At 38.9% G+C, this 144,179-nt stretch overlaps 1 long non-coding RNA gene across 3 annotated transcripts; it reads left to right on the plus strand.

Moving 5' to 3' along the window:
• The first annotated feature begins 618 nt into the window (after positions 1-618).
• Positions 619-66,290, plus strand: LOC139356798 (uncharacterized). Of its 3 annotated transcripts, none has more exons than XR_011609231.1 (3): positions 619-5,485; positions 6,704-6,807; positions 66,025-66,290. It is a non-coding gene; the product is annotated as an uncharacterized lncRNA (long non-coding RNA). The 3 variants fall into 3 exon arrangements; XR_011609229.1 differs by lacking the exon at positions 66,025-66,290 and adding an exon at positions 10,405-11,462; XR_011609230.1 differs by lacking the exon at positions 66,025-66,290 and adding an exon at positions 7,156-7,254.
• The last annotated feature ends 77,889 nt before the right edge of the window (positions 66,291-144,179 follow it).

Here is a 144,179-nt window from a genome sequence, read left to right on the forward strand (position 1 = left end):
AGTTTCAGCTTTCTACTTATGGCTAGCCAATTTTCCCAGCACCATTTATTAAATAGGGAATCCTTTCCCCATTTCTTGTTTCTCTCAGGTTTGTCAAAGATCAGATGGCTGTAGATGTGTGGTATTATTTCTGAGGACTCTGTTCTGTTCCATTGGTCTATATCTCTGTTTTGGTACCAGTACCATGCTGTTTTGGTTACTGTAGCCTTGTAGTATAGTTTGAAGTCTGGTAGTGTGATGCCTCCAGCTTTGTTCTTTTGACTTAGGATTGTCTTGGAGATGCAGGCTCTTTTTTGGTTCCATATGAACTTTAAAGCAGTTTTTTCCAATTCTGTGAAGAAACTCATTGGTAGCTTGATGGGGATGGCATTGAATCTATAAATAACCTTGGGCAGTATGGCCATTTTCACGATATCGATTCTTCCTATCCATGAGCATGGTATGTTCTTCCATTTGTTTGTGTCCTCTTTTATTTCACTGAGCAGTGGTTTGTAGTTCTCCTTGAAGAGGTCCTTTACATCCCTTGTAAGTTGGATTCCTAGGTATTTTATTCTCTTTGAAGCAATTGTGAATGGAAGTTCATTCATGATTTGGCTCTCTGTTTGTCTGTTAACTGGTGTATAAGAATGCTTGTGATTTTTGCACATTAATTTTGTATCCTGAGACTTTGCTGACGTTTGAGATGGAGTTTCATTCCTGTTGCCTAGGCTGGAGTGCGGTGGTATGATCTCGGCTCTCTGCAACCTCCGCCTCCCAGGTTCAAGTGATTCTCCTGCCTCAGCCTCCTGAGTAGCTGGGATAACAAGTGCCTGCCACCATGCCCTGCTATTATTATTATTATTTTTTGTATTTTTGGTAGAGACAGGTTTTCATCATATTGGCCAGGCTGGTCTCGAACTCCTGACCTCAGGTGATCCCCCCACCTCAGCCTGCCAAAGTGCTGCGATTACAGGCGTGAGTCACCGCATTTGGCTTCTTTATACTTTTAATACCAGTGGGAGGGAAAGAACATCCTTTGTGATAATGGTAATGAAAATTTCAGGCCTGACTTGGAATGGCCTAGCTTGGGTCATGTGCTTATCCCTTGTATTAGTCCATTCTTATGCTGCTAATAAAGACATTTCTAAGGCTCGATAATTTATAAAGGAAAGAGGGTTAATTGGCTCACAGTTCAGCATGGCTGGGGAGGCCTCAGGAAACTTACAATCATGGTGGAAGGGGAAAGAAACATGTCCTTCTTTACGTGGTGGCAACAAGGAGAAGTGGAGAGCTAAGGTGGGGGTGGTGGGGAGCCCCTTATAAAACCATCAGGTTTTGTGAGAACTCACTATCACAAGAACAGCCTGGAGGTAACTGGCCCCATGATTCAATCACTTCCCACCAGGTCCCTCCCATGACACATGGGGATTATGGGAACTACAATTCAAGATGAGATTTGGGTGGGGATACAGCCAAACCATATCATCCCTGGACCAATAATTCAATTCTTTGTCCTATGTCTAAGTGTAGCATCACAGTCCAGGCCAAATCCACTTAAATCTCATGGGCTTAGCAGGCATAAAATAGAGTGGGGAAGGAGAACATTCATGTCAATATTGAAACTCAAAGGTGTTCTCAAAGCTGCATGACACTCCTACTACAACCTTCTGATCCAAGTTGCACTTCCATTTCTAACAGCAAACATTTCAAACTGTCTTCACTGCTATCTCTGGACTCTCCCCACCTCACCCCAACTTTTTCTCTGATGCTGGACATGAATAACTTTTCCTTCTGTCTTACAAAGAAAGTTGAAGTGAATCGACGGAAAGCCACCATCAATTTCCTGCTATCCAACAATTATGCAAATGCAAAGGCTTCTGTTTGCATCCATCTTCTTCTCTTTTACACCAGAACAGGGGCTTCTCTGTCTATTTATGGCCAGTGCCATCATCTGTGCCTTTTCCTGCCTTCTAACTCTAACCCTCTCTATATTTATTTCACGCACATTCTACTGCATTCTCCTACCGGGAATTTACATTCCTTCCTACATTCCCATTCTCTTTCTCCTTTATCTTTTAATAAAACTCTCAATTGGTCATATATTCCTTATCCAATTTCTGTCTTAAAGCTTTCCTTCTTTCAAAACCAAACTTCTTATGAATGATAACAATTCTTGCTATTGCCATTTTCTCACTTCCCACTTACTTCTCAACCCACTCTAGTCTAGCTTTGGTCAAAACAGCAAACCTTCTTATGTCTCTTCTGCTTTAAACTCTTCAATGTTAGTGCATTGCTCTTAGGATAAACATCCACATTCTCAAAATGACTTAGAAGGCTCTAGACAGTCTGGTTCCTAGGGAGATTTGCAGCCACATCTTGTACCACACTTTCCATTTCACATAACCTTCTTCTTTTGGTTTCTTACATGTATTACAGTACACCCTTTGTATCTGTGGGTTCCATGCTACTGCATTCAGCCAATGTCAGACTGAAAATATTTGGGCAAAAAAAGCATCTGTTCTGAATATGTAGACTTTTTTTTCTTGTCGTTATTTCCTAAACAATATAGTATTACAACTATTTACATTGTATTATGTATTATAAGTAATCTAGAGATGATTTAAAGTATATAGGAGGATGTGCATAGGTTATGTGCAAATATCACACTATTTTACATTAGAGACTTGAGCATCCTTGGATTTTGGTATCTTTGAGGAGTCCTGGAACCAATCTTCCACAATACTGAGGGATAATCATATATCACATTTCCAGCAGGAACTAGCTGGTGCATTCAAATAGTGTAACCCAGGAGAGTTATGAGGGACTATTTACAAGGATATGGGAAAGGTTAAGGGAAGTCAATAGGAGATGATGAAGCATCTGAAAGCTTAGTTACCAACAACTTAGGTCCCTGTAGATACAAGAGGCAGGAATAATTGCAGATCCCTGAGATGCTGCTAGCTGTAGCTATAGGATAAAGCTTTTTGAGTAACTTTACCCAATTGGAACTGTGCCTTAGAAAGAAGATCACAGCTATAGCCAACCCAAGGCCAATCAGGAAAATAAATACCCTAAACAATTGACTAAAAGTAAGAAGCCAGAGGGCCAAATATATGGTTGATAGCTAGAGATTAACCTTTTGGGGTGCAAGGCAGGGTAAAGAAGGGTAGAGAGTGGATTAGGAAAAGCAACAGATAATTTCCAGCTCCTTCTTACCACAGCAGTTTTGTACAGGCTGTTCCTCTGTTTGGATGCTGTTTTTGAAAGCTGATCATCTTCAACTAGTTCCTTCTTTTTCATCCTTCAAACCTCAGATTCATGTGTCTTGTTTTGTATAGAAGCTATCTTTAACCAACTAATAGGCCAAGATCCTTCATCATGGAGCTTGATTCTTTCCTTCTCAGCACTTACCTCAGTTTGTAATCATCCTGCTATTAGTGTGATAATTTAATCAATGTCTGTGTCCTCCCTGTGGCTCTATATTCCATGTGACTGGGGATTATGCCTGATTTAACTCCTAGTAGAATTCCTAGGCCCTAACACACAACACCTGGTATATAGTAGGAACTCACTAAATTGATGCTGAATAAGTAAATATACTGAAAATGTATGCTATAGTCTGAATGTGTCCCCCACCAAATTCATATGTTGAAGTCCTAACCCTTGAAGTGATAATATTAGGAGGTGGAGCCTTGGGAAGTGATTAGATGATGACAATGGAATCCTCATAAATGAGATTAGTACTCTTATAACAGAGACCCAAGGGAGCTTGTTTGCTTCTTCCACTAACTGAGGGTGCAGCGTGAAGATAACGTCTGTGAGGAAAGGGCCCTTACTAGTCATCAAATCTGGTGGTGTCTTGATCTTAGCTTTCCCAGTCTCCAAAACTGTCTAAGGTATTTTGTTATAGCAACCTGAACGGACTAAGACACAATGTAGCATGCTCAGTAGCTTGAGCTCTGGGGTCATCTTCTGTCCAGAGGCTGACTGGGCAGCACCCATCACCACAAGGGCCTAAATGGGCTGAGTGCAAGCTTCTTAGCTCTGTAGCTTTTTGTTCTTCATCCTTCCCTTGCTATCAAGGAGGCTGGCTCCTCTCTCCAGGGATTCCAGGAGTTGCTCTTGTTGCCAGGGCTCTGGCCAGGCAGGGTCCAGTGTTGCAGTTCAAGGGAAGTCCCCAGGATCTTCTCATTACTCATTCATGTTTCTGTAACATCACTCTGTTTTGATGAAGGTCAGAATCGCTGGAAGCTGTCCTGTCAACCTTCTCTGCTTGGACCTAGGCAGAGGCTTTCTGGAACACCTTAGGATTCTGACTGATATTGAAGTGAAGAGAAAAGTATGCATTCTCCAGAATATGCTAGGAACGGCCATGGTGCACGTTCACCTTCACAGCCAATTTAGCCTATTGGTCACTGTCCATAAACATGTTCATCTCCAGTGTTAGTCCACAGCTGGTGAAGCACTGTTGATAGGTTTTGCAGGGAGACATTATTCTTGCAGCTGCAATACCCCCTTTTCTCCAGTACTCCTCACCCAACTGGTTTCAGGCTTCCACCAGCTCAGGCTCCAACTTCATAGCCTTTGGTAGAAACTCCTTAGCCTTAGAGACACAATCAGGAGTCATGTTCAGTGCCTTCCCAGTCAGCATCCTCACTGCACCTTGCCCTGAATTAAACCCACGACTTCCCCCATCTGCTGCAGGGTCTTCAACATCTCCTCCAGGGGCTTCTGCATCTCCTCCTGCACATCCTATTGCTCCCCCCCAGCATCCACAACACTATGTGTCTTGAAATTGCAGTCTTGAAATGAATAGTCTCTATTCATTCAAAATCCTGCAGTTTCTGCGAGATCTGCCTGCCTTCTTCCTTTTCATTAACCATCATTTCCCAGCTATCATCATTAATTAATTAATATGCAATCTGGTAAATGCAGTGATTAGAAATGGATTTTTCTGTGAAGTTAATGAAGCTTAAGCTTCAGAACTCTCACTCCCTGGGCCTATTCCAAGGCCCTGGCAAAGTGTTCACATGGTCATATGTTTTTGTAAAATATGCAAATGTTAGCTGTTTTAATCACACTCAGGTAAGAGCACGCTTTCTCTCTACTCTGACTTCCCATGAATCTCACTTCTGCTTATGTTAAATAACATAAGAGTAGCAGTGGGCGTTTTTGGGATTTCAGTAAGGGGAATTGAGTTGAGGATGCATTTTGTTTGGACTTAGTGGGATATGTTTATGTGTTTTTCAGTTGCTTCCATCTATATTGAAGCTATTGTTAATCATCTTGGGTTAGAAATGTCTTCTAGGAATTCTTGCATTGATCATTGTGCCAACTCACTTGGCATTGGGACATGACAGTGCAGGGCGAGTTTGTAACCTGACGTGAATATATTCCACACTCCTAGCTCAAAAAGAAAGTGGGTGGAGACAAAACAAGATTGAACATGTATGGAGCCAGAAGTTCATCCTTGGAAAATTCTTCCCATCATTCAATGTGTAAAACGGTAAGCAAAGGCTTTGATTCTCATTTATCTTCAGTTTTAATGGGAGATCTTTCATACATAATGACAACCATGTATTTTTGATAAGAATCATGTGAAGTAGAATTTATCAGAAATTCTGTGTGTGTAACAATACAGAGATTTTGTCTGTGTATAAAGTAGCATGTTTTACAAAGCCCAACTATCAATAATAAAAAAATTCTGATCAACTGTAGCATAGGAAAGACCGAATTCTATTTCTCCTCTCTCTATGGAAAGTAATATTACAAAATTATTGTTGAAGAGATGATAAAGAGTATGCAACCAACAAGTAGGAAAACATGTAGGAAAGGTATTCTAGAGAAATCAGGTCATTAATTAATGAAATATGGTGTGTTTTTTTCTATATTTTGGATAGGTAGTATATTTTTCAGATTTTGAAAATTTGTATTAATTTTTCCCTTTATAAATAATATTATCTTGGCATTCTAATTTTATATTTGTAATTTTGTATTCTTTTGCTTAAAGAGGGTCTTGAAAATTGTACTAGGTTCAGGCCCCACAAACTCGAGGCTGCACCCTGTGGTAGCAGAAGTAGGCACTAGTTTTTGAGGGAATGGGTAGTTTTGGATGGGAATGTAAAGGATCAGATGCTTCCTTAAAGAGGGAACACTTAAGCTTGAGGTCTAGAGGCCGAGTAGTTTTCCAGAGAAACTCTCCAAATTGCGGAAGTGCTTGCCCAAATCATGGAATTTCTTTTTAGTTTTATACTCATAGTAGGCATGTTTGGTTTACAGCTTCCTTCAGGATGTTTGTTGCCATTGTTATGTGTGGCTGTCATTACTTTATAACAGGTTGTGGAGAGATGACATTTGGTATGGGGTCTATAGGATCCTGTGGATTGACTCTGAGCTGCCTATAAAGAGAGTTAGCCAGGAACTGGTGAGATCCCAAGGGTGTTTGGGACTGTAGGCACAAACAGATCTGTTTTAGAGCTTAGGTGACCATTTTTCTGCATCTGCATAAATCCAGCTTTATTCTGTCACATCCTTTGGCATGGACAATGGTGTAACCTCGATGCTGGGTGGCAGCTAGGATGTTTCTCTGAGTGGCTGAGCAGGCTGCAGAGGTGGAAAAGTGGGAAACAGCATGTGTTAGTCTGTTTTTGCATTGCTATAAAGAAACACCTGAGGCTGGGTAATTTATAAAGAAAAGAAGTTTAATTGACTTACGGTTCTGCAGGCTGTACAGGAAGCATGGCGCCCAGCATCTGCTCAGCTTCTCATGAAGCCTCAGGGAGCTTTCACTCATGATGGAAGGTGAAGCGGGAGCAGACATCTCACATGGTGAGAGAGGGAGCAAGACGCGGGGGCGGGGGGTGGTACCATACTCTTTTTAACAACCAGTGTGAACTCAGAGCAAGAACTCACTCATTACTGCAAGGACAGCACCAAAATGTTCATGAGGGATCCCCTCCCATGACCCAAACACTTCCCGCCAGGCCCCACCTCCAACACTGGGGATGACAATTCAACATGACATTTGGAGGGGATGAAACCCAAACCATATCACAGAGCCGAAGAGAAAGCACATCTAGCCTCATGGTGATGTCAGCTGGCAGATTGGTTGTGGCTTCATTTATGTACTCAATAAATATTTATTGAGTGCCTACTGTGTGCCAAATCTTATTCTAGACTCTGGGACTACCATAGAAAATGAAGTGTGTGAAACTCCTGGCTGCTATGGAACACATGGGAGAAATCCCTTGGGAATGACAAGAAATCACAAATAGGACTTATTGGGGGAAGGAGGGGGAGGAGGGAGGGGTTGAGGTTATGCTGTCATAGGTATGGGCCATTAAGGCATTGGACTTTCAGTTTCCAAATGTTATAATTAAACTTAGTGCAAATTCTGCATTGTATTCTGTTATACAATGGTGGTTTTTGTTTGTTTGTTTGTTTGTTTTTTAATAAAAATGAAGTTTGCCCATCCAAGTCTTTGAGAAAAACTGATAGTTTAGGGAGTTATGTTGTGTGTAACCAGGAAGTTATGTTGTATATAACCATAAACCCCTGCTGTGAGCTTTACAGTTAATTGAAAAGGAGCTATTTGATGATTTTCAAACAAAGGACTGATAGAATCAGGTCTGTGTTTATGTAACTCACAAACTCACTCTTACTTCTCTGTGGGACTTGAAGGAAGAAGCCAGGAAGACTAGTTAGGGGTTAATGCAACACTCCAGACTAGAGAGGATGAGGACCAGAGGCAGAACTGGGGAAACTGGAAGGGAAGAGAAAGGACAGAGTCAAATAAGACTTAGCAAGTAAAACCAACAGAACTTGGAAACTGATTGCATGGGAGTGGAGGCAGGAGATAGAGAAGTTGAGGACTATTCCCAGGATTTTCAGGGTGGATGGTGAGGCCACCAACTGAGACAGAACATTAAGGTGGAAGAACACATCAGGGATCAAATAATGAATTCACCAGCCTGGGCAACACAGTGAGACCCTGTCTTTAAAACATAAAAAGAAATTAGCTGGGTGTGTTGGTGCATGCCTTTAACTCCAGCTACTGGGGAGGCTGAAGCAGGAGGATCACTTGAGCCTAGGAGTTCGAGGCTGAAGTGAGCTATGATTGCACCACTGCACTCCAGCCTGGGTGACAGAATGAGAACCTGACTCTAAAAAAAAAAAAAAGAATTCAGTGTTGGATATGCTAAGTTTGAGGTGCCTGTGGATATCTGATGGGAATGACCATTAGAAAGTTTGATTTCCAGGTCTGCTGGGGGAAGTGCTGTGAGCTAGAAATAGATATTGGCAATTATTGAAATGCAAATGGTGCCTTGAGCAGAGATAAGGGATGAGATTTCTGAGGAGGAGTGGGGAGATTGAGATTAGTCCCCCAAGGACAGGACACTAGGGTTACTATATAGAACTTTTCTAGTGTGGTCAGAGGAACGGAGCCCTCTAAAGGTTCTTAGGAGGGGCCCAGAGAAGTACAAGAAGCTTCTCCATTATACTCTTCTGGTGTGAGCAAATGTGGAGTTGCTGAGCCTCCTTAATTCATTCAAGAAATATTTATTAAATATCCCTGGCTATGTTGCAACATTTCCCACTAATTACTTGGTGACTGGTGTCAGATGCCCAGATGGTTGTATTGTTGAAAACACATATGATTAACTCCTTGGTGGGAAGAAATGGCTCTAAATAAGGTCCCATGGCCCACAGCAGGAAGGCCCAAGACATTGAGCATGAAGTCAGCAGAGCTGTTGTGAAGAGCGACCAGATGGGGACGGAGGATGAGGGGTGTGGGGGCAAGCAGGCCGGCCTGAGGGAATGCCACGTGTTGGACGCTGGAGGCGTGCTGTGTCGCTTCTGTCGCAGAGCCACCAGCAGCGTGCCTGGTGCTTTGCTGGCAATCATGGCCTCCTGCACGAGTGCCTGAATCCCTGCTTAAGCCACGAGGCTGGGACTTGCTGGTTTCCTTCCCCAAAGCAGGCTTCACAATCTGTTCAGAGCTGTCTCGGTGCTTGGGAGGAGGTGGAGGAACTGGGATTCACCATCTGTGAGGGTATGGCAGGGAAAGAAGGAAGAATTGTTCTGTTTTTGAGTAATAATAAGAAAGAAAATCTCATCATTTTACAAGTAGAGTTTAATTCATATACTAGATAAGAGGACATCTAACCTCTGACAAGAATCGTTAATTTACTCCATCAAACATGTTCATAGAAATCCTAAGGTTGATAAATTCTCAAACAGAAAATGTTAAAAGATCTAAGAAAAAATACAATGGCCTTAGCTATAAGGGCCTAAATAATTAAGAATAGTCTCAAAGGCATGTAGAACATCAGAGAAAAGTTATGGACATTTTTGTCTGTTAAAGGAGAAAATCTCAAGACGAAGATGACTTTTTAAACAGAAATGGCAAGTGAACACTTGTCGAGTCAATTGTAAACACCTGTCCAGTTTTGTTTCCTGCACCAGACTCCTTTTAAAAATGTCGTACGGCAAGTGGCCAAGCATCAGCCGTTTTCAAATGCAGTCACCTGATCCTCAAATGCTTGTGATATCCGCATTATTATCTCTATTCTCAGATGAGAAAACAGAAGCTCCGAGAAGTAGTATACTGTGCACTTTTGTCAAAGCTGCTCAGCAGCAGAACCGAGACCCTCAGGCCAGATCACAGGGCTCGTGCTCACTCTCCACACCCTTCTACCGCAGCTTCACTTCTTGATGCTCCCTACTTGCCATGGTAGAATCCACTGTATATTATTATTATTTTTTTTTTGGATTTTGAGGCCATGCCTACTGATCAGTTTTATATATGAATCAAGGACTGAGTTATGAGTGTGCCATGAGATTGGGTGGTCAGAATGCCCTGGTTGTCTCACATGCTGCCTCTACTGGGGTACAAAGTAGGAGGGAAAGAGAGGATATAGTTTATGGCTCATCTTCTTGTTTATCTTCACCATAAAGGTCCAACGTCAGAGGTGATGAGTAGGAGTGAGGTGGAGGGGAGCAGGGCCACCCTCTCAGCGGACTCAGGCAGTGAGTCCCCACCATTGGGTGGCACAGGAGCAGGATCAGGAAGACAAACCCAGGATCATGTTGTACTGTGCTCCTTCAGAGAAAATAGGCCAAGGCCTGTATTCAGCCTTCGAGTTGAATCAGAGAAGGCAAAATCAGAATATATAAGAAAGTATGTAACTTCATTTCAGCATTCAATTTAAGTAGAGCTCATTCCCATTGGAAAATAGGTTTTACCCACAGCTTGTATTCTGTTACTAATTAAATTTCGTCACCTGCTTCCCCTGTTAGTGACAGCATTAGGTGTTGGGATGATGGCATTGGGTGATTTCTCTGGGTTGACTGACCGTTCTTTGATTTTTATGTTGTCTTGTCTTCCCCCAACCTTTTTTCTTTAATTTTTCAATATTATTACAGAAAGACAAATTGTGAATGGAGTTCAGGCCTGCCCTTGGTTCCTGATGAAGGTATACACATGAACTAAGTATAAAGTTGGCTGACTGTGAAATATTCAGCTTGGAAAGTCATTATCCCATGAGCAACATCATCAAGATATGCAGGACTTGTTTTCAATGTTAAGCTTATGGCACAGATTTCCTAATGTGATATGGAAGTTACCTTACTAAAGATTGCTTGACCTGTTTGAGTCATGATGCATTTTGGGTGAATAATTGTCCTCATTTTACTTTTTACCGCCCTTGTAACCCCTTCAGGGTGTTGAAAAAATACGATCTGGTAATTTTTTTTCTTTCATTTCTACTGTAACACTGAATATGTAATGTAGTTTTGCAGATCCTGTGGCAAGAGATTGGCTGGCTTCCATACTCATTTAAAAATCACTATCGGTGCCTCTGCTGGAGGGGTTTTCAATTCACCATCTCTAATCTGCCCTTCTGAAAGATTTAGTGACCAGATGTCCAGGATCAGCGAGAAAGATCTTGTCTGCCAGAGTCAATATTTTTTTCCTATCATCCTGCTGGCCTAGGGACTTGAAAATCCCCACCAAGCATAGCTAGCTGCAAATGTCTCTGGTAGAAGTATTGTTAACCAAATTCAAGGTTACTAGACTAGCCCAGCTCTAATATTTATAAAACTCTTTTTATGTTTTCATCTTTAATTCTTTTTTTTTTTTTTTTTAAATCAGCTTTCTTTTTACTACCTTTTCTATTCTTCTTTTCCAGTCTGGTCATGTACCTCTTATCTTTGACTTTATTGCTTCTTATCTGCAGGGATATTTCTACCATGATTTCACTTTACTATCACTTTCTCTACTTGCTTGATGTAACCTTGCCAAGCAACTGGCCTTGTTACTTAGAGTGTGGTCCTCGGGCATCAGCATCAGTATCACCTGCAAGCCTGTTGGGAATGCAGGATCTCAGCCCTCACTTTGGACCTACTGATTCAGAATCTGTGTTTTCACAAGATCCCCAGATAATATGGATGCATGTTAAAGTTTGCAAAGCATTGCTCCAATGTATGGCCTTACAAACTCAGTTTTTTCTAGCAACTTGTGACACGGAGGGCATAGTTGCCAAATATTTTTCACTCTGTTGATGTGCTGGGGTAACCACTGACACTTGCAGTTGGGAGTGGAATGCTGGAGGAGAAAGTTGCTCAGCTGGGTTGGAACCATGTTCCCAAGGCAAGTGGTCCTGCCATGGCTCTGGACAGGTGAATTTTCTGCTTTTCATTATCTGCAGCAATCTGATGCCCTTCTCTCTCATACTTGCATAGCAAGGAAGTGAAGCCACTGCAGTATGAAGATGTATTTCAAATGACAAAAAAGTGTCACTTTAGAGCAAGAGTCCATAGAATGGTGGGGAGACAGATGTCTCAATTTCAGCTGCATGTACTAAGTGACACATTTCACGAGGCAACCAGATGTCTGTATTTCATCCGTCTAACAGTTGTTCCCCATGAGACGGGTAAGTGGGTGAACAGGCACCACAGCTCTGGGACTGGTGAGTGTCTTGATGTGACAGTCTCGTTACAGGAGGCACAAGGTTCATAATTGTTTTTTCAAGTTAACAGTTTCAACAGTTATATATCCACATTCTTTCACAAACTACAGAAGTTCAACAGACATTTACCATGGCGATGCACCTCTCACTATAATATGAAGTGTAAGGCACATGAATCTTCTGGGGATCTTGGTAAAAATGTAGATTCTGATTCCATAGGTCTAGGATAGGGCCTGAGGGTCTGTGTTTCTAACAGACTCTCAGGTGATTCTGATGCTGAAACCATGGTAAGCTCTTGCCTCTTCTCCAAACAGGAATTTCAAACTGAGGAGCAACTAGCTTTTCAAACATAATGCCACTTGGTCTACTTTTCCATTTGAGAATGAGATCAGAAAGTTTATTAAGATTTAGGAGCGTCTTTGCAGTGGTGCATTTTCTTTTTTAAAATCAAACTACATATCTCTTGCTACCCTATATTCATCCAGCACAGGAAAGACAAAATACATTAGCCTTCAGTCCCTTTTGCCTCCAATCCATCCAGCGGACTGTCACCAACATAATCTTCCTGAAACACTGCTGTCACCATGTCACTTCCCTGCTCAAGAATTTACAGGCATTTCCTACTTCCTATTGGACCAAGTCTAAATTCATCTGCCAGGCTTTCAAGGACTCTCATAACTTGGCTCACTCTATTTATTCAATCTTATTTTCTTCCCCTCCTCAGCCAGGACTCCCTGTCACTCAGACCCGCCTCTGTGTTGCTTTCCTTCCACTGCCGCACTGCGCTGTGCTGCAGCTCACCTGAATCTGCTGATTCCATAGCAGGATTCAAGGGCTAACGTTCTCATGACATTGTTTCTAACTTTTTTAGATTGCAATGATCACATCTTTCTCTGAATTTCTATGGTCAAACAGTTCAGCACTTAATTTAAATTTCTTTCTTTATTTATCTATGATGGAGTCTTGCTCTGTTGTCTAGGCTGCCAGGTAGGAATGCAGTGGCACGATCTCGGCTCACTGCCACCTCTGGCTCCCAGGTTCAAGTGATTCTCTTGCCTCAGCCTCCTGAGTAGCTGGGATTACAGGCATGCGCCACGATGCCTGGCTAATTTTTGTATTTTTAGTAGAGACGGAGTTTCACCATGTTGGCCAGGCTGGTCTGGAACTCCTGACCTCAGGTGATCTGCCCGCCTTGGCCTCCCAAAGTGTTGGGATTACAGGCGTGAGCCACTGGGCCCTACTTTATTTAGATTTAAAATTGCTTTGTGTAGGAGATTGAGTAGCATACCCCTCAAGATTCATGTCTACCCAGAACTTTAGAATGTGATTTTATTTGTAGATAGGGTCTTGGCAGATGTAACGAGTTTAGATGAGGTCATTTGGCATTAGGGTGAGCCCTAAATCCAATGACTGGTGTCCTGATGAGAAGAGGAAATAAGAGGACAAGACACAGAGAGACATGTGTCTTGGGAAGAAGCCCATGTGAAGACAGAGGCAGGAATTGGAGTGATGCTGCTACAAGCCCAGGAATGCCAGGAGCCACCCTGGAGGAGGCAAGGAAGGATATTCTCCTAGAGCCTTTGAGAGGAGTGCAGACCTGTTAAGACCTTTATTTTGAACTTCTAGCCTACACAGCTGTGGAAGAAGAAATCTCTTATTTTAAGCTACCGAGTTTGTGGTAATATACTAAGGCAATCCTAAAACACACTTTGTATTAATTTTTATCTAATGTATGTATGGTAGCTTTAGCTCTGTAACTACATCCGAAGTCTCTACAGAATAAGGACCCCTGTGCTCTTCTAATATTCCCTGGAATATTTTATGTAGGGCTAAAACAGTAATGTAAAAATATCTATATATTTTTTGCATTTTACTTTTGTTGTTGCGATACGTCATGCACAGTATAAAGTGCAAACATCTTAAGTGTAGAGCTTATGACTTAAAAAAACCCACCATAATGGAATCACTACCCAGATCAATGTGGAAGACACCCACAGCACCCCAGAATCCTCCCTTGTACCTTTTCCTAGTTAGAATCACTAGTTGAACTTCGATTGCCATATATTAGTTTTACTTGTTTGTGAACTTTATATGAATAGATTCATCCAGAGGCTTCTATCAACCCTGTGCTGTGAGGTTCATTCATATTTTTACATCTAACAGTTTCCACTTCATTTAAAATTTTTTAAAAATGGTGTTGTAAATTGGCAATTTATAACTGTATGTATTTATGGAATACAGAGTGGCTGTGATGTATGAATACAAAATGTAATAATCACATTAAGGCAATTTGAACATTTATTGCCTCACATACTTATTTTTTTTTTTTTGTGGTGAGAACGTTTGAAATTTGCCCTCAGTGGTTTTGAAATGCACAATACTTTATTATTGACTATATTCACCATGCTGTGCAGTAAATCTCAAAAAAAACCCAACACTTAGTTTTCCTGTCTGAGACTTTGTATCCTTTGACTATCATTTTCCCATTGTCCCCACCTCCAGCCTCTATAAGTGAGAATACGTGGTGTCTTTCTGTGCTGAGCTTATTTCACCTAGAATAATGTTCTTTAATTCCATCCATGTTATTGCAAATGCCAGAATTATTTCCTCCTGCTCCTCTTTCTCCTCTTCCTCCTCCTCCTTCTCCTCTTCCTCTTCCTCCTTCTCTTCCTCCTCCTCCTTCTTCTCTTCCTCCTCCTTCTATTTATTATTAAGAGACCAGTGCTTGCTCTGTCACCCAGGCTAGTCTTAACTCCTGGCCTCAAGTAATCCTCCAGCTTTAGCCTCCCCAGTCGCTGGTAGTATAGGCACAAGCCTATAAATTTTGAATCATACCCGGTTCAAAATTTCCTTCTTTTTAAAGTCTGAATAGTGTTCTATTGTGTATCTATACCACATTTTTCCTTATCACTTCATCTGTTGATGGACACTTAGGCTCATTCCATAGCTTGACTATTGTGCATATTGCTGCAATGAACATGGGAGTGTACATCTCTTTGACAAGCTGATTTCCTTTCTTTTGGGTAAATACCCAGAAGTGGGATTGCTGGATCATATGATAGTTCTATTTTTAGTTTTTTGAGGAACCTCCATCCTGTTTTCCATAATGGTTATACTAATTTACATTCCTACCAACAGTGTACAGGGGTTCCTGTTTTTCCACATCCTCACCAACTTGTTACCTTTTGTCTTTTTTTTTTTTTAATAGTAGCCATTCTGACAGGTGTGAGGGAATATCGCATTGTGGTTTTGATTTGCATTTTTTGGATGATTAGTGGTGTTGAGCATTCTTAAATATATCTGCTAGACATTTGTATGTCTCTTTTGAGAAATGTCTATTCAGATCTCTTGTTCAGTTTTTAAACTGGATTATTGATGTTTTTTGTATTGAGTCTTCCTTATATGTTTTGGATGTTAACCCCTTAACAGATGTATGGCTTGCAAATATCTTCTCCCAATCTGTAGGTTGTCTTGTCAGAGTTAATTGTTTGCTTTGCAGAAGCTTTTTGGTTCAATGTAATCCTATTTGTCTATTTTTAGTTTTGTTGCCTGTGCTATTGCAGTCAAATCCCAAAACATTGTTGCCCAGACCAATGTCAAAGTGTAGGTTTCCCCTATGTTTTCTTCTAGTAGTTTTAGTTTGAGATCTTATGTTTAAATCTTTAATCCATTTTGCATTTATTTTTGTATATGGTGTGAGATAAAGGTCCAATTTCATTCTTCTGCATGTAGATATATCCAGTTTTTCCAGTACCATTTATTGAAGGGACTATCCCTTTCCCATTGTGTATGGCATTTTTGTTGAAAATCAATTGACAATATGTGCATGCGTTCATTTCTGGGCTCTCTATTCCCATCCATTGGTTGATGTGCCTATTTTTATGCCAGTATCATGCTGTTTTCATTACTGTAGCTTTAAAGTATAATTTGACATCAGGTAGTATGAGGCCTCCAGATTTCTTCTTTTTGTCCATGATTGCCTTGGCTATTTGTAGTATTTTGTAGTTCCATGTGAATTTTAGGATTTTAAAAATGTTTTTGTGAAAAATGACATTGCAATTTTGATAAAGATTGTGTTGAATCTGTAGATCACTTTGGGTAGGATGAACATTGTAACAATATTAATTCTTTCAATTCATGAACACAGCTATCTTTCCATTGATCTGTGTCTTCAATTTTTTCATAAATGTTTTATAGTTTTCAGTGTGCGAGTCTTTTACCTCCTTGATTAAATTTATTCCTAAGTATTTTATTTTTTGGTGGCTATTGTAAATGGGATTGTTTTCTAGATTTCTTTTAATACATTTTTATTAAATGACTATACCATTGTTTATTCATTCTGTTGTTGAAGCTCATTTGGGTCCTTTCTGGGTTTTGGCTATTGATAATGTTGCTCTGAACATTCCTATATGGTATTTTGGTGCACATTTAAACACCAAGGTATATACTGTTGGTCTATAACTAGGAGTGGATTGCTGAGTCATGGTTCAACATGGTTCATCCATGTTCTTGTGTGGTTCAGTAGTTTGTTCTTTAAAAAAAAATTCTTCATTTTTGTAGGTGCATAGTAGGTGTATATATTTATGGATTATATAAGATACTTTAGTACAGGCATGTAGTACATAATAATATGGGTAAATAGGGTATCTGTCACCTCAAGCATTTATCCTTTGTGTTACAAACAACCCAATTATACTCTTTTAGTTATTTTAAAATGTACAATTAAATTAGTTTTGACTATAATCAACCTGCTGTGCTAGCAAGTACTAATTCTTATTAATTCTTTCTAACTAATTTTTTTGTACCCATTAACCATCCCCCCATTCCCCACTATCCTTCCTAGTCTTTGGTAACTATCCTTCTACTCTCTATCTTCATGAGTTCAATTATTTTAATTTTTAGCTCCTACAAATAAGTGAGAACATGCAAAGCTTGTCTTTCTATGCCTGGCTTACTTCACTTAACATAATATCCTCCAGTTCCATCCATGTTGTTGCAAATGACATGATCTCATTCTTTTTAATGGCTGAATAGAACTCCATTGTGTACATGTAGGTTTCTTTATCCACTCATTTTATTTATCTGCATTTTCTTTATCCACTCATCTGTTGAGGGACACTTGGGTTGCTTGGCTATTGTGAATAGTGTTGCAATAAACATGGAAGTGCAGATATCTCTCTGATACACAGATTTCCTTTCTTTGGGGTATGTGCTTAGGAGTGGGATTGCTGGATCATATGGTAACTGTATTTTTAGGTTTTTGAGGAACCTCCAAACTGTTCTCCATAGTGGTTGTACTAATTTATGTTCCCACCAACAGTGTACAAGGGTTTCCTTTTCTCCACACCCTCACCAACATTTATTATTGCCTGACTTTTAGATAAAAGCTATTTAAACTGGGATGAAGTGTATATTATTATGGCTTTGATTTGCATTTCTCTGATCATCAATGATGTTGAGCACATTTTCATATCCCTGTTTGTCATTTGTATGTCTTCTTTTGAGCAACATCTATTCAAGTCTTTTGTTCATTTATTAATCAGATTATTAGACTTTTTTCCTATGAATTGTTTGAGCTCATTATATATTCTGGTTATGAATCTGTTGTCAGATGGGTAGTTTGCAAATATTTTCCCCATTCTGTGAGTTGTCTCTTCACTTTATTGATTGTTTCTTTTGCTGTGCAGAAACTTTTTAACTTGATGTGATCCCATTTATCCATTTTTGCTTTGGCTGCCTGTGCATATGAGGTATTACTCAAGGAATTGCTGCATGTTCCAATGTCCTGGAAAGTTTCCCCAATATTTTCTTATGGTAGTTTCATAGGTTGAGATCTTAGATTTAATTCTTTAATCCATTTTAATTTGATTTTTGTATATGGTAAGAGAGAAAGTTCTAGTTTTATTATTTTGCATATAGATATCCAGTTTTCCCAGCACCATTTATTGAATAAACTGCCTTTTCCCCAGTGTATGTTCTTGACACCTTGGTCAAAAATGAGTTCACTGTGAATGTGTGAATTTATCTCTAGGCTTTTTTTTTTCATGGATCAGTATGGCTGTTTTCATGCCAGTACCACGCCATTTTGATTATTATAGCTCTATAGTAAGTTTGTTCCTTTTTATTGCTGGATAGTATTTCATTGTTATGAATCTACTATAGTTTCTTTGTTCATCTGTTGATGGATATTTGGATCATTTCCAGTTTGGGATTATTGCAAATAAAGATGTGTGAAAATCCATCTTTTCATGAACATATGCTTTCATTTCTCTTGGATGTGGACTATATAGGAATGGAATTTCTGGATCACACAGTAAGCCTACATTTAACTTTATAAGAAACTGTTCAAGTTTTCCAATGGTTGTACCATTTTATACTCCAGCCAGCAGAGTATGAGGGTTTTAGTAGCTGCACATCATTGTCAACACTTACTATTGTCAGTTTTTATAGTTTTAAGCATTTGAGTAAGTGTGAAATGATATTTCTTTGTGGTTTTATTTGCATTTCCCTAAATGACTATATTAAATACCTTTTCATTTGCTAATATATGTTCTTTTATGAAATGTCTGTTCAACTCTTTTGCCCAAGTTTTTTATTGAGACTTTTGTCCTTTTATTGTTGATTTATAGGAGTTCTTTTACATATTCAGGATTCACTCTTGGTCAGATATTTGGCCTTTTCAGTTTTTCAGAAAGCAAAAGATTTTAATTTTGATAAAGACAAATTTACCATTTTTTATGACTTCTGTTTTTTTGCTTTCTGTCTTAGAAATCTATATCTATCCCAAGGTTGTAAAGATTTTTCTCCTGTGTTTTCTTCTAGAAGATTTATAGTATTATGTTTATATTTATGATTAGTTTTGAATTTATGTGTATGGAAGAAGGTAAGAATTGATATTCATTTTTCTATCTATCTATCTATCTATCTATCTATCTATCTATCTATCTATCTATCATCTATCTATGTGTCTATCTATCTATCTATCCATCCATCCAGTTGTTTCAGCAACATTGGTTAAAAAGACGATTCTTTTTAAAATAAGTTACCTTGGCACCTTTGTTAAAAATCAACTAAGTACAGATTGTGGGCCTATTTCTGGAGTCTCTCTTTTGTTCCATTGATCTATTTGTCTATCACCATGCAAGTACCATGTTCTCTTTATTATTATAGCTTTATAATAAGTCTTGAAATCAGGTAGTGTAAGTTCTTCTTTTCAAGATCATTTTGGCTATCCTATCTCATGCATTTCCATATAAATTTTAGAAATAAGATTATTAAATTCTATAAAAATGCCTGCTGGAATTTTGATTGGGATTGCATTGAAGGTATAGATTAATTTGCATAGAAATGACATCTTTACAATGTGTCTTCTAGCCCCCAGAATATGATATATCTCTATACTTGCTTAGATTTAAGAAAATCTTCAGTGTTTTGTAGTTTTCAATGTATAATTATTGTACCTTTCTAAAAATTAAACTTATGTCTTAAGTATTTTTATGTTTTTTTGGTGCTACTATATTTCCTAAATTTTATTTTTTAAAATTATTTGCTGCTCTTAAAGAAAAAAACACAACTGATTTTTGGTATATTGATATTGTGTCTTGCAACCTTGTTAAACTCACTTGTTAGAGGTAAATAGATTCCTTAGGACTTTCAATACATGCAATCAAGTTGTCTGACAATACACACAGCTTTCTTTCTTTGCAATCTTTATGTTTTTTGTTTCATTTTCTTGTTTTATTTCATAATCTAGGATCTCTTAATCTAGGATAGAAGTGGTGAGAGCAGACATCTTTGATATATTTTCTGTTTTAAAGGGAAAACATTCATTTGTCACTATTAAATATGACTGGGTATTGATTTCTGTCAAATGGTTTTTTTATATCTAGTGAGATGATCATATAATGTTTAAATTATAGTAATGTAGTAAATTGAATTCATTGATGAATTTAACCTTGCATTATTAGAATTAACTTCATTGGTTTTGCCATGTTCAATTTTAAATATATTGCTGGATTTGGTTTGCAACAATATTGTTGAGGAATTTTGTATTTATAATCTTGAGGTATATAAGTTTTCTTGTAATGCCTTTGTTACTTTTGACACTAGAATTATGCTGAGCTCATAAAATAAATTGGGAATATTTATTCCTTTTTGATTTTCTGAAAGAGTTAGTTTAACTCAGTATTATGAAATGTTTGACAGAGTTCACCAGTGAGCCATATGGACCTTGAGTTTCTCCGTGAGAAGATTTTAAATGACAGTTTCAATTTATGTAGTAAATATTAGGCTATTCATATTTTGTATTTCTTCTTGTTTGATTTTAGGAATTTGTGTTTCTCAAAGAATTTGTATATTTCATTTAATTTGTCCAATTTACTAACATACTATTACTTATAATATCCTTTTAGTGTCTGTAGGATGGTGTAGCAAAATCTCTGCTTTTATTCCTGATATTGGTAATTTGCAGTTTTTCTCTCTCTTTTATGAGTCTTGCTAGAGGTTAAGCATTTTCATTAAATCTATAATGGATAAAGTGGTACAAAGTTTTAGGAGTGATCTGGAAACCCTAAAAAAAGAACTAAATTAAAATGCTAGGACTAACAAATATAATCACTGAAAAAAAAATCACTGCATGGGATTAACAGCAGGTTGAACACAACAGAAGACAGGCTGAATCTGGAGACAGGTTAATAGAAATTATTCCAACTAAAGCACATAGAGAAAAAAATTGAAAAAAAAACCCCGCAGAACTTTAATAACCTTGGGGAAATTATCAAACAATCTATCGTACGTGCAATTGGAATATTAAAAAGAGAGGAAAGAGAGAATTGTTCACAAAAATATTTTTAAAGTATGGACCACCCTATTTTCCAAATTTGGTAAGAAACTCAGCCCACCTGTCAAGAAAGGTCAGCAAACCCAAAACAGGATTAAAAAAAAAAAATCCTAACCTAGACACATAACAGTCAAACTGCAGAAAAATGAAAAATACAGAAAAAATCTGAAAAGCAGACAGAGAGAAAAATATGTTTTATGTACTAGAGAACATTGATGTGGGTTAATTCTGCCTTTACGTAGCTTAAATCCCAACAGGGGACAGAAACAATACACAGAAAACATCGTATGTAAGTAAATTGTCCAGTGCATTGAAAGGGGAGAGTGCTATGGGAAAAGGGGGAAGAGGAGCAGGGTATGATGAATCAGAAATGCTAGAGGCCAGTGTGGTACAGTGTTGTACAATGTGGTCAAGGTAGGCCTCACTGGGAAGGCATTTGAGCACAGCCTTGCTGTAAGTGGGGAAGTTGGGGAAAAGTATTTGTGTAGAGGATATAGGTGATGCAGATGCCCTGAGATAGGAAGAGTGAGGTGTGGCGTCTGGAGTGAGGGAGAGCTCTGTGGTCTGAATGTATGCATCCCTTTGAAATTCATATGTGGAAATTCAGTCTTCATAGGAATAATATTAAGAGGTGGGGCATTTGGGGGGTGGTGGGGCATTTGGGAGGCAATTAGGGCAGGAAGGCTCTGCACTCATGAGTGGAATTAGTACCCTTATAAAAGAGGCCAGAGGGAGCTTTTTGCCTTCTATTGTGTCCTACATAGAAGTCATCATCTATGAGGAATAGGCCCTCACCATACACGAAATCTGCTGGTGCCTTGATCTTGGACTTCCTAGCCATCAGAACTGTGAGACATAAATTTCTATTTTTGATAAATTACCCAGTCTAAGGTATTTTTTTTCTATTATTATACTTTAAGTTCTAGGGTACATGTGCATAACGTGCAGGTTTTTTACATATGTATACTTGTGCCATGTTGGTGTGCTGCACCCATCACCTCGTCAGCACCCATCAACTCGTCATTTACATCAGGTATAACACCCAATGCAATCCCTCCCCCCTCCCCCTTCCCATAATAGGCCCCGGTGTGTGATGTTCCCGAGTCCAAGTGATCTCATTGTTCAGTTCCCACCTATGAGTGAGAACATACAGTGTTTGGTTTTCTGTTCTTGTGATAGTTTGCTGAGAATGATGGTTTCCAGCTGCATCCATGTCCCTACAAAGGACACAAACTCATCCTTTTTTATGGCTGCATAGTATTCCATGGTGTATATGTGCCACATTTTCTTAATCCAGTCTGTCACTGATGGACGTTTGGGTTGATTCCGAGTCTTTGCTATTGTGAATAGTGCCGCAATGAACATACGTGTGCATGTGTCTTTATAGCAGCATAATTTATAATCCTTTGGGTATATCCCCAGTAATGGGATGGCTGGGTCAAATGGTACTTCTAGTTTTAGATCCTTGAGGAATCACCATACTGTTTTCCATAATGGTTGAACTAGTTTACAATCCCACCAACAGTGTAAAAGTGTTCCTGTTTCTCCACATCCTCTCTAGCACCTATTGTTTCCTTACTTTTTAATGATTGCCATTCTAACTGGTATGAGATGGTATCTCATTGTGGTTTTGATTTGCATTTCTCTGATGGCCAGTGATGACGAGCATTTTTTCATGTGTCTGTTGGCTGTATGCATGTCCTCTTTTGAGAAATGTCTCTTCATATCCCTTGCCCACTTTTTGATGGGGTTGTTTGTAAATTTGTTTGAGTTCTTTGTAGGTTCTGGATATTAGCCCTTTGTCAGATGAGTAGATTGCAAAAATTTTCTCCCATTCCGTAGGTTGCCTGGTCACTGTGATGGTAATTTCTTTTGCTGTGCAGAAGCTCTTTAGTTTAATTAGATCCCATTTGTCAATTTTGGCTTTTGTTGCCGTTGCTTTTGGTGTTTTAGACATGAAGTCCTTGCCCATGCCTATGACCTGAATGATATTACCTAGGTTTTCTTCTAGGGTTTTTATGGTTTTAGGTCTAACATGTAAGTCTCTAATCCATCTTGAATTAATTTTCGTATAAGGAGTAAGGAAAGGATCCAGTTTCAGCTTTCTACTTATGGCTAGCCAATTTTCCCAGCAACATTTTATAATAGGGAATCTTTCCCCCATTTCTTGTTTTTGTCAAGAATCAGATGGCTGTAGATGTGTGGTATTATTTCTGAGGGCTCTGTTCTGTTCCATTGGTCTATATTTCTGTTTTGGTACCAGTACCATGCTGTTTTGGTTACTGTAGCCTTGTAGTATAGTTTGAAGTCAGGTAGCATGATGCCTCCAGCTTTGTTCTTTTGACTTAGGATTGTCTTGGCAATGCGGGCTCTTTTTTGGTTCCATATGAACTTTAAAGCAATTTTTTCCAATTCTGTGAAGAAACTCATTGGTAGCTTGATGGGGATGGCAGTGAATCTATAAATTACCTTGGGCAGTATGGCCATTTTCAGAATATTGATTCTTCCTATCCATGAGCATGGAATATTCTTCCATTTGTTTGTGTCCTCTTTTATTTCACCGAGCAGTGGTTTGTAGCTCTCCTTGAAGAGGTCCTTTACATCCCTTGTAAGTTGGATTCCTAGGTATTTGATTCTCTTTGAAGCAATTGTGAATGGAAGTTCTTTCATGATTTGGCTCTCTGTTTGTCTGTTACTGGTGTATAAGAATGCCTGTGATTTTTGCACATTGATTTTGTATCCTGAGACTTTGCTGAAGTTGCTTATCAGCTTAAGGAGATTTTGGGCTGATATGATGGGGTTTTCTAAATATACAATCATGTCATCTGCAAAGAGGGACAATTTGACTTCTTCTTTTCCTAACTGAATACCCTTGATTTCTTTCTCTTGCCTGATTGCCCTAGCCAGAACTTCCAACACTATGTTGAATAGGAGTGGTGAGAGAGGGCATCCCTGTCTTGTGCCAGTTTTCAAAGGGAATTTTTACAGTTTTTGCCCATTCAGTATGATATAGGCTGTGGGTTTGTCATAAATAGCTCTTATGATTTTGAGATACGTTCCATCAATACCGAATTTATTGAGCACTTTTAGCATGAAGGGCTGTTGAATTTTGTCAAAGGCCTTTACTGCATCTATTGAGATAATCATGTGGTTTTTGTCTTTGGTTCTGTTTATATGCTGGATTACGTTTATTGATTTGTGAATGTTGAACCAGCCTTGTATCCCACGGATGAAGCCCACTTGATCATGGTGGATAAGCTTTTTGATGTGCTGCTGGATTCGGTTTGCCAATATTTTATTGAGGATTTTTGCATCGATGTTCATCAGGGATATTGGTCTAAAATTCTCTTTTTTTGTTGTGTCTCTGCCAGGCTTTGGTATCAGGATGATGTTGGCCTCATAAAATGAGTTAGGGAGGATTCCCTCTTTTTCTATTGATTGGAGTAGTTTCAGAAGGAATGGTACCAGCTCCTCCTTGTACCTCTGGTAGAATTCGGCTGTGAATCCATCTGGTCCTGGATGTTTTTTGGTGGGTAGGCTATTAGTTATTGCTTCAATTTCAGAGCCTGCTATTGGTGTATTCAGGGATTCAACTTCTTCCTGGTTTAGTCTTGGGAGAGTGTAAGTGTCCAGGAATTTATCCATTTCTTCTAGATTTTCTAGTTTATTTGCCTAGAGGTGTTTATAGTATTCTCTGATGGTAGTTTGTATTTCTCTGGGGTCGGTGCTGACATCCCCTTTATAATTTTTTATTGCATCTATTTGATTCCTCTCTCTTTTCTTCTTTATTAGTCTTGCTATCGGTCTATCAATTTTATTGATCTTTTCAAAAAATCAACTCCTGGATTCACTGTTTTTTTGGAGGGTTTTTTTGTGTCTCTATCTCCTTCAGTTCTGCTCTGATCTTAGTTATTTCTTGCCTTCTGCTAGCTTTTGAATGTGTCTGTTCTTGCTTCTCTAGTTCTTTTAATTGTAATGTTAGAGTGTCAATATTAGATCTTTCCAGCTTTCTCTTGTGTACATTTAGTGCTATAAATTTCCCTCTACACACTGCTTTAAATGTGTCCCAGAGATTCTGGTATGTTGTATCTTTGTTCTCATTGGTTTCAAAGAACATCTTTATTTCTGCCTTCATTTCGTTCTGTACCCAGTAGTCATTTAGGAGTAGGTTGTTCAGTTTCCATGTAGTTGAGTGGTTTTGATTGAGTGTCTTAGTCCTGAGTTCTAGTTTGATTGCACTGTGGTCTGAGAGACAGTTTGTTATAATTTCTGTTCTTTTCCATTTGCTGAGGAGTGCTTTACTTCCAACTATGTGGTCAATTTTGTAATAAGTGTGATGTGGTGCTGAGAAGAATGTATATTCTGTTGATTTCGGGTGGAGAGTTCTGTAGATGTCTATTAGTTCCGCTTGGTGCAGAGATGAGTTCAATTCCTGGATATCCTTGTTAACTTTCTGTCTCGTTGATCTGTCTAATGTTGACAGTGGGGTGTTGAAGTCTCCCATTATTATTGTATGGGAATCTAAGTCTCTTAGTAAGTCTCTGAGGACTTGCTTTATGAATCTGGGTGCTCCTGTATTGGGTGCATATATATTTAGGATAGTTTGCTCTTCCTGTTGAAATGATCCCTTTACCAGTATGTAATGGCCTTCTTTGTCTCTTTTGATCTTTGATGGTTAAAAGTCTGTTTTATCAGGGACTAGGATTGCAACCCCTGCTTTTTTTTGTTCTCCATTTGCTTGGTAGATCTTCCTCCATCCCTTTATTTTGAGCCTATGTGTGTCTCTGCGTGTGAGATGGGTCTTCTGAAGACAACAAACTGATGGTCTTGACTCTTTATCCAATTTGCCAGTCTGTGTCTTTTAATTGGACCATTTAGTCCATTTACATTTAAGGTTAATATTGTTATGTGTGAACTTGATCCTGTCATTATGATATTAACTGGTTATTTTGTTCGTTAGTTGATGCAATTTCTTCCTAGCCTCGATGGTCTTTACATTTTGGCATGTTTTTGCAATGGCTGGTACCGGTTGTTCCTTTCCATGTTGAGTGCTTCCTTCAGGGTCTCTTGTAAGGCAGGCCTGGTAGTGACAAAATGTCTAAGCATTTGCTTGTCTGTAAAGGATTTTATTTCTCCTTCAATTATGAAAGTTAGTTTGGCTGGAAATGAAATTCTGGGTTGAAAATTCTTTTCTTTAAGAGTGTTGAATATTGCCCCCCCGCTGTCTTCTGGCTTGCAGAGTTTCTGCCGAGAAATCTGCGTTAGTCTGATGAGCTTCCCTTTGTGGGTAACCCGACCTTTCTCTCTGGCTGTCCTTAACAGTTTTTCCTTCATTTCACTTTGGTGAATCTGACAATCATGTGTCTTGGAGTTGCTCTTCTCGAGGAGTATCTTTGTGGCATTCTCTGCATTTCCTGAATTTGAATGTTGGCCCGCCTTACTAGGTTGGGGAAGTTCTCCTGGATGATATCCTAAAGAGTGTTTTCCAACTTGGTTCCATTTTCCCCCTCACTTTCAGGCACCCCAATCAGACGTAGATTTGGTCTTTTCACATAATCCCTTCTTTCACTTCTTGAAGGCTTTGTTCATTTCTGTTTCTTCTTTTTTCTTTAGGTTTCTCTTCTCGTTTCATTTCATTCATTTGATCCTCAATCGCTGATACTCTTTCTTCCAGTTGATCGAGTCAGTTACTGAAGCTTGTGTATTTGTCACGTATTTCTCGTGTCATGGTTTTAATTTCTGTCAGTTCGTTTATGGCCTTCTCTGCATTGATTATTCTAGTTATCCGTTCTTCCATTCTTTTTTCAAGATTTTTAGTTTCTTTGCGCTAGGTACGTAATTCCTCCTTTAGCTCTGAGAATTTTGATGGACTGAAGCCTTCTTCTCTCAACTCATCAAAGTCATTCTCCGTCCAGCTTTGATCTGTTGCTGGCAATGAGCTGAGTTCCTTTGGAGGGGGAGATGCGCTCTTATTTTTTGAATTTCCAGCTTTTCTGCCCTGCTTTTTCCCTATCTTTGTGGTTTTATCTGCTTTTGGTCTTTGATGATGGTGATGTACTGATGGGGTTTTGGTGTGGGTGTCCTTTCTGTTTGTTAGTTTTCCTTCTAACACTCAGGACCCTCAGCTGTTGATCTGTTGGAGATTGCTTGAGGTCCACTCCAGACCCTGTTTGCCTGGGTATCAGCAGCAGAGGCTGCAGAAGACAGAATACTGCTGAACAGCGAGTGTACCTGTCTGATTCTTGCTTTGGAAGCTTCGTCTCAGGGGTGTACCCCACCGTGTGAGGTGTGGGGTGTCGGTCTGCCCCTAGTGGGGGATGTCTCCCAGTTAGGCTACTCAGGGGTCAGGGACCCACTTGAGCAGGCAGTCTGTCCATTCTCAGATCTCAACCTCTGTGTTGGGAGATCCACTGCTCTCTTCAAAGCTGTCAGACAGGGTCGTTTGCATCAGCAGAGGTTTCTGCTGCTCTGTTTTTTTTTTTGTTTAGCTGTGCCCTGTTCCCCAGAGGTGGAGTCTACAGAGACAGGCAGGCCTCCTTGAGCTGCTGTGGGCTCCACCCAGTTCGAGCTTCCCAGAGGCTTTGTTTACCTACTTAAGCCTCAGCAATGGCAGGTGCCCCTCCCCCAGCCTTGCTGCTGCCTTGCTGTTAGATGGCAGACTGCTGTGCTAGCAATAAGAGAGGCTCTGTGGGCATGGGACCCTCCCGGTGAGGAGTGGGATATAATCTCCTAGTGTGCCGTTTGCTAAGACCCTTGGTAAAGGGCAGTATTGGGCTGGGGGTTACCCGATTTTCCAGGTGTTGTATGTCTCAGTTCCCCTGGCTATGAAAAGGGATTCCCTTCCCCCTTGCGCTTCCCAGGTGAGGCGATGCCTCACCCTGCTTCAGCTCTCCCTGGTCGGGCTGCAGCAGTTGACCAGCACTGATTGTCTGGCACTCCCTAGTGAGATGAACCTGGTGCTTCAGTTGAAAATGCAGAAATCACCTGTCTTCTGTGTCACTCGTGCTGGGAGTTGGAGACTGGAGCTGTTCCTATTTGGCCATCTTGCTCTGCCCCGGTATTTTCTTATAGCAGCCTAAACAGACTAAGAAAGAGAGAGTAGTAAGAAATTACATCATTGTTATTCCACCGCTCTCTACTGTGTCTCCAGACACTGCACTTATGCTGCCCTTTGGGGTTTTTTTCTCAGTCCATTGAATGAATATTTCTCTCCTTTACTACACTGGAAATCGTGGGACAATGACTGTATATTTTACTTCTTTTGCACCATTAGTGCTTAAATAAATACACACATAAGTGAATGAATAAATAATAATGAGTGAATGAATAAACAAACAAATTTACAAATGTCCTGCTTTAATTCTCCCATTCACATTTATCATGTAGACAAAACGGTAGCTACCTGTTCTGTCTGTCCACTTACTTGTCTGACCTAGACTGTAAGCTGTGACCTCAGAGACTACCGCAGTCTTATTCACTGACACTTTCCCAGAGTTTGTCATGGTTGCTACCATATGGAAGTGCCCAATAAATGTATGTGGGATGAATGACTAAGGCCACAATTTCGCAGCCAAAGAATCATGTATATATGTATTTATATAATATGTGTATATGTAATTTTAAAAAGTCAAATTCAAAAGTTAACTTGACCTCATCTTTTATGAATTGAGATTACATTAGCAGGAATACGTCCCCATTCTGTTCAGGCCTCCAGACACTTTACTACTCCCATGACTATACCGTCACTACCTTATCAACTGCCACCCCAGTGTGAAAACTTACGGATTAACATCTATGAAGACCTATCCCCACCTTGTATATCTAGCAACCAGGGGATTAAAACATAAATGATATAAATAGTGTAATCACTATTTCATCATAGTACAACACTCCTTATAAGGACAGAGGTGCATTTATTGCCACATGAGATAGACCTTTGCCCTGAGAAATAGTATTAGTGCCCAGAGTCAATTGATTTTCTTACTTTCTATGTTGCTTGTTGTAATTTCCAAGATGACATATTTACGAACACTGAATGTTACATTGGGAATTGTATTTTTTCATCTGTATTACATTGCTTGGGAACATTGACATAAATTTCAAATTTTTGCATCCAAAACATGTTACAAATAAGATGGATGCTATTCACATTCAACCTAATATATACTGCACTGTCAATGAATTAGGCAATAGCACACTGGAAAGTTTTTTGGGGATAATTCACCCATAAGATCAATAGTAGAAAAGGAGGCAACTCCTAGTCCAATTTAGCAGCATAGCAATGATTTTTACAGAAACCTTGACAGGGCTTCCAGAGTAAATAATTACCATTTCCATTACTGCTGAAGATAGCCTGTTTGGTACAAAATATGTAGGTACTTAGGCATCATGAATTACTTATTGTTGGAGACCTTCTTAGGGGGAGAGGATAATTTCTTATGCCAAAAGATGGAGAAGGCAGAAAGAGGTGTTCAATTCTGAAGATGTTGCTAATAATATAGGTGGTCCCTGACTTATGATGGTTGGACTCATGATTTTTCAACTTTCAGCAGGAGTGAAAACAATATGCATTCAGTAGAAACTGTACTTCAAATTTTGAATTTTGATCTTTTCCTGAACTAGAGATGCGCAATACAATACCCTTTCCTGATGCTGGGCTGTAGCAGCTCCACTTAGCCACTGATCAGGAGAGTAAACAACTGATACTATGCAGTGTCCTGTTGCGAGATCATTTTGCCCAACTGCAGGCTGATGTGTTCTCAGCACATTTAAGGTAGGTGAGGCTAAGTAAGCTATGATGTTCAGTAGGTTAGGTGTATTAATTGCGTTCCCACTTATGATATTTCCAGTATAGGATGGGTTTGTGTGGACATAACTTACCGTCACGAGCTGAAGAGCATCTGTACACAGAAAACAAAGGGTTTCTGCTATAGACTGAGGGGAAGTAATGACCACAAAATAATTACATTTTTGTAACAAAGAAGAGTTAATGAAATGAGACCTTGTAAAACCAGTTGGAACATTGTCAGATAAGTGAGTCTTGAAAGCCAAGGCAAAGGATAATGAGATAATGAAAATATAACTAGCTGTGCCAAATGTACAGAAGTCTTGTGGGTCTCAAAAATGCATTAGAGGCTGAATTCATCTGGAAGACAAGGAAAAAGCTCAGAAGATCTCACTATTTCCACACTGGCAGGCACAAATGCTCCATTTGCTCCAGTTTTTCAGGAGCTATGAAATTCCTATATTCTCCCACTTCTATTTTAGTGATTTTTGACAACATTGAAAAAGTTTCCAGTCGATATAATTGATATCATTTCAGCAGTTACTGTTGCTTGACATACATTTCTGTAGTTCTAAAAGACATTCTTATTTTCTTTCCTTCCTACCAGTCTCTTTCACTAGTTTCTCCTTTATCTGCACACTTACAATGTGTGGATGCTCCCCAAGCTTTGTCTTCTTCCTTTTTTTTCTTGATCATACTCTTCCCTTGGGCTGCCTCATTCAGTCCCATGACTTTGAATGACAGTGTATCTTGGTGATTTTTAAAACCACAGTTATAGTTCTGATTTCTTTTGTTAATAAAGCCAAATTTCCAGCTGCCTGCTAGATAGGCTGCATAGATGTCTGCCTACTTCTTACAACTTTGGTTTGTTGTATTCCTCCTCAAGCTGATTCTTCCTTTTGCATTTTCTTTTCTGCTTTTGGGCACTACCATTCTCCTAAGGCTTTTACCTTCACGAGTATCTCAAAATAATTTCCTTAAATTTCTTCTCTCTCATACCCCATTCAGTTGATCCTACTTACCATGTCTGGCTAGGCCACTTCATCCACCTAATTCCCACTGCTGCTTTCCTAATTCATATCTCATCATAGCCTGGTGAAACATTTAAAAGACTTCCTTGCTGCCCTCTGTTCATTCACGGATTCATTAATTCAGTAAATCTTCACTGAATGCCAGTTATGTACCAGGTATTATTTTAGGCACTTGAGATATTGCTGTGAGTAGAACAGACAAAAAAACTCTCTCATTAAAAAGAGCTTATGCTGTAGTGAATGGGGGAAACAACAAAAAAGACAAGCAAATTCATAATATGTTAGAAAATGATGAGCAATATGGAGAAAGTAAAACAAGGTAAGGTGGAGAAGGAGTGTCTGGGGACAAAGGTTGTTGTATTGCTTATGTTCAGTGAAAACTATTGATGAGGTAGGTTTTGATCGAGAGACCAGAAAGGAAGTGAGAGATTAAATTGTGTATGTACTTGGGGCAATAGCAGAGGTAGGGGCAGGCTTGGCATGCTCATTATTCAGCTCTAATTTCCAAAGCAAGCTGGCCAAGATGGCTAGAATGAAGTAAAGGAGGCATAAGAGAAGAGAGAGGTTACCTGTTTATTCCAAGCAAGACAGCACACTATTTCATTTATCAAATAATCATGTAATTCCACACCCTGCTATATGTATTATATAAACTCATTTAAACCTTATAGCAAACCTAGGAAGTAGCTAGTTATTATCCCCATTTTACAGATGAGAAAACTGAAGCATCTGTAAAGGAGTGAGGGAGCTGGGATTTGACCCAAAGCTGTCAGGCCTATGCTCTTAGCAACTACACTATGCTATTGCAGGGAATTAAGCATAGAAATAGGGTGATTGAACTTAACAGATCACTCTGGATTCTCTGTGGACAATAGATTGTAAGGCACAAAGGTAGGGGGAAGTTAGAACACTATTCCAATAATTAAGATGAATAATGATGGTGGCCTGAACTAGGGTGATAGCGGTAGACATTGGAGAAAGGTTAATCTGGGATATATTTTGAAAAATAGAGCTGATTTTCTCTTTCTCTTATACTCTACACATAGAATCTGCCGTTCTTGGAGATAAGAGAAAAATCCAAAATGATTCCAAGGTTTGTGGTTTGAGCAACTGGAAAGGTAGAATTGACATTTATCGAGATGGGAAAGTGGGGTTGTAGAAGGGAAGCATATTTGGGCCCGGGTGTGGGCTATGTATTGTAAATTTGGCTTTAGCCTTTTTTTTTTTTTTTTTTTTTTTTGAGACAGAGTCTCACTGTGTCACCTGGGCTGGAGTGCAGTGGTTCAGTCTCAGCTCACTGCAACCTCCGCCTCCTGGGTTCAAGCGATTCTCCTGCCTCAGCCTCCCAAGTAGCTGGGATTACAGGTGCCCACCACTACACCCAGCTAATTTTTTGTATTTTTAGTAGAGATGGGGTTTCACCATGTTTGCCAGGATGGTCTCGAACTCCTGACTTCATTATTCTCCCACCTCGGCCTTCCAAAGTGCTGGGATTACAGGCATGAGCCACTGCGCCCAGCTAGACTTGTTAAATTTGAGATGTCTATAAAAGTCCAAATGCATATGTTGACTAGGCAATTGCTTATATAATGCTGGGATTGGGGAGAAGCCAGGGTTGCAGATATAAATCTAGGAGTGTCAGTTATGGCCCTGGATGATACCACCCAGGGAGTGAGTACAGATGAAGAAGCAGAAGAGGTTCAAGGATCAAGCCCTGAGGAAACTCCCAAATTTAGAGATCAGAGAGCTGAGGAGGAAGTGGTGAAAGAGATAAAGGAGGAGTGGGGAAGAACTAACAGAGTGTGGTGTCCTGGGAGCAAAGGAAGACAGTATCCTAAGGAGGGAATAATCAATTATGTCAACCCAGCTAATATATTGAATAAGATGAGTATTTTAGGGCTAGGCATGTGGAGGTCATTTGTGACCAAGAGCTATTTTGGTGGCGTGGTAGGCATGAACATTTTATTGGAGAAGTCTTCAAGAGAGAACAAAAGTAGAGGAATCTGAGACAGCAAGTTTAGAGGACTATTTTGAGTTTTGCTGCAGCAGAGAAATAGTGTAGTAGTTAGAAGGAATGTTAGGTAGAATTTCTCAAAATCACAGCCTGAGATAGAGATTTGAGTGAATGCGATTTATAGAGGATGCCTTGGGATGAAGGAGTAGAGGAAGCAGGAGAGGGGAGGGGATGTTGCTAATCAGGGATGTGTTCTCAGCTGGAGTCTGCCTTAGCGTGATCATACAGGAGTTTGAATTATACCATGAAGTTGTTCCTACCTTGAAGCAAAGGGCTGGACCTCGGCACTCTTATGCCAATCATTTATGGGTTGTGAGCCGTCCGCAGTTGGGAGCATGTAAATGATTGGCTCAGGCTGCTTCCATTTGGCCAAGGGAAATTCTCTGAAGACAGGAACATCTTGGGATGTCCACCAACCTGCTACAAAAAGGATATAGGAGAGAAACCAACACTATTCACTATGGCAGTGAATGGGGTTTATTTTGGGCGATATTATGGTGTGTTTCTCATGGAAGGGAAAGGCCTAGTTGAGAAGGAAAATTAATACTTCATAAGAAAGAAAATAACCAATTTCACTTTTGCAATTTACCCTTTAAATAGCAACTGTAAATATGTATTGAGCAATGTAAGATACTCTGAAAAATCATCATTATAATAAAACCTGAAATGTTAAAAATGCTAGACAGATGAAAACAAACTTTAAAAATACATTGCTAAACATGGACATTGCAGAGGCCAAGCAAGCATGCCGTTTACTAATTCTCCTTCCTTGAACAACTTAATTTACCTTTCTGTGCCTCAGGTTTTTCATCTGTAGTATGGAATATTAGGAATAGTATTTATATGATAGGATGTTTGCAATATTTCTATGAGATAATGTATGAAAAATACCCAAAGCACTTGACTGTTTTCCTTCTTCTCTTTTTCCTCCTTTTTCTTGTCTCAGTAGCTTAACTTCCATCATGTACCTCTTGTGCTCTATTCTTCACCATTATTGAAAGACTTGTCATTCTCTGTACACACTGCACTATTTAAAGCTTACCTGTCTTTTTGGATGTGCTTGCTTTACTGAAATATACATGCCCTACCTTGTACTTTTTTACCTGTATCCTCTTGCTTCTCATTCAAAATACTACTCCGATATCACTTTCTAATCCTTCCTTATTACTTCCAGAGTCACTTGCTTCTTGCACTGTACTTTCCTTCATTTCTTGTATTTAATATGCTTTCTGTAATGCATTCTACTCATTCAATAGTATTGTGCATTCTACTCATTCAATAGTATTGAGTATTCCAGGTTCTATTCTAGTTGCTGTATTATATATAGATATATTATAATGTATTGTAATGACTTGCTTAAATGTCCTACCATGTCATCGGTAATGTCAACTCCCAGACTTGCAGGAGCCGTGTCTGTCATTGTGTCCTCAATGCCTGCTCAGTGCATGGGTCTGTATGAGGCCCATTTGGAACCATTTGACACCAGACACTTCGATGGACACTTTCACGTGTGCTTCTAAGCTATACCTAAGCAGATGCTTACTACATATCTTAAGGTAGTACTAGTCTCATTGCAGATTTTTCTTTGGAATAGAGTATTAGGAATAACTAATCTAAATTTTTATTAATTTGCAATTCAGAAAAGAATATATTCAGATTTAAGCAAAATGTCTGGTAGAGTGAGGGGACTTGATTAAGCATGATTGGGAAGTGTAAACTGGAAAAAAATGTGTCCAGAATTTATTCCTTCCTGTGGGTTCTTGATCTTGCTGACTTCAAGAATGAAGCCACAGACCTTCGTGGTGAATGTTACGGCCCTTTAAAGGTGGTGTGTCCGGAGTTTGTTCCTTCAGATGTGTCTGAAATTTCTTCCTTCCAGTGGATTTGTGGTCTCACTGACTTCAGGAATGAAGCTGCGGACCTTCACGGCTAGTGTTATAGCTCTTAAAGGTGGTGCGGACCAAAAGAGTGAGCAGCATCAAGATTTATTGTGAAGGGCAAAAAAACAAAGCTTCCACAGAGTGGAAGGCAACTGAGTGGGTTGCCACTGCTGGCTCAGGTGGACAGCGTTTATTCCCTTATTTGTCCCTTCCCACATCCTGCTCATTGGTCCATTTTACAGAGTGCTGATTGGTCTGCTTTACAGAGTCCTGATTAGTGCATTTACAAACCTTTAGCTAGACACAGAGTGCTGATTGGTGCATTTACAATCCTTTAGAGAGACACAGAGTACTGATTAGTGCATTTTTACAGAGTGCTGATTGGTGCATTTACAATCCTTTAGCTAGACAGAGAGCACTGATTGGTGTGTTTTTACAGAGTGCTGATTGGTGCATTTACAATCTTTTAGCTAGACAGAGTGCTGATTGGTGTGTTTTTACAGGGTGCTAATTGGTGCATTTACACTCCTTTGGCTAGACACAGAGTGCTGATTGGTGCATTTACAATCCTCTAGCTAGACAGAAAAGTTCTCCAAGTCCCCACTTGATCCAGGAAGTCCAGCTGGCTTCACCTCTCAAAAATACAATACAAGGAATAGCTAGCTACAGAGACTTATGTCAATCTTTCTTATTACCAGTAATAGTGAATAAAATCAGGTTGTTTTTAAATGCAAGGTTTTTTCCTCTCCTTTTCAATGATTTCGGCATAATTATTGAAGATGGCAGCTAAGAGAATTTGTTGATAGAGGGCCACTTGACTCATAAATACCTGGGTCCTCCCTGTATTTGCTTCTTGTCTCTGAATTGTTTTACAAGGATATAAGGAAAGAGAAATTAAATAAGGTAGAACATTTTTCAACCTCTGGTGGTTTTGGCTCTAAACCTTAGGTAGAACTTGTGGTAGAGCAGCTTGATAAGGCAAGGCTAGATCCTGTGGGGAATGCCTTCTGCCTTCACGGAGTTGGCCTCAGAGGCCTGAAACCAATATAAGCCTAGACTGCATAGGAGAAGAGAGAGAGGAGAGAGAGGAGAGAGAGAGGAGAGAGAGGAGAGAGAGAGGAGAGAGGTTTACCGAGAAGAAAAGGAGTAGCAGTCAGTATTTATTAAGAACTTACCATGAGGTAAGCCTTGTTCTCGGTGTTTTATGTATTAATTCTTTTAATCCTTGATTGACTTACGTTTTTTCTTTTAAATTTTATTTGATTAATGTTTTACTTCTGTGAGGTAAGTACTATTATTAAACTTCTGCATCTGAGGAAACTGAGGTACAGAATAATTGACTTGTTCAAGGTCACTCAACAAATCAGTGTCAAAGAACTTAACCGATCATAAAAGAACTTCCTCTTTTTGGGGTGGGGGATGGGAAAGGGATGGACAGGAACGTTGACACTTGTTTTGAAATTACTATCTGCTAGAGATGAATTGGAAAGGAGAATGATCTATACAATTGATGATGCATCTTTATAGACTATAACTGGTAAGAAAATGAAGAGAAGAATACAGTTTGATTTAACAAATATATTTCAAGCATTTCCTGTGTGCAAGGGACTGTAGTAGGTGCTGGAAGTATAAAGAAGAATAAAACATTGTCTCTGTCACAGGAAAGCTGGCAGGAGAGACATACGTATGAAGAGGTTATTGCTGTCTAGTAGAAGTAGATGGTGTAATTGGAGCGCAGGGTAGAGAAGCCTACCTGGGGGTTCAGAAAAGGTTTCCAGCAAGTAATTTTGACTGAGCTGAGTTTTAAAGGATGAGGAAAGTCACTCAGCTAAAGAAAAAGGGCAAGACATTCTAGGAAGAGGAGACAAAAGGAACAAAGCTGTGTTCCGGAATTGTGTCTGTTTGGAATGATCTACGCTTGGTTTTACTAAAATCTCAAAGGCAAGGAACTAGATGAGGTGGGAGGAGACTGGAGAAAGAAACGGGGCTCTTATTTTAGAGATTCTTATGGGCTGTGCTAAAGATTTAGGGGTTGGGCATGTCCTCTAGACATTAAAATGTACGGTAGAGGCGTGATCAAAATAGTGTGGTAGACTGGAGTGGAAATCAATGCAATAGAGAGCCCAGGAGAGATCCATGCATCATCTGTAGAAATTTAGGTTATAATAAAGGTGGTATTTCAAATTCATGGAGGGAAGTATAACCTATGCAATTAATAGTGTTAGGAAAATTAGTTATGGATAGATAAAAAAGGGAAAGTAGACTATTACTTTATGTCATCCATAAAAATAAACTTCAGATGAGTTAAGCAGCTGAACATAAAAGAAATTTTAAAGTATTTGGTGATTATATTGGAGCGCATTTTTATAAGATTGGAGGTGAAAAAGGCCTTCTTAAACAAGACATAAGTACCAGAAGCCATAAAAGAAATGATCGACACATTCAAAAGTCAGGAAACAACAGGTGCTGGAAAGGATGTGGAGAAATAGGAACACTTTTACACTGTTGGTGGGATTGTAAACTAGTTCAACCATTATGGAAAACAGTATGGCGATTCCTCAAGGATCTAGAACTGGATGTACCATATGACCCAGCCATCCCATTACTGGGTATATACCCAAAGGATTATAAATTATGCTGCTATAAAGACACATGCACACGTATGTTTATTGCAGCACTATTCACAATAGCAAAGACTTGGAATCAACCCAAATGTCCATCAGTGACAGATTGGATTAAGAAAATGTGGCACATATACACCATGGAATACTATGCAGCCATCAAAAAGGATGAGTTTGTGTCCTTTGTAGGGACATGGATGCAGCTGGAAACCATCATTCTTAGCAAACTATCACAAGAACAGAAAACCAAACACCGCATGTTCTCACTCATAGGTGGGAACTGAACAATAATATCACTTGGACTCAGGAAGGGGAACATCACACACAGGGGCCTATCATGGGGAGGGGGGAGGAGGGAGGGATTGCATTGGGAGTTATACCTGATGTAAATGACGAATTGATGGGTGCAGCACACCAACATGGCACAAGTATACATATGTAACAAACCTGCACGTTATGCACATGTACCCTACAACTTAAAGTATAATAATAATAAATAAATTAAAAAAAAAAGAAATGATCGACAAATAAAACCTCATAAAAATTAAAAATCATCTTTGCACAATAAAAAGCATGATAAAGTTAAAAGACGAGTAACGTGCTGAGAAAACTCTTTGTAGCATATTTAATGGATGACTTGATTATTGTGTAGGATGTATACAGAGCTTGTATAAATCACTGAAAAACAGAAATATGGATAGAGGTTATAAATAGGCAATTTACAGGAGAAATACCAGAGGTCAATAAAAAGATGGTCACAAAAAGATGCTCTTCAACACTAAATTAGGTAAATAGGAATAAAATATAAATAACAGAAAAATTTGATGGGTATATTGAGAAGCAGCCACTTTCATACATAGTTGGTGGTAGTGTAAATTAATGTGGCATTTTTGGAGGGCAATTTGGTGTTGATCTATTCAAATAAATAATGTGCTCTTGTGGACAACTAACTACACCAACTGTCTGTGATTTCTGTTTGGGAATCAAAGCACTTCTAGATAAGCTGGCCCCACCTACAGTTTCAGATGAGTGGCATATGACTTAAGCATGTCAGAATATTTCATCCCTCTGGCCACTGTGATTGATGGTGCAGGAGTGGACATTTGACCTAAGCTAATCAAATCAGAGAGAATCTCAGGACTTTTCCTTCGAATTCAGGGTCAAAGCATTCCTCTCTTCTTGCTGGATATAGATGGGGAACCATGTTGCCTTGGAAGACGTTGGCAGCTAACTGGGATCAATGAAATGAACTATCCTTAGGAGGAAGTGAATATTAGGGAAGGTAGCGAAAAAGATGGGAAGAAATGGGGGCCCACTGTGTCAAATCTTTTCTAAAGCAAGTTCCTCCCCAGAGTTTGGATCAAACGAGTCTAATATTTTCCCCTTGCTTACACTGATCTGCGTTGAGTTTTCTATCATTTGAAGCCCAAAGGTTCCTAACTGATACATGCAAATGTGCTTTAACTGAGTAATGTAATTTCTATGAACCTATTGTAAGGAAATACTTGGACATGTGCACTAGGATGTTCATTGCAGCATTATTTACAATACGTAAAAAATTGGAAACAACCTAAATATTAATTGAAGAGTCATTAGATTATCATGGATATATGTGGAACATCATATAGCCATTAAACAGAATGAGGTAGACCTTCATTTACTTTTAATATATACATATTATAAGTGTATACAGATATACATGTATGATAAATAAACAGGAGACTGAATGGGTGCTCACCAAATAGTGATATTAGCTATCTCGAGGGAGAGGAATGAGAACTTGGGAAATGTCAAGGGGGGACTTTCATTACTCTGTGTATGTTATAAATATATATTTATAATTACTCAGTAATATTATATTATTAAAAATTGGAGCACTATGCTGCATTTAAAAGATGTTATGTCTTTATTCTATAGGCTAGTGATTCTAAAACTTTAGTCAGCATAATGAATGTCTGTGGCATTTTTAAGAATGAAGTTTCCTGGGCCCTCCCCTCTGAATCTGAATCCATGGAGCATAACCTGAGCGTTATGGCTTGACGTTTTCAAAGCCCACCTTAGAGGGTATGCTGCAGAGAGTGTGGATTTAAGTTGGACAGAGCCAAGTTAAGAGATAAATTAGGAGGCTATTGTAATAGTTTAGGTGAAAGATGGCAGCTTGGACAAAGGTTGTGTTAATGGGATAGTGAGATAATCCAGTGAAAGAACACATTATCTGGCACATAGTAGGCACTTAATAAAAGTCAGCTTCCATCATCAGCAGCACCACTACTACTTCTATGGCCTCCACTATGAAGGATTCAAAAAACATTTGAAAATTAAAATCAGCAAATAAGAACATAAGAGACTTCAATAAAATATTAAGTGGGCCTAATTAGTATATACATATAACATCAATATTAACATTCTTGTGTTTTATATCTGTATGCACATTTGTGAAGAATTCTATAACATGAAAATAGAGAACAAATTTTCTTTTCTTTTTTTCTTTGCTTTTTGAGACAGGATCTCACTTTGTCACCCAGGCTGGAGTGCAGTGGTGTGATCACTGCTCACCACAACCTCGTCCTCCCTGGACTCAGGTGACTCCTAATTCAGCCTCCTAAGTAACTGGGAGTTACTTGGGAGTAACAGGTGTGCACCACCCAGTCTGGCTAATTTTTGAATTTTTTGTAGAGACAGGGTTTTGCTATGTTGCAAGGTTGAAACAGGCTGGTCTCAAACTCCTGGGCTCAAGTGATCTGCCCACTTCAGCTTCCCGAAGTGCTGGGATTACAGGCGTGAGCCACCATGACCAGCCCAATATTTTATTTTCTAATGCTCATTCACGATAAACAAACAAAGTAAAGATTATACAACAACATTCTTTGATCACAATATAGGAAAATTAACAATAACAAAAAACCCAAACAACCAAAGTCTTTACCTCTTAGAAACTAAGATATTCTTTTCTAAAAAACTCTTGGTTCAACTAAAAAATATAAATCAAAATTGAAGATCATTCAAAAATAATTATAATGGAAACTTTGTGTAATAGAAGCTATAAGCTAAGCAGTACTTAAAGGGGAGATACAGCCTTAAATACCTACATAAACAACAGAATGAAACAAAATCGAATTAAGTATTCAACTCAAGAAGTTTGAAAAAGACAACAAAATAAATGAAAAGAAAGTGCACAAAAATTCATGAAGATATCTGACTAAATTAGTGAGCTAGAACATAGAAACAGCAACTAATAAAATCAAAAGCTTGTCCTTTGATGTAAACAATAATTGAGATAAACTGAAAGCTAATAGAACAAAGGAAAAAGTGAGAAAGTGCACATATAAAAAGGAGAAACAAGGGGCAAATAAGCACAAAAACAAAGTAAATTAAAAGGCAAGAAAATACTTTGCTAAAGTCTCTGCAAACAAATTGGAAACTAATAAAAAAGACAAATTTATATGAAAATGTAATTTACTTATTATAACCCCAGAAAAGATTGAAACTATTAAATGACCAGTTTTTATGGAAAACAAAGTTATCAAAGAGCTCTCCCTTGGAAGAACATCCAGGGAAGTCTACCCTGCTCTTAAAATGCAGGTAATTCCACTGCTATTTAAACTGTTCCAGCTCATAGAGAAGCAACTATCACAAGTATCACAAATTCTGGCAAATAATGCACAAAAACAAAACTTTGGATCAACTTCACTCAGAGATGTTGAGGCAAAATCCTAAGTTAAATATCAGCTAGAAGAGTTCCACAACACATTAAAATAATGAGATAACATGATCAAAGGGAATTTATTCCAGGCAGGCAAAGAGTGGTTCAATAGGCAGAGAAAAATCATATGACCGTCTTCATCTAAGCTGAAAAGGCATTTGACAAAATTCAACATCCATTCTTGATAAAAACACTCAAGAATGGAAAATAAAATAGAAAGTCCAGAAATCGATTCAAGTATACAGATGTCCATAGTGTATGCTAAAGGTGACATCTCCAGTCAGAGATGAATAATAAATGGTGCTGAGGCCACTGGAGCAGTGGCACTTGAGTCTTTACAACTATTCTTTACATTTTACATATATCTTTTATACATATGTATGACCCATTTAGAATAGAATAATATACAATGGTGACAATTCTCCTTTAACAGGCTAAAGAGTTTTTTTGACCATTACAAAGCTTCCTTTATCTATGAATAAATGAGCTTGTTACCCAATACAAAAGCAACTCCTACAATCAGTAAGAAAACCGTAGGAAATCCAATAGAAAAATAAGCAAGACTCACAAAAAAGCAATTCATAGAAGACTATTAAATTTATAAAGAAATGTTTGTCCTCACCATTAATCAGATAAATTAGAATCACACAGGAATACTGGCTTATCTGCTTGGCAAAACCTAGGAAGATGAAAAATACCAAGGGCTGATGGAGGATATGAGGAAACAAGCTTCATGAGGGCAGGGACATTGTCAGTGTGTTCATCCTTGCATCCCCAGGATAACTGATTTTTGCACTTGTGGATGCCAGTTTGTCCACACGTCCCTGGGTCTGTCTGCTTGGGTGGTTGCCCTCTGAACTGATTCTGGGCTTGGGCGTGACTTGCTTTGGCTGCTGGGAAAACAACAAATAAAATTCAATTAGAGATTGGCAGTGTTTGTGCTTCAGGGCTTATCCTGTCTTGCTGCTCTTTGGACCCTGAGACTGCCATGTGAAGAAACCGAGGCAAGCCTCCTGGATGATGAGAGACCCCATGGAGCAGAGATGAGTTTTCTCAGCTGAGGTCTCAGTGACATGAAAGAGGCAGCTCCCCACTGACCTGGAGGCTGATGCGTGGCCATGCGTAGGAGAGAGAGCCTAGCTGACATCACCTAAGATAAAAAGTGCTTAATCATATTTTGCTGAATGAACAAATCTGTGATTTAAAGCAAATGGAACAGAAAGATTGCCCGGCTGCAAAAAGAGATCTCCACTATTGAGGATAAAAGTTTGCAATCACTGGAAAAATTCAAAGACCATCCTATGGATTTGGAAGAGCCACCAGCTTCCACAAATGCAAGTTTGCTCATTCAGCACACATAGTTGTCACTAGGGCAGTGGTACATGTACCACAATTGTGTGTGTTGAATGAACAAATATCAACCTGTGATCACTGGGAAGGAGATTTAATAATCATTCAGATGCATAAATTCTGGTGTTTAAAGAAATGCAAATCTGGCTCATTACTTAAGTAGGAAAACCCATAAACTAGGTTTGAAGTGTTATTAGTTCTGTGATCTTAGGTTCACCAGCCTCTGAGTGTCTTACTCAGAATGGAGATAATAATACCTGCCTTGGCCGGGTGTGGTGGCTGATGCCTGTAATCCCAGCACTTTGGGAGGCCAAGGTGGGTGGATCACCTGGGGTCAGGAGTTCGAGACCAGCCTGGCCAATGTGGTGAAACCCTGTCTCTACTAAAAATACAAAATATTAGCTGGGCATGATGGTGCATATCTGTAATCCCAGCTACTCGGGAGGCTGAGGCAGGAGAACTGCTTGAACCTGGAGGCAGAAGTTGCAGTGAGCTGAGATGGCACCACTGCACTTCAGCCTGGGCGATAAGAGCGAAACCCCATCTCAAACAAAACAAAACAACAACAACAACAAAACCCTGCCTTGACAACTCATAGCTTTGTTCTGAGAATTTTATAAGACAGTAGAGTGAGTGTCATTTGTAAAATGAGAAGCTACCCAGAGTAATGGAGAGGCTAATGCACTGAAAGTTTTGCGATCCTTTTTATGTACCTTTTACCTAATGGCACATCATGCCTCATTCTACAACCCAGGGAATGTATGTCGGCTTTACCCTTTATTTAATTTTCCCTGAGGCCGTGCTGAGCTCCTTGGGACATAGTAGGCCTTTGAAAAAGCTTCTGTTTTTATTCATTGTAACTGTCAGATGCAGCCATGTAGAAACTAACCCTGTTACAGAATGTCTTCTAATTTGGTAAGGAGCTTAAATGATGTGAAGGGGGGAATAATGAATAGAGCTACTGGTGAGCAAAATTAAATTTCTTGCTCAGACCTCTGGCTGGCTCTGGTGAACATGCTCATAACCGAAGTGTTAATGCTAAGAAGGTCTCTTGTGATTAAAGGAATATTGAAGAATATTTGTTTCATAAAAGAGACGACATTGTAATAAATGGTCCCAGGCCTGCCTGCACTCCCTTTGGATAGAAATGCTCTGTTAGGCAGAGCCCTTGGAGAGATTCACTGTTTGGTGATGATATATCAAAAGCCAGCTCTTTATTCATAACTGTGAAAAACTCCATACTGTGGTTGTTCTGTGTGCAAAATTAGTTGGTTTAACTCTTCAGTGTTTTTATCCCTGCTAGTGTTTTTATCACCGAAGCATAGATCATGCTATCTACCTTCTCCCCCAGAGAAGTCCCTTTGGCAACATCACTGCTGGGCTTCATCTAGCCTCAGCTTAATGATCCCAGTAATGGGAGGCTCATCGCTTTCAGAGGCAGTGCTTCCGAAGGCACTCCTTTGGTAATTGTTTAAACAAAGCACCCATGTTTGTTCTTGTTTGTCCTAATTCTATCCTCTGGGGCATGACAGAGTATGTCTCCTTTCTCTCCGTGGCTCAAATGTAGGGTTTATAGAAGAGCAAACATCCTTCGTGTTTCTATTCCTTTCTCTGACCACTGCTCTTCCCTCTTTTTTCTGCTCCCCTGATGATAATCGCAAATCCTAATGATCCAACCATACTTTCACTTCTCCAAGTTCTGCACCTTTGCCAACTCTCACTTCAGACTTCTCCCATGATTACTATTTGAAGTTGGAAAAAGGCAATGTCCCTAGCCTGACAGTTTAAATAATGTTTCCACTTACCGTTTCTACAAGTTTCTCTAGGGTCTTCAAACTTTGGCCAGTGTGTTTAGGATGTATGTTGAATAGGTTCTGATATTTTCTCAAGAAGTGATAAATGATAGTTATTTGCATTTTTTTAAATTATTAAAGCTGACAATACATTAGTAGGATTCTAAGTAGACCAGCTAAAGGAGATCAAATTAGCCTTTAAAGTATCTTAGCCCTGGTGGGCAGAGTGTTTGCATCCTTCATGCTTTCTTCACCAGAGTGCCTGACACATAGTAGGTGCTCAATTAATGTTGAATGAATATGTGGAAAAAATCAGGCAAAGGAAAATTTTTACATATGTACTTGTATTCATGAGGACAAGAACAATGCCTTAAATATCTTGAATGTAGTAAGCATTTGTTGGGATGATAAAAAAGCAGCAGGACCTGGTTAGCATCTGCAGGAAGGAAGTCTTGATGAGATGAGCTTAGTTCCATCACATGTAGCCACTTAGGTGCATTGGAGGTAGAGCTAAGAGGAATATGATATGGTTTGATTCTGGGTCCTCACCCAAATCTCATCTTGAATTGTAATTCCCACATGTTGAGGGTGGGAGGTGATTGGATCATGGGGGTGATTCCCCCATGCTGTTCTCGTGATAGTTAGGGAGTTCTCATGAGGGCTGATGGTTTTAAAAGTGTTTGGCAGTTTCTCCTTCATTTACTCACTTTCTCCTGCTGCCTTGTGGAGAAGGTACCGGCTTCCCCTTCTGCTGTGATTTTAAGTTTCCTGAGGCTTCCCCAGCAATGTGGAACTGTGAGTCAATTAAACCTCTTTCCTTTATAAATTACCCAGTCTTAGGTAGTATTCTTTATAGCAGTGTGAAAACAGACTAATACAGAACTTGAACTGGATGTTCTTCCTTGGGTGTGTCTGCCAGTAAAGAGAAATTTTTAAAAGTTGTTAGAAATGAAGATATGTGTTTTTTTTTTTTTTTTTTTTTTTTTTTTTTTTTTTTTTTTAAAGAATCCCAATTACAGAGTATGCTACTTGGCAGAGACTGACTGTGCTCTGCAATAATTTCTCTGAAGAAGAACTAGAGTCCATTTTTGTTCATTGTTAACCCCTACCCCACTCCTTTTGAGATCTCTGATTCTCTGCGGCCAGCACCTCTAATTGTCGTCTTTGCCTTATTCTAATAAAGTGGCTTTGTTTAATACAACTTTCCCTCCTTGACTGTGTTGGTCATTGGAGAAATCAGTGGTGTGTGAATAATGGCAGAAAATAGAGGAGCCGGAGTGGTGGAGTGCTCCCTAAATCAACGGCTCCAAGTCTTCTGGATTTCTTGAACTAATAAAAAACACAAACGTATGGTTTCCAACTTTGTACTTTGCTAAGTAATGATACTAAAATTTTGTTCAAATTATCATCTTCATTCATCATTATTTCATAAAGAATTGCAACATTTTTGGAGTTAAAAGTTAGTGTAAGATGTGAATATTTTAACAAAGGCCAATTCTTTAAACAGAATAAAGTCAGCTTTATATCACTTTTTTTTGTTTTTTTAAATTGCACCGAGGCAACATTTTGGCATAGACCAGAGATGACAGGGCAACCACTCCACACTGAGCTGGATGGCTGGGAGGCACAGTAGTGGTGGGAGGCTCTCCCATCCCTGGGTCCTGGGGCTCATAGAACATCACTTGGCTGGATCTGGCTGGTCAGCTGGTGACCAGGCTAATAGGAATTTGTACACATTTGCAGATTTGATGAATTTTTCAACATTTCTCTTGGATTATGACTTTCTGATCAGAGTTGTCATCACAATGACCCTACTAAGGGCAGGTGAAAAACATAAAAATTTTTCAGCCTGGAGAAATATTTATGACCTGACAATTAAATTGGTGGAAGAATTCTATGGTCATCTCTGTAAGGCTGTAGTTTTGTGCCAAATTAAATTGCCCCTTTTCAAAATATTCCGTTATTGGTATCTTGCTTTTCTGTTTATGAGGAAGATCATGTTTTAAGTACAAGATTTGTGGTTGTAAACGATAGAAATCAACTCATGTTAACTTAAGTAGATAAGGGCATTGAAATAACACATTTTTTTGAGACAAGGTCTCACTCTGTCAGTCAGGCTGGGGTGCAGTGGTTTGATCTCAGCTCACTGCAGGCTCAACCTCCCAGACTCAACTGATCTTCTTGCCTCAGTCTCCCCAGTAGCTGGGACTACAGACTTGCTCCACGATGTTCAGCTAATTTTTGTATTTTGTAGAGATGGGGTTTCACCATGTTCCCAGGCTGGTGTTCCCTGGGCTCAAGTGATCTGCCCACCTTGGGCTCCCAAAGTGCTGGGATTACAAGCATGAGCCACTGTGCCCAGCCAAAATAATTATTTTTAACTGATAAGAATTGTATGTATTTATGGTGTACAACATGATGTTTTGATACATGTATACATTGTGGAATGTCTAAATCCAGCTAAGTAACATATGCATTACCTCACATACCATTTTTTTTGTGTGTGTAGTGAGAACACTTAAAATCTATTCTCTTAGCAGTTTCAAATATATAGTACATTGCTATTAACGATAGTGACTGCATTGTACAATAATCTCTTGAACTTATTTCTCTTGCCTAACTGAAATTTTGTATCCTTTGATCAACATCTCTCTAGTACCCCACTCCCCAGGAGCCTTGTAATCACTATTTTACTCTCTCCTTCTAGGAGTTTGACCTTTTTTAGATTCTACATATAAGGGAGAACATTGTCTTTCTGCGCATAGCTTATTTCACTTAGTATAATATCCTCCAGGTTCATCCATTTTATTGCAAATGACAGGACTTCCTTATTTTTAAAGGCTGCATAGTATTCCACTGTGTATATATACCACATTTTCTTTATCTTTTCATCCATTGATGGACAGTTTGATTCCATGTTCTGGCTACTGTGAATAATGCTGCAATGAATGTGGGAGCACAGATCTTTCTTCAACATATTGGTTTCATTTCTTGTGACTATATACTTGGTAGTAGGATTGCTGGATGATATGGTAGATTTTTAACTTCTTGAAAACATGGCTACACTGTTTTTCTCAAGTGGCTGCATTTAGTGGCTGTATTAATTTACACTCTCACCAACAGTGTGTAAGAATTCTCTTTTCTCCACATCCTTGCCAACACTTATCTCTCATCTTTTTGATAACAACCATTCTACCAGGTGTGAGGTGGTATCTCACAATGTTTTTAATTTATGTAATTAGAGATGATGAGCATTTTTTCATATACTTCTTGGCCATCTGTCTATCTTCTTTTGAGAAATATCTATTCAGGTCCTTGGCCTATTTTTTTTTTTTCATTTCTTTAAGCAACACATATTTATTGAGAGCACACCAAGTGCAGATACCTTTCCAGGTGCTGGAGATTTAGGACTAAATGAGACAAATTTCCTGCTCTCATGGTGCCTGCCTTTTAGTATGTGCAGAAAGATACTAACCTAAATATACATAAAGTGTGTAATATATTAAATGGTGACAAGTGTTATGGAGAAAAAGAGAGGAGAAAAGAGGGGAGGGCCATGGTGGGCATGGACACAGAGCCTCCTGCTGTGGGAACATGGGTGGACAGGGTGAGAAGCCCACCCTCTTGGCCTCTCGGCCTCTCAGGCTGGTGTTCTGGATGCTGTGCGTGTCCTGCCCCATCCTCTTGCTTGGCAGAAGTGGAATTCAAGGAGGTTCTCCTGTGGGTGGTCTTCCTTTGCCCATTTTTTTTTTTATTATACTTTATGTTCTGGGATACATGTACAGAATGTGCAGGTTTGTTACACAGGTATGCATGTGCTATGGTGGTTTGCTGCACCCATCAACCTGTCATCTACATTAGGTACTTCTCCTAATGCTGTCCCTCCTCTTTCCTTCCACTCCCCGACAGGCCCCAGTGTGTGAAGTTCCCCTCTCTGTGCCCATATGTTCTCATAGTTCAACTCCCACTTATGAGTGAGAACATGCAGTGCTTGGTTTTCTGTCCCTGTGTTAGTTTGCTGAGAATGACGGTTTCCAGCTTCATACATGTCCCTGCAAAGGACATGAACTCATTGTTTTTTATGGCTGCATAGTATTCCATGGTGTATATGTGCCACATTTCCTTTATCCAGACTATCATTGATGGCCATTTGGGTTGGTTCCAAGTCTTTACTGTTGTGAATAGTGCTGCAATAAACATACATGTGCATGTGTCTTTATAGTAGAATGATTTATATTTCTTTGGGTATATATCCAGTAATGGGATTGCTGAGTCAAAGGGTATTTCTGGTTCTAGATCCTTGAGGAATCGCCACACTATCTTCCACAATGGTTGAACTAATTTACGCTCCCACCAACAGTGTAAAAGCATTCCTATTTCCCCACATCCTCTCCACCATCTGTTGTTTCCTGACTTTTTAATGATCACCATTCTAATTGGTGTGAGATGATATCTCATTGTGATTTTGATTTGCATTTCTCTAGTGACCAGTGATGATGAACTTTTTTTCATGTTTGTTGGCTGCATAAATGTCTTCTTTTGAAAAATGTCTGTTCATATCTTTTGCCCACTTTGTGATGGTTTTTTTTGTGTGTGTGTGTGTGTAAATTTGTTAACTTCCTTGTAGGTTCTGGATATTAGCCCTTTGTCAGTTGGATAGATTGCAAAATTTTTCTCCCTTTCTATAGGTTGCCTGTTCATTCTGATGGTAGTTTCTTTTGCTGTGCAGAAGCTCTTTAGTTTAATTAAATCCCATTAGTCAATTTTGACTTTTGTTGCCATTGCTTTTGGTTTTAGTCATGAAGTCTTTGCCCATGCCTATGTCCTGAATGGTATTGCGTAGGTTTTTCTTCTAGAGTTTTTATGGTTTTAGGTCTTATGTTTAAGTCTTTATTCCATCTTTAGTTAATTTTTGTATAAGGTGTAAGGAAGGGGCCCACTTTCAGTTTTCTGCATATGGCTAGCCAATTTACTTAACACCATTTATTAAATAGCGACTGCTTTCCCCACTGCTTGTTTTTGTCAGGTTTGTCAAAGATCAGATGGTTTTAGATGTGTAGCATTATTACTGAGGCCTCTGTTCTGTTCCATTGGTCTATATATCTGTTTTGGTACCAGTACCATGCTGTTTTGATTACTGTAGCCTTGTAGTATAGTTTGAAGTCAGGGAGTGTGATACCTCCAGCTTTGTTCTATTTGCTTAGGATTTTCTTGGCCATACGAGCTCTTTTTTTCATTCCCTATGAAATTTCAAGTAGTTTTTTCTGATTCTGTGAAGAAAGTCAGTGGTAGCTTGATGGGAATAGCACTGAATCTATAAATTACTTTGGGCAGTATAGCCATTTTCATGATATTGATTCTTCCTACCATGAGCATGGAATGATTTTCCATTTGTTTGTGTCCTCTTTTATTTCACCGAGCAGTGGTTTGTAGTTCTCCTTGAAGAGGTCCTTCACATCCCTTGTAAGTTGTATTCCTAGGTATTTTGTTCTCTTTGTAGCAATTGTGAATGGGAGTTCACTCATGATTTGGCTCTCTGTTTGTTTATTATTGCTGTATAGGAATGTTTGTGATTTTTGCACATTGATTTTGTATCCTGAGACTTTGCTGAAGTTGCTTATCAGCTTAAGGAGTTTTTGGGCTGAGATGATGGGGTTTTCTAAATATACAATCATGTTATCTGCAAACAGAGACAATTTGGCTTCCTCTCTTCCTATTTGAATACACTGTATTTCTTCCTCTTGCCTGATTGTCCTGGCCAGATCTTCCAATACTGTGTTGAATAGGAGTGGTGAGAGAGGGCATCCTTGTCTTGTGCCAGTTTGCAATGGGAATGCTTCCAGTTTTTGCCTATTCAGTATGATATTGGCTGTGGGTCTGTCATAAATAACTCTTATTATTTTGAGATATGTTCCATCAATACCTAGTTTATTGGGTTTTTAGCATGAAGGACTGTTGAATTTTGTCGAAGGCCTTTTCTGCATCTATTGAGATAATCGTGGGTTTTGTCATTGGTTCTGTTTATGTGATGGATTATGTTTATTGATCTGCATGTTTAAACCAGCCTTGCATCCCAGGAATGAAGCTGACTTGATCGTGGTGGATCTTTTTAATGTGCTCCTGGATTATGTTTGCCAGTATTTTATTGAGGATTTTTCCATAGATGTTTATCAGGGATATTGGCCTGAAATTTCTTTTATTTAAATTGTGTTTATGCCAGGTTTTGGTATCAGGATGATGCTGGTATCATAAAATGAGTTAGGGAGGAGTCCCTCTTTTTCTATTGTTTGGAATAGCTTCAGAAGGAAATTGTACCAACTCCTCTTTGTTAGAATGCTAACCTCTGTTAGAATTCAGTTGTGAATCCGTCTGGATCTGGGCTTTTTTTGGATGGTAGGCTATTAATTAGTGCCTCAATTTCAGAACTTGTTATTGGCCTATTCAGGGATTTGACTTCTTCCTGGTTTAGTCTTGGAAGAATATATGTGTCCAGGAATTTATCCATTTTTTCTAGATTTTCTAGTTTTTGTGCATAGAGATGTTTATAGTATTCTCTGATGGTAGTTTGTATTTCTGTGGGATCAGTGGTGATATCCCCTTTATCATTTTTTATTGTGTCCATTTGATTCTTCTCTCTTTTCTTATTAGTCTGGCTAATGGTCTATTTTGTTAATCTTTTCAAAAAAACAGCTCCTGGCTTCATTGATTTTCCAAAGGGTTATTTTTGTGTCTCTGTCACCTTCAGTTCTGCTCTGATCTTAGTTATTTCTTGTCTGGCTAGCTTTTGAATTTGTTTGCTCTTGCTTCTCTAGTTCTTTTAATTGTGATGTTAGGGTGTCGATTTTAGATCTTTCTCACTTTCTCTTGTGGGCATTTAGTGCTATAAATTTCCGTCTAAACACTGCTTTAGCTGTGTCCCAGAGATTCTGGTACATTGTGTCTTTGTTCTCATTGGTTTCAAAGAACTTATTTATTTCTTCCTTAATTTTATTATTTAACCAGTAGTCATTCAGGAGCAGATTGTTCAGTTTCCATGTAGTTGTGCGGTTTTGATTGAGTTTCTTAATCCTGAGTTCTAATTTGATTGCACTGTGGTCTGAGAGACTGTTTTGTATGATTTCCACTCTTTTGCATTTGCTGAGGATGTTTTACTTCCAGTTATGTGGTCGATTTCAGAATAAGTGATATGTGGTACTGAGAAGAATGTATATTCTATTGATTTGGGGTGGAGAGTTCTGTAGATGTCTATTAGGTCTGCTTGGTCTAGAGCTGAGTTCAAGTCCTGAATATCCTTGCTAATTTTCTGTCTCATTGATCTGTCTAATATTGACAGTGGGGTGTTAAAGTCTCCCACAATTATTGTGTGGGAGTTTAAGACTCTTTGTTGGTCTCTAAGAACTTGCTTTATGAACCTGGGCACTCCTGTATTGGGTGCATATATATTTAGGATCGTTAGCTCTTTTTGTTGCATTGATCCCTTTACCATTATGTGATGCCCTTCTTTGTCTTTTTTGATCTTTGTTGGTTTAAAATCTGTTTTATCAGAGACTAGGATTGCAACCCTTGCCTTTTTTTGCTTTTGATTTGCTTGGTAAATATTCCTCCATCCCTTTATTTTGAGCCTGTGTGTGTCTTTGCACGTGAGATGGGTCTCCTGAATACAGCACACCAATGGGTCTTGACTCTATCTGATGTGCCATTCTTTGTTTTTTAATTGGGGCATTTAGCTGATTTACATTTAAGGTTAATATTGTTATGTGTGAATTTGATCCTGTCATTAAGATGCTAGCTGGTTATTTTGCCCATTAGTTGATGTAGTTTCTTCATAGTGTTGGTGGTCTTTACATTTTGGTATGTTTTTGCAATGGCTGGTACTGGTTTTTCCTTTCCATATTTAGTGCTTCCTTCAGGAGCTTTTGTAAGGCAGGCCTGGTCATGACAAAATCCCTCAGCATTTGCTTGTCTGTAAAGGATTTTTTTTTCCTCCTTCACTTTTGAAGCTTAGTTTGGGTGGATATGAAATTCTGGGTTGAAAATTCTTTTCTTTAAGAATTTTGGCCCCCACTGTCTTCTGGCTTATAGGGTTTCTGAAGAGAGATCGGTTGTTAGTCTGATGGGCTTCCCTTTGTGTGTAACCTGACCTTTCTCTCTGGCTGCCCTTAACATTTTTTCTTTCATTTCAACCTTGGTCAATCTGATGATTATGTGTCTTGGGGTTGTTCTTACTGAGGAGTATCTTTGTTTTGTTCTTTGTATTTCCTGAATTTGAATGTTGGCCTGTCTTGTTAGGTCGTGAAAGTTCTCCTGGATAATATCCTGAAGAGTGTTTTCCAACTTGGTTCCTTTCTTCCCGTCACTTTCAAATACACCAATCAAGCACAGGTTTAGTCTTTTCACATAGTGCCATATTTCTTGGAGGCCTTGTTTGTTTCTTTTCATTGTTTTTTATCTAATCTTGTCTTCATGCTTTATTTCATTAAGTTGATCTTCAATCTCTGATATCCTTTCTCCCACTTGATTGATTTGGCTATTGATAGTTGTGTTTGCTTTATGAAGTTCTTCTGCTGTGATTTTCAGCTCCATTAGGTCATTTATGTTCTTCTGTAAACTGGTTATTCTAGTTAGCAATTCCTCTAACCATTTTTCAAGGTTCTTAGCTTTCTTGCATTGGGTTAGAACATGCTCCTTTAGCTCAGAGGAGTTTGTTATTACCCACCTTCTGAAGCCTACTTCTGTTGTGAAGCTCATTATCCATCCAGTTTTGTTCCCTTGCTGGCGAGGAGTTGTGATCCTTTGGAGGAGAGGAGGCATTCTGGTTTTGGGAATTTTCAACTTGTTTTGTGTTGACTTTTCCTCATCTTTGTGGATTTATCTACCTTTGGTCTTTGATGTTGGTGACCTTTGGGTAGAGTTTTTGCATGGGGGTCCTTTTTGTTAATGTTGAAGCTATAACCACAGCTGCCCCTTCCCCCAGGTGCTCTGTCCCAGGGAGATAGGAGTTTTATCTATAAGCCCCTGACTGGGGCTGCTGCCTTTCTTTCAGAGATGCCCTGCCTGGTGAGGAGGAATCTAGAAAGGCAGTCTGGCTACAGTGGCTTTGCCACGTTGTGGTGGGTTCCACACCCAGTTTGAACTTCCTGGTGGCTTGTTCACACTGTGAGGGGAAAACTGTCTACTCAAGCCTTGCTAATGGCAGACGCCCCTCCCTCGACCAACCTCTAGCATCCTAGGTGGACTTCAGACTGCTGTGCTGGCAGTGAGAATTTCAAGCCAGTGGATCTTAGCTTGCTGGTCTCTGTGGGGGTGGAATCCACTGAGCAGGACCACTTGGCTACCTGGCTTCAGCCCCCTTTTTAGGGGAATGAATGGTTCTATTTCACTGGCATTTCAGGTGCCACTGGGGTATGAAAAAAAGAACAACAACAACAAAAAAAACCAAAAAAAAAAAAAAAAAAAAAACCCAACTCCTGCAGCTAGCTCGGTGTCTGTCCAAACGGCTGCCCAGTTTTTTGCTGGAAACCCAGGGCTCTGGTGGTGTAGGCACCCAAGGGAATCTCCCTGTCTGTGAGTTGCAGAGACTGTGGGAAAAGCATAATGTCTGGGCTGGAGTGCACCTTTCCTCACGGCACAGTCTTTCACAGCTTCACTTGGCTAGGGGAGGGAGTTCCCCAACCCTTTGCACTTCTCGGGTAAGGCAGCAGCCCACCCTGCTTTGGCTTGGCTTCTGTGGGCTGTACCCACTGTCCAACCAGTCCCAATGAGATGAGCTGGGTACCTCAGTTGGAAAGGCAGAAATCACCCACCTTCTGTGTTGGTCTCACTGGGAGCTGCAGACTGGAGCTGTTCCTATTCGGCCATCTTGCTAGCCTCCTCCCTTTGCTCATTTTAATTTATTTTTATTTTTAATTAATTATTATTATTTTTTTTGAGACAAGATCTCACTCTGTCACTCAGGCTGGAGTGCAGTGGCCTGATCACTGCTCACTGCAGTCACAACCTCCTGGGTGTAGATGATCCTCCCACTTCAACCTCCCCAGTAGCTGGGACTACATGCACATGTCACCAGGCCCAGCTAATTTTTTTTTTGTAGAGATGAGGTTTCGCCATGTTGCCTAAGCTGGTCTTGAATTGTGGCTCAAGCAACCTGCCCACCTTGGCCTCCCAAAGGGCTGGGATTATAGATGTGAGCCACTGCACCCAGCCCTTTTGTCCATTTTTTAAATTGGGTTGTTTTTGTGCTCTTAAGTTTTTCAAGTTCCATATATGTTTTGTATGTTAGCCCCTTGTCAGATGTACCATTTGCAAATATTTTCTCCCACTGCCAAGAAGATTTTTTTTTGAAGGACACTGGGTAGGGTGCAAAAAGGACAGGGAGCCTAAAGAGCCAGGCTGGGGAAAAGACAGGAATGCAAAGGGGCTGGGCACACAGGACCACAGCCAAAATCAAACCCTGGAACAGGTTGCTGGAGATTCTGTTGCCAACAGCACCACAGCCCGGGCTCCCAGGGTACAGTATGTGGCTGCTGCCTCTCCCAGAATGAATCTTTCCTGTCCTGCTGCTTTGTGTTATCAGATTAAGAGTTAAAAATAACTCCCAATGCAAATACCTGATGTAAATGATGAGTTGATGGGTGCTGACGAGTTGATGGGTGCAGCACACCAACATGGCACAAGTATACATATGTAACAAACCTGCACGTTATGCACATGTACCCTAGAACTTAAAGTATAATAATAATAAATAAATTTTAAAAAAAAAAGAGTTAAAAATAGGGGCGGTTAAACTGGCCACAGTCACACCCAGTTTGGCATTAGAGTTCAGGGGTAGAGAGCTCACTAACTTTTAGGAATAGGGAAGGCAAGTATTTGGGCTTGAGGCTCATACAAATTTCTCAAACATCAGAAATGGGAACAGGCAGCCCCAAAGGTAAATATCTACACATGACCACAGAATAAGACTATGTTTTCACGTTATGCCCAAATCCACAGGGTGCAAGTCCCCATGCTGATTATTTGCAAGAAATCAAGCCTTTTACTACAATCTTTAATCCACGGTTCCCTGGAAATCTCTGGGGCATCTGTCCCTACTCCTCAGATCTTTCTGATTGTTCCTTACCCACTCTGCCCATGGTCTGACTCTGGGGCTTTCCTTCCTTCTTCAGAAGATCTTACCTCTCACAAGGATGGGTGAGATGAGGCTGTAAAATTAAAAAGATGTTGCTGAATATTTGAGATTAATTGGTGATTATAATTGAGAAATTCTAAACGCATCTCAAACATGGTAGCTGTTTGAATGAAGCCTCATCCATAGGCTATTACCTATGACTCTGTCCTTAAGCCTGAACTGCTGACTGTTGCCACTGTGTCTTCATTTACAGAAACAAGCTCACTTTGAGATAAGGAAATAATCTGTGAGATGAAACTTGGCCAATAGAGAATAACAATCTAGTGCATATATAGAAATCACTACTTTGTAGATTTGCTTTCACGTTTCTTATATATCAACTCATATAGTCCTCAGGTAGTCCTATGAAAAAGGCTATTCTCCAGTTTCACAGATGAGAAAACCAATGCACAAAGGGATTAGTAAATTGTAACAAAGTCACAAAGCTAGTCAATGGAAGAAGCTGAGATTTGAACTTGGGCAGTATATCCCTACTGTCTGAGGGTATAACCATTAAACTATGCTCCCTCTTCCAAAGATACTCATCACAACGACCAGCCAGCAGGTCTGCAACAACCTCTATTCTAGAACAAGATCTCTGCTTGATCCAAGATTTTTCACACAACCAAAAAGTTTATTCAAAGGATTTTTTTTTTTTCAAATGATAGGAGCTGTTTGTTTCCAAAGTATAATTTAAGTCTTCTTCATCAAAGAAGCAGAAAACCACTTGCAGATTTAAAAATAACAGCTTCCTTGGGCGGGCATGGTGGCTCACACCTGTAATCCCAGCACTTTGGGAGGTCGAGACAGGCAGATTGTCTGAGGTCAGGAGTTCGGGACCAGCCTGGCCAACATGGTGAAATTCCATCTCTACTAAAAATACAAAAATTAGCTGAGCATGGTGGCGGGTGCATGTAATCCCAGCTACTTAGGGGGCTGAGACAGGACAATCATATGAAACTGGGAGATAGAGGTTGTAGTGAGCTGAGACAGCACCACTGCACTCCAGCCTGGGCAACAGAGTGAGATTCTGTCTCAAAATAAATAAATAAATAAATAAATAAATAATACAGCTTCCCCCACCTTCAAACCAACAATGCTTCACCCCACCCCACGCCAAAAAAAAAAAAAAAAAAAAAAAAAAAAAAGAAAAAAGTCGTGGTCTCCAGTCAGAGTCTAATCACCCTGAAATATAAAGTGGGCTTTTCTCAAAATGTTAAGTGCAAAAACCTAGAAGACGGACAGCGGCTATCAAGTGGCAGTAAGTCAAGAAATAAATAAGACATGGCCTATTTCATAAATTTGTTTTATTTCTTTGAAGGACAAAAGTTTATGTCCCTGATATTTTTGTTTTGCGGGTAGTACTGATTGCTGAAAGTTTTACACTAAAGTCCGTTCATGAGCTTTCATGAAAATAGTGCCTGCTTTAGTGATTTTATGCATTTGGATACCAATACATGCATGCAATTTATCAATTTGAAATCACCGTGCTGCCTTTTGAGTGTGACATGTAGCTCCATCGTCAAAGTACTGCTAGCAAAACAGTTGTTGAGCTGTATGAAAAAAAATAGGGAACCTGGATGGGAAAATTTCTCTTTTAATCCTTTTATCTTTATTCTTTGGTTAACAAACACTGAGTTTCATATGAGGCTGTTTAAGATTCACCATTCTGTTTAAATTTTGAGAACAGTCGCTTACATTTGTTTTTAAAAGCTCTTCTTTCTTAGATGGGTTCCTTGGATTGACTCTTGCTTTAGTGATCCTGGCCTCTTTGAAATCTTTTGATCATATTAGTGTTCAAGTGGGCCCACAAATGAAAGGATTTCAGAGGGGACTGTGGCTGCTTATTAATCCCAAACAGCATCCATCCCATCTCAACCGTCAGAGACAATCACGAGGGAGCCTGGCGTTAAGAGGGGAAATGAACACACCACTCACACTCGATAAAGATCTGTATAGACTGTATAAAAAATGTGCTAGGCACCATGGTGACAACACTGACAATATAGTGGCAATAAAACAGATGATGGGAAGTGAAGGAGACTGGCACCCTTTAGTAATTGGGAGCAGAACCCTTAACCTTTGTGGTCATGTACATATTTGTCTCATGATATTAGTGTTGAAAATTACTATTATGGCATTTTCATAGCTCTTGGGATTTGCTTTATGGAGAGGTACTGAGTCTAATTCTGTGTTTGGAGTTGGGCTTAATATGCCATTAGTGTTCAATAAATGTTTGCAATTACTGCAGTGTTTGGAGGACTGTGAGCCTGGTGGAGGCTGGCAGGACACCCAGCTAGTCCTCTGGTTCTATGTTGCTAGGTTATGCCCAGGGATGAGCAGAAATAGAAGTGGCGCTCTGAAATAGCCCTGTTCATGAGCCCTGAGGATCTGTTTGGTAACGGTCCAATAGAACGTCAGGGCTCCTGGTTATCCTGCTTATCATATCACTTTGTTTGAGCCAAGTCCTCTCCTTCCTTCTCAGCACCTCTTAGATTTTTTTTTTGTTGTTATTTATTCATTGTGTTTGTATTCATTCAACAAATATTTAGTGGGTGTATTTTCTAAACCAGGCCACTGTTACTGGGAGTTGACCATGCAGTGAAACAGACATACTTCCTATTTTCATGGAGCTCACATTTTCTCCTGTAGATGAGTCAGAACGAAAGAGGATTGTTCAACTACCCATGCCTTGGAATCAAGTCATGTTGAATAGTATTTGAGCCTGGATAACTGTCTCATATTTAGATATGTTAATAAAGATTATTTAGAACAGAACAGGATTACCTATAGATATTTAATTTTTAGATAGATAGTAGACTATGTAAATCAAGAACCCAAGATGTCAAAGTTCAGGAGGTGAAAAAGATCCATTTTTGCTTGTCTTCACCTCACTTTTAAGTTCATCAAAGATGAGACAGAGGATAATTACAGATAATTTCCCAGGCTGATACATCTATACACAATAATGCTATCTTCAACGGTTTTCAAGCCTTGAGGATGGAGTGGGGGTGGAGCAGAAACTCAAGAAAATTCAGAAGTTAAGACTTCCTTACCAGAATTTTGCCAGCTTGAGAAAATAGTTTATAGAATCATAGAAAACCCTCAGGCACAACACTATATATATTTCATTTCTTTAACTTTTATTTTAAGTTCAGGGGTACGTGTGCAGGATGTGTAGGTTTGTAACATAGGTAAACGTGTGTCATAGTGGTTTGCTGCATAGATCATCCCATCACCTAGGTATTAAGCCCAGCGTCCATTAGCTATTCTTTCTGATGCTCTCCCTCCCCACTCCCAACAGGCCCCAGTGTGTGTTGCTCACCCTGCTTTGTGTCTATGTGTTCTCATGATTCAGCTCCCACTTACAAGGAGAACATGTGATGTTTGGTTTTCTGTTCCTGTGTTAGTTTGCTGGGGATAATAGTTTCCAACTCCATTCATGCCCCTGCAGAGGACATAATCTCTTTCTTTTTTATGACTGCATAGTATTCCATGGAGTATATGTACCACATTTTCTTTATCCATTCTATTATTGATGGGCATTTGGGTTGATTCCATGTCTTTGCTACTGTGAGTAGGTTGCAATGGACATATATGTGCATATATCTTTACAGTAGAATGATTTATATTCCTTTGCATATATACCTGGTAATGGAATTTCTGGGTCAAATGGTATTTCTGGCTCTAGGTCTTTGAGGAATTGCTGCACTGTCTTCCACAAAGGTTGAACTAATTCACACTCCCACCAACAGTGTAAAAGCATTCCTTTTTCTCTGCAACCTCATCAACATCTGTTGTTCTTTGACTTTTTCATAACTGCCATTCTGACTGGTGTGAGATATTATTCATTGTGGTTTTATTTGCATTTCTCAGTGATCACTGATGTTGGGCATTTTCTCATCTGTTTCTTAGCCACACGTATTCTTCTTTTGAGAAGTGTCTGTTCATGTCCTTTGTCCACTTTTTAATGTGTTTTTTTTTTTCTTGTAAATTTGTTTAAGTTCCTTGTAGATGCTGGATGTTAGACCTTTTTCAGATGGATAGATTACAAAAATTTTTCCCATTCTGTAGGTTGTCTGTTCACCCTGATGATAATTTCTTTTGCTGTGCAGAAGCTCTTTAGTTTAATTAGATCCCATTTGTCAATTTTTGCTTTTGTTGTAATTGCTTTTGGCGTTTTCCTCCTGAAATCTTTGCCTGTGCCTATGTCTTGGATAGTATTGCCTAAATTTTCTTCTAGGGCCTTTATATTTTGGGTTTTACATTTAAGTCTTTAATCTATCTTGAGTTAATTTTTGTGTATGCTGTAAGGAAGGGGTCCAGTTTCAATTTTCTGCATATGGCTAGCCAGCTCTCCCAGCACCATTTATTAAATAGAGAGTCCTTTCTTCATTGTTTGTTTCTGTCAGATTTGTTGAAGATCAGATGATTGTAGGTGTGTGGTCTTATTTCTGAGTTCTCCATTCTGTCCCATTGGTCTATGTGTCTGTTCTTGTACCAGTACCATGCTGTTTTGGCTACTGTAGCCTTGTAGTATAGTTTGAAATGAGGTAGAATGATGCTTCCAGCTTTGTTATTTTTGCTTAGGATTGTCTTGGCTATTTGGGCCCATTTTTTTTTTTGGTTCCAAGTGAATTTTAAAATCATTTTTTTTTTTTTTTTTTGTAATTCTGTGAAGAATGTCAATGGTAGTTTAATGGGAATAGCATCGAATCTATAAATTACTTTGGGCCTTCTGGCCATTTTCATGATATTGATTTCTTCCTATCCATAAGCATGGAATGTTTCTCTATTTCTTTATGTCCCCTCTGATTTCTTTGAGCAGTGATTTGTAGTTCTCCTTGAAGAGGTCCTTCACTTCCCTTGCTAGCTGTATTCCTAAATATTTTATTCTTTTTGTAGCAATGGCACAACACTATATTAAGAAATAATACCTACTGTGGCCCGTCTGATGGACAAAGCTCAAGTGGGCTGAAAGAACCACTTTGCTGGCTTCCATTGAAAAGTCTGCATTTTGCCATTCCAATGGAATGATACACATGGAAGAACCACCCAAAATATCTCCTAGCAGATAGAAAAGCAGAGAGGGACATTGGGGGGAAAGTTTTCCAAAGGCCTGGGGAAGGAAGTGTTCCACTACCTGTCTTAGACCTTCCCAGGGGGAAGCTCTTCTTTTAGATAACCCTGTGTTCAACCTCTTCATCTCTTAGGACACTCCACCCACTAGAGTGAGTCCTAATGCCATGTCTTGGAATGAGATCAATCAGGAGATGGATTCTCCTTTGGGGAGGGGGGGGAGGTAAGAATAAGAAGGCAGGAGCCTCAAGCTTTCCCTAGAAACCAGTCAATGAAGTAATCTAAACTAACAAGGGGCAAGGATAATTGCTGAATTTTAATGCAATTTCTGTAAAGTCCTCACATAGTTTAGTCCAGTGATTTCAAAACCGTAGGATGTGAACTATTTGTGGGGTCATAAAATCAATTTAGTGGGTCACTGCTGCAATAAAAAGTAAAGTGGAAAATATAAAATACTGGGTCAAGATAAAAAAATAAATCTTTCATCATTGGTTGTGAAAGATATTTGAACAGCACAGCTGTGATATATGTGGGTAACTGCTAAGAGGGATACACATCATGCAATAATTAGGGTGGATGAAATAAGTCTGGTTGGTGCTTCCTTCTTTTCTCTTTCTTCTCAGTATAAATGCTATTTGGTCATCTGTAGAGCTACTTAATTTGTTATCGACAAAGGGGAAGTGGAATCTTTCTGATGCTGTTTGACTGGAACCAATATTTCCAGGGTGGCCATTATCTAGAATCATTTCCACTTGACTTGCTTTCATTATACTGATAGCCTTGAAGAAAACTCCCACCAGCCATAGTCAAGTACCCTACTGAATGTCCCAAAAAACTACTGGCACGACACATTCTGACTGGTGTGAGATATTATTCATTGTGGTTTTATTTGCATTTCTCAGTGATCACTGATGTTGGGCATTTTCTCATCTGTTTCTTAGCCACACGTATTCTTCTTTTGAGAAGTGTCTGTTCATGTCCTTTGTCCACTTTTTAATGTGTTTTTTTTTCTTGTAAATTTGTTTAAGTTCCTTGTAGATGCCTCATGATTTATTTTTAGAATCTGCAGAATGGAATGACAATGGCATGGACTTTGTCATGGACTAAAAACAAAACCCAAAACGAACCTCACTGCTTATACTAGCTTGGTACTAGCTGATTTAGGTCTTAGGTTCATAAAAACTGCATCATAAAATACGTGGTCCCTGCCTTCAAAGCTTTCTCCAGCTTACTCCCTGCCTTTGACACTTTTTAAAAGTGTCCAATTAGAGTTTAGAAACATTGAAATAATTGTAGAATCACAGTGTATTAAAACTGTTAAGTCAAGTTTCGCTTAAAACTGCCTCCTTAGATATTTTAAGTTCAGCCTAAAGGTTTCTCTGTACATCATGAACTATAACAAGTGGGAGTGTAAACAGACCATAGCCTACACTTGTGCCAATCACCAAGTTTTGGCCAATCAGATGTAGCCAACTGTTCAAAGGGTGTTCAAATAGGACAAATGCCAAGCTGTAACCAATCGGCTGTTTCTGTACCTCACTTCTGTTTTCTGTATATCACTTTCCTTTTCTGTCCATAAATCTTTTTTTTTTTTGTTTCCGAGGTGGAGTCCTGCTCTGTCCCAGGCTAGAGTGCAGTGGCACGATCTTGGCTCACTGCAACCTCCACCTCCCGAGTTCAAGCGATTCTCCTGCCTCAGTCTTCCAAGTAGCTAGGATTACAGGCACGTGCCACATGCCCAGCTAATTTTTGTATTTTTAGTAGAGACGGGGTTTCACCATGTTGGCTAGTCTGGTCTTGAACTCCTGACCTCATGATCCGCCGGCCTCGGCCTCCCAAAGTGCTGAGATTACAGGCGTGAGCCACTGTGCCCAGCCTCTGTCCATAAATCTTCTTCCACCACATGGCTGCGCTGGAGTCTTCAAGCCTACTCTGGCTCAGAAGGCTGCTGGATTCACCAATCACTCATTGCTCAATTAAACCCCTTTAAATTTAATTTGGCTGAAGTTTTTCTTTTATTAAAACAATTGCTGGAATAATTTCTTTCTAGTTCTGCTTTTCTTTATCATTCTTACTGTCCTCATTGTACAGATAAGGAAACTGGGATCCAGGTGGAATGAGCAAAGCAGGGGAGGGAGACATGGTGGGTTAGCCTTGGCCCCGAGGAAGGACCTGGGACCTGTCATAGCACTGGTTTTGGCTGAGACGAAAATGGAGAAGGTGACAGAAAGCCTCACCCTGAGGCTAGAGACCGGGGCACTGGGGTCTAGGTAATGGGCTGCTTGGCAGAAAACTCAGACCACATGGACTGAATATAGATACAACCAGTGTTCTTATGTTTCTGACATTTCATTATTTTCTAGTAAAAATACTTTCCTAAATAGGTAGAATACTTCCTCAAAACATTTTTACATTGTTCCTCTGTAGTGGTTGATATCAGTTTAAGTTGCCAGTTGGACTCACAAGACACAATAAGCTTTAATCTAATACTATATTTTTTGGTAACTTTATAGAGGGGTGCAAGGAAGGAGATACAGCCATAGGGCATCTTCAGTTCATTGGAAGGCCCAGCAGCTATCGGGCCCACACGATCTCTTTAGCCCCCTCACCTGCATGACGTGTGGGTATGTTGCAGGTGACTTCCCACCATTATTTTATACCACTGTGCACACGTAAGCCTAAGGCCTGGTGCCAGCTCACAGATCCATTCCCCTGGATCAGGGCTCGCACAGCAAACACAACAATCATAGAATAAATTCCACATTGATCCTAACTCTGCAGCCTCCAAAAATCAATACTCTGGGAAGAGAGATTCAGAGGTCATTTTCCCAGGCAGATTTGGCCAGCCCTGGTGTTAACTCTTTCCTCACTTGCTGGAAACCAGGGGCTGCAGTGTAAAAGAACTGGGTCATTTGGTGAAAAATATCATCAATTGCCTGAGAATCCCTGCTTTTCTAGATTGTCAGGTGAGTTTACCTAGGGCCTCATGATTTATTTTTAGAATCTGCAGAATGGAAGGAGATATTTGATATTTGTGCTGGTACATAACCTGCTGTAGCTTGGCATTCAGAATTACCTGCTGGAGTAAGAGTAATGCCTGTGAGGAATGGGTGAAGGCTGGAGTCAGGGAGTGCCTGGGCCAAGGCAGACATTTGCCCAGTTCCCTCATCAGCAGTGAAACGGAGCATCCCTGCAGACATGGGGACCTGTTAAGGGCACAGCAGCCCTGGACTAGCTATGACAGAATCAGAGATGAGCAGCACCAAACGGTATCCTACCATGCTTGGGGAATGCCTTTTACGTGGGCTCAGAAGTGACCCTCCCACTGGAAGGAAAGGAGGGTAGATAAGGGCAATGATGAGTTTATTCTTGCACTGCCAAAAAAAAAAAAAAAAAAAATCTGGACTATGTACAAGAAAGCAAATGACCAGGGAAAAAGGAATTCTTGGAATAAGGAAGAAAAGAAAAGGAATAATCAGGTAGAATTATTTAGGTGGTTGCAAAGACATGCGATGAAGCGGGAGGAAATTGACAGGACTCCTATGAAAGACTTACTGACAAGTTATCAGAGGTTGGGAGAAATCTAATCTAGCACCGGCAGCGGCCACCACTAAGAAATTCTGTTAGATCTGTTGCTTTATCTAAATCTGTAGAAATGTAAGCCCAGTGATGCCAAAAGGGAATGAGGATACAAAGTGCCGGCCCAGGGGTTAAATTTACTCCTCTGCTAAAGGAGTGAAACCCAAAGCAGGTTGACTAGAAGGCCAAGATCTCCCTGCCCAACCTACAGCAGGAGATCTGAAGTCATATGCTCTGGGTAGAATTGAATAGCCTGGGGCTGGAGAATGAAGCTTTTTAAGTTTCCTGGATATTGATGCACTGCTCTGTAATGCATGTTGGAGAGAAAGAGGCAATATTAAGGAACCGAGAGTGAAGCTTGAGGGGCATTCCAATGTCATCGTAGAAGGTGCCAAAGTCACAGTAAGAGTTCATATACAAAAAGAAAAATGCACAAAACTTGCTGTAGTGGCATCACCTTTACGTGGATGTGTAAGTGGAATGGTTGTGCTGGATGAATGAAGTCTTGTCATTTCCAGCATGTAGCCAAATATAGGGCACAGCATGCATCAACTCTATATGTTGTAAGTGAACAGTGTCTGTTATGTGATATCGAGATAGCAGAAGTGTTCCTTTGTCTTTCCCAAATATCTCTCCCATTGATCTACTGAGTCCAGAAATTTCAATTCCAGATATTCATTCCTTCGATTTCTCGCCCTTAAAAAGGGCTCAATAAATACTCACTAACTTCTGTTAAAGAATGGTATGTTATAAGCTTGCACAATAATGCTGGAAGCTACTACCAATCATTTACATTTTTTTAAAAAAATTATACTTTAAGTTCTAGGGTACATGTGCACAATGTGCAGGTTTGTTACATATATATACTTGTGCCATGTTGGTGTGCTGCACCCATCAACTCGTCAGCACCCATCAACTCATCATTTACATTAGGTATAACTCCCAATGCAATCCCTCGCCCTCCCCACTCCCCATAATAGGCCCCAGTGTGTGATGTTCCCCTTCCCGAGTCCAAATGATCTCATTGTTCAGTTCCCACCTATGAGTGAGAACATGCGGTGTTTGGTTTTCTGTTCTTGCGATAGTTTGCTGAGAATGATGGTTTCCAGCTGCATCCATGTCCCTACAAAGGACATAAACTCATCCTTTTTTATGGCTGCATAGTATTCCATGGTGTATATGTGCCACATTTTCTTAATCCAGTCTGTTACTGATGGACATTTGGGTTGATTCCAAGTCTTTGCTATTGTGAATAGTGCTGCAATGAACATACGTGTGCATGTGTCTTTATAGCAGCATGATTTATAATCCTTTGGGTATATACCCAGTAATGGGATGGCTGGGTCATATGGTACTTCTAGTTCTAGATCCTTGAGGAATTGCCACACTGTTTTCCATAATGGTTGAACTAGTTTACAATCCCACCAACAGTGTAAAAGTGTTCCTATTTCTCCACATCCTCTCCAGCACCTGTTGTTTCCTGTCATTTACATTTTAAAGTAAATGTCTATGTTAGAAATAGTTTATGTCTATAAGCAACAAAATACCCAACTAGTACTAGTAATAACTAATATTTATTGATCACTTAACTGTGGTTTAAGAAATATACTTGTTTACATGTATTAACTTATTTGTCACAACAACCCTGTATTATTATTATGAGCATTTTTAAACATGAAGAAATAGGTACCAAGAGGTTGAATAATTTGCTTAAGCTCACACAGTGGGTAAATTGCAGAGCCAGCATTCAAGTAACTTATATAGTAGAGACTGTTATTTCACATGGGCAATCTAGAAAGTGGTGAATCTATGGTTGGTTCACTCAGGAGCTTTACCATGTCAGGATATTGGGTTGGTGTCTCTAATATTCTCTTGACTCTTTTTTTGGCTCACCATATAGCTGCTGTAATTCCGAGCATCACATCCCCACACAATTGTGTCTCAAGCAGGTGTGTGTGGGGGGGAAGGAGTTGGGAGGAAGGTGTCAATAAAGAGAAAAAAGACTTAGATGGGTAGACAGTTCATGTAAGAAATGTTCCCGCTTTATGCCTGTTAAAAATAGGGCTGACTGTGACTATAGTTAGCAGCCTGCCTGTGCACAGACACTAAACCTCAATATGCAATACAAAGGTAGAAGACAGTCCAGGCAGGAATGCAGAGGCTCTTGACGTATCACTTTATAGAGTGTCACAGCAGCTATTTCCTGTAGTCATTTATGTGTCTGGTCTCTCTTGCCAGGCTGTGCACTTCTTATGGATGGCGACTGAGACTCTGTCACCTTTTATAGCCCTGACACATGGTGGGCTCTGTTCTGTTCCTTTGAAGAGGCTCGTTTGGAGACAATGGGCTTCATCTGCTCAACCACGAAGTTCTAGATTTTGCCTTATTCTGATGTCTGTACTGAGTGCATTGATGACTCCCTTCTATTGTGGAAAATAAAAGCCACAAACCAACTGCTTTGTCTTTGAAAGAAAAGGATTTCATTCTCTTCAGTATTTGATGGAATGGATAACATATTAATCTTAGCACATTCTGAATAGTCTCAACACAGTGTTGCATTAAAAAAGTATTAGGCTAATATAAAAAAAAATCCCTAGAAAAGCCGTTTAGCTTTCACTGATGTCTTTCAACAAGGCTCCTGATGGAAATGCCTTTATATGTAGCAAAATTGTCTAAAATCCTCTTTCTCTGTTCTCTCCCAGCACCTTGCATATCACACTGTGGCAGCTACCCTTTATATCTTTTCTTCTCTCTCTCAAAATTCTTTAAAGGCTCAACTCATGCTAGCTCCTATCTTTCTCTTTCCTCCAGGCTCCATTCCACTCCTCCCCACCCCCAGACCCATTCTTTTGTTCTTTGCCTCTTTTCCTATGAATACAGTCTCTCCTCTTTCAATTTTCCTGATGAGCACAATCCAGGAAGCAAGTGACTCTTCCTCTCTTGAATCTGGGGAAAAAGTACTCTTGCATCAATATTTTCAATCTTTATCACAATGGAAAGGGAAACCAGACTACAGAAACATGACTTGGCAAGCAAGGAAATGGCCTAAATCAACTGCTTTGTTGTGCAGGCTTTTCAACAATTTCTTTTCTTGGTCAAATTCCATAACATCTTTTAGTTTCAATATTCTCATCTGTTAAATGGGTTCATAATTGAAGGTTTTTGTGAGGTTATTGTGAGGGTTAAAAAAATTGTTATATGTAAAGAACAGCTCCAAGTAGACACTTAAACTTGATCACAAATGTAGCCAGAAAAGGAACTAGAGGTGGGCTCTTAGTTGGTTAGAAAACATTTGGAGCTTAGGCCTCTGACTGGGCAACTTCAAGGAGGGTTTTGCATGAATTCAAGGTTTATAGTTCCTGCTGTGTTTACTTACAGCTTCCAGACAGGGTGATTTCTATACTCAGTGGTATGCTGGAATAGGCTTGCACTGACTTGAGAGCCCAACCATGCACATCTCTCCCCAACTCCACAGTCACTGACCTCATACTGGTGGCTTGAAATTGGCCGTGGTGGAAGAGTTTACACTAAGGAAATGGGCATGCCACAAAACAGTACTCCCCTCAACCCCCAGTTTAACATTTCTAGATTTCTAGCACACCAATGTCTATTCCTCATATTTTGGTTGGACTGGACTAGGCATTGTCAAACTTTTTCTGTAAAGGGCTAGATAATAAATATTTTAGTCTTTAGGGACCATACTGTCTGTTGCAGTTTCTCAACTCTGATGTTGCAGTATGAAAGTAATCATAGACAATAGGTAAATGGGCATGGCTTTATTCTAATACTTTTAATTTATACAAAATAAACAGGGGAATGATTTGGCCAATGGGGCACAGTTTGCCAATGTCTGATCTGGGTAGTTGCTGCAATTCCTTTTTCAATTGGTAGCAGTTAGAGAATAAACAAGAGAGTCAGCTGTGCAGTACAGGAGGTGGAGGCAACAAAACCAGAAGTATGAGAAGTAGAAATTTTCTTTTATTTATTTACTTATTTATTTATTGAGATGGAGTCTTGCTCTGTCACCCAGGTTGGAGAGCAGTGGCACGATCTTGGCTCACTGCAAACCCCGCCTCCCAGGTTAAAGTGATTCTCCTGTTTCAGCCTCCTGAGTAGCTGGGATTACAGGCGTGCACCACCTATGCCTGGCTAGTTTTTGTATTTTTAGTAGAGACTTGGTTTCACCATGTTGGTCAGTCTGGTCTTGAACTCCTGATCTCATGATCTGCCAGCCTCAGCCTCCCAAAGTGCTGGGATTACAGGCGCAAGCCACTGTGCCCAGCCTTCTTTTTTTTTTTTTTTAAACCTGCTTTAAGGCATTTATGTAAAGCCCGTAACTAACATTATACTTGATGGTGAGACCGGATACTTTCTCCCTCAGATTAGACACAAGACGTTATCCTGTCACAGATCTCTCTTTAATTCAGAGTGAAATATCCAAATAACAGCCAAAAATAGTGACAAAGAGTAAAGGGCAACATATAGAAATAACCCACACGAGACTATACTCCATGATCAACTTTACATGCTGACAAATTGACACCAACTCTTTATTAGCAGATAAAATAAAGTTTTTTTATACCAAGAAAGAGAAGTTTTTCCCATAAGAATAAAAGATGGAATATATACAATTGGTGAGGATATCTAGAACCCACCACATAACATGTGATGGTGAAGCAGAATTGTTGTCTGGGGTAAATACCCAAAGTCTCATGCCAAGAAGATTAAGAACACAGATACACACAAGGAGTGAGTTTAGGAGCAGAGGTTTAATCAGCAAAAGAAAGGAAGGAGAACAGGTCTCTCTTGTGAGACAGAGGGGCGCCCGAAAGGGAAATCTGACCCACAGCATAGTGCATTGAATTTTATAGGCAGGCTTGAGGAAGCAGTGTCTGATTAATGTAGAGTCCACAGATTGGTTCGACCAGGTGTGATGTTTACATAGTGTGCAGGGAAGGATGGCCATCCCACCCTAATCTTATTATGCAAATGGGCTTTCCACTTGGCTGGTGCTGTGTTGTCTGCTCCTTACTGTACATGTGGCTGGCAAAGGGAAGGGAACATGGAGCCACCATTTTGAACATGCCTAGTCCCAGGTAGCCTTTTCTTGTTGGCACAACTGCTGGCATTCACCCCTGCAAACTTCTAGCTTGCTTGTCTATGTCTGCAGCTTGATTTTGCAGGCTGTTCTTTCTTAGAAAAGGAAATGATTTTGGGGCTGCTTTTCATTAAAAGGAAAATATTACTGAGGACTCCTGTACCCTCATTATCTGCCTAAATAATTTCTTCTTAACTCCTATATCAATGGTTAATGTTAAGTGTCAATTTGATTGGATTGAAGGATGCAAAGTATTGTTCCTGGTGTGTCTCTGAGGGTGTTGCCAAAGGAGATTAACATTTGAGTCAGTGGACTGGGAGAGGCAGATCTACCCCCAATCTCGGTGGGCACCATCTAATCAGCTGCCAGTGTGGTCAGAATAAAATCAGGCAGAAGAACGTGGACAGAATAGAGTGGCTGAGTCTTCTGGCCTTTATTTTTCTCCTGTGCTGGATCCTTCCTGCCCTCAAACATCAGACTCCAAGTTCTTCAGCTTTGGGAATCTTGGACCTTCAACCACAGACTGAAGGCTACACTGTCGGCTTCCCTACTTTTGAGGTTTTGGGACTCGAAACCTTGTTCGAGTCCTTGTTCCTTGTTCCTCAGCTTGCAGACAGCCTATTATGGGACCTCACCTTGTGATCGTGTGAGTCGATACTCCTTAATAAACTCCCCTTTATATATACATCTATCCTATTAATTCTGTCTCTCTAGAGAGCCCCAATATATGAGTAAAAAAAAGTCCCCACAATAAAGACTCAATTATCAGTGACCTATTAATCACAGAAGAATTAAACAACTATATAAAAATTAACCCTATATATTGGAAATACATTTCAATTTCACCCAACAGATTTGAAATACTTTATTTATTTATTGATTGATTATTATACTTTAAGTTCTGGGATACATATGCAGAACGTGCAGGTTTGTTACACAGGTATACATGTGCCACGGTGGTTTGCCGAAGCCATCAACCTGTCATCTACATTAGGTATTTCTCCTAATGCTGTCCCTCCCCTAGCCCCCTACCCTGACAGGTCCCAGTGTGTGATGTTCCCCTCCCTGTGCTCATATGTTCTCATTGTTCAACTCTCACTTATGAGTGAGAACATGCAGTGTTTATTTTTCTGTTTCTGTGTTAGTTTGATGAGAATGATGATTTCCAGCTTCATTCGTGTCCCTGCAAAGGACATGAACTCATTCTCATTTTTATGGCTGTATTCCATGGTGTGTATGTGCCACATTTTCTTTATCCAGTCTAACATTGATGGGCATTTGAGTTGGTTCTAAGTCTTTGGTATTGTGAACAGTGCTGCAATAAACATACATGTGCATGTGTCTTTATAGTAGAATGATTTATAATCCTTTGGGTATATACCCAGTAATGGGATTGCTGGGACAAATGGCATTTCTAGTTTTAGATCCTTGAAGAATTGCCACACTGTCTTCCACAATGGTTGAACTAATTTACACTCCCACCAACAGTGTAAAAGCATTTCTATTTCTCCACATCCTCTCCACCATCTGTTGTTTCCTGACTTTTTAATGATCACCATTCTAACTGGTGTGAGATGGTATCTCATTGTGGTTTTGATTTGCATTTCTCTAATTACCAGTGATGATGAGCTTTTTTTCATATGTTTGTTGGCCGCATAAATGTCTTCTTTTGAAAAGTGTCTATTCATATCCTTTGCCCACTTTTTAATGGGGTTGCTTGTTTTTTTCTTGTAAGTGTGTTAACATTTCTTGTAGATTCTGGATATTAGCCCTTTGTCAGATGGATAGATTGCAAAAATTTTCTCCCATTCTGTAGGTTGTCTGTTAACTCTGATGATAATTTCTTTTGCTATGCAGAAGCTCTTTAGTTTAATTAGATCCCATTTGTCAATTTTGGCTTTTGTTAAAATTGCTTTTGGTGTTTTCGTCATGAAGTCTTTGCCCATGCCTATGTCCTGAATGGTATTACCTAGGTTTTCTTCTAGGGTTTTTATGGTTTTAGGTCTTCCATTTAAATCTTTAACCCATCTTGAGTTAATTTTTGTATAAGGTGTAAGGAAAGGGGTCCAGTTTCTGTTTTCTGCATATGGCTAGCCAATTTTCCCAATACCACTTATTAAATAGGCAATCCTTTTCCCATTGGTTGTTCAAAATATTTTAATATGGATAGAAAAAATTTTATCTTGCTTTAACAAACAAAACAAAACAAAACAAAAAATCCCCCAAACCACTACCTTTTAAACTCAGGTACTGTTGCTTAAAAAAACCTACAGAATTCTACTACTCAGCCATAAAAAGGAATGAAATAATGACATTTACAGCAACTTAGACGGGGTTGGAGACCATTATTCTAAGTGAAGTAACTCAGGAATAGAAAACTAATTATTGTATGTTTCCACTTACAAGTGGAGCTAAGCTATGAGGACACAAAGGCATAAGAATGATACGATGGAGTTTGGGGACCCCGTGGGGGGAAGGTTGGGAGGAAGTGAGGAATAAAAGACTACGTATTGGGTAGAGCACACATTGCTTGGGAGACAGGTGCACCAAAATCTCAGAAATCACTACTAAAAAACTTAAATTCATGTAACCAAAACCACCTGTTACTCCAAGACTATTGAAATACAACAGAAAATAAAATTTCACAGTAATCTTCAGAGCCTTTTTATTGTGGTAAACAGTACGGGGGCTTCTGAAAAAATAAAAAATAGGACAGAGAGAGGTTGGTTACCAGATACAAAACTACACTAGAGAGAAACACGCTCTGGCTTTCTTCAGCACTGTAGGGTGAATATGGTTAGCTATAATTTATTGTATATTTTCAAAAGTCTAGAAAAGTTGAATCTTCCCAACACAAAGAAATGATAAATATTGGAGGTGATGGGTATGCTTATTATATGTTGTATACACATATTAAAATATTACTCTGTATCCCATAAATATGTAGAATCATTATGTGTTAACTAAAAATAGAAGGGGAAAAAATAAAAGCAACTCCTACAGAATCCTCACCTAGAAATTTTCTTGACTAATGCCACTTATCCAGCTCGCCTGTCTAATTTCTTTACCAATGGATGCCTCCGGCATGCTGCATGGGGGAGCCTAGTAGGCTTCACTCTCACAGATGGTTTCTTACAACAAGAGTTAATTTTGTTTGTTTTTAAACTTGTCTGTGTCCATTGTGCTTATTATTAGAAATATGGTATTGAAATATTACAAAAATGTCATGATACCAAAATATCATAAAAATATTATGAAAGTGAAGCAAACAGTGTTTTTGTTAAATAACTTAATGCAGATGAAAAACTTAAAGATGAGTCAATACAAAAAAACATCTATTGGATAAGATGTAGGCAAAACCCTGTGAAAGGTTGCATTGTACTCAGGAGCTTTGCAAGTGTCTTGATATTCTTCCTACACTTTCAGTAAAGCTAAACTATCAGTTATTAATACACATTCTGGGTGTGGTTTGTTTAGGAGTGACACAGAGCTATAATTAGAAGGACCACCTAATATCAGTCTCATTTTATCAGATAAGATAGCTTCTATTATATTCAGCTGAGCACATGTAGCCTAGGGGACAAGGTAACACAAAATATACCTCTTTTCTTATCTCACACAATGAGCCTTCCTTCTCTTTCTGGTGGAAATAATCAAAATAGGTTCCCCCCCCCGCCACTGGATGGCCATTTACATAGTGCAGTGAACAATGAATTTATGCCATGCGGGAGAGAGAAGTTAATTTTCTTCAACCACCACGAATTCCAAATAAATGTTGGTTGAATGAATTAAGATTGTACAAAGAGGGAAATTTGTTCACAGTAAGGCCAAATTCCTATAATGGATGGCAGTTATTTCAGGGAGATTACATTCTATTGGAATTAAGAAAATGAAAGTTGAAGATGATTGAGTTGGCCAACTTCATCAGCAGATCCCTGGGAGGAGGGTTGCAGAATGGGATGGGGGGCAACACAGGTTATGGTATGATTTACTTTTATACTGTAAAAGTAGCAGAAAAACACTTCCTAGTCAAGTGGATATTATGCAGTGTTACCATTGGTAGCAATCATCGCCAAGTCCTAGGTCATCCTATGTGTTAAGTGATTATAGAGTTTCAGAATTGGCTTATTTGGTGCTACGTAGTTGCCAAATAAAATGTTCTCATTGGAGGACATTCAGAAAAATAAAGAGCATCATATAAAAATGACGTCTGACCTCACTACCTGGAATGAAAACTATTAAAGTGTTGTTATTAGTCCTTACAGTCTTTTTTTCCCATGTTTAACCCATTTACTGATCATTCTACAATGATATCCTAATTGATGAGAGCAAAGTTTTATTTACTCTAGCTATTCCCAATGCAAGGAAATACCGCTAGTTTCCTACCTCTAACTGTTATACCTACCTACTTTTTGCCATCCCTGAAACCCAATCACTTTCTCTTCATGGCCCCTACACTCCTGCACACAGCCCAGTTGTCTGTTCCTTGGCTTACTCTCCCAGTCTGTGTTTCCAGATGTCTTTTTTCATTCAGCGTATTTTACCTCACTAGATTGACTTATTCTTCCTGGTATGCAGGTTGTATTCCATCCATCCTATAATTCTTTTTAGGATCTGTAGAGTTGAGATCATGACCACTATTTTCTCATCTTTTTCTCTGTCCAAAGCAGCTGACTTCAGACGCTTAGGGTCTCATTGCACTCCTTAGCCAAGAAGCTAGGAAGTCAGGGGAGGTGGATGCTAACATTGAGGGAGGGGGCATTCTGTGGTCACCATTGGAAAGAATATGATGTTGAAGACATAACAGGACAGGCACAACTTGAACTTCATCTCACACAGTTTTGAGTGTTGAATCAAGTTCATTTTTCTACCTTATGGCACTCATGTTTTATGTTGTCCTCCATAAGGGAATATTTAAGAGGAATGTTCATAGGAATGGGAGATCATGGTTGTATTAATTATTTGGTTGCAAGTTACAGAAAATGATGCTGGCTATTTTAAGCAAAAATGAAATTCCTTAGAAACAGATATCACAAGATTGACAGGAAGAATGAAGAACCAGGCCTGGGAGTTGCAGGGTAAGAGGAACTGCACTGGGGGTCTCCTTTGTAGAAGCTATTCAGCAATTTCCCCACCTGGAGTCTGGGATAATTGAACTCCAGTTGTTCCTCTGGTGTCTGAGGCCCTTTGGTAACTCAGAGTCCTGGGAGACAGAGGTTGACTGAGTTGAGCTTTGCTCATGGCTACCCCCTGACTATCCTGGGAGGAAAGACTGAGGTGCAAGAGCATCCAGGGACTCTGTGTTTCAGTAAGGGAGAAGCCAACCTGCTGTTAGAAGGAGGACATGAAGCCTGGGCATCCAAAACTTGCAACAGTAGTTTTCTTAATTGAGCAATGGATACGATAGAAAACATTAGCTTGAATTTGGCCCCATATGTGAGGCAGCCTCTTGTGGTGGAAACAGCTGCCAACATACTGTCATAAAAGCAGCTAAAAGCAAAGGTGTTGGAGTCAGAAAAATCTGGTGAAAATCTGGCTCTGTGACCTATAAGTTGTGTGACCTGAAGCCAGTTATTTTACCCATCTAAGCCTCAGCTTCTTAGTTTGCAACAATGGGGATTAATGCCTATTTCATAGATTTGTGGTCAAGATTCAATGAAATAATAACATGTATAAAGTACTTAGCCAAGAGTCTGATGCACTCTCCATGGGTGCCAGCCATTATTATTAAAACATTTTTAGACTATCAGCTCTGAAATCTGTCATCTCGTATTGTTTGTTTCCTCATCTGTAAAATGAACAGATGAACAACAAGCTTTCAGAGCTGTTGCCCAGTTGACATTATACGCATGGACACAATTATTTCTAGAAAAGCTTCATTAATGACCCCTCTATGAATAACTGCACAATTCATCTAATACATAGCTTCCATGTCATTTTAGGAAACACTTATTAGCACACAGCAGCCCCTGAATGAATTGCCACGGAATAGCTTTTGAAGTTTGGGAAACTATAAATGACACATATCCCATGGTAGAAATGAAGATAGAGCTTAGGGGCACACCAGAATAACGTGTGAAAGGAAGCTGTAATAAACATAATTATAATCAGCTTCCTGCCTAAGGATGTTAGAACCATTTTAGCTTAGCTTAGTATTATGCAAGTTAAGACATACCACCGTTTAAATCATCTCTCTCAATATACAGCAGCAACACATAGCGAAACCTTGTTAGAACATTGTAGTACCTTTCCTTACTGAGTTCCCTGCCTCTGATGTCCATTTTAAGCAATTTCAGGCACAGATACCAGATTTTCTTCAACAACCTTTATCACATTCAATGGCTCTCAATTTTTAGAGAATAAGATCTATAAAATTATAGAAATAAAATAGTACAGATACAGTGAACTTTACATTATGTAATTTAGAATTTATTTCTTTTGTAATTATAGTTATATAAATAAGTTTTTAATAGAATAAGTTCATTCCTCCAATCAGCATTTTTAAAACTCCTACCCTGTTTCAAGGCATTAGGTTCTTGGGATATAAGGATGTCTAGAGTACAATCCCTTCTTTCCAGAGTATATAGGTTAGCGGAAGAACATATCTGAAAAAAAAATACGACATTGTGTAAGCATTTTAATTTATGCACAATGTCTTATGGGATCAGAGAAGAGAAAGCATTTATTTTTGCTTGAAGAGGACAGAAGAGGCTTCCAGTCTAGGCAAAGAAGGAGGTGGGAAAGGATGGGGAAAGGGGAAAGATAAAGGAGAAAGCAAGGAGTGGGAAGATGAGCATGAGGAGGAGGGGGAAAGGAGGATGATGATTATGAGGAGGAAGATAAATTTCTAGAAAATAGAAAGCATAGTCATAGAACTCAAAGGCATAGAAATGAACAAAAGCAACTGGGCGCGGTGGTTTACGCCCGTAATCCCAGCACTTTGGGAGGCTGAGGTGGGCAGATCATTTGAGGCCGGGAGTTTGGGACCCGCTTGAGGACAACATGGAGAAACTCCATCTCTACTAAAAATATTTTAAAAATTTGGCAGGTGTGCTGGCGAGTTCCTGTAATCCCAGCTAGCCAGGAGGCTGAGGTGGGAGAAGCACTTGAACCCAGGAGACCAGGAGACAGAGGTGGCACTGAGCTGAGATCACACCACTGCACTCCAGCCTAGGTAACGGCATGAGACTCTGGAAAAGAAAAAAAAGGGATTAAAAGCATTCAGCACGGTGTCTTCAGGGATCTGCAGGTGTGTGCAGTAGCTGACCTGTGGGAGCGTAGGAGGAGAGTGGAAGAGTGGCAGGAAATGAGATTGGGCATAGGTCAGATCCTGAAGGGATTTTATATGCCAAGCTAAGGCTTGGAGTTTTAGAGATGATAAGGTGTTTAAGGAATAGTTGGACATGATTTCTGTACAGAAAAACCATTCTGAGAGCATTGGGAAGAATGGCTTGGAAGTACGATAGACCGACCGAGAGGTCTGTTATGGCAAACTTGATGCAAGTGTTCATAATGACAACTACCAGCAGAAATTATACTGGAAAAACAGATATAGGCAAAACATTATACTCAGGAGCCTTGTAGTCAAAGCAAAAACAGATTATACTGGAAAAACATAAATGTCCATTAATAGGCAATGAATATCTACATTGTAGTATATTCATATGACAGAATATTATACAGCAGGCAAAAATGATTGAACTACATGTATTTTTGTAGATACAGTTCTACAAACTACAGAACATGGGTAAACTTCAAAACCAAAAAAAGGTCAAGTTGAAAATGAATCTGTAGAGTTGAACAGCATTTATGTAATTTAGAAACATACGTAAAATGCTATTAATATGTATCATACATGTGTCCATACATAGTAAAAACATAAAAGTGACAATATAAAAGATAACATAATACTCCTGATGATGGTTACCGCTGAGAGAGAAGGTGTGTCCTGAGGTCGGTTAGTATAGTTCACTGTATCTGTACTATTCTATTTCTTTAAAAAATACCCAATGACTTGAAACAAATGTGGTAAAATAAAATATATTAAAATTAAACATTGAGTACATAGTTGCCACTGTGTTTATACTTTTTATGGTTGTAGATGGTCACTTCCTAAAAAGAATTTAAACTTTACAAAAGTTATGTGAAGTAGATTCCCTGTTATTGTACCCATTTTTTCAATGGGGCATAGTGTAGTTAACTACGTTTGTCACAGTCCACAGCTAGGAAGTGGCAGAGCTGAGATTTGAACCTGTGTTTTGGCTCTGGAGCCTACAGTTTTAGCCAATGCTGTATATATATCTTCTCTTATGATTAAAAGCAACACCAGGTACATTGTGAGAGAAATCAATTAGAAATTTACAGAAGCATAAAAAATGATAAACCAAATTCTCCCCTATCCATGACATTAATCATAATGTTGACTTCTCATAATGGAGACTTCTTACAACCATTTTTGATTTTTGTTTATTTTGTAATTGCTAAATTTTGAAAATCATCAAACTTCACTGAAAAAAAGATGATATGAAAATGATCACACCCCAACTTTCTTCTCTTTCCTTTCCTTTACAGCTCTTCATAATCTGTGACCTTCTTTCAGATACATTGATACGTTAATTATTTTATACTATCAAGAGCTGCAACATTTACATTGTCTTGTAATCATATATTTTTAATGCTTTAATAAGTTACTCTAAAGCTAGGAAGTGAATTAAGAGCATTACGTTAGTATATGTAAATATTATTCAACATAAAACAAAAAATGATTTGAATCGTGGAGCAGGAAACATATGCGATTTTACTAAACCTGTATGGCTAGCTAGAAGAAAAATCTTGAGACAATTGAGAGCAATAAATTCTCTTCTATTCCATCAGTGGCTCTGCCTACATTTTATTAAACCGGATCCTTGGAGGGTGGGGCTCTTGTTTACTATTGTTAGAACTCAGCTTAGGTTATCTGCTGCTAAGAATGAGAGGAAAAATTTCTCTCTTCAGGAATATGATAGGATTTTAATAAAATCACCAGCAAACACAAGCCACCAATATGGTTAAAACATATAAAAAGTGATGTTTAGTGATTTATTTATTCTTCATATTTCCCCCCTGCCAAGTGAGGGAGAGCCTAGAAAAAAATCTGGATCATTATCTTAATTGTAAAACTATACAGTCAATGTAATCAATAATCACATCTGACCATATCACAACAGAAATTATTTTGAATGTTAAATCATGAATTTTTATTAAACTATCCCCATTAAGTTTATATGCTTACACAGCACCATAAATTCAGCTCATTATAGTCGTGCACATGAAATCCATCCTCTCTTTGTCTCTTATCCATGAAGCCAATTATATTTATGAGTTTGCCTTGTAGTTTTATATGCAGTCTTATCCTTTCCTAACTGAAGATATTATTTCCCACCTTTACTCTTGTTCCTGCTGTACAGTGTGTTAAACTTTTCCTTTCATGTGAGTCCTGCTCTAATTCCTTTCTCCCCAGAAGCCTTGATGGTCTAGATGTGTTCAGCCTTTTGTAACGGTATCTTTCGATGACTTCATAATCCAAGCCTTTTATCCAACTGACCTTCTCTGCTTGTCATTGACAACCAGACCTATAACGCATCCCACCATTCTAGTGAATACATCTGTCCCTTGTGAATTTAGAGAGCCTTAATTCATTCATTAAATCATAGGCTCATTCAGTTAATCATTGTTTATTAAGAAAATTCTCTGCTCTGTGTTACATTAAGGTTTGGGGATAAAAAAAAAAATAAAGACTAAGACATAGTTTCTACCTATAATGGGCTGAATGGAGACCCAAAAGATAGGTCTCCCTGCAACCTCAGAATGTGGTTTTATTTTGAACAAAGGTCTTTTCAGATGTAATTAAGGTAAGATTCTCGATAGGAGATAATCCTGGATTAGGGAAGACTCTAAATCCAATGACAAGTGTCCTTTTAAGAGACAGAAAAGGAGAAGACATGGGGTCACAGAAGAGGACACCATGTGAAGACAAAAGCAGAGATTGGAGGGATGTTGCCACAAGCCAAGGAATGCCAGGAGCACCAGCAGCTGGAAGAGACAGGAGGGATTTTCCACTAGAGCCTTTAGAGGGAGTGTGGACTGATGACACTTTGATTTTAGACTTATGGCCTCCAGAGCTGAGAGAATAAATTTCTATGGATTTAAGTTGTCAAGTTTATGCTTATTTGTTATGGCAAAGCTGGTAAATTAATACAGTAGCTATGCCTTATGTAGTCTATGAGAGAAGACAGATATGCCCATAACTAACCAATATAGTAAAGGTGAAAGAGCTATATTCATTCTGTTCATTGAGCAGCTTCTATGTGCCAAGCATTAGGGACACATCAGTGAACAATACACACTAATATCTCTACTCTCAGGGAGCTTACATTCTAGTGTGGAGGAGACAGGTACAAAACCAAACCAACCAACCAACCAACCAAACAAACTGTAGGGCAAATTCTATGAGGAAAGTTGTATGGGGAAAAAGAAAGCAGAAAAAGAGAAGTTTTGGGAGGGGAGGGTTGTCATTTTAAAAGAGGTGGTCAGAAAATTTTTCACTCAAAATATAACATTTGCACAAAGACCTAAAGGGCAGGTGGGAGCAAGCCATTTGAATATATTTTTGAGGGGTATAATATTGAGAACAGAAAATACAGTGGCCCTGAGGCAGCAACCACAATGGGACATATATGGTTAGCATGAAGTAAGCAAGGGAGAAAGTAGTGGGTGGTAAGATGAGACATGGGTGATGGTGATCATGGAAGGCCTTAAAGCCATGGCAGGGACTTTGGCTTTTACTCTTGAATTTGATGGGATGTTATAAGAAGGTTTTGAACAGAGAGGTTACATTGATATGACTTATATATATATATTTGAACATTTTCCCTTGAATACCACATACATGATATATCTGTCATATAAAATATGTACATATAAACATATTAAATATAAGTATAGTATACATATTTGTATGCTCATAAGTATATACCATACTCCTTTCCCCTTCTCTCCTCCTTTTTCTCTCTCCCTGTGCTATTAATTAAAATAGCAATAATTTTACAGTTAATCACAGTCTGTTTCATAACTCCTGCACTGTTGTTTTACATCACAGGAACTTAATTTATACTGCTGGGTAGAAAATATGTAGCACCTACTATTTGCCAGAAAATATTTTGGAGATTTACAAGTGATTAAGATACAGTGCTCAAGGTTATTTAATTTTGGACTTGTTTTGCTTTCCTACTGTTTAAAAAAGTTCCTCAAGGACAGTGTGCAGGTTGAGTATCCCTCGTCTGAAAGCTTGGGACCAGAAGTGTTTTAGATTTCAGATTTTTCCAGATTTTGGAGTATTTGCATAGACATAATGAGATATCTTGGGGATGGGACCCAGGTCTAAACATTTATGTTTTATATATAGGCCTTATGCACATAGCCTGATGGTACTTTTTATAATATTTTAAATGACTTGTGCATGAAACAAAGTTTTGATGGTGTTTTGACTGTGACCTGTGATATGAGGTCAGGTGTGGAATTTTCCACTTGCGTCATCATGTGAGTGTTGAAAAAGTTCTAGGTTTTGGAGAATTTCTCATTAGTGATGCTCAAACTGTACCTTATTCCACTGTCTCTCCCAGTACAATACCTTTCCCATACTAGGTATTCAGTAAATACTTTTTGGCCAATAACTCATGTAACTGTGAGATGAGTTGCTAACATTTTTATCCTGAGTGTCAGTGTTATTTATAAGCTTCCCAAATAAATAGATCACTAGAGGTTAAAGATGTTCTCTAATTTTGAGGGTATTTGTATGCTTATGCTTATGGGATAATAAAACATTCAAACCTGTCATATTCAGTTCCTTTCACTGGTGTAACAAATTACCACTTTTTTTTGGTAATATTTTTTTTAATTGTGAAAGTAGCAATTTTCTTATTCATTCTAACACATTTCTTTTTTGGTTCTATTTTATTTATTTCTTTATTTTTAATTTAATTCAATCTGTAAGTTTTGGGATACATGTGCAGGACGTGCTGATTTTTTACATAGGTAAACGTGTACCATGGTGGTTTGCTGCACCTGTCAACCCATCACCTAGGTATTGAGCCCAGCATCCATTAGCTGTGCTTCTTGATGCCCTCCCTCCCCCTGCACTGCCCGACAGGGCCCAGTGTGTGTGTTTCCCCTTTCTGTGTCCATGTGTTCTCATTGTTCAGCTTCCACTTATAAGGGAGAACATGCAGTGTTTGGTTTTCTGTTCCTGTGTTAGTTTGCTGAAGATAATGGCTTCCAGCTCCATCCATGTTCCTGCAAAGAACATGATCTCATTCCTTTTTATGGCTGCATCGTATTCCATGGTGTATATGTACCACATTTTCTTTATCCAGTCTATCATTGATGGGCATTTGCTTTGATTCCATGTCTTTGCTATTGTGAATCACACTTCAGCGAACATATACATGCATGTATCTTTATAATAGAATGATTCATATTCCTGTGGGTATATACCCAGGAATGGGATTGCTGAGTCAAATGGTATTTCTGGTTCCAGGTCTTTCAGGAATCGCCACACTGTCTTCCACAATAAATTGCTGCAAATTTAGTGGCTTAAAACAATACCGATTTATTCCTGGACAGTTCTGGAGTTCAAAGGTCTCAAGTCAGTTTCACTGGGCTAAAGTCAAGGTTTTGGCAGGACTGATTTCTTCTGGAAGCTCTGAGAGGATAATCCATTCCCCTGCCCTTTTCAGCTTCTAGTGGCCCCCTGTATTCCTTGTCTCATGGCCCCTTCGTCTATCTTCAAAGTGCATCCCTCTGCTGCTGTTATCACATCACCGTCTCCTCTTCGGCATCTCCCTCTGCCTTTTGCGTGTAAGGATCCTGTGGGCCCACCTGGATAATCGAAGACAATTGCTCCATGTCAAGATCCTTAACTTAAACACATCTGCAAAATCATTTTGCCATATGAGAGAACGTAGTCACCGGGTCTGGGGATTAGGATGTGAACATCTTGTTGGGAGGGGTGGCATTTTTCAGCCTACCACATTTGGCTAATGTAAATTCAAACAAAAAGGCAAAATTGAAGGAAACGTAACTTGACATACTGACTCACTCTACCATACCGTACTCTGAAGGATAAATGAATCTGCAGATAAGCAAATGTGGGAAAATCATGAGGGTTGCAGAGGGCTCATCTGCTAGGTAGTCAGTGGCGTTTGGTGATGTATGATGATTAATTACAATCTGCAAAGGCTGTCCCAGATGTGAAGACCTCATAAAGCCAGAGATGGCATCAATGGTTTATTAGTTTTCTTGATGGAAGCACCTTAAACAGATGTGGCCTAAATGTCCATTTTTCAACTATTTCTGTTTAACGACTGGGGGCTTGCATGCATGTTTGTCAAACCTCTCTATATATGCGAGGGTTTTTTCTTAGAAAGTTGTGTGTACACTAATTTTTCAAAAATTAAATCCTCATTTGAATGAACCCTGTTAACTCTTACTCAAGAATTGTAAAGCAAATCTTTCTAATAAGTGAATTATGAAGGTTACTTAAGGAGGGCTCATATGTATGTTCTGAATAAAGGGGATTTTAGGAAAAATCTATTTCTTTTTGATTAAAAATTCACATTAAAATCTAGCATTTTCTAAACAGTACACTGTATGGCAGGTTTGTTGATACAGTATCCTATGTGGTAGAACTTGTCAGATATTAGACAGAAACCACGCAGAAGAATCCATTACTATGTCAATTTTGATAATTAAACACAATCTTCTCCCACTGAGAGCACACATGCTTCAGAGGTAACACATTCAGGTACCACTGCCTTAAAGCAAGGGTGACTTACTTCTTGACTGGAGGTGCTGGGCATTGAGAAATTCTTGAGCTCTAAGGAGGAAAAAAATGCTACAGAAGAAGATGGGTGTGAGTTGATGAGGTGCAGGAGGACTGAGCACTAACTTCACTGTCTAGGCCTGGTGCAGGTAGCAGCTGACACCCTAGCTGCGGAAGAGAGAAGGAATCAAGGAACTTCGCTAAGTCCCCTAATATCTTGTGGGTAGGCATAGCCTTAAATTTAGGATCTTAGTGGAAGAATCCCTCAGAGTCATATGCTTATTTATTCCCAGCTGGCAAATATGACTGAAAAAAAATCTCTCCACACAGCTCAAGCTCGTTTCTTGCTGAGTCTCCTAAGGATGAATAATTCCTGCAGTTCTTTCTTCCCTTCTCCCCTTCATTGCTCTGTCAGAAAGCTTATTATCGTATGTATATTCCTGGCTTTTCCACTATACGAATGATTCAGAAACAAATTAAAATGTCAAGTTCTCCATGGCTTACTGGTAATATTAAAATCTACCAGTTTCTATTAAATTTCCATCAAATAGTATTATTCAGAGACAAAAGATCAATTAATCCCTGTTCTTCTGCTCCCGAAAAACACTGATCACAGGAGACCCAGTGATGTGAGCTCTTATTTAATCAACAGAGTCAATGGTGCCCTGGAACATAGGAGAAAATGAGACCCAGACATAAAGCCTTGAGCCATGCCCTCTTTATCAACTCCACACATTATATGAGAAAGGCCAGTTCAGAAGGTTTGATAGATACTCACTCAAGTATGCCATTTCATAAGGAAGAAGTTACTTCCAGATTTGAGTGAACAGCTTTCAAAGAAATGTATGACTTTATTTTATGCGACATAGGCTACCTTTATAGAAGGAGTAACCACCCCTTTTATAGCAGGACTAATGCGAAAGAAAAAGACTTTTTCATCATTACTTCCAACTACTCCCTTGGCACTTTTACAAGGAGAGCTGGGCAGTTATTGTTTCCGTCTCAAGATAAACGTAAGGAGAAGTATCAATAAAAAAGTAATTATCATAATAATAATTATAATAACCCAAACCAAAATAATAACAATGAAAGTAATAATCATAAAAAACATTATTACATCTTTTTTCTTTAGGTCTTTCACCCACTGAATCTTTTTAATGTGTAGGAGCTGTGAGTTTTCATCCATTCCGCCTTAAGCAGTAATTGCATTTGATTTGGCCTGCACAATTTTACCCATAATATTAGAAATAGAAGAGAGTCATGCAGTGTGCTTATTATTGGTTATTATTAAAGATGGGGATCACTGCCTTATCATGGGGAGCCATCAGACTGTCACAAACAACTTCCTTTCACTCACTTTCAGACTGCTGTGATACTCAATCCAACTCTGATTTAAACCTAACGTCTGGCTATTTTTAACTGAGAAAACCACTTATTGGTCTCTCCTCCTTGGGCTCTGATTTTGGCTTCTTATGTGGCTTATTCTGTCACTTTCACCTCCTGCATTCAGTAGCTACCCTAATCAGAATAGAACCTATGCCACGTTCAGAAGGAAATGTATCTTTGTAATAGATATATCAACGATTTCCCCTTCTCTGGATGGGCCCTGGTTTGCAAGGGTGTCTGTCCCTGGAACCCGGGCCCTGTGGCCCTTGCTGATTGGTTTTGGGTATAGGCATCTGAAAGAAACACTGCCAATCATTGCACTTCTGTGGATTTTCATGTGGTGGTCACCAAGGGGAGTCGCTCCCTGGCTGTGAGAGCCATAGGAGCTCAGGTGACCGTACTTTCTACAATGTGGAGGAAGCTAGGCTCCAGGACAGATGGAAGCAGGCCTGAAAAACAAAGACAGCAAGAGCCCAGGCAGCTTTCAAGTTGTCTCTGAGGCTCAGTTTTACCCTACCCTTCCTGCGTCCTACAAGATTTTCTCATATATTTTGGACAAATTCCCTTTGCTTTCCAAGTTAATTTGATTTGGACATCTTTCTTTGTAAGTTGATGAATCTGAATGAATTAAGTCTTGTTCAGGTAGTGGTTCATAGGATCATAGGACCAAAGGTCTGGTGGTGTGGTGGGTAGAAACTAGCACTTGTGAATGTTTGACTGCTTTTGTAGGTTACAGGACAGTCAAGGTTATATGTATAATTGAACATTATTTATACTTTCACACATTCTAACATGTTTTCTGGAGGATGCGAGAGGGAGTGGTGTTATGGTAGGTGCCTGGGAGTTGTGTGGATTCTGTGAAAATGTGTCATGCATCTGGAAGATGTGGCCTTCTCGATGTCCATTGCCGTAAGTTTGCTGAGTGCTGCAGCCTATTCTGGGATCCAGAATCTTCATCCAATTTGTCCATTGGATCCACCTGGTTAGGACATCCATTTTTAGAGCTGTATGAAATATTATTTAAGCTCTCACTTTTATAAAGCCAATAGTGTATAATAAAATGTTTTGGGGGGAGTTCCTCTTTGAGCACATTCTTGGGAATCAGGCATATCTTGGTTTGTCTAATGGGCTAGAGTGGTAAGCTTGCCCGGAGTGTTTGCAGTGGGAACTGAGATCATTGTAAGGAAAGGAACAGTCAGGATGAGCCCAATAGCAAGGTGTCAGTGGTCTGAGAGGAGGGGCTGAGAGCCATACAGTATGGTAGTCCAGTCCTCATGGCCTCTTGTATGACAGTGATTCTATTATACATACAAAGGAAGAAAATATCATAAAACAAAAAGTTCCCCAAATAACCCAAGATTTTAGAGGATCCCTTCCCCGACAAGAAGCTCTGTAAGGCATTATTTTTCAGGGCAGGATTCCTGTGGTTCCCTTTTAAAATCCGGAAGAGGAAGAGAGCCATTCTCCTTTCTTTTGTATGGAAGACAGCCTGGCTGTGGTATTTTGAGGACTCTGGAAGACAGGGATGATCCTGTGTTTCAGTGGGTGATGAGAGCCAGCACATGGCAGCAAATCCTGCATATCTTCTGGGAACTACAGGAAATAGCTGGAAAACCTTGAGGAGGGTTGGAGGTCTTGTAAGGTGGGTGAATCAACAGATAGGGGAAAATGGCTACTGCTTTATTGAGTGCTTGTCATTCACCCAAGTGACCTATGTGTTTTATAACTTCCCATCTGCCAAAATGCAAACTAAAATATTAGGGGTTGATATTTCTCTTCTGTTTTCTGGCCAGCATGTGTTCTCAAATAAGGATAGGCTAAAGTTCTTTTCCTCTTCAGGGAAAGAGGGAAAGTGGAGGAGAGGCTAATGCTAGGTTAGAAAATGGAAGACAACCTTGGCTCAGGAAGCAGGAAGGCAGAGACCCAAGTACTCTTCCAGCCTAGTTTCCCCACAAATGACAAAATGCGTACTAGTTAATTCTTTGTCTTGGAAATCTTGGTTATACATAGAACTCAGAATTATCTCTGTTAATATAGAAACCAGAGAAGACATTTGCCATCAAGCGCTAACAAGCTGTAGCTAGGATAGAGGTGGATTTGAGTTTCATAGCTGGACTCCTAGTACTTGCAGCCAGCTAGTTGCACAGACGGGCCCTATCATTTGAGTACCCTTTCAACATGACTTATATTTATATGCCCAGTTGAACTTTGGGGACCCTATTTATTACATTACAGTGGAGTTTTAATCTTCTCTACAGTTCTGTGAATTAGGCACTACTTTTATTCCCATTTTACCAGCATGAAGTTCTAAGATTAAGTAATTTGCTCAAAAGCACACAGCTAGCAAGTGTGAACTCAGGCAATCTAAGACCATAATGTGTTCTTTTAAAGAAATTCTTTATTAGTGAGTAACATACATATAGAAAAGTATACATGTCCTAAGTATACAGGTTGATAAACTTTCATAAACTGAATACCATTTGTAATCAGCACCTATATGAAGAAATAGATCATTACCAGCATCCTGGGAGCCCTCTCATGCCCCTTTCTAGTCACCATGCCTGACAAGGGCAACTGCTCTCTTGACTTGTAATTGCATAAAGTAGTTTGACAGTTTTTGTACTTCATATAAATGGAATTTTACAATATTCTTTTCTATGTCTGGCTTCTTTTATTCAACACTGAAAATCACTCATGCTCCAGCATGTTGCAGTGATATCCATGCTGTTTTAGTTGGTCACTCCTGTTGCTGTAGTGTTTACTTGTTTGAATATACTCTGTTCATTATACCATTGGTGGGCATTTGGGTAGTTTTCTGGTTTGGACATTGATGATAGTACTGCTACAAATATCCTAATGTATACCTTTTGGTAAATGTATTTATACATTTCTGTTTGGCATTTACCTAGGAGTGGAATTGCTGTGTTGTACACAGCACATGTATGTTTATGTTCATCTTCGGTAGGTGCTGGCAACCAGTTTTCCAAAGTGGTTGAACCAATTTACTCTCCCACCCGCAGTGTGTGGAAGCAGTGTTTGTTTTATATTCTTGTCAGCACTTGGTATTTTCTTTCTTTTTCATTATAGACATTTTGGTGGATGTGGAACAGTAGCTATCATGTTGTAGTTGGTTTTAATTTTCTTTTCCCTGTACATTTTCATGTGTTTTTTGGTGATTCTATAGTCTCTTTTGTGAAGATTCTGATCTAGTCTTTTGTTCTTTTTCCTATTGTGTTATCTCTTCTTATTACCACTGTGCAAGAGTTACCTATAAATTGTGGATGTGAATCCTTTGTTGGATACGTATTGTGAATATATTCTCCCCTTCTTTGGATTGTCTTTCATTTTCTTATGGTGCCCTATGAAGACTCTATGAAGAATGGAAATGTACCGAAACTTCAACACAGTATAGTTTATGTATTTTTTTTTTTATTGCTAGCACTTTTTACAATCTCTTTCAGAAGTCTCTGACTACCCCAAGGTCATGAAGGTATTTTCTTCTGTTTACTTTTTACATTTTTATCTGTAATCTATCTGGACTTGATTGGGATGCATAAAGTTGGGAGTAAAGGTACATTTTTTTTCCATATGAATATTCAGTTGGTCCAGTACTATTTATTGAAAAGCCCATCTTTTCCCCATAGCACTCCAGTGTCACTTTTGTCATAAATCAGATAACCTTAGAGGTGTAAGTTTGTTTTGGACTCTGTTCTGTTTTGTTGGTCAGATAGCCTTCTTGTCCACAGACTGTTCTTTTCACCACTGTGCTGTTTATATGAACCAATTTATACTTGCCAGGTTTGTGTGACTTGGAGAAATATGGGTTACATACAATATTTTAAATATTGTCTCACAAACTCATTTGCACACAATAAAGTAAAAATAATATATAGGGTGATATAATATTATTTTTAAATTAATTTTCATCTTTTCCTACTAAATAAATCATACTTTATTTCATTTGTTTAGGAGATGTGTCTGCATTCTAGTTCTTCCTGAGTTTTCTCTTATTTTTAATGGATTTCCAATCATCTGCTAGTTACCTTCTTTCTTTTCATGCTGGTCCAAATTTAACTCACTTCTGGGTTGAAATGGGCTAAATTCTCAGAAGCTCCATATTTATTTGTTGAAAACATACATTTTAACTATAGAAAGTTTATTAACTTTATTTCTGAATTTCCCAATTTGCTACTGTGCAGATCTACGCAACACTGAAATGGTGAACACTGCATCAGTGAGCTTCTTTAAAAATGCCTGATGTAGATAACTCAGGCCTGAAAAGAATTTCTCACCTTATTTTCTGTGATTTATCAGTAGGAGGGGTTATATAGATAGTTTTTGCTTTTGATGGGAAGTAGAAAACTTCCAGTTTGATGATTAACTGAAAATATCTCCCATTTTGCAAAGTCATTGACTCATTATTGCATTGTTAAAACTTCTCTTTTCTCCCACTCCCATCCATAGCAGTCTGCAATCTTCCTGATAACTGTTTACTTATTTGGGTGTTACTTGGCAGTGCGTTCCATATAATACGGAAAAAAAAGCTGCTGCTCTTTCTACATGGGCAGTTTAAGGATAAGCAAAATTAAGAGGTGGCAAGATGTGAGCAAACCTTAAACGAAGTTCTCCACCCCAGCCTTCTCCCTGAAGATATTCTTTGCAAAAGAACATAATGAATCCTTATTTTATTTTATTTTACTTTTTTTGAGAGGGAGTTTCTCTCTGTCATCCAGGCTGGAGTGCAGTGGCACGATCTCAGCTCACTGCAACCTCCGCCTCCTTGGTTCAAGTGATTCTCCTGCCTCAGACTCCCAAGTAGCTGGGATTACAGGCTCCCACCACCATGTCCAGCTAATTTTTGTATTTTTAGTAGAGACCTGGTTTCACCATGTTGGCCAGGCTGGTCTTGAACTCCTGACCTCCGCCTGCGTTGGCCTCCCAAACCACTGGGGTTATAGGTGTGAGCCACCGTGCCCAGCCCATAATGAATCTTTATGTTGTCTCCTTTCAGATTATAAATGTCAATGAGATAAAAGTGACTAACATTAGAATTTAACTTGGATCAAAATTCAAAAAAATTTAATGCTTCTGTGAGCCTTAGTTATAACTTAAAGTAGCCATCAGGTACTACTCTCCTGTGTTCAGCAAAGTATTGTTCTATTTTTATGAAGGGGCCTCAGGTACTGATATAATAATTCATATTATTATGTAAAACATTTATTTTATGGGTAGGGAGGTCCATGAAAATCTTGGCCAGTGTCATATAAGTGGAAGTATAATGTGAAATTTCTCAGATATCTCTTTGCTAAGGGAAGGCCTTTATCCTATGACTAGGATCTTGGATGTGATGGCTGAAGCATAAACAGCTATCTTGTTACTATGAAGATGAAAAGCACATCTTGGGGAGTTGGAAGGGAGGGTTAGAAAGAGCCTGGGTCCTAACCATGTCAGTTCAGGACAGCTGCCTCCAGAAATCCATCTCTATTTTGTTCAAGACACTTCTTCGGGTTTTCAGTTATATGCAGCTGATCCTTACCTTATAGAAATACTATTTTAATATGGATTTAGGCTGGACTGTTTCTGACAATAGTGGTTTTTTTTTTTTCCTTTAGGAGGTATGGGTCCCGTGTGTGTGTGTGTGTTCTTGCACATACTTTGTTCAATACTTACCTACCACAAGACTATAAGAAGAATTAAGGCAAATATAAACATCTCTGGCAGAGAGATCTTGAATGGTGCTAGACTTGGGGTAACAAAGCCTATTTGGACTGTTTAGCTGAAGCTTTTCATGATATTGTTCTCAATTAATTAACTTAGGCTTAGGGAAAGGTAGGGTTGAAGGCTATTTTTGCTTTAGAATGCCCCCTGGGGAGGGAGAACACATGCTAAATCATGGCTATCTCCTCTGAGTAGAAGACTGAATTTTCATGGATGGAGATGTGCAATGGAAAAAAATGAAGAGTGGATATGTTTCAGAGAGGAGGAGAGGAGGTTGATTCTTGAGACAGTGTGTCTACTACGGCAGCTGAGGAAAGTTCTGGCTTTATGCCTTTTTAAATTTGCATTTTCTTAGCATGGTGGTAGCACTGAAGTTTTAAGTTTTTAATCTTCTGCTTCGCAATTTGTCTGGTTGCTTATACGTTCTCAGTACCTAAAACTTGTTTTGCGAAACCTCATGTTGTGGTGGAAGGGAATTAAGAAATTAGACCATAAGAGAAAGGATGAGCTTTCCTGTATCAGCCCTCGAGTGAGGCCAGCACTATCAAAGATAAGGGTAGTTTAAAGATTTAAGGTCTGACCATCATGGAGCTAGCAGATGCCCAAGGAGGGGCTGAGGGGGATGGGAAGAAACAGCTGCTTAGCTAATGATGGGTGGATATGAGAAAAGTCTCATTTTTTCCCCAGATTCCTTTTTTCTAATTTACAAAAGAAAGTTAAACCTCTTAAACATTCAGATCTTACCATGATGTATTGCTTGGTGCATTGCCCTTGGATTTATAAACTTTTAGGTCAGGCAAAGGAATAATTTGAAATACTGGTGTAGGCGTTGGGAGAGTGGATATTCCAACGGCTGATAACACAGTGTAAAAAAGTTGGCAACTAATTCTTTGCTTTCAAAAGCATTGAATGAAAGCTTATTTGAAATGTCCACCAATAATTGTTGAAACTGAGTTTAGACGGTGTATTACTGTGTTATTTTGTCCAATATCTAGTAAGTCGTTTAAAATATTGAGTGAAATTGCTATAAGAGAACTCCTTTCATTCTCTTCTACTTATTTTTAGGAATATCTTAGCCTGAGTTCTCAAAAATACAAAGCCAAAACAAAGCTCAGCTGCTAATATTTTATTTGGGTGGGTGAATGGATGAATTCCAGATAATTGACAGTGAGGAACAAAGTGAAGTGAGGTGGTGAAGGATGGGAGCAAATACAAGATGATGCATTATTATACTGGCCACAGTCTAAACCTGGTTGGTTATTCAGTTTCATGGGATATTTCTGTATTTCTGGAGAGACTGTTTGGGATCACTGTGTCTCAGAAGAGTTTGTTCGGAAGAGGAAGGGCAAGGAATTAATTTATGAGCTCCTGACCATATCCTGCCTTTCCAGTGAAAGTGAACAGTAATTATTCACTGTTAATTGATATGGTAAGTGTCATTGTATGAATTTTAAGGCCGAATAAATACAATCACATTGCAAAATCGTGCCTTTGCATTAAAATCATTCAGGCTTAAAAAGGGAGGAAAATCTGACACATGCTATAACATAGATGAACCTGGAAGACATTATCTTAAGTGAAGTAAGCCAGCCACGGAAAAACAAATATTGTATGATTCCACTTATATGAGATGTCTGGAACTGCCAAATTCATAAAGACAGGAAGTGGAATGGTGATTACCAATGGCTAGAAGGAGGTGGAATGGGGAATTATTGTTTAATGGGTACAAAGTTTCAGATTGAGATGATGAAAACATTTTGGAGACAGATGGTGGTGATGATTGCACAACAGTGTGAATGTACTTGATGCAATTTAACTTTAAACTTAAAAATTGCAAAAATAATAAATTTTATGTTATGTATTTTACCACCATAAAAAGAATTTATTCATGTAATAAAATGGATATCAGTGAGTATTAAATAATCATAATCTCCTATTTTATTAAATCTAAGTTACCACTATTACTTTTTGTTTCACTAAGAGAAAATTCTGTAACTGAAACTGACATGACTTTTTTTAATCACTTACTTAGAAATTTTATTCTATATGTATTGAAAGAAATCTTTTAGACTTATTTGAATCTTTACCATCAATTATGCTTTTCCTCTGAGCCATCACAGTTTGGTGCTACAGCCTGCCTACCTCCCCTCCCCTCCCCTCCCATGCCCTCCCCTCCCCTGCCCTTCCTTCCTTCCTTCCTTCCTTCCTTCCTTCCTTCCTTCCTTCCTTCCTTCCTTCCTTCCTTCCTTCCTTCCTTCCTTCCTTCCTTCCATATTGCTTTGTCACCCAGGGTGGAGTGCAGGGGCACAATCATAGCTCATTGCAACCTCAAACTCCTGGACTCAAGGTATCCTCCTGTCTCAGCCTCCCAAGAGGCTGGGAACTGTAGTTTGGGACTACAGATGCATGACACTGCACCTGGCTAATTAATTTTTTTTTGGTAGAGATGGGGGTCTCACTTGGTTGCCCAAGCTGGTCTCAAACTCCTAAGCTCAAGTGAGTCTCTCACCTTGGCTTCTCAAAGTGCTGGGTTTAAGCCTATAGGTGTAAGCCTATAGCATTTCTTAAATACAATTTTCTCTGGAATTTTCTTCTAAGTCACTGACATGCATAAGCATGCCTGACACTTGACTAGAGCAATAATGATAGTCATCCCAATTTCAGAGATCTTAAAATTTTAAATAAGAAAGCACAATACTTGGAATCCATTGAATATATTTAAATGAATGAGGTAATAGTTTTATCAAAAATGTTAATATTTCTGACATGCTAAAAATTAGATCCTTTGCAACCATGAAAGTTATGATGAAAATGTTAATTTTCAACCAAATACATTGGTGAAGGGGTACATCATTTTTTTCAGAATTCCTTTAACAGAAAATTAAGAACACTTTCATGAAGAAGGTGACCATGAAGTGATGAAAGACTGAAAATTGAGTTACATGGTATTTTATTTAAATGCTATTTACATATTTTGGTTATTTTTTTGGCTGGAGATTATAGCTCATGTGAATGATCCATTTGTAGGTTAATGAAATGAATCCAGACAAATTCAGATAAAGGAAATGTATATGTTTAACCAAATATTTCCCTTCCTTTCTGTGTTCTCTCAAACATCTTATTGTCTATGAGCTTTTTTTTTTTTAACTTTTTTCAACTTTTGTGTTTCCATAGCTATTCTGACACCAGCTTTTACCTTGCCAATTTACATGGTCACTCTGTCACCCAGCCTGGAGTGCAGTGGGCAATCTCTGGCCACTGCAGCCTCGGCCTCCCTAGCTCAAACCATCCTCCTACCTCAACCTTGCGAGTAGCTGGGATTACAGGCATGTGCCACTGTGCCCTGCTGATTTTTGTAGTTTTTTTTTGTAGAGATGGGGTTTCACCAAGTTGCCCAGGCTGGTCTTGAATTCCTGGACTCAAGCAATTCTCCTGCCTTGGGCTTCCCAAAGTGCTGGGATTATAGGCATGAGCCACTACATCCAACGTCTTGCCAGTTTTGAATGTCTTCAACAATTCTTCTATGTTGATGGTTCTAACTTTTCTCAAGATTCAGTCATTCAATTGAAGCCAGCAATTGGGCAACTACTTTAAAACTCACTTGCAAAGTGACAAATGCAGCATCCTAGCTATAAATAATAAATACTTTGCACTACCAACTCAGATTGCGAAGATTGCTAAGTGTACATTTGAAGATATTTTCTGGTGATTTTGACAGACTGAGATTTTAATATCCTTGGGGTATAATCATCAGGGACTAATATAGATGAGAAGATGTACAAAGATCTTCATTAAAGGGAATTTATGTAAGTGAAACATTCCAATTTAATATCGGGTGACTTTTAAGTAAAGCTAAATGTCTGAAAGCTTTGATTTTTAATATGATAATGTCTTTTAACTTCTAAGTGATCTTGTATTGAACTATGGCTTTGATTGATTTCAAAATTTGTGTAGCTCAGAAAACAAGATTTCATTATTTTTGCTTTTAAATAGATGGTAATGTTACAATTGATTTTTAAAGATAATGTACTCAGGTATTCAGGTAATAAAGTTATTTTTATTGCTGAATTCAAATGGGGAAACAATTTTAATTTAAAGATCTATTCAGTTTCTCTCCTTAAAACTTGCAAGAAACATAAAAGGGTTTCTTTCCTTTAGTAACGAAATCCTGTTTAGAAACCAGATTCTGAATATTTGAACATCTTCGTAAAGAAAAGGAAAATGTGTTCTAATTTTTATGTGTGAGCTTACTGGTACATAGGTGTTTGTGTAAGTCATATTGGGCTGCTATAATTTGAGAGGATAGAAACTTCACCATTGGAATTAGAACTGATGAAATGTGGAAGTGTACAGTGGCAAGTGACAAGCGATTTTGTCCCTCTTTTTTTGTCCATCCAGTCTGGCCATCTAGACTTCCTGGAACTTGATGCTTCAGAGAGGGAACTTCTACTGAGTTTAAGGGGCTCACTCTTCCAGAACCTAGGTGGTCTGGTTTTTCCTTTTTGCGCACAAGCTCTTTGTGTTCCTGACTGTCCGTATAAAGTTGGTGACTGAGAATGTCCCTTTGGTCTTTGCCTTGGATCAAAACATTTGATAAGTTTCTTTGGGAAGTTTATAAACCTCTGATATTTACTACCAATAACCACACTTCTAAATGTTACTCATAAAGTACTAAGAGGTGCCCCCAAAGAGTCTCAGGTTCTAGTCTAGACATAGTCTATCCTAAGCAGCAACCAGTTTCCCTTTGTTGATCAAGATTAATGACCCCAGCCAGTACAGTAGCACCCCTTTTGCCTGTTGGTCCATTGGTATGGAGAAGCCAGAATGGCTGAGTGGTAATGTTAACTTCCAGTTCTACAGAACCATTGTTGTATTCCTTGCTGGAAGCATTCCTTTTGCCAGGATGAAGACTTCTAAACCCACACTGTTTAAACTTGTGTGGGGATGGGAATAAAAACATTTTGCTCATGAATCTCCAATCTGGGGAGGCCTTGGTGGAGAAAGCTCACCTCCTCTCACTTGGCATCAACAGATATCTGGCAGTTGATGCTGGTAGTTGACTGGGGAGACTAGAATGGCTGAGAATGCAGTGGGACGTGGCTTTTTCATGTGGCTGCTTGGCTTCCTCACACTGTGGCGGCTGGGTTCCCAGGGGCAGCATCGCACCAGAAGACAGCACCAGGTGGAAGTTGTATTCTTTCTATGATTTAACTTTGGAAGGCACATTGCATGCATCTTCCACGCTTTCTTGGTCAGAGTAGTCTCAAACTCCTACCCAGATTCCAGAGTAGGGAACATAGACTCCATCTCTCACAGGAAACAGGATCAGTTGCACGGTATTACCTATGGAGGGATTTTAGATTCTCAGATCTCAAAATGTATTGTTATCTTCCCAAATTGCCAAATTGCTTTTAGAGCAAAGGTGAGGTGGGATGGTTTCTTTCATGTCTTCCAGCAGGGCACAAAAGTTCCTCACTCCCGATATTATAGGCTTTTAGATTTTTATAATTTGATAGTGAAAATAATATTTGTTTTAATTTATGTCCTTGCTTACTAAATAGGGTAAATATTGCTACACATGTCTGTTTACTGAATTGTTTGTTGTTCACTGACCTAAATGAGTCAGTATTTTTAATTGTTTTCTGTGAGTTCCTAAAAATAAAGGCTATTAACCTTTTGTGAAATTTTTTTTGGCAAATATTTTTCCTGTTTTTAAAAAATTCAGCTTGTGAAATTTGGTTATACATGAAAGTTTCCTGTTTTTATGCAGTCTTATCTGTTAGTCTTATTTTTATCCTTTTATCTAAGAAACTTTTCAAATGTATCTACTAATTCATTTGTTCATCTTCTCTAGTGTTGAAGTTACTTTCCACTTTTGTTATATTGTGGCTTTAAATTGGTAGTCTTTATCTTGGATTGCTGTCTTCCATTTTTATAAATTTCACAGAGGCAGCATCTTCTTGACAATTGTAGACAACATTAATCATATGTTTAATAAAATATTCTTATACCTATAAACTGTTTCTGAGCAAAGAAGAGTGTGTGATTCTTTTGAAGATCAGCGGTTCTCTCCACAACTCAGGTTTTTTCTTCCTTCCCAAGATCTTTTCACATATCCCATGACTTTCTTCATTTAGCTCAGGGGGCCTAAGTTTACCCAGTATTGCTTTATATTTTGTAAATTTATCTAAATATCAAGCTGTGATGTTAACCAAATATCTCAGAGAAGTCCCTCCACAACTTCCCTATAGATCTAGAGTGAAGTAAAAATAAGTTATTATAACCAGAATGGTAAAAGGTACCAGGAAAAGCCATGCTGGTGCTTCTGTGTCCTGGGGCAATGAGGGGGCTAAGGTGTTCACCTCTGGGCTACCACTATGGATTAAATATTAAGTAATCTTTTCTGCTGCCCCGCTCCCCTAAATTGGGTTGTTTCTATGTTGAGTGTGGTCTTTTGCACCTAGAGGAAGCTGCGGAGTTTCAACACATCACTACATTACAGAAGTCACTCAGTATTTCTGGCCTTAAAAAAAAAAAAAAAAAAGCAAATTGATGCAGATGACATTGGACAAAAAATGACTTCCAGTGGGCTTGGACTTTAAAAGATGAAAAGAATGGTAATGCTTGGCTCTAAATGACAGAAATCATTTGCAAACCACTACACAGTCTTTAGGGATATTACATAAAAAGAGAATAGCAAAACTGTCTACATTTTGGTGGTACCAGAAGCACTATCCTCAAATGTTAAAGACATTATAGGCAAATGTATAGGAATGGACAGAAGGAGAGAGATAAATATATATGTTTTAAAAAATGAGCCAGTAATAATCTTGGCTAATTCTGTCCACACTCACTTATTATTCAAAGGTTAACATAAAAGTGTGAAAATTTTTACAAAGCTTAAAAATTATAATATATAGTTTATTCGAGCAATAATCCCCTCAGAATTGGTTATTACCACTGTTAATGACTTGCTAGTTAGAGTGTTAATGGCCCATAGCAAAAAACTGCTGGTAATGACTGATTTCAAAGGGATTATTGCTTCCTTAATGGAACTGCACCTATCCTTAGTAATTTTGGTAAGTATCATTTTTACTGCCTATTTCAAGACCCTGAAGCTTAGTTTATTACATTTAAAAGAATGGCACCAAGGCAGATAAAATAGATAATAATCTTTCAACTGAGGTTAGCTTTGCAATGTGTGGGCATTTCACTAAATTATTTCAATATTTCTTTGTCCCTTATTAATAAGATGTCACCTGTGACTTATGGGTGGGTTACAAAAATATGACTTAACAATTGATGTGTTTATTTTTGGATAAAAAGGTCTAAATTATTGTTGAATCAATGGAAAAATTTTTGCACATATCCCATTTGGATTGGGTGATAAATGGGAAATACAAATAAGTTGAGGTATTTTCTTTTGGAAACATTCTTAGTCTGTGCAAAGAATGCTAAACAACATGCCATGTGAGCTGGAGTTTGGTTTCAGCTCAGTTTCAGAGTGGTTATTCAGTTTGCTTTTCTGATTTTTACTTTTACCACTTGTAAAATGAGGTTATTGGACTAGATCACATCTTAGTTCTTCATAGCTATTAAATTCTACAATCATAAATTACAGTTTAAAAAGGGTGAACAGGTAGGAACATTTGCATTAAAGCTACCGAAAATTCTTTTTCAATAAACCTTATAGAATAACCAAATTATTTCTTATACTAAACATGAACCTTTTGAGTATTGTTTGAAGTAAGTGGGCCACTATCTACAGTTTGAAAAATAAAAATATTTTTGTTGTGACAATATTAAGTTTTGTGGACTTTGACACAGCTCAGTTTCTAACTGGCTGAGTGATTTGGGGCAACCCTGACACCTAAGGTGGGCCAACTTCATGAACTGTCTTGTATCATATAACAGGATGGAACTTGACATTAATAAAAATAACTGACAACAGAAAACATTCATTGAAATTCATATTCCCACAAAATGGTTTCAGTTTCTGAAATTATTAAGTTCTAAACTATTTGTCTTATTAGACTGGACTCTGAAAGATTTTTAACTCATCCTTTAAATCAGTGGTTCTTAAGGTGTGCTCTGAGTATCCTGGGTTCTTTCAGGAGGTTCACGAAGCCAAACTTATATATTATAATAATACAAAGAAATTATTTGTGTTTTTCGTCCTTACTTTCTCATGAGAGTACAGTAGAGTTTTCCAAAGATTTCATGACACATGATAATATTGTGTAATGAAATGTGTCAATATTTGAAAGATCTGCACAACTCAGCAAACCAATATTTTCCAAATAATCAATGTATGATGTTATAAAATTGTGCATGGATAAATGATTCTTTCAAAGTGCAAGATAAACTAGTGGATTTTAATGTAACAGTGTGTGAAAAGTTTATTGATGTAGTTTCAGATTTCACTTTGCATCTAACCATTGATTTTGGCATAATATCAAAAAAGGTTATCATAATTACCTGCAAAGACTGTTGAAACAATCCACTCCTCAAGTACATATGTGTGAGAATCTGAATTTTCTTTATATACTTCAATTAAAAATAATATTATAACAGATTGAAGGCAGAAACACATAAAAATCTATGTTCTACTGAGCAAGATATTAATATAATTTACAAAAAATATAAAATGCTACTTATCTCAAATTTTTTTTGTTTGAGAAAACAGTGTTTTTTTAATAAAAATGTTTTTCTGTTAACATATAATGGATTTACATTGCTATTTTAAAATGGATTAATCAATAAACATTTTAAAAATTTCTATTTTAATTTTTAATATGGCAAGTATTGATAGTATAATTCACGTGAACAAAAACTCTTTGGGATACTCCATAATTTTTACCTGTGTAAGATGATCCTGAGACCCCAAATTTTGAGAATAGCTGTTCTAAGTCAATTATATTTCTGAAGAACTACTTTCTATTACTGTGAAGTTTAAAAAAACGTACTATAGTTTCTGAAGGCAATTTCCAAGGGCGACTTCTGACAATGTTCTGAGAAATGACACATCAGTGAAATGAATGCTTTGTTTCCCAAGGTAAGTATTTACATGGGTCAACCTTATTTGGATGTAGAATTCTGATAGGTTTAATTTTCTAAAAAATAGCGTTGTAGTGTTTAGATTCACATCTTGTATGTACTGGAGAGTATGTAGAAGAAAAGCAAACTGTCTTATCTGAAAATGAATGAAACAGCTAATTAATGTGATGTGACCTTGTTACTTTCAGAAGCCTGCATGGTAAGTCCTGAGACCTGACCTTGTGCTTCCAGAGCCTTGGGTCACTCTAAGTCCTTAACTCTGGATCAGTATTGTTCGGGGCAGAAGAGAGTCCCCACTTTCCATGTAGAAGGGAAGTGATTTTGAAAATGTCCATGGCAGTCTCCATATATGCCCATGGCAGTCTTTTCAGTATATTTGAGCCTTCTTCTCTTTCAGGGCAGAGCAGATACAAGAGGACACGAGCAGGGACAAGCCATTGGCACTCACTTATTTCCTCTTCCCTTTCAAATGCTGAATTATCAGTAAACTTGAATATCTGAGACTGCTCCAAATTGAGTTCTTATACATATGCAGCAAACTCTGCAAAAAGCCTTACTACTTGGTATTAAAATCAGTTTTGGAAAAGAGAAGAAAGGATGGAGCTGTAAGTTCTATATTTGCTTTCAATTGTGTGTAATGGCAAATGATTAAAGAGGTCAAACCCATGTCCTTCATCGCACAAAACATCTGTAATGCGGATCCTGTAGAGAGGTATATCCCCTTCTTATTCTGTGCTTTGGCATTTATACAGGGTGAGAAGGTGATTAAACAACGATAGAAGTTTATGCTAGGATATTAATTACATAATGTGTATTAATCCCCCATGGAGTGTTTATATTTTCACTAGAATAATCAATCTGGGAAAGATTTTTGAATAAAAGAATGGATAATTGTGAAATTATCTAGGCAAAGATTGGGTACTCTCTTTCCAAGCTACTCACATCACATGACATAGGGGAAAGCCTAGTAATAAAATACTAATAAAATAAAAAATGGAATGCTAAAAAGCCTGCCAATAAAATCAGCAGCCCTCCCCCATAGCTAATTTTAAATTTTCCTCTGACTTTGTAAGTATTTTCATTGAGTCCAGTGCTCAATTCTGGCTATTCATCAGAACTATTAGGGGAACATTTAAATTTTTTATTGGAAAATAATATATATTTATGGTAAAAAATGTTCAAATGGTTCAAATAGCATTACATAAAATGTAAATTTCTGCCATCCTTTTTATATTCTTCAGAGCTTTGTACCTTATGCCTGTCTTTTTCCCTCCCTCCCTCCATTCCTTCCTTTCCTTCCTTCCTTCCTTCCTTTCCTTCCTTCCTTCCTTTCCTTCCTTCCTTCCTTTCCTTCCTTCCTTCCTTTCCTTCCTTCCTTCCTTTCCTTCCTTCCTTCCTTTCCTTCCTTCCTTCCTTTCCTTCCTTCCTTCCTTTCCTTCCTTCCTTTCCTTCCTTCCTTTCCTTCCTTCCTTCCTTCCTTTCCTTCCTTCCTTCCTTTCCTTCCTTCCTTCCTTTCCTTCCTTCCTTCCTTTCCTTCCTTCCTTTCCTTCCTTCCTTCCTTTCCTTCCTTCCTTCCTTTCCTTCCTTCCTTCCTTTCCTTCCTTCCTTTCCTTCCTTCCTTTCCTTCCTTCCCTTCCTTCCTTCCTTCCTTCCTTCCTTCCTTCCTTCCTTCCTTCCTTCCTTCCTTCCTTCCTTCCCTCCCTCTGCCTTCATCAAAGATTTATTAAGCACCTACTATATATCAGGCACTGTTCAAATTGGGGGGACACAGTGAACAGGACAGATGAAATTCTTGTCTAGTGGGGTTTACTGTAACTTTTGAAATAAAAAAATAAAAGGATTATAGATGGAATGTATGAAGAGGTACGGGATAAAGAGAGCATAATGTACAGGAAGTGACTATGGGATGGAGTGAGATAAGCCAGAAACTAAAAAGTTTCAGTTGTAGTTTTTCCTAATCGTTGCTGCCATAATTCTGAGTAATACGCTTCTAAGTCTGTTTCTTGATTTATCATCTTTAGTCACTATTGACTCCTCGTCATGAAAATTAAGGTATTTAGCTTTCATATAATGGTTCCTCCTCTATCCCACCTTTCCCCAATTTTGTTATTTATATTTTAGTCCTCTAATTGTTTTCCTTCACAACTTGAATCTTTATTCCTATTTGGTCAATTTGGACAGTATCATATGATTCTAGGGAGAGTTATGTAAATTCATATTCCTGAACTATACTCTAGGTGTACAAGTGTCTCTGGGGGCAGAACTTGGCATCTTTATTTGAAAACAAAAGCTTTTGGAAGATTCTAGTGATCACCTGATTGGTTGCCATTGCCCTAGCCTGTATCTACTCTTCCTCCAGAAACTGAGTGATCCATCCATACTGTGACCCACTGTTTCTTCAGATTTCTGCATGTCACACAGTTCGTAGATATGCAACTGACATCAATATTTAAAATATATCTTTGCTTTAAATGAAGATATATATTGTCATGATAGAGCAACTCAGAGCCAAGTGACTCATGTGGTCTTGTGCAGGATGAGACACATTTTGTGGCAAGGAAAATACATAAAACAATATTTCGGACAGTTGGGACAGTAAAGAGCTCACTTAAGGGGGAATGTCAGGGTTTTCTATTCACATGCAGCAGGACTAATTGTGAGCAGAAAACAAATTTGTTAGATAGATGTGGGGCAGTTTGGTCCAAGGCTGGACAGGGATCAGTAATGTTGTCTGGAATCATGCAGCAGACAGGCCCTGTCAGGACACAGCCCAAATATTATTGCCAGCTTGTACCGTGGACCCAGCTAACACCTAGCACTTCCCAGTGCTGCCATTTTCTACTCCAGAAACCCTCTCTCACTGCTGGCGATGTTGCCACTTCCAGAGAGTCCCTCCAGTTCTGTCTTGTTTGTAGATTTAGTCCAGGCAGGTGTGTCTAGTTAGCAGAACTTAGGTTTCTTCCTGTTCCCAGCTGCAAGGAAGGCAGGGAAGGCAGGTAGCTGTCACTATCATCTTCTCTAATGGTATCTATAAGGTGGACAATTCTTCACGAATAAGAAGTTTCAAATGCAGGGTGGTCAAATGTTTACTATGAGAAACATTTTGAGAAAACATACCCAGCGTGCCTTGAATCCAGTGACCCAGTTGAGAACCACTCCTTTAGCCTGTGTATATAGCCTCATCTGCTCCTTAATTTCAGGATTTAACTAGAAGCACCTGAAAATAGGGACCATGCCTTCTCTTTCTTGGCCTGCTGCATCATTCACATGACATTTGTCAAAATAACTACCTTGTAGCTGCGTATTTAGAATGTGTGTGCGTGTGTTGTATGTGTATGTGGTGGAGATAAAGAAAGGTTAGGGCTGCACACGTATTTTCTCTAAAACTAGAGCAAAGATCTGGTAGGAAAAATTCATGTCTTTTTCAGAGGATGTATTAATCCACTGTGCCTCTCATAGCACAATGACCATAGACTGGGTGGCTTAAACAACAGAAATTTATTTTCTCACAGTTCCAGAGGGTAGAGGTCCAACACTATGGTATTGGCAGATTTTGGCCTGAGGGTGGCTACTGTCTCAGTCCATTCTCAAATTGCTATAGAAATATACTGGAGACTGGGTAATTTATAAAGAAAAGAGGTTTCATTGGCTCACAGTTACACAGGCTGTACAGGAAGCATAGCAGCTTCTGCGTCTGGGGAGGCCTCAGGAAATTTCCAATCATGGTGGAAGGTGAAGTGGGAGCAAGCTTACCTTCCATGGCAGGAGCAAGGGGACAGGTAAGTGCTACACACTTTAAAATGACCAGATCTCTTGAGAACTCACTATCACGAAAGCAGCACAAAGGGGAAATCTGCCCCATGATCCAGCCACCCCCCCACCAGGCGTCACCTCCCACCAAGCCTCACCTCCAACATTGGGGGTTACAATTCAACGTGAGATTTGGGCAGGGATGCAGATCCAAAACATATCAGCTGCCTTCTCACTGTGTTCTCATGCAGTCTTTTCTCTGTGCACACGTATCCCTGGTGTCTCTCAATGTGTCCTCATGTCCTTTGTTTACAAGGATGCCAGTCAGATTGGATTAAGGCTCACCCATATGACCTCATTCAATGTCAATCACTTCTTTAAAGGGTCTATCTCCCAATATGGTCACATTCTGAGATACTGGGGATTAGGGCTTCAGTATATGAATTTTGGGGAGACATAATTCAGCTCATCACAGAAGAGTAGCACCAGAAGGAATCATTGAGATGATCTTGCCTGAAAGTTTCATTTTGGCAAGCCAGCATTTCTTCACTCTTCTTTCTACAACAGCAGCCTGGTTTCTCTCTGCATAACTCTGCTCCTTTCTCTTCAGGGCAGTTGTTGTCCCCCTGGGCTTTACATGTGTGCATCACATTCTCCCAGCTACGGGCAGCAAGTAGCACATCATGTGGTCAGAGCAATGAGATGCAAAGACATACTTGGATATTAGGAAAGAGGCAGGTGCTATTTCTACTGGGTTGGCAAGTGGGGGAGGGGGGGACTGTGTGAGCCAGACCAAGGATAACCATGGAGTGCGTGAGAATGGAGCTAACAGCGCAAGGCAAAGCAGAGAAGTGGGAGAATTTTGGTGTCATGGTTCAAGTTCTTGCATAAAACTGAACTCAATGTCAGAATGATGTCTGGGCTTCTTAATGAGCCTCCCTTCCTGTCTTAGTCTGCCTAAATTAGTTTTTTATTATATGCAAGACTTCTAAAGCATGTGCATCCTATTAATACAAAAACACTTTCATTTTTTAGAGAAGAATAAAGAGAACTGTGAAGGGATTTGAGTATTTAAGGACTCACAGTGGAGAAACACAGACTTGAAATCATTTGCTCATTCCACATCTTTGAATACCTCATAGCACCGTTTCTTGCTCATTAATACTCAACCAACATTTGTTCAATGGATGAAAGAATGTATTTGAATCTTAATTTAAATATTTTATTTTAGCTCTTTTTTTTTAAAAAAAGCAGATACTGTTGCACCGTTGATATTTTTATACAGCAGGTTCTCAAATAACATAATTTCACTCAATGTTGCTTTGTTATAACATAAATGAGAAAAGAAAATTGATTCTTGGCAGGGACCGCTGTCGGTGTGGAGTCTGCATGCCCTCCGAAATCTGTGTGGGCTTTTTCTGACTACTCCAGTTTGCTCCCACAACCCAAAGCTGTGCACATTGGGTTCACTGGTGTGACTACATTGTCTCGGCCTGAGTGTGTGTGTGTGTTTGTATTTGTATGTATGTGTACCCTGCAGTGGAATGGTTTCCTGTCCAGGGATGGTTCCTGCCTTGGGCCCTGTCTGCTACCCTTGGCCATGAACTGGAATAATTGGGTAAATAATGATCTTAATTGTTTTTATTTTTCTTTCTTAAATGTATGTATAGCTCACATTTACTTCAGTGCTTAATATTACAAGTGTTTTGGTCTTTATTTAAAAGTTTAGTGATGTTTTTTGACCAGAAATATGTTATAGAAACTTAATTCTTATTTATTTCAATTAACCTAGAGTAAAATTTGTTTTATGATACCATCTTGCTGAAAGTTGCAGTTTCCAATAATCTATTGATGATGTTAAATGAGGATTTACTGTATTTCTAACATTGCAAAAATGATCTCAGCGTAACCCTTCCAGTGGTAAGGCTAAGTTAATTTTAATGCCTTCAGGTAGGCCCATCCTGCTTACCCTGTGTACTCAGTGCAAATTAATGATGCTCAGCCTGCACTTTCTTTTAGTATTTCCAGACTCCTGAAGCATATGCATCCTATTTCCCACCTCACGTTGCACTTACACAAATGATTAACAACATAGAAAGGGCTCATTTCTCCTAAGTGGAACCGCAATATTATTTTTTAGAAGAAAAATATGCGGATGAGCCAGCACTTACTCAACCTAACTATATCTAAAATTCGAATATCTGCTATATATATATTATTTATTCATTAATGAAAAAAATGGAGAAGATGCTGACTTCAAAAAACATTAAAAAACCCAAAAAAACAAAAAAACTCAACCATTACAAGTGAGGGAGAATTGGGAAGTGGTGTTATGTTTGTGTAAAACGTTTTTCCCCCAAAAAGGAGGACATAGAGAGATTAAAGAATATTCACAAATCATCAATGTGTCTGCTGTTTTAAATTAGCCTTCCGAATAAGTTTAAAAATTTACCATCTTGCACAGGGTTTTATCAGTCCACCTTCCCTCCAAGGAGATAAAATAAATGAAATCAGCATTCCTTCTAACCCTCTTGGCATAAATTATTTCTTACCCTAAGCAAGATGACTGATGATTTTTAAAGCTCTTTAATTATATGCTAAACGGATTAGTGGCTGAAGCGAAGTCCTTTTAGAGCAGTGAACCAGGATTATTCCACAAATATCTGTATGTTGAGGTGGGTACTGTGCCTCCAAAACTGTTAATGTGTGGAGGTCTATGCTCTATATCAGTAGGGGCCACCAACACCTCAATAAATAATAGAAACTTGGCAAAAATTTTGTCAGAGTGATTTTTTTTCACCATTATCTGGGGTGACTTTAGAAGTAAAGAAAGGACCAAAAAAGATTATTCAATATTAAGTGCTTTGAACACAGAAATTCTTCTTGCTTCCTATATGGAAAATAAACTAATAGATTTAGAATGAGGGATTTTAAAAACAGCAAGCATTTTCCCCACATGGGCTTTTATTAGAACATAAAGAATTGAAGGACTTACTTAGGTAATTAAGACCTCCAACTTAAAAAAAATTTCTGAGTGGCTGGGGCACACTAAAAGCCTCTCATCTACCATCTTGGAATACAGACAGAGTTGGAGGTCTTAGACCCTGGGGAAGAGAATGCAGACAAACAGCATTCTCTCAAACATGCTGACAGAAGTGCATGAAGCCTCAGTACATGAGAGAGGCAGAAAGCCTCCCTCTGTGACGTACCTTTCCACCGGGGGTGTGAGCAACCCAGGCCGCAGGAGAGCATTTTGTTCCTTCCAAGCCCTGGAGCTAACTTGGGGAGAGGCTTGGAGATGCTGAGAGGGAAGGACACTGGAAAAGTTGCAGGCATTTTCCCAGACCTGGGAGGGAGAGCAGGATGCAATTTTTAAACCAGACGCACACAAAGTCAGTCATTCTTTGGTGACCTGGCAATGTGGCCATGCAGGCATTTTTCTCAGGCCCAGATTGGAGCACCCACCCTGGAGTGAGACCTCCACAGCCAGAATTGTGGAAAACACCTCAGCAGTAGGTGCTGGAATTGTACTCTCCCTGTTGCAGGTCTTGGGTGGTAGGAGAGCTGCTACAGTTGTGGTTTCTCCTGGGCAATGAGACTTGCAACTGGGGTCAGCTTGGAGACCTGGAACTGATCTGTGTGTGTCATTGCTGGCTGCCCCAGCCTGCTCCTCTGAGATTGTGGTGCAGTGGGGCCCTCTCTGCTCCACACCCAGGCAGATTGCTAGGCATTCAGAACCCCTGCTTGCCTGGTTCAGCAGCCTGAGCCACCCCCGTCTTCTTGGACATAGATTGTGGTTCAGTGAGACCCCCTTCATTCTACCCCCAGGCATAATTCCAGGCATTTGGAGCACCTGCTTGCCTAAACCAGCATCCTGAGCTGCTCCACCCTTCCTGGGCAAAGATTGAGATACAGCAGGCCCTCTCCACTCTATGTGCAGGTAGATCTCCAGGCATTCAAAGCACCTGCTTGCCCAGATTGGTAGCCTGAGCTGTCCCACCCTTCCTTTGCAGAGATCATGGTGAAGCAGGGTCCTCTACACTCCATTTCCAGGCCAATCTCCAGGCATTTGGAGCATACACTCATCTGACTCAGCAGCCTGAATTGTCCACTCCTCCTGTGCAGAGGGCCCTCCCTGTTTTACACCCAGGGATATCTCCAGGCAATCAGAGCAACTGCTGGCCTGAATCAACAGCCTGAGCTGGCCCACCCTTTCTGTGCAGAGGCCACAGTGAAGCAGGAAGGACTCTGTCCGCTCTATGCCCAGGCAGATCACCAAGGATCTGAAACACCCATTCTCCTGCATTGGGAGTTTAGACTACCTCTCCTCCCTGTACAGAACTTGGGGCCAAGAGAACTTGGTGACTGCCCACTGAATTCTCCCTTTGTGCTGTTTCCTGTGCCTGTCATTGGGGAACCTGTAGGTGGGCCTACCTGTTCTGGCCCTGCCCATCTTGCCTCCCACTCTCCTGAATAAGGAGCTCAGACCACTGTGCACTCCATAGATCAGCCCATTGCCTAAGGTAATGGAGAACTTCCCCCAGTAAGTAACGACCAAGTATATACACAGTCATATTGGCCACAGCAGGCTCTTACCCATAGGTGCCTTCTACTAGCTTATAGGTCAAACTGTACAGCCCAACAGAAACAATCTTCCAACAGAAGTGCATAGGGCTACAAAAGCAAAGCCAAAAGACCCTACCCAACATTCTCTAGAGTCACACTCCCTTGGCAGGTGGAGGAAAGGGAAAACAAAAATCCAATAATATTATAGAGAAAGAAAGAAAAAGTAATCCTACCCACAAGATAATTACAAAAATCAGAAGTGCCATAAATTTCAGATTAAAAGGAACCAGCATAAGAATTATAGCACCATGAGAAATTTGAGTGTAGCGACACCATGAAAGGATTAACTAGCTCTCCAGCAATGGTTGCTGACCAAAATGGAAACTAGAAATGACAAAAAAATTTCAAAGCATGGATTGCAAGAAAGTTTAACAATATACAAGACATGGTTGAAAATTAACACAAAGAAACTTCTAAAGCAATCCAAGAAATGTAGGAAGAGATAAACATCTTTAAAAGAAATCTGTCAAATTTTCTGGAATTGAAAAACTCACTTAAGGAACTTCAAAATGCAATGGAAAGCTTTATCAATAGACTAGACCAAGCAGAAGAAAGAATTTCAGAGCTTGAAGACCAATCTTTTGAACTAACCCAGTCAGACAAAAATAAAGAAAAACATTTTTTAAATGAACAAAGTCTTTGAGAAATGTAGGATTATGCAAAGCAACCAAGCCTATGAATTATTGGCATTCCTAAGAGAGAGGGAGAAAAAGCAAACAACCTGAAAAACACATTTGAGGGAATAATTCAAGACAATGTTTTTAATCTTGCTAAACAGGTATACATCCAGATATGAGAAATCCAGAGAATGCCTGTGAGGTGCTATACAAAACTAGCATCACCAAGGCATATTGTTACCAGATTGTCCAAGGTCAGTGCTAAAGAAATAATCTTAGTGGCATCTACAGAAAAAGGGCAGATCATGCACAAAGGGAATCCCATCAAGCCAACAGTGGACTTCTTAGCAGAAACCTTATAAGCCAGGAGAGATTGAAGGCCTATTTTTAGTATTCTTAAAGAAAAGAAATTCCAACCAAGAATTTCATATCCTATCAAACTAAGCTTCTTAAACAAAAGAGAAATAAAATATTTTCCAGACAAGCAAGTGCTAAGGGAATTTTTTACCACTAGACTAGCCTTAAAATAAATCTTCAAGGGGGTTCCAATGTGGAAAAGAAAGAACAATACCTGCTACCACAAAAACACACTTAAGTACAGTGTAGAAAAGCAGTTCCCTATGGAAAGCACTTTGGAGATTTCTCAAGGAATTTAAAACAGAACTATCATTCAACTCAGAAAACCTATTACTGGGTATATATCCAAAGGAAAATAGATCATTATACCAAAAAGACATGTGCAGTCATATGTTTGTCACTGCTCTATTTACAATAGCAGACATTGAATCAACCTAGGTGCCTATGAGTTGTGGATTGGATAAAGAAAATGTGGTACAAATACACCATGGAATGTTACACAGACCATAGACCCTATAAAGCAAGCACACAATGGAAACTACAAAGCAACCAGCTAAGAACTTCACACTAAGATCTAAACCTCATATATCAATATTGACCTTGAATGTAAATGTCTCACCTAAAAGGCATAGAATTGCCAATTGGATGAAAAATTAAGAGCCATCCACCTGCTATCTTCAAGAGTCTGATTTCACATGTAATGATACACATAAGCTCTAAGTAAGGGGTTGGAGAAAAATCACACAAACAAATTAAAAAAGAGCAGTGGTTACTATTCATACAGCAGATAAATCAGACTTTAAACCAATAACAGTACAAAGGAACAAAGACAGGCATTATATAATGATAAGGGGTTCAATTCAACAAGAAGACTTAACTATCTTAAATATATATACACCTAATATTGGAGCACCCAGATTCATAAAACAAGTACTTCTAGACCTACGAAAGGACTCAGACAGCCACACAATAATAGTGAGGAATGTCAATACCCACTGACTATGTGAGGCAGAAAACTGACAAAGAAATTCTGTACTTAAAATTGACACTTGACCAATTGGATTTAATAGAGACATCTACAGCTATTCCATCCAACAACCACAGAATATACATTCTTCTCATCTGCACATGAGATATGCTCTAAGACTGATCACATGCTAGGCCATAAAGCAAGTTTCAAAACATTAGAAACATTGAAATCACAGCAACCATAATCTTGGACCATAGTGGAATAAAAACAGAAATCAATTCTGAGGTCTCTCAAAACTACATAGTTACATGGAAATTAAACAACTTGCTCCTAAATGGCTTTTGGGTAAACAGTGAAATTAAGGCAGAAATCAAAAAATTGTTTGAAATAAATGAAAACGGAGACAAAACATAACAAAATATCTGGGATGCAGCAAAAGTGGTGGTAAGAGGAAAGTTTATAGGACCAAATGCCTATCTCAAATAGCAAGATCTTAAATAAACAATCTAACATCACACCTACGGGTATTAAAAAAAAACAAGAACAAACCCCAAAATTGGCAGAAGAAAATAAATAACTGAAATCAGAGAAGAACTGAATTAAATTGAGACACAAAAATCTATAAAGAATCAATGAAACAAAAAATTGTTTATTTGAAAGGATAAACAGGATGATAGACCACTACCTAGAATAGAAACAACAAAAAAGACATTACAATCAATCCTACAGAAATACAAAAAATAACACAGACTATGAACACCTCTCTGCATACAAACTAGAAAATCCAGAGGAAATGGATAAATTTCTGGAAACAGACCACCTCTCAAGACTGAAACAGGAAGAAATTAAAACCTTAAATAGACCAATATTGAGTCCCAAAATTTAATCAGTAATAAAAAACCTACCAACCAAAAAAAGCCCCAGACCAGAAGAATTCACAGCCAAATTCTATCAGATATATAAAGAAGAGCTGGTACCAATTCTACTGAAAATATTCCAAAAAATGGAGGAGGAGGACATCCTCTGAAGCCAGCATCACCATGATACCAAACCCTGGCAAAGACACAATGAGAAAAAGAAAACTATAGGACAATATCCCTGATGAAAATAGACACAAAAGTCCTCAACAAAATACCGGCCAATCGAATCCAGCAGTATATTAAAAAGTTAATTTACTACAATCAAGTGGGCTTCATTCCTGTGATGCAAGATTGGTTCCACATAAGCAAATCAATAGATGTGATTCACCACATGAACAGAATTAAATTAAAAACAAAAACCATGTTCTCATCTCAATAGACATGGAAAAAGCATTCAATAAAATGCAACATCACTTCATGATAAAGACTCTCAACGAAGTGGACAGTGAAGGAACATACCTCGAAATAATAAGAGTCATTTATGACAAACCGACAGCCAACATCATACTGAATGGGCAAAAGCTGGAAGCACTGCCCTTGAAAGTTGGGATGAGACAAGGATGACCACTTTCACCACTCATATTCAGCATAGTACTGGAAATCCTAGCCAGAGCAATCAATCAAGAGAAAGAAAGAAAAAGCATCCAAATAGGAAATGGAGAAGTCAGACTATTTCTCTGCACTGATGATATGATTCTACACCTGTAAAACCCTGAAGTCTCCTCTGAAAGGCTCCTGGAGCTGACAAATGACTTCAGTAAACTTTCAGGATACAAAATCAATGTACAAAAAGCAGAAGTATTTTCTTTTTATTTTTATTTTACTTTAAGTTCTGGGATACACGTGCAGAATGTGTAGGTCTGTTACATAGGTATACGTGTGCCATAGTGGTTTGCTGCACCTATCAACTGGTCATCTAGGTTTTAAGCCCCGCATGCATTAGATGTCTGTCCTAATGCTCTCCCTCTCCTTGCCCTCCACACTCCAACAGTCCCCAGTGTGTGATGGTTGCCTCCCTGTGTCCATGTGTTCTCATTGTTCAACTCCCACTTATCAGTGAGAACATGCAGTGTTTGTTTTTTTGTTCCTGTGTTAGTTTTCTGAGAATGATGGTTTCCAACTTCATCCATGCCCCTGCAAAGGACATGAACTCATTGCTTTTTATGGCTGTATAGTATTCCATGGTGTATATGTGCCACATTTTCTTTATCCAGTCTATCATTGATGGGCATTTGGGTTGGTTCCAAGTCTTTGCTATTGTGAATAGTGCTGCAATAAACATACGTGTGCATGTGTCTTAATAGTCAAATGATTTATATTCCTTTGGGTGTATACCCAGTAATGAGATTGTTGGGTCAAATGGTATTTCTGGTTCTAGACCCTTGAGGAATCACCACACTGTCTTCCACAATGGTTGAACTAATTTACGCTCCCACCAACAGTGTAAAGGCATTCCTATTTCTCCACATCTTTGCCAGCATCTGTTATTTCCTGACTTTTTAATGATCACCATTCTAACTGGTATGAGATGGTATCTCATTGTGGTGTTGATTTGCATTTCTCTAATGACCAGTGATGATGAACTTTTTTTCACGTTTGTTGGCTGCATAAATGTCTTCTTTTGAGAAGTGTCTGTTCATATCCTTTGCCTACTTTTTGATGGGGTTGTTTGATTTTTCTTGTAATTTTGTTTAAGTTTCTTGTAGATTCTGGATATTAGCCCTTTATCAGATGGATAAATTGCAAAAATTTTCTCCCATTCTGTAGGTTGCCTCTTCACTCTGATTATAGTTTCTTTTCCTGTGCAGAAGCTCTTTAGTTTAATTAGATCTCATTTGTCAATTTTGGCTTTTGTTGCAATTGCTTTTGGTATTTTAGTCATGATGTCTTTGCCCATACCTATGTCTTGAATGGTACTGCTGAGGTTTTATTCTAGGATTTTTATGGTTTTAGGTTTTGTGTTTTAAGTCTTTAATCCATCTTGAGTTAATTTTTGTATGAGATGTAAAGAAGCGTTCCAGTTTCTGTTTTCTGCATATGGCTAGCCAATTTTCTTAACACCATTTATTAAATAGGGAATCCTTTCCCCACTGCATGTTTTTGTCAGGTTTGTCAAAGATCAGATGGTTGTAAATGTGGCGTGTTATTTCTGAGGCCTCTGTTCTGTTCCATTGGTCTATATATCTGTTTTGGTACCAGTACCATGCTGTTTTGGTTACTGTAGCCTTGTAATATAGTTTGAAGTCAGGTAGCATGATGCCTCCAGCTTTGTTCTATTTGCTTAGGATTGTATTGGCTATACGTGCTCTTTTTGGTTCCATATGAAATTTAATGCGGTTTTTTTCTAGTTCTGTGAAGGAAGTCAGTGGTAACTTGATGGGAATAGAATTGAATCTATAAATTACTTTAGGCAGTATGACCATTTTCACAATATTGATTCTCCCTATCCATGAGTGTGGAATTTTTTTCCATTTGTTTGTGTCCTCTCTTATTTCCTTGAGTGGTGGTTTGTAGTTCTCCTTGAAGAGGTCCTTCATGTCCTTTGTAAGTTGTATTCCTAAGTATTTTATTATCTTTGTAGCAATTGTGAATGGGAGTTCACACATGATTTGGCTCTCTGCTTCTCTGTTATTGGTGTATAGTAATGCTTGTGATTTTTGCACATCGATTTTGTATTGTGAGACTTTCTTGAGGTTGCTTATCAGCTTAAGGAGTTTTGGGGCTGAGACACTGGGGTTCTCTAAATATGCAGTCATACCATCTGCAAACAGAGATAATTTGATTTCCTCTCTTTCTGTTTGAATACACTCTATCTCGTTCTCTTGCCTGATTGCCCTAGCCAGAACTTCCAGTACTATGTTGAATAGGAGTGGTGAGAGAGGGCATCTGGTCTTATGCCAGTTTTCTAAGGGAATTATTCCAGCTTTTACTCATTCAGTATGATATTTGCTATGGGTTTGTCATAAATAGCTCTTCTTATTTTGAGATATGTTCCATCAATACCTAGTTTATTGAGTGTTTTTAGCATGAAGGGGTGTTGAATTTTAATGAAAGTTTTTTCTGCATCTACTGAGATAATCATGTGGTTTTGTCATTGGTTCTGTTTATGTGATTGAATATGTTTATTGATTTGTGTATGTTGAACCAGCCTTGCATCCCAGGGATGAAGCTGACTTGATCATAGTAGATAAGCTTTTTGATGTGCTACTGGATTCTGTTTGCCAGTATTTTATTGAGGATTTTTGCATCGATGTTCATCAGGGATATTGGCCTGAAGTTTTCTTATTTTGTTGTGTCTCTGCCAGGTTTTGGAATCAGGATGATGCTGGCCTCATAAAATGAGTTAGGGAGGAGTCTCTCTTTTCTATTATTTGGAATAGTTTCAGAAGGAATGGTACCATCTCCTCTTTGAACCTCTGGTAGAATTCAGCTGTGAATCCATCTTGTCCTGGGCTGTTTTTGTTTGCTAGGCTATTAATTACTGCCTCAATTTCAGAACTTGTTATTGGTCTATTCAGGGATTCGACTTCTTCCTGGTTTAGTCTTGGGAGGGTGTATGCATCTAGGAGTTTATAAATTTCTTCTTGATTTTCCAGTTTATTTGTGTAGAGGTGAAAAAGTAGCAGCATTTCTATATACCAATAACATTCAAACTAAGCCAAATCAAGAAACAATTCCACTTACAATAGCCATAAAAAATAAAACCTAAGAATACATCTAATTAAGGATGTGAAATATCTTTACATGGAGATTTATAAAACACTGCTTAAAGAAATCATAGATGGCACAAACAAATGGAAAAACATTCCATGCCCATGGATTGGAAGAATCAATATCATTAAAACAGCCATACTGCCCAAAGCAATCTACAGGTTCAACGCTATTCCTATCAAACTAAGCATCTTTTTTTTTTCACAGAATTAGAAAAAAAACTTTTAAAATTCATATAAATCAAGTAGAACAGCCTGAATAGCCAAAGCAAATTTAAGCAACAAGAACAAAGCCAGAGGTATCTATTACCCAACTTCAAACTATTTGATAAGGCTACAGTAAGCAAACCAGCATGGTACTGGTACAAATACAGACACAGAGACCTATGAAACAGAGAGAGCCCAGAAGTGAAGCTTCACACCTACAGCAATTTGATCTTCAAAGAAATCAACAGAAATAAGCAACAGGAAAATGACTTCCTATTCAATAAATGGTGCTGGGATAACTGATGAGCCATATGCAGAAGAATGAAACTGCATCACATACGAACATTAACATAAGGTGAACTAAAGACTTAAATATGAGACCTCAAACTATAAGAATCCTAGAAGAAAACCTAGGAAACACCATTTAGGACATCCGCCTTCGGAAATAATTTATGCCTATGTCCTCAAAAGCAGTTGCAACAAAAACAAAAATAATTATTGCAACAAAAATGAATGTTGTCCCACTTTGACAAGTGGGACCTAATTAAAGTAAAGAGCTTCTGCACAGTAAAAGAAACTATTAACAGAGTAGACAGACAACCTACAGAATGGGAGAAAATATTCACAAACTATTCATTCAACAAAGGTCTAATATCGACAACCTATAAGGAACTTAAATAATTAAACAAGCAAAAAATGAACAATCCAATTAACAAGTGGGCAAAAGATCTAAACAGATACTTCTCAAAAGAACATACAAGTGGCCAACAAACATAAAAAAAAGATCAACATATTAATAGAGATATGCAAATCAAAATCAGAATGAGACACCATCTCACACCAGTCAGAATGGCTTTATTAAAAAGTCAAAAAAACAACAGATGCTGGTGAGACTGTGGAGGAGAAAAAACCACACACACTTTTATACTGTTGGTGAGAATGCAAATTAGTTCAGCCCCTGTGGAAAGCAGTTTGGAGATTTCTCAAATAATTTAAAACAGAACTACCATTTGACCCAGTATTCCCATTACTGGGTATACACCCAAAGGAAAATAGAACATTATACCAAAAAAAGCCACATACACTTACATGTTTGTTGCCACTCTATTCATAATAGCAAAGACATGGAATTAACCTAGGTGCCCATCAGTCACGGATTGATAAGGAAAGTGTGATACAAATACACCATAAAATACTATGTGGCCACAGAGAAGAATGAAATCACATCCTTTGCAGTAATATGGTGGAGCTGGAAGCCATTATCCTAAGCAAATTGACACAGGAACAAAACACTAAATACCATATGTCCTTACTTATAAGTAGGAGCTAAACATGAATATGGGTAGACATGAACATGAAGATGGCAGTAATAGACATGAGGAGTACTAGAGGAGGTAGGGGGGCAAGGTTTGAAAACCTATTGAGTACTGTGCTCACTACCTGGGTGGTGGGATCAACTGTATCCCAAATCTCAACATCAGACAGTATACCCATGTAACAAACCTGCACATATACCCCCTAAAGCTAAAAGACAAGTTGAAATTATTAAAAATAATGACCTCCAAAAAGAAATATCCTGAAAATTAGTGTAGAAGCTGGGTTTTACGGTTGTATTTTTTCTAAATTACCTGCTTGAAAAAATTACTTGATCGTAACTGTTTTTGAGCATTTCCCATCTTCTCAAAACTCATGCTCTATATTTATAGAAGGGACTTTAATCTTCCTGAGGCCAGGACAGTGGGACTGTGTAGAAGGGAGAAATGGAAACCACACTGCGGCACTGAGTACATTTAATTTGTTGTTATTAATAAAACAAAATATTTCCTATAAGCAAATAAATGCTGTGGTAGAATTCTAAAGCAGCATCCCCAAGATTCCTACCCCCAGTTATTCAATCAAACTCTAACCTACATACTGCAGTAAAGGGACTTTGCAGATGGAATTAGGGTGACTTATCAGCTGACCTAGACCTTGTGATACTTTGAACAGAATGCAACTTAGCCAACCTGGACTTCTGACCTACAGATACTGTGAGATAATACAGTTGTATTGTCTTAAGCCATTAAGTTTCTGGTAGTCTGTTATAGCAGCAATAGAAATGAACACAAATGCAAAGGAACTTAATACTACAAAATTAACCTTCAACTCGTAGCATATTGGAGATGCACAAAGAATGTCCTTTAAACACTTACACAACAAATGGAGCAAATGCAGCAAGCTCGATGCTAAAACTGGACTTTCTTACTTTATGTCCTCAGGAAGGAAAAGTTTTGTCTATTTAGCAAGAAAAACATATATGTAAGAAAAGATTCTTTTCTAGACATCCTCCTTCTTGAAATGAAGATTGTGACTGTTACGCCATAAGAAAAAAAAAGACAAAACCTAATCTCCTTTTTCTATTTCTTTCTAGTCTACACTACATTATACTACACGACCCTACACTCAGATTTGTTTATCAGAAATAACTACCTACCATGATTTTCCATTTTGACAAACATCAATAAGATAAAACACCTGGAGAGAATATTGATCGAGAGTTTTTTTTTTGTGTGTGTGTGAGTCTAGCTTTAAATTCTGATTCTGCTGTTTATCGGTGAAGTGAGTTTGGGAAATTGAACTTTTCCATATCTTGACTCTTCTCATGGGTAAGATGAGGATAAAGATTCTTACCTATACTGTGTTGTTGAAATAATTCAATGAAATAATGTGTATTTTCAAACACTACCTAGCATACTGTAGGCATTCATCAAATAACAGTTATTCTTTTTACCATAAGTCGGTCTTTACCTGGACTACCAAATCTTACTCTAATTATGGTCCAGTTTAAGTTGCACATTGCTATTCTTAGATGCCCTCTATACTTCTCAGATGAGCTGTATTGATTATTCCATTTTTTGACTACTTGTAATTGAGGAGTTTCTTCTGATATTTGTAAATATTATAAATGTTATAATAATTTATAAATGACTTTGTTTCCTTAACTTTATTCTAAACTGTTTTTGAGCAGGAACCATAAGGCACACAGTAGACTCTCAGGAAGCACATGTAGGTAGTTTAAACATCTTAGTAATGTAGTTTTCACTTTGCTTGATTATGTATGTCCATGTGCACACATGCTTTATTTTTCCTGCACCAGGAATGCCAAAAAATGTGAAGAAAAAAATCCATCCTCACTGGACATAGAGCCAAGTCCCCAATCTACAGTGCCAGCCATCTCACAAGAGAGACTAATCTTGAAAGAATGCCAGCATAATTTTGTAGAGCCCTGAGATTTGGCTTGTCAGATAAGTTTCAGATAAGCATCTGCACTTTTAGTGGCCCATCCAAATCCAATCCACATAGCCAGCCCAGAGAGCACCATCCATCACCATGGCTGGAACCAGTAAGAATTCGTCCTGATGGGGATTTATTGCAGGAAATAACCCTTCTTTTCTCTAAAATGATTTGTTTCAAATCTAGGCATCTTTACTTCTACTGAAAACTCCAGTGGCAAGCTGCACAGCTTTTTTGATTTTTCCCAGTGCATTTTAATTAGCTACCTCTCAATCACTGACTTACACATTTCGGTTCATTGTGGAGAAGATAAAAAGGAAAATCTGATTCACCCTTAGGGAGGATTTCATAAGGAAACTCGAAATTTCTTTAGAATTATTGATCAGTACCTATCCTGAGCATAATTATACTCACGTTTTTTCTTCCTATGTCTTCCATTCATCGAACATTTCTTTCTACATTTTTTTATCCTTTCTTAAAGTTTCATTATTTCATAACTTTTTGGTGGTATTTTATCTTTCCTGACTCATAAAGAGACTTTGAAAATATATTCTGTGTCATCTCAGTATTTACATATTCAGTTCACCTTGATCATTTTTCACTGCGGATGGGCTTCCTGTACTAACTCTTTTCTCAGGGTGAATTGTGATTCCTTTGGGTCTTGCAATGGGTGCATATGGAACTTGTGAGATCCATGGCTCAAGGCTCTGGAGAGAACCTCTTTGCTGAGGAATACTTGACAGCTTGGAATTATTTTCGAAGCTACTGGGTGCCTCCTGTTGTTGTTTAAATATGGGTGTATTAGTTTCCTATTACTGCTGTAAGAAATTACCACAAATTTGGTGGCCTAAAACACCACACATGTATTCTCTTACAGTTCTAGAGGTCAGAAGACAAAAATCAGTTTCACTGGACTGAAATCAAGGTGTCAGCAAGGCCATGCTACCTCCGGAGGCTCTAGGGGAGAATCTATTCCTTGCTTCTTCCAGCCTCTGGTGACTGCGGCATTCCTTCACCTGCAGTCACATCACTCTGATCTCTGCCTCCTGGTCACATGCTTTTCTCACCTTCTGTCTGTAGTCTAATAATCTCACTCTACTTCCCTCTCGTGAGAACACATGTGATTGTATTTAGGGCCTACCTGGCTAATCCAGGATAACCTCATCTCTGGATCTGTAATTTAATCACATCCACAAAGGTATTTTTCATATAAGGTAACATTCACAGTTCCCAGGGATTAGAACCTAGATGCCTTTGGGGGTTGGGAGACCATTATTTAGCCTGACACATAGGGATGGAAATTTCTAACACATAACTTTTCAGTTATCTAAGGGCAAGACAATAGCTCTCATATTCTTTTGTATCCATTCATATTTTAACATTACCTGCTCATACATAGAAAAAGGTTCATAGAAAAGCTCATCAATTAAATGAACACGCACATAGAAAAAAACTAATACAGGTTTTGCTGTACTTACCATGCATGTGTCAGATCTATGACAAATGCTTTTCTCTGAACATTGCTTGTAGGCTCTGTTTCTCTCCTGCTTCCATCATTCTTCTCTTTCATCTGACTCTGTTCCTGCAGAATTCATAAATTCCCTCCCTCCTCCCCTCCTCTCCCTTCCCCTCCCCTCCCTCCCTCCCTCCCTCCCTCCTTTCCTTCCTTCCTTCCTTCCTTCCTTCCTTCCTTCCTTCCTTCCTTCCTTCCTTCCTTCCTTCCTTCCTTCCTTCCTTCCTTCCTCCTTTCCTTCTGTATTTCCACCTAGCAGGTAAAATAAATGATGAAAGTAAAGTATACCTGGTTGCTATTGGTCATTTTTACAGCAAACTAAAATTATTAGTGGGAAAATACAAATAAATGTTGAGATCAAACAACAAAATTAAATAGAAAAATGCTATTCAGAAATGCCCACCCTTTGTAAGTCTTAACTGGGTATAGAAACCCCATGCAGACGATTGTTGAAAATTTTTGATTTCATCAGGGTGTTGAGCATATAGCTTTTAGTTTGCCCTTGTGGATTCTCCCTTGATGATGATGAATAGAACCATTTCTGGAACTCAAATTAAAAGTAAACAAAGTAGGGCCTCTCATGTGTAACCAATAAGTTGTGGCCAATTATGATATTAAGGACATTAGTGTCCTTCAAAGTGACCAGGTGCAGTCAGATGGTGTGTGAGGTTAGGAGGTAGCAATAGGATCGAGCTATTAGTGTTAAATATTACTGATTTAAATGCCAGCTCTCAATTATCCATGCTAATGGGGGAGACAGGAGGCATGGAGGAATGAAAACTGGAATGATAATGGTAATAATAAAAAATGCTTCCCAGCTATTGCTTTGAATAGCCTCTAATGTTTAATCAGGGCAAAAAGAGAAGAATAGATTGAATTGTCTACTCTTCCCTTTGCAAATTTTGGGGACAATTTTAGCAAGCACAGTACTGGGTTCTACAGGGATAGGTGGGCAATGGGGGAAGTTGTTCTGTGACTTTTTCTGTCTGAGCATGTTTCGCATTTGACTCTCAGGGCTGCTTTAACTTATTTTTAATTTAATTTAATTTAATTTAATTTAATTTAATTTAATTTATTTTTTGAGATGAAGTCTTGCTCTGTCACCCAGGCTGGAGTGCAGTGGTGTGCTCGTGGCTCACTGCAACCTCTGCCTCCCGGGCTCAAGTAATTCTTCTACCTCAGCCTCCTGAGTAACTGGGATTACAGGAGCCCACCACCACGCCCTGCTCAGTTTTGTATTTTTTCTTAGAAGAGATGGTTTCACCACGTTGGCCAGGCTAGCCTTGAACTCCTGACCTCAAGTGATCCACCCACCTCGGCCTCTCAAAGTGCTGAGATTACAGGCATGAGCCACTGCGCCCAGCTGCTTTTGCTTATTAATAGTAATGACACGTTAGTTATGATACCATCTTAATATATAAGAGGGTCACTTCTTTAAGCTTTGTTAAAGCTCCTGTTCCTTGCAGTACAGATTCTCCTAGTTAAGCTGGTACCACTGTCTTCTGAGTGTTCTTTTCCCATCCTGAGCCACTGTTAACATGAGCAGTCTCTGTTTCTACTCCCACCTAGATTCTACTAGGTGAGAGGAGGCAGATTCTTTGATCTCTGGAAGACATTTGAAAGGCCAGTCAATGCCACCCTAAACATAAATCCTCTAATATGCCATCTGATTTCATTGTAAAACTTGGAATCTATGATTAGATGCCACAAGTTTGCTTCTGAACTGTGAGTTTGCTTTCAATGTTTCTAAGCGGCTGATGGGGGCTCATGGTCAAATTTGACTTTCCCAGATCTCATTTACTTTTTATGTTTCTGTGAACATTCTGAAGGAGTTTCCTATCCAAATTCTACTCTCTTATCAAGACTTAACTCAAATATTTCTTGAAGCCTTATCAAGTCTCTCACAATGGAAATTAGCTTTCGCTGGTCTATCATTAATAAACTTTTTTGGAATATCTCATTTTATTGTAATAAGCTATTGTTTTCTTGTTATTTTTAACACTCTTTTTTTAAAATTTGGAGACAGAGTCTCACTCTGTCACCCAGGCTGGAGTGCAGTGGCATAATCTCAGCTCACTGCAACCCCCACCTTTTGGGTTCAAGTGATTCTCGTGCCTCCGTCTCTCGAGTAGCTGGAGTTATAGGCATGCACCACCACGCCCAGCTAATTTTTGTATTTTTAGTAGAGATGGGGTTTTGCCATGTTGGCCAGGCTGGTCTTGAACTCCTGGCCTCAAGTGATCCACCCTCCTCGGCCTCCCAAAGTGCTAGGATTACAGGTGTGAGCCACTGCGCCCGGACTATTTTTAGCATTCTATATTTGTACAGCAGGCTGCATCAAGTAAAGTTCGATGTCCTGAACAAACACCCAAATCCTCTCATCCAGTGTTTGTCTGAGGTGCTCCTGGTCAAATCATTCCTAGAGTATTGGGTTTAGTTTGGGTCCTCTTTCTGAGGGACGTTGACAAACCAGAGTAGGGAAACGGCAATGACCAGAAAGGCAGAGCCTGGAAACCATGCTGTCCAAAGAACCAAGGGAAAATCTGAGGCTGTTCAGCCCACAGCAGCAGTGCCCAAAGTGTGTTCCCGTAAAATTGCACTTCCCCAACAATTTCTGTGTTAACTTTTTATTTAATTGTTCATTTTTCATACTAGACTTTATGCTCTGGGAAGTCAGCAATCATTTTTATCTGCTGTAGTGATCCCAGCACATATCACAAAGCCTGGTGCAATTTGGGTGCTTCATCAGTATTTGTTGAATGAATGAATGAAGTGATAAATTTTCTATTGCACTATAATTATGTGTGGTGTTAAGGTGAAATTGGGAGAAATAAGATTTTTGTAGTCAAATGGGTTTGGAAAGTGCTTGCTGTAGTGCAGGTAGATGGGTTTTCTTACTGCTAGAATGCTCACAGTTTCAAGAGAACAAAAAGTGTATTTTCAAGACAGGATTAGAATATACTCTATTTTTCTAAGTGTATTTCACCATGGAATACTCTTTTTTTTTCCATCACAAAGCATCCTGTGGCAATGCTGTCCATAAAAAAAGGACAGGGGATATGATAGTGGACTTTAAATACTTGAAGGGCTATTGTTTATAAAGAAAGAAAAAGGACCAGTGAGTAGAAATTGTAATGGTGCATTTTTTGATTTTGCACAAAGATCTGGCTAAAAATAAAAGCAGTACAAAAATGGAATAGACAGGCTCCTAAGGCAGTGAATTCTGTGTCCCTGTTTAAGCAGCTTTAACCAGAAGCTGAACACTCCTGGGGAGAGTTGCAGGAGCTGAATTATCCATAGACTAGAAGATTGTATTAGGTGACCTCCAAAGTCCCTTCCAAAGCCCAAGTTGTAGTAGTCTGTATTTTCTCTTTCTCTTTTTTGCAAGTTTCTTGCCAAGAAGACATTGTTGTCTCCTCAATGCCCATATCCCCTGCTCTAGTGCTTTGTTTCATAGTAGACATTTAATAAGAATTTGCATATTACTTGATTGGTCTTTATGTTGTTACAGAAATTAAAGAAATGTAATGGAGACATATTGGCTGTAACATAGAAAACTTCTGTGTAAGACTAGTTTTCTTATAATTAGAAAAGAGACAACCTTAATAGGAAGCCTGTCTTGTGGAAATATGTAGAAACATACGATTTAAGGGTATGGTATAATTGCTGATGCTATCTTTCTATATTTCTTTCCTCACAACCTCAAATCCAGAATCCTCACTTCCATTTTACTGGCGAACCTTGACTTATAACAAATTAGTTGTAATCATGTGGATGGCTTTGTTGTGAAATTTGAGAGCATATTGAATGATTCAGACATCATAAGCTAATTATCTGCTACTGTTAGACCGAATATAGAGGGATGGTCTTTTATCTGGATTCTGCTATTTATGTGTTTCTGTTATTTGGCTTGCCATCTGGCCGAACAATAACATGTTGGGAAGTTAGAAAGTATGCAGAGGTTGAGTCCTTTGGTACCAAACCCAGGCTAGTGCTGTGTGCTTCAGGCTTTCTTATAGGATTGTTCTTAATTCAAGTTTCAACTCTGCTTGCTGTTGTTGTCTGTGTATCTTGCGATTTGTTTTTATTAAGTTATCTAGAGTTGGCTTTTGTTATATGCTACTAAATGAACAGTAACAAATGTAATGTGTTTAGATGAAAAACATGGACATTGCAGGTATGAGAAATAAGAGCCTAGAGCTGTGCTTTCCAATAGAAGTATGATGCAAATCACAGATGTAACTTTAAAATTTCTAGTAACCACTTTCAAAAAGTTAAAAAAGGTGAAATTAACTTCAGCAATACCTTTAATTCAACATGCTGTATTCAAAATTGTATCATTTCAACATAAAATTATTGTAAAATTTGAGGTGTTTACATACATTCTTTTTTATTCATAGCATATCGATTTGTATGGTAACATTTCACAGAGGTCATTGCTATCTACGTAGATTTCATAAAACTTACAGTGAAAAAAGTAGATTCACTTACTTAAGTTGTTCCAAACACACTAAAAACTTTTTCAATAGCCCAAATGATTATTGACAAATAATTTACATTCAGTCTCTTGCTCACACTAGCCACGTTTTAAAGGCTGCCCAATTGGACACTGCAGGTCTAATCCTCACCTCTAATTGATCATCAAATGGAAGACTTGGACCTCTCTACAGACCCAGGTTTCCATTACTTCCCCAACCCCCCACCGTTCCCTCTTCTAAACTTTCACCTTCCACCATGCTTTACTGTCAGGATCCAGCATGGAAAGTGGAGCACCTTATGTGGTACAAAGAATTGCCGACAGTCACGATTTCATATAGAGGATACATTACACAGCTGTTAGTGGGCCAAAAGAGCATAAAGGCAAAACTGAGATAATAATAAAAAATAGCTACCACCCTTGGAACTGAGGAAAACTGAAGGAATGGCCCCAAATTAGGAGCTGGGAATGCAAGCCCCATCCAGTGGGTGTTCAGGTTTCTGTTGAGTCACCGTACCCATGCTGCCGAGGCTGGTCTGAAAGTGAGTCAGAAGCTGGCTGTAGTCACATGCTGATGCTAGACCCACAGACCCTGCTGGAGTGACTCTGACAGGAACATGTTGGAATAACAGGAAAGAAGTCGTTTTTGCCTCCTCCCACCTTCTGGTTTTATTTTTGCTCCTTACATCATCCGGGTTTAACAGAAAGCCAGTATGCAGAGCTCCGGCCTGGGCTTCATAGAGCAAAGGATAGAAGCATGAAGTTAGAGCTGAGAAAAAAACCAGGTAAATAGCTGGCATAGCTGTCCCTGGTAACTCTCACCCCTCCACTGCAGGAGCAGCCCTTAACTTGCACGGCTAACTCAGTTCCAGCAGAGGGCTCTGACTGCTGTCTTCCTACTACTTTGACGATACCCAGTTAGAGCCCTTTGGGAAGAAGGCCTTCCTGGGTGTATTGGAGTTTTGAGAGTAGATCTCATTGTCTAGGTCAAGACTAACATAAGTCAAGAGTTCAACTCAAACGAACCGGGCTGGTATTGTAAGTGTTTGGGCCCCGGCGAGGGAATATTTTTGTTATGCTGATTTACCTATGACCAATTCCATTTTTAGGAACAGCTTTATTTTCGCAAATGGTTAGTACCTGGAGCGTAACTATGTTTCATAGCCTATCTGGATTTTGCTGTACAGTCCCACAAATGGGCACAAAGGGGACTTTTAGTCTTCATAGTATCCCTTCTACGGGAGGAGGGGATTACCTTTCTCTTTAAAAATGACTTTGAAAACACTCGTTTTATGACAGCGCAGAGCACTCTAAAGAGATTTGCAATGTATCTCTCATTCTTGAAGGTAAGACTCTAGAGTAGCTGTGCTTCTTTTCTGAGAGGGAGATAGATGGAGCGAGGAGGTGCTCTGATGAGGCTACAGCAACTAGGTGCAGTCCAACGGATGAGCAAATTACGGTGAAGCCCTGGATTTCCAGGCCTTGACTCCAGTGCTCCATTTCCCCATTCACATTCAGAGGCAAGTGGGATTATTTTTGTAAGAAAGATGTATTTGTAGACTTAATGCTGCATATGTTTGAACTCTTTCCAACATGATGTATTCATCAACGCTTAAAACATTTTGAAAGCTCTGTGTAATGGGAGGCCGCATTAGCCATTTCCTGGCAATGCAATGTGTTTGTGTTTGGGTTACAGTTCAGTTCTTGGCTTCCTCATCACACAGCAGTTGGAACGAGTCTTTGAATTAGCATGAAATGACACGGTTTATTTTGTTTAGTCGATTTGGTCTTTACAGAGCTGGTGCTCATTGCTCCGGAGCCTGTTGTGAGCATTCGACTCTGATAGGCTGGAGGGGAAGAAAGGAGAAATCCCGACGATAGTTTTGACTCTGAGTTTCTCATTAAAAAGGAAAACAGCCAATTCCCCTGCCACCCTCTGTTCCTGCCACAAAACAAAAATCAAGCCATGGCAAGAATCTATACAGAAGAATAAAACTCTCATGAAAGAGAATACTTTGTGTTTGATTGTAGTATGCCCTCTCTCCTGCCCGAGCCTATGAAGGTAGAAGAACAAAATTAAGCTCTACATTTTCTGGCTTTGCCTACAATTTTACCAAAAAAAGCCAACATAGATGAATTAGAATTTCCCCCTTTGGGATGTGGAAATAATCAAGACATAAATTACAGGGAAGTTAATGAACTCACATCCTGTAGTATTCGACACCCAAGGTTTTGCTCTTTTATATGGAATCCTCTTAACACTTAGAATCCCTTCCTTCAAGCAAGTTCCTGGCAGATGTTTTATTGTTCCTGTTGTTTTTCTTCTGAGGCTGTACATTAGGTTAAAATATCACAAATAGCTGCTGTTATAGTGAGAGTCACAGAAGCTATAATTCTTCGTGACAGGCAGAGGAAATGTGACATGTCTAGGAAACCCTGTCACTGATGTTAACACTCAGATCTTCAGGCAAATGTTTAATGACAGACTCAGCATGCTGCACAAAGTTTGTTATCTACCAAGCAAAAGGTTACACTCGCAGGAAACTATAAATACTATTTGGAAAATGTCTCTAGACAATGATGGGGTCTTTCTCCTCCTCTTCACCTCTTAATCTGTAATTGTAGGATAAATATCACATCTAAGACAAATCAGACAGATCTTCTTTCTTACCGTTTGTGTTTGTATATCCAATTATCTTATTTCCAGGTAGCATCCAGGGCACTGAGTGAAGCAATCTTTCCGGGTTTTAACCTGATGTTGGTATAGACATTTGAGTCCTTCAAAATCTTGTAAAGTGTGGTCATTGGGAGTAGTATATAAATGTTGGCAGGATTACCCAATTACCTGCTAGTGACCTCACAGCAAAGTCACTAATATTATATATCCAACAATAAAAAATCCCCCAAAACAAATATTTCATGATATAATTACATAGAACTTTAGTGTTGTCTAACTTGGAATTTCTGAAACACAACACTGTAGACACGTTGGGCTGGATAATACCTTGCAGGGAGCTGTCATGTGTACGGCAGGAGGCTTAGCAGCATCACTGGATCTATCCTGTAGATACTTGTTGTACCCCATCTACTACAGTTGTGACAACCAAATATGTCTTCAGATATTGCCAGATGTCCCCTGAAGGGCAAAATCATTCCTTGTTGAAAACCATGATGAAACTCTATGTCCCTTTCTATTTATCTTTCCAGTCTCCAAACTAATGATTTCAAATGGATATATAGAATTTGTCATGCCATCTTGTAGGCCAACTATACAGTTCTCAATACTCTCCAAAAAGGTCTTGCATACATATGTATGTTTTTCTGCTCAAGACATTCACAGGGTATTATCTGTGGTGATAAAAGGAAAACTTCAGCCGAATTAAATTTAAAAGATTTAATTGAGCAATGAATGATTGGTGGATCGGGAAGCCTCCAGAATCACAGTAGATTCACAGAGACTCCAGTCCAGCCATGTGTTAGAAGAAGATTTATAGACAAAAAAAGGGAAACGACTTACAGAAATTGGACGTGAGCTACAGAATGGCTAGATTGGTTACAGGTTGGCATTTGCCTTATTTGAACACAGTTTGAACGCTCAGCAGTGGATGAATGGTGGAAGTATGGTTGCTGGGATTGGCCAAGACTCAACTACTGTTATAGGCATATACTCCTAAGTTAGGTTTTAGTCTTGTCTGTCTATTAAGCTAGGTTGCAGTTTGTCCACAAGGACTCAAATATAGAAGTAGGAAGTCCTTCTCAGGCCTTAATGTGGCACATATATACCATGGAATACTATGCAGCCATAAAAAGGGATGAGTTAGTGTCCTTTGTAGGGACATGGATGCAGATGGAAACCATCATTCTCAGCAAACTATCACAAGAACAGAAAACCAAACACCGCATGTTCTCACTCATAGGTGGGAATTGAACAAGAGATCACTTGGACACAGGAAGGGGAACATCACACACCGGGGCCTGTTGTGGGGTGAGGGGAGGGGGGGAAGGATAGCATTAGGAGATACACCTAATGTAAATGATGAGTTAATGGTTGCAGCACGCCAACATGGCACATGTATACATATGTAACAAACCTGCACATTGTGCACATGTACCCTAGAGCATAAAGTATAATTAAAAAAAAAAAAAAAGGAGAAAAAAGGATTGGAAAAAAAAAAGTGGTTCTTACTGCATTCCACCAATTACTATAGGTACAAATGTATGTTTGTAGTCACCATTCCTATATACACAGCTGGTATTCAATATGATAAAATAGAGAAATAATAGATTTTTTTTTCTAGATCACTCCTCGTTTAGAACTCTCATTATTTTGTTCGCTTTTTCTTCATTTTTTTTTTTAAAATAATGAAAGAAAAAATGACTAGGAAAGCATAAAGATAGAAAATTAAAATAGCCCTAATTTCATCCCCCAGAAGTAATAATTCTTAACCATGTGGTTCATTTTCTCCCAGTATTTTTCTGTGCATTTTTATTTAGTGCTAAAAATCTAATGTTATGTTCTAGGCATTTTTCCTATGAAAGATTTTTAGAAGCATTATCTCAATGACTCCTCTTGCAGAAAATAAGACCACCATTTAAGAATGTAAGATGCTATATACAGGAAGAGCATTGCAGGAGGAAGACAGTAAAGAGGAAAATTGCCTTGTGCCAAGCAGGGGAGTTGAGATCTGGTGAGAAGGATCTTTTACACTCATATGAGGGAGGTGAGACCTCTTATATGTAACAGGAGAAAGGAAGGTGAATCTCTTACTCATAAATTAGCTAACTTCAAAAAACCTACATATAAAGGGGTCTGGTCACACAGGCTTGAAAGGTGTTCCAGAGATTTGTCTGTAAAACATTAAAGACCTGGCTTTTGTTTTCTTTCTCTAAATACTTACAAGTAGCACTCACTTGTTATGGAGGAGCTGATTTCTTCCTCATTCTGTATTATTCCATTTTGTAAAGTAACTAATTTTACTATTTATAGTTTTAAATAGTACATTCCTTAATTCAACTGATATTATGAAGCCCCTGCCAAAAGCAAGGCTCTGTGCTAGGTACTGAGGGCTGAATGGTGACCACAGAGAACAAGGTCTCTGGTCTCAAGGTGCTTATAGGTCACTGGCGGAATCAGGCAACCACCAAGTAAACAATGAATGAACAACATGTGCTCACCTGGGGAAAGATGTCTATGTTGCAGATTTTAATGTCGATATGATAGTGTTTTTTAACATCTCAGTCTAGTTCTTCCTTGACTTAGACCCTCCATTTTTGAATGGTTTCTCTAGGTTTCACAGGTGCAGTGTCTTTAGGTGGAAATAAAAAGCAGATGTTATTGTTACGTTTTTTCAGTCCATTTAGAAAATTTATTGCAGAGGAGGTCAGTTTCTGAATTCTCTTCTTTTGCACTTCTCTTTTACATTGTAAATTTTTTTTCACAGGCCTCATGAGTCCTTTCATTCTTACTAGAAAGTCCTCTTAGACTGTCCTCTAATTGGCTATTAAAAATCACCTTTTATTCTATTTTATTTGATGCATATGTTTAATCTATATATTTTATTTTCTATATTTGTTTTATTCATTTATCCATCTTATTTTATTTATATGCAGCTGAGCCTCTGAATTTTAAAGGTGTGGCTTGATGAGCTTTTTTTTTTTTTTTTTTTTTTTTTTTTTTTTTTTTTTTTTTTTTTTTGAGACAGAGTCTCGCTCTGTCGCCCAGGCTGGAGTGCGGTGACGCGATCTCTGCTCACTGCAAGCTCCGCACCCCGGGTTCACACCATTCTCCTGCCTCAGCCCGCTACCACGCCCGGCTAATTTTTTGTATTATTAGTAGAGACGGGATTTTACCGTGTTAGCCAGGATGGTCTCCATCTCCTGACCCTGTGATCCACCCGCCTTGGCCTCCCAAAGTGGGATTGCAGGCGTGAGCCACCGCGCCTGGCCGGCTTGATGAGTTTTTACAAACATAAGCAATTGTGTTAATCACCACCACACTTGTGATACAGAACATCCTCATCATTCCATAAAGTTCTCTTCATCCTTCTGCAGTAAGTTCCCTCTCTCTCCCCTAACAGCTTATGATCTGCTCCTTGTCACTACGGTTTTGCTTTCCCTATAAATTTATGTGAATGTAATAATAGTTTATAGCTGTTTGTGTCTATTTTCCTTCACTCAGCATAATTCATTTGAGATGTATTCATGTGGTTGTGTGTATGAGTAGTTTATTCCTTTTCATTGCTGAGTAGTATTCTATTGTATGAGTATACCACAATTTGTTTATTCATTCACCAGTTGGTAGACATTTAGATTGGTTCCAGTTATTGGCTACTCTGAATAAAGCTGCTATGAACATTTGAATATGACTATTTGTGTGGACATTTATTTTCATTTCTCTTAGGTTGGGGCAGCAGAACATTGGATCCCCCAAAGATACCCATTCCTTAATCTGGGAAACTGTGAATATGTTACAAAGTATGACAAAATGGAATTAAGACTATGGATGTAATCAAGGTTGCTAATGAACTGACCTTAAAGTGAGGAGTCTGTTCTGTATTCCAGCTGGGTCAATCTAATCACATAAATTATTAAAAGTGGAGGGCCTGTTATCCTTAGCAAACTAACACAGAAACAGAAACCAAATACTGCATGTGTTCACTTCTAAGTGGGAGCTAAATGATGAGAACACGTGGGCACAAAGAAGGGAACAACAGACACTAGGGCCTATAGGAGGGTGGTGGGTGCAAGGAGGGAGAGGATTAGGAAAAATAATGAATGGACACTAAGCTTAATATCTGAGTGATGAAATAATCTGTACAACAAACCCCCATGACACATGTTAACCTATGTTACAAACCTGGACATTCTGTACATGTATTACTGAACTTAAAAGTTTAATTTTTTTTTTAAGTAGAGGGCCTTCCCTGCTACTGTAGAGAGAGAGATGGCTCCTTGAGAAGGACATTGCTAGCTTTGAAATGAAGATAGAAGGGACAAGGAATACAGGCATTCTCTGGAAGCTAAAAAAGTCAAGAAAATGGGTTTTCCCCTAGAAACCCCAGAAAGAAATTCAGCCCACTAACACCTTGATTTTAGCCCAGTGGGAGCTGTGCTTGAACTTGTGATTTACAGAACTGTATGATAATACAGTTGGGTTGTTTTAAGCTACTGAATTTGTAGCAATTTGTAACAGTAGTCATAGAGACGAATATATGGGTCTAGTGGGATGGCTGGGTCATGTGAAAAGTGTATGTTTAACTTTATACAAACCTACCAAACTGTTTTCCAAAGTGGCTGTACTTTTACTGACTTTTTAAGAAGTAGGATTAGGCTGGGTTCTAAACATAGATATGTTTCTCTACCAGTGTTTATTTATAGAAAGACATCCAGATCCAGAATCTAGAGAAAGGAAAAAAGCAGGAGATGCCCATCTGTTTGTCTATCAGTTTGGGGGATTTGGGAGAGTGCTGAATAAGAACCATAGCCGGGAGGCTTTCACAAGGCCATTTCCACAGGTAGTATTTCCAGAGAAAGGTTCTGTCATGCCTGTTCCTCTGATTGGTGGGCTCATATTGCCATAGAGGCCAGAGGAAGCAAAAGGTCTAGACTTCTCCATTACCCTTTTCATTCTCTTTGAGCTCACCCTCGCTCCAACACTTACTATTGCAAGTATTGGCATTGGTGGTATACAGCAGTGCCTACTTCTACTAATGGGGGTCATTCTCTTTTGCCAGTTTACACCACAGGAACTGCATCTAATTGAAATTCATCCATTTTTCTAGTTTATATGTGAAGCTACTCCTGATTTGCAACAAGGGTGAAAATTTTTCTCTCTAAGTATTCTTCTGGCCATTTCAGCATGAATTCTGAAGAGTCCTAGTATTAAAGATAAAAAAACATTCATGCCTCTTGTTAAAGGGAGTAGGGAAGACTTTATTCAAAGGAGACTACTATAATGGAAGTTTTGCAGTAGGGGAGACAGATGAGGCCCATTCCAAATGCAACAAGAACAAATAAGGAATTATAGTCAAGGAATAGGGTTGGGGTCAGTGGATGGAAAACTACTAAGAGGAGATTTCAGGGGTGAGGGAGGATTCTAGCTAACCCAGCTTGACAGGATGCTCGATGAAGACAGGCCAGGGTGATCAGATATCCAGGATGGGGCATGAGAAATTTGATCATGTATGAAGAGTGGAGAATTTTTGCTAAAATGACCTGGCCTGATTCTTGCTAAAACTGGACTAAGGGAACCAAGGACAGAGCCGTGGTTGGAGCATGGTTGAAAACAGAATTTAGGGCTGGACACTTGTGGCTTATGCCTATAATCCCAGCACTTTCAGAGGCCAAGGCAGGTGGATCACTTGAGGTCAAAAGTTTGAGACCAGCCTGGCCAACATGATGAAACCCCATCTCTACTAAAAATACAAAAATTAGCCAGGTGTGGTGGTATGCACCTGTAATCCCAGGTACTTGGGAGGCTGAGGCACGAGAATCACTTAAATCCAGGAAGTGGAGCTTGCAGTGAGCTGAGATTGCACCACTGCACTCCAGCCTGGGTGACAGAGCAAGACTCTCTCTCAAAAAGAGACTTTGTCACTACTGGGCAACTGTGCTCAAGCTGGTACCTTGGTCTTTGATAATTATTTTTTAAGATACAGTGTCACATATATAAGAGATTTTTGGAAAAGACAATTGTCCTTGCTATTAATTTTTAAAGCCGTGAAAGACATGGATTTTACATAGTCAATAGAAGGGAAAATATGATCAGGAAAATATATATTAGCCAAGCTAATATAAAAACAGTACCTATTGTCTGTAATCCAAACAATCCTTATGAACTGTGAAAGAAAATCATGACAGGTAGAAAAGCAACTTTGTTACAGGATTGCTGTTAAATAGCTTGAATTTGAAAGATGAAGCCCTATGATTTAAGAATTTTACTTTTCTGGTTCTTCCATTTTTCAGAAAAGCAGTTTTCAATTTTTAATGAAAAGCCCCATTTCCAGATCATGGGCCAATGGTGGAGTGAATTTGAAGAGGGGCTGGGAAGATCCTGTACATGTTGTATTGTGTCACCAAAAAGGTGTCAGGGTGGCGGAGTGCTCAAAGTGAGGCCAGCATTGTCCCTGTGGGAGTCCCACCTGCTCTGCAATCTTGCCTGTCATGTGTTCTTGATGTGGACAGGATTCTGAAGTGCTTTGGTGGCCATTATCATGGCTGTGTCTGATTTTCTGAATCATGCATGGCAATGACACCCAGATGGGCTCTGTTCCTCAGGTTCCATTTCTGAAGCACGGATGTATCTATTGCGGGCGTGTTATCTTCCACAAACAGCACATGTTACATTGCCTAAAGGGATGGCAGCCTGGGCTTCTCGGCCCTCCATGAAGCATGGCAGAATTCCAATGGCACATCTGCAGGCAGACTTATATGTGTTAAAGTACCTATTTTCATACCCAATAAATCGTCAGTGAGATGGAGTCCATCACATAAACCTTTCAGTGGCTACCGGTGCTTTTAGGACAACCAAAATCTTCAGCACAGCCGACAAGTCTCTCTGATATGATAGAGTGTGACACTAACACCATTTTTGCTCAATAGAAGGTTTTAGGTACACTTTATCTATCCTTGTGCACGCAAACCCCAACACTCTCTCTATTGGCTCTTGCCATCCAACCAGTGATTTCTATAACAGGGTTACAACAGAGGTTATGAGGGCCTTCAGGATGGCTCTTAAACAAGCTGCAGGGAAATCATAGTGGCTTATGTTAGTGGAGAATTTTTTGAGGTAGTAATACCTGTCTTCCAAATCTTTACCTCTCAAAGTTAACAAAAAAACAAAACAAAACAAAAAACCCATCCCAGCCCTTGCTGGAGAATTCATCCCTGTTTGGTAGGTATCAATGCTGCATTTCAGCCGTACCATACAGAAATGAAAATGCAGGCTGGGGCTCTGCTCTCCCTAACCTGGTGCTTTGTGTTCACACTCAGTAAACACTGAAGTTCAATCACATTCCTCTCTGCAGAACATAGTCAATTAGGCTTCTGCTAGTGATTGTGTATTCTGATTGCAGACAACAGATTGTCCTTTTTCTCGAAAGTTTAAGAGAAAAATTAAACAGTTTCCAAAGTTTCTAAAATTTAAACTCAACTAATGGGCTTACTAGCCATAATTGAGTTGGTGGGTCCTAAGCCAGATAAGGACCACTAATTGTTTAGTGCTTTTATGTTAATTAAATTATTTACGCATTGGGAAAGCTTGCTATTTACCCAGTATTATTAATGTACCATGCCCTTTGTCCTCACTCCTGCTTTTAGATGCCTATAACTTGAACCTCTTAATAAAACAACTCTAAGCCCTGAAATATACTATCGTTTGTTATTGTTATTTTAAAATACTAAGCTTTCCTGAAATAAACTGGCAAATAATTATATTTGATTTTATCTTTTATTTTTGAGCTGAACATGTTATTTGGAAATAAAAAAACAAAGCAGATTAAAAAGAAAACAGTTGAAAATCTGTCCCTTATCACTAGTTTCTTGGGGAAATTTATCTAACATTATTTTTCTTTTTAGTATGCTTGTTGTAATCCATTTATTTTCGTTTCACTGCTTGTCAAGACTTCATTCTGAAACAGCACTCTTCCCATGATTATATTTCTGAATCCTCTGAGATCTCTGACTAAATTGTGCGGAACATGTGCTGCTGTAAGATTTCATTGAAAGGTATAAAGAATAAGGGATTTTGTTTTCTTAAATTCCCTTTAGTATATAAAATATTTGGCGAGTTGCTGATATCTTTATTTAAACTTCTTAAAAAATAGACTATGATTTATTTTTTATTTTTATGCTTGACATCTCTAACTATGATTTTTAATTGGCGTTATTACATAAAGGAGAATGTACCATAACATTGTGACCTTCTGTTCTGCCTGGTTATTTACGGTATTCCTTGGTGAGTATTCCATTTTAGATCCAGCAGGCAATAACTGGTGATTGTTCTAAATACGTGCTTTGATGGTTTGAAATAACATTAGGATCATGACTAGTATATTCTATCATGCTACCCTGCCCCCAACACACATACGTTCACCCTAGGAGAGGAGAGCAAGCCAACTGGGAAAGGAGAACGAAGGCAGAAATCTGAGTAGCTAGAGCCAAATGTTTTTAATCTGTACATGGCTATGGTAGGACAAAATCTACACTGCCTACTTAATCCATTCTTGGCTCACAATCCCCCAAATTCTTATAAGAATGGGACTTGCTTTGATGATACACTTGCAAGTGGTGTTATCAGAAAACTGTATTGGAAACAGGATGATTGTGTAAGGTGAACATTAATGCTATTATGTTTGCCTTGGCACTAACCTGAGAAACTTGTATAATGTGGCTTATAAACCATCTCTCTTGACTATGAGGAAGACCTCGTGAGGACAAGCCAGGTAAAGAGGTACCAGCTAGGGATTGGAGCAGCTGTGCCAGGGGGAATCAGGAAATGCACCACAAGGGCCACTGGCAATGAAAACATAAAATAGGTTTTATTTAGGAAAAATTTATAAGCAGAGAAGTAGCAGGGTGCACACAACTCCTCAAAAACTCAGTATACCATGGCTTGTGCTGGACAGGGGAGGACTGCATGTATCATGGCTGATGTATCATGGAGAGGAATCCTGGACCTGTGATACTGCATATACATAGGGACTGCAGGAGCAGGTTACACCTATGCCATTGTGTAATCCCAGATGCTCCTAGATCAGAGAAATGGGTTTATTTGAAAGAGGAACCTTCTGGAATCCAGTGATTTCTATTAGACTGTTCTCTGTTAAGCCAGCTCTCTCCTAAACTACCAAACCAGAGGAGGAAATGAACCTCTAGGGTTATCAGATTCTCTCTCCTCTGAGTGATGTGCAATGAAACATCAGGACATTATTTCTTAGGACAAGAAAGTGGAGACGAAGTCAGTAAAAGAACAGAATACTACAGAGACAATGAACCTAGGGACATTGATGAAACTGCAAAGAATCAAAACCAGAGTGAGAGAGAGTGCATGTGTTGGTGTGATATGATTGTGTATATGTGTGTGTGCACCCAGCACTATACCCCTAGAAACACCACATGGAAACTCTAAACAAAGTATTAGAGGGCCGGGCGTGGTGGCTCATGCCTATAATCCCAGCACTTTGGGAGACCGAGATGGGCGGATCACGAAGTCGGGAGATCGAGACCATCCTGGCTAACACAGTGAAACCCTGTCTCTACTAAAAAAAAAAAAAAAAAAAAAGAAACTAACTGGGCGTGGTGGCAGGCACCTGTAGTCCCAGCTACTCGGAAGGCTGAAGTAGGAGAATGGCATGAACCCGGGAGGCGGAGCTTGCAGTGAGCCGAGAGCGCACCACTGCACTCCAGCCTGGGCGACAGAGCTAGATTCCGTCTCAAAACAAACAAACAAACAAACAAGAAAACATAGCAAAGTATTAGATTGGTGCAAAATTAATTGCAAGCAAAAACCACAATTAATGTTGCACCAAACTAATACATAACATTACTTTTATCAACCAACTTTCAAAAAATTAGGCTCATAACTCAAAAAGTTATGTTAAAAATTAAAAAAATAAGCAGGGTGGGGAGAGGAGTGCTATTTTAATTATAAGTGGAAATAATTGAAGGTACGACCACATTCAGCTACCTCTTGCATCCAGAGAAATTCAGAATCCTACTAGAAAATTTACAGTGCTCAACTTAGATTCTACCATAGGCACAAAAGTACAGTAAAACCAGCTCAGAGAAGCATGTTTTGATTACTTATACAACACAAGAAGACTCCTGTCTATTTACTTCATTATTTCTGGGAAAAAAATGGAGTTTTGCATGATAATCTGCAGAACGTGAAAGGAGACAAATGCCCTGGTTTCATTTTTGACATGCCAGGAAATGCTCTAAGAGCAACAGAGTTAATGCTGCCATAGAGTGAAGAGCTGATATAGCCCCTGGAGAAATGTTGGAACTGGAGCTGATGCCTCCATTTCTCAGCTCCAGATTCCTGCAGGGCAGTTGGAGGCTGTGGTGGAAACTCTGGCCACTCCTTAGCCTCCCTGTCACAGTCATAACTCTTGCTGGTTACATTAAAAAACATTTCCGATAACACCCTTCCCAGAAGAAGAGATAAATGTCCAAAGGCAAAAAGAAAGTAAAATAAAATATCAAAAAGTGGGGGTGGATTGAGGAAAAGGATTAAAAGAGGGAAGAGGGAGTGCCACATTCTTCAGGTCTACCCAGGACATCTTTCCTGGTTTATGATTCTTTCTCTGTTGAACCACAAAGAAAAAAATGTATTAGGACTCTGAATTCCAGGCTATATTGTCTGTCAAAGGATTTACCAGTTAGAGAACCAATTAATTTTCTGCTCCCACAGCTCATGAGGCTATAAAAATAGGATCTTATATGGCCTTTGAAATGTTGGGAAATATACTGTCTTCTTAAGAAGAGAATTGAAACCTGCTTTTATCTTTTCAAAAAGAAAAAGAAAGAGCAACATTCTGTGGCTTTCATGGTTTTCTTTCAGACTGTGTTCCAAGATCTGTGGCTTTAGTGTGTATGCGTAAGTGCACACACACACTCACACACACCACGTGCATATTTGCACACAGCAATGCAGAAGTGGTTTGCTGTAGAGTTAATGTAGATATTTTCTCCTTCCAAGCAAGTGATTATGTCCTTTCTTCCACGGTCAGATGGATGATTTGAACAGCTTGGAAGGGCAAGGGCAAGAAAAGCTTTGATTTATCTGCTGCTGAACTGATTTAGACAAATGCAAGAAGATGATACATCACTGAATTAGGGCAAGCAGGACAATAATGAGAACCTAAATTGAGTGACAAGTGCACACTAAAATCTATATTACCACTAAATAAGCAGGCATACATGTATACACTGCACCTTATTTTATGTTATAGAATGGTACTCATCATGTTTCAGAATAGTTTAATGAATGCTTTAAATCTGTAATTAGTAGGGCTTTTGCATTCTCACGAGATACTGGCATTGTGGTGAACTATCCAATAAATATGATACAGAAATTCGATCCTCTACATGGAACTATTGTCAGAGGAAAGAGTCAGAGAAACTGAGCAAGTATTCAATCTAGCAGCAGCAAATTTCAAAACTATACTCTCCTTGCAGTACAGAAAAAAAAATGTCCCATATACCCTCAACATGAAACGAAAGGAAATAGGAACAACAGAGGAAAAAAGTGGCTGTCTCCTTGCATTTTGTCGTATTGATTGTGTCTGCCAATCAGATATTCTATTCTATTTGTTTTTCAAGAATTCCTGCAGGTGATCTGGGTTGGAGGTGAGTTCCCAGAGTAAGTAACTGAAAAAAGAAAGCAGGGTTCCAATGAAACCTAGAGGCAACTGTGAAGTGGTGGAAGAATGTTATTACAGGTTCACATGAGGCCTGAGTAGTTGGATGCAGGCTGAGAGGTTTGTAGCAATCAGCCCTGGCCAGTCCTACCTGGACTGTCACGTTATTGATGGCTCAGGGAATGTCTCATTTTTGTTTGCATCTTGCATCAAAGCAAGATGGCTTTAGATTTCTTCCCTTGCCCATTAAGTCAAGGTGCAGTTTTTGCTTTAGAAATTTCAGAATCAAGTTTTTCCAACACTTCTTTTTCTGATGCATTGGGTTAAATATGGATGATAAAAATAAAAAAAAATCTTTCATTTAAATGACGCCATGTTATTTGTATTCACGCCCTTGTTTTGTATTTGTCACCTGTTTTCTTGTTGTGCTGAATGTTACCCTTAGGTTGACCTAGCTGTTTGTGTACACCCAGGTACTGCTAGATACATAGCTGAAATGAATTTTAAAAGAAGAAAAAAGACATTGGAGGCTACAAACTAAAAAGAATTCTATGCAAATGACCTTACACAATTATATCTAAAATCAACATTCTAGAAGGTCAGTAAATATTATTATTCCTCAAGACATTTCGAGCAATTACCTAATATTGGGTGAATAGTAATTCAATACCTCATGTGGTGTACTTGATAATCTTTATTCTCACAAAAGATTCATTGTTAAATGTGTTTTTGGGTCAGCTTTGATATCTATCAAACATACTGGCCTCTGGTCTTTACGGATCCTGCTGTGCCCGGCTAGACTGGTTACTTTTGCCCTGGTTCCTGAGAATAGCTGGATAAAACTTCATAGTAGAGGACTGGGTATAGTCTATGACACCTTTAGTGGAGTGATCTAAACCTTGACGTTCAAACCTTGGATAAGATGGTAGCTTCATCAATAGTCAGGGCCCACCCAAAGCACTGTTGTGAAAATAGGTAACTTCTTTCATTCTTTTTTTCCTCTTTAGATGCCAAATGACTCTATGGCATCCTGTTGGTATTCTCTCTGGACTGGCTTCCCCCTTTTACTGTTTTACTTGTCTCCAAATGAAAACTTGAATTCATTTTGTCCTTGTGACTCATTAGCTGATCTGATTGATCAATGTATGTACATTTTTTCTTTTTTCTTTTGTGAGATGGAGTTTCGCTCTTGTTGCCCAGGCTGGAGTGCAATGGCGCAATCTCGGCTCACTGCAATCTCCGCCTCCCAGGCTCAAGTGACTCTCTCGCCTACGCCTCCCAAGTAGCTGGGATTACAGGCACCTTCCACCACATCCAGCTAATTTTTATATTTTTAGTAGAGACGGGGTTTCACCATGATGGCCAGGTTGGTCTCAAACTCCTGACCTCAAATGATCCACCCACCTCAGCCTCCCTAAGTGCTGGGATTGCAAATGTGAGCCACTGCGCCTGGCCTGTATGTGAAGTTTTTAACCCTTTGACAAAGGGTTACATATTAATTTTAACCTGCTCTTCCAGATCACTTCATATTTCAGCCAATGCCTTCCATGTCTGAATCTGAAGCAACAAATAACAGTGGAGATACTAAATAACCAGGTGTAACAGACCCAGAGCTACTTGGACCCCTGCTGGAAAGATTCCAAAACTTTATCCTGAAAACTTAGAATTTGTAAAAAAAATTAAAAAGACAGTGATATCTATTTCATTTTTCAGTTTACATGGTGAAAATATATGCCCTCAGGATCTAGAATATGCTTTTCATGTATAATGTTTCTTTTTTGACATTTTTTTTAGTAAATACTAGAACTAATGAATCCAAATGGTAAATAGTTTTAACAGTGCAGGAGAGTATCAAATAGAAAAGTAATCTCTTTGTCTTTCCACTCCCTGTCCCTAGACTTACTTCCCAGAGGCAACTGTGTTGGGCAGTATTTGTTTTTAGAGTTTCTGGAGGTTCCCTCTTAAGTTGATAATATTTTTATGCCTCTATTTCTTGATTCATCAATTATCAACATTATATTTTGACTTTCCTATGAAAATGGGGAATTTAGTGCACTTATGTTACCTTTCATCTAGCGTTTCCCATCTATTTCCTGATTTTTATTTTTGTACATTATTTCTAACTTTTTTTTTTTTTTTTTTTTTGGTGAGATGGAGATTTACTCTTATTGCCCAGGCTGGAGTGCAATGGCGCGATCTCGGCTCACCACATCCTCTGCCTCCCAGGTTCAAGCGATTTTCCTGCCTCAGCCTCCCAAGTAGCTGGGATTACAGGCATGTGTCACCACGCTCGGCTAATTTTGTATTTTTAGTAGAGACGGGATTTCACTGTATTGCCCAGGCTGATCTTGAACTCCTGACCTCAGGTGATCCGCCCGCCTCAACCTCCCAAAATGCTGGGATTACAGGCTTGAGCCGCTGCCCCCGTCATTATTTACAACATTTACATTCTGTTCTGCAGTTCTGTACTTACAAATAAATTTTTTATATTCTGTCTAATTCTATGGTTCTCAAATAAACAAAATAATTAACATGCTTAATATTATAATTATGTAACTTATTTACTACAGAACTAAGTAGAACATTGGATGCAGGTGGACGGTAAAATAATTAAGCAAATTAGATTTTTGCTATTGGAAGTGAAATTTTCAAAGTTTGACAAGTGAATTTGTCTCATTTTCTGCTTCACTTTCTTCACTATTTTTGTGTCAAGATTTCTCTGGTTCCTCATATACTATGTCATTTCTTTGTGAGATGCTGTTTATTTTTTAAACTTTTGCTGGTATACATTTCTTTTTTTTTCAAATGTCGAACATGAATTGTAAGCTTTGGGATATTCTGCATCCAGAAAACATTTTAAAACAATCTTCACACTTTGTTCATAATTTGGCTGTTGTGTGAAAAATTCAAGAGAACTTTCATCTCTGGACTTTGCTTCTTATTTTTTAGTTTTGACTGTGGCTTCTTCCTTTGCAGTTAGCCTTTTTTTTTTTTTTTTTCTTTTTGGAAATTTCTTACATCTATAGTTTATTCTGCCTTGAAATTTTAATAGGAGTTGGCCGGTTGTGTGAATCTTAAGACCTTTGCCTTTTCAACTAAGGCGAATCTGCTTTTATTATTTCTTTTATGTGTTCATAGTTTTCCCAATACCATTATCTGTTTTGTGTTTATGGAGCTTATCAAATGGATAGTAAACATTTAAAATGTATCACCCTTTACCTTTTTCTCTTACATTTTCTACTATCTTGTCTTTTTTCTCCATTCTAGAGGATTTCTTCAACTTTATTTCATGTATCTCCAACTCTGTGACTACTTTCATATTGTCAGTTATCACATTCATTACTTTAAGTTGGCCATCAAATTTCTAATTTTTTAAGCTCTTGGATTATTCCTTTTTTTGTGGCAGCTTATTCTTATATTAAGGATAAAATATCTTCTTGAATACTGTTTAGGATATCAATTAAATCTTTTAAAAGTCTGTTTTTTCCGTAGGACAAATGACTCCACTAGGAGTCAGTGTTTTTTGTTTTTGTTGTACATCCTGGTCTTTGTCCTCCTATTCTTTTGGATCTCCCTGGGTGTTAGACGCTCTTTTGTTTATTTATTTTCGAGAGTGGAGAACTGTATGATTAGTGCGGGTGGATGTGGGCGGCTGCTCGCCAGCAGGTCTTGCTTCTGAAGAGACCTGGCTGTGGAGTCTGTGTAGTTGGGGGCACACATTAGTACAGTAGTTTTCTTTGTGGGGCCCCTGAATGGGGGAACTTGACTCTGGGAATGGAGTGCTTTAGTCGGCTTCACTCCCAAGCTGCCTTTCCTTTCCCATTTTGTGTCATTAGGTTTCATTATTATCTCTCCTGGAGGTCCAGAGTCACCTCAGACTTGGCATCTTTCCTAGGACCCAGCTCCCTCGCCAAGCACCCTGACTTCCTCTTCAGGCAGATGACATACTTTTTTTTTGTTAGAACTCACTTCTTGGGCTTCGAGAGTTCACTTCTGAGGGCAAAATCCCAATTTGGTTTCATTTTGTCACTAATCAGTTAATTCTTTTATACTTTTTTTTTCCTCTGCCATTTCAAGGGAACGTGGAAGAAGAGAGTCAAAAGATGAGTACACAAGTCTGTCATTTCCTGACCTGCGCCTCCCCTCTCCTTACTGTGATACTGGTTCCAATTAAACCAAGACTAACCAACAAAATGGGCAATTATTTCACCTGAAATGAAATTACCACTAAAATTAACAAAATCCAAATTATTAATTAGTTTTTATACACTTTATTAAAACTCACTTTAGCTCCAGAGAACACAGACATCTGAATGTCAGACTTAAGCTCTTTGATGGCCGGGCCCATATTTAGGACATGGAAATGTCCCGAAGTCTCCATATTTAGGGACAGAGAAAGGAGGCTATCAGGGAAAATCGGCAGAGCGTCTCACCTTTCATAGAAGCATGCATGTCTCTCTTATATCCCCTTTAACATGAACTTCCAACTCTTCTTTCGTCATGTCTTAAATTTTACCACTCTAATGTCACAGAATGGTGAGGTGTAGACAGGACAACGGTAAGTCAGTATTCTTACATTTTTACTTTATTATTGTGAGACCAACCACTGACCTGTAGAGTTCAGAGAAATACATTTTATATTGCTGGAGAAACTTTGAATGTACCCTTGAACCTAAAATAAAAGTTTAAAAGAAAACTGTGAGAGATTTTGCACTGAGAGATGATATACTTTTTAAAGATGTAGATCACGGTGTCCGACCTTTTGGCCCATTGGAAGAAGAATTGTCTTGGGCCACACATAAAATACACTAATGATGGCTGATTGAGCTAAAAAAAAAAAGGTCAGTGCATAATTTTTGTGTATTCCATCACCACCGATTAGCAAAAAGTTCCCCTCATTCAAAGCGTTGGACATCGCTGAAGCTGAAGAGAGTCAGGAACTATGTACCTGAAAGGCACATGGAAGAGACCTATTACCTGTACAGTAGTTTATGTATTGTGATGTGGAGACCCCAGGTGTCCATTTATATCACTTATTCACTCATTCGGCAAGCATTTTGAGTGCCTGTTCTGTGCCAGGCACTGTGTCACGGAGTGAGGGTACAGTGATGGCGAGGAAGACAACGTGTGTGCTTGTATAGAACTTACATCATAGTAGAGAAGTAGATATAAGCAAATTTATAATGTAATATAAGGTGGTGCTAAGTGCTCAGTTGGTATAAAGCAGAGTGAACTAGTAGAGAAAATGGTGTAATGGTGGTAGGGAGGGTGGCCGGGAGCAGTAGTCTTCCTGAGGAATGACATTTGAACAAAAACCTTAAACCTACAGTTTCTGAACTGTCTTCCGAGGAACTCACAGTGTTGCTATCAGATATTTCAGAGTTTTGAGGGAAACGCAATATTATTCAACATCTGTTAGATACTGCACAAACTAGTAGCTTAGGGTGATTCTGACAGTTTCACATGAGATTATGCTGCTTTCCTTTCAAGGATGATTTATCTTTGCAAAGCTGAGTTTTTGTTGTTGCTGTGGTAATGAGTGAGTACACAGTGAAAGCCAAGAGGGAGAGATGAAGGTGGCAGGGTCCAACGTGATTCCAAAGTTTGAGGAATTGTGCAGTGCCTAACAGGTGCATACAGCCCACTAGTACATGTAGAGATAGAAAAAATGTGGAGATTAGTGTGTGTAAAGACAAATATATTTACTTCCTAATTCCCAGAACCTGTGAATGTTACCTCATATGGTGAAAAAGTGAGTATTACTTTATATGGCAAAAGATGTAATGAAGTTAAGGCTCTTGAGAGAATGCATTTATCCTGGCTTATCTGAATGGGTCCTAAATGGAATCACATGTTTCCTTATAAAAGAGAGACAGAGAGAGATTAGACTCAGACACACACAATGGACAAAGTGGTATGAAGGCAGAGATTGGAGTGATCTGGCTACAAGCTAAGGAATGCCAATAATTGCTGCAACCATCCGAAGCTACAGAGGTATGAAATGGATTTACCCTCTAGAGCCTTTGAAGTGAGCGGGCCCCTGACACCTCAATTTCAGACTTCTGGTCTCTAGGACTATGAAAGAATACGTTTCTGTTATTTAAAACCACCAAGTTTATGGCAATTTGTTACCATAGGAATAGGCTAGGAAGTAGTCCTGGGAAACTAATGCAGTAAGTGATTATGTTATTTACAAAGAAAATTAAAATATTATTTATTTATTTATTTTTGAGACAGAGTCTCACTCTGTCCCCCAGGGTGGAGTGCATTATCATGATCTTGGCTCACTGCAACCTCTGCCTCCTGGGTTCAAGAGATTCTCCTGCCTCAGCCTCCCGAGTAGCTGGGTCTAAGGGCACACACCACCATGCTCGGCTAATTTTTTGTATATTTGTAGAGACAGGGTCTCGCCATGTTGGCCAGGTTGTTCTTGAACTCCTTACCTCAGCTGATCTGCCCGCCTTGGCCTCCCAAAGTGCTGGGATTACAACTGTGA

The sequence above is a fragment of the Macaca nemestrina genome, chromosome 10 (genome assembly GCF_043159975.1).
Source record: "Macaca nemestrina isolate mMacNem1 chromosome 10, mMacNem.hap1, whole genome shotgun sequence".
Lineage (NCBI taxonomy): Eukaryota > Metazoa > Chordata > Mammalia > Primates > Cercopithecidae > Macaca > Macaca nemestrina.